The sequence below is a fragment of the Myxocyprinus asiaticus genome, chromosome 6, assembly GCF_019703515.2.
Source record: "Myxocyprinus asiaticus isolate MX2 ecotype Aquarium Trade chromosome 6, UBuf_Myxa_2, whole genome shotgun sequence".
In the NCBI taxonomy this organism is placed as follows: Eukaryota; Metazoa; Chordata; class Actinopteri; order Cypriniformes; family Catostomidae; genus Myxocyprinus; species Myxocyprinus asiaticus.
The window spans coordinates 23803507-23915848 of NC_059349.1; the positions used below are offsets into that span (position 1 = coordinate 23803507).

The 112342-nt window shown below is 38.8% G+C and overlaps 2 protein-coding genes and 1 long non-coding RNA gene across 8 annotated transcripts; all 3 read right to left on the bottom strand.

Moving 5' to 3' along the window:
- Nucleotides 1-7038: 7038 nt before the first annotated feature.
- On the bottom strand, nt 7039-21198 carry LOC127442643 (uncharacterized). Its single transcript, XR_007897506.1, has 3 exons — nt 21060-21198; nt 7349-7435; nt 7039-7239 (listed from the first exon to the last, which is right to left on the bottom strand). It is a non-coding gene; the product is annotated as an uncharacterized LOC127442643 (long non-coding RNA).
- Nucleotides 21199-28713: 7515 nt separating this feature from the next.
- LOC127443205 (major facilitator superfamily domain-containing protein 12-like) lies at nt 28714-50815 on the bottom strand. 2 transcript variants are annotated; one of them, XM_051701803.1, is made up of 11 exons: nt 50161-50815; nt 49864-50074; nt 49617-49740; nt 36410-36616; nt 36097-36189; nt 35600-35692; nt 33731-33901; nt 33402-33496; nt 33156-33286; nt 32958-32999; nt 28714-31836 (listed from the first exon to the last, which is right to left on the bottom strand). In XM_051701803.1, the coding sequence occupies exons 1-11, from the start codon at nt 50429-50431 to the stop codon at nt 31760-31762; spliced, it is 1515 nt and encodes a 504-aa protein (XP_051557763.1). In that variant the 5' UTR covers nt 50432-50815; the 3' UTR covers nt 28714-31759. The 2 variants fall into 2 exon arrangements, with proteins under 2 accessions (XP_051557763.1, XP_051557762.1); XM_051701802.1 differs by having other exon boundaries at nt 28715-31836; nt 32901-32999; nt 50161-50814.
- Nucleotides 50816-53666: 2851 nt separating this feature from the next.
- Nucleotides 53667-80270, bottom strand: LOC127443207 (casein kinase I-like). 5 transcript variants are annotated; one of them, XM_051701806.1, is made up of 12 exons: nt 80131-80270; nt 75903-76670; nt 71837-71906; nt 69508-69656; nt 69117-69351; nt 68756-68841; nt 58903-58987; nt 58668-58816; nt 58500-58583; nt 57454-57555; nt 55515-55621; nt 53667-54978 (listed from the first exon to the last, which is right to left on the bottom strand). In XM_051701806.1, the coding sequence occupies exons 2-12, from the start codon at nt 76140-76142 to the stop codon at nt 54924-54926; spliced, it is 1362 nt and encodes a 453-aa protein (XP_051557766.1). In that variant the 5' UTR covers nt 76143-76670; nt 80131-80270; the 3' UTR covers nt 53667-54923. The 5 variants fall into 5 exon arrangements, with proteins under 5 accessions (XP_051557766.1, XP_051557765.1, XP_051557767.1 ...); XM_051701805.1 differs by having other exon boundaries at nt 80071-80233; XM_051701807.1 differs by having other exon boundaries at nt 58668-58813; nt 80071-80232.
- Nucleotides 80271-112342: the final 32072 nt, after the last annotated feature.

Here is a 112342-nt window from a genome sequence, read left to right on the forward strand (position 1 = left end):
CATTTTGTCAGTTACACTTTTTAGTATCAAAATCAACAGCATCACAAAAGCCATCGGGTCGGATAGCCATTGCAATCTTTATGTGGATGACATTGGCATTTGCTACAGAGGCAAATCCATGAATAACATTGAACAGAAAATCCAGCTGACAATTAACCAAATGCAGTCCTGGTCAGTTTCAAATGGTTTTACAATTTCAAAGACCAAAACTGTTTGTATGCATTTATGCCAGCTACGCTCTCTCCAGCTTGATCCAGAGATATTCATGGATGGTGAACACATCAGAGTGGTTAAGGAAACCAAATTCCTTGGAATAACTCTTGACAGTAAACTGAGTTTTATTCTGCACATAAAGGTTTTAAAAGATAAATGTCTTAAAGCCATGAACACTTTAAAGGTTTTCGCTAAAACAAAGTGGGGTGCAGAAAGTTCAGTTCTTTTAAATCTCTACAGAACACTAATTCGATCATGCCTGGATTATGGATGTATAGTGTATGGATCAGCCAGGAAATCGTATATACGACTCTTGGACACAGTACATCATCAAGGCATATGTCTGGTATTAGGGGCCTTTAGAACGTCACCAACTCAAAGTTTGTATGTAGAAGCAAATTAACTTTCTCTGGAGAACAGACGCCTCAAACTAGCCCTACAATATACAACAAAGGTGAAGACCAACAAAGAAAACCCATCTTACCATCCTGTTTTCTTAACCCCTTCTTCAAGCCTATACGAACAAAAACCAAGACATATCTGACCTTTTGGACTACGGATCAAACCACATTTACAAAATCTCAAAGTAGAGCATACTGGAACAGATACACTTCTGTATAATCCCCCCCTGGAACTTTAAAAAATCAAAAATAATTTTAGATCTAACAAGAAACAAAAAAATCTGAAACCCACCCAAATGACTTTCAACAACAACTCCTCTACATTAGAGAAATATATCCATCACATACCCCTATATATACAGATGTATCAAAATCTGAAGACCATGTATCATCTGCATTCATGATCAACCACCAAAAAAAAAAGGAATATACATTCCCAACCACAGCTCAATTTTTACAGCAGAGGCAAATCATTTTAGCACTGGAATTCATAAAGACTATGCAACAGAAAGACTTTCTGATAATTACAAATTCAAAATCATGTCTTTAAGCAATGTCATCCCTTAAAAATTATCACCCAACCCTTGTAAAGATTCTTTGCAAATTGCTGGATCTGGAGGCCCAAAATTGTAATATCTACTTCTGCTGGGTATCTGGACACTGTGGAATCCCAGGAAATGAAGAAGCAGACACTGCTGCAAAAGAGGCACTATCAGCGAATTTAAAAAAGTGTCCAATACCTCTCACTGACCTAAAACCCATAATAAACTTGTATATTAACAACAAATGGCAAACTGAGTGGGACCAATGTACCATGAACAAACTACATGAAATCAGCCCTATTGCTGGCAAAAGAAATGTTTCTCTGTTTTCAAATCGTTGGGACCAGATCTGTCAAATTGGTCACTCCAGGATGACACACAAGTTTTTAATATTTGGAGAAGACTCACCAACATGTACCTTCTGCCAGAATCCATTATCCTTTAAACATGTTTTATTAGACTGAATTGGTCTTAACCCCATGAGAAACCTCAACACTCTGGAAGAAATTTTTAACAAAGTCAAACCTAATGCAATTTTAGAGTTTTTAGGAAAAATAGATTTTAAAAACCTTATATAGAGTTCCTTACACATTTCTCGCCATGAAAATAGCCATAGAAGCTGGCATGGCATTAAAAAATGAACATTGTGGCATTCAACTGATCACAATGTATAGTCAGGACATAATATTGTGAAAAATGACAATTACAATTTAAAAAAAAAAAAAAATATTTAAAAGGTTTCTCATCAAAAAATCCTCCACATGCAGCAATGACAGCTTTGCAGATACTCGGCATTCTAGCTGTTAGTTTGTCCAGATACTCAGGTGACATTTCACCCCACACTTCCTGTAGCACTTGCCATAGATGTGGCTGTCTTGTCGGGCACTTCTCATGCACCTTACAGTCTAGCTGATCCCACAAAAGCTCAATGGGGTTAAGATCCATAACACTCTCTTCCAATTATCTGTTGTGCAATGTCTGTGTTTCTTTGCCCACTCTAACCTTTTCTTTTTGTTTTTCTGTTTCAAAAGTGGCTTTCTCTATGCAATTTTTCCCATAAGGTCTGCACCCCTGAGTCTTCTCTTTACTGTTGTACATGAAACTGGTGTTGAGCGGGTAGAATTCAATGAAGCTGTCAGCTGAGGACATGTGAGGCATCTATTTCTCAAACTAGAGACTCTGATGTACTTATCCTCTTGTTTAGTCGTACATCTGGGTCTTCCACATCTCTTTCTGTCCTTTGAAGACTGTAGTGTACACCTTTGTATAGAATCTTCAGTTGTTTTGTTTTTTTGGCAATTTCAAGCATTGTACAGCCTTCATTCCTCAAAACAATGATTGACTGACGAATGTCTAGAGAAAGCTGTTTCTTTTTTGCCATTTTTGACCTAATATTGACCATAAGACATGCCAGTCTATTGCATGCTGAGTTAACTCTGAAACAAACACAAAGACAATGTTAAGCTTCATTTAACGAACCAAATAGCTTTCAGCTGTGTTTGATATAATGGTATAAAGTGATTTTCTAGTACCAAATTAGCAATTTAGCATGATTACTCAAGGATAAGGTGCCAAAGGTATCAAAAACTACTTTTTTCAGATAGTGATGGTGTTGTTTTTTAAATCAGTAATGTCCTGACTATATTTTGTGATCAGTTGAATGCCACTTTGGTGAATTAAAGTACCAATTTCTTTCCGAAACAGCAAAACCTGTACATTATTCCAAACTTTTGGCCACCAGTACACACAATACACAATATACAATTGCTTTATAAGGATACACAACACCTGCCGAAGCGCTGTGGGGAATCAGGATGCTGAAGCGGCCCGTTCACCAGCGAAGCGTCAAGACAGAGTGATGTTCGCCGGAACACTGCAGGGGAGTGTAGAGTCTTCTAGATGCCATGAAGATTCCGCCCACTGACTCGTGTAGTCGACGGCGAAGCAGTAGAGGACTTCTAGATGAGAGATGAATTGCTGTTTTGAAGGAAGAAAATTCTGAGGAATTGTGTTTGTGCACCTGCTTTTATAGCAGACCGCTTCGTGCCTAAAAGGGCGGGGCTCAAACACCATAGCCAATATTAGAATATTGGCGTTATTTTAGAGAAGTTTCAACTATGTCGCGTTAGCACGCAATGTCAAGTGTACTGAGTCATAAGGGAATTTCAACATATGCAATAAGCAGTGGACTGAGTGAGCTATATAGAAGTGAAAATTAAACTATGATTTTATAATTCCATTGATTTTCCACTCATGCTTGACAAGCAATTTTGGGGGTGAAAATATGTCACTTGGGAAGGCACTGCCCACTAATGGTCATCCCTGGTGACGGCCCTGAATTTTGAAACTATCCTGATTCGAAGAGTCGAAGAGTCGACTCCAACGGCTGGAGTCGGGAATCGGAGTCAACTCCAAAACACTTGAAATCAAACACCCCTACAGATTTCTCAAAGCACCGAGGCTATAACGGCAACTCCGCAGCCAATAGGAAACAAGAAACCCATTAATGCGGGATTTAACCATATAAAAAAACATAAACTCAATGTTTATCCCGTTACACTTGCCGTTCAGAATGAATGGATCAGAGTGACACTGGGGACACGTTTTGAATATAATTTTCAAAATTCACTTTACATTACATTACATGATACACAATACCCAGATAGCATAAATTTCATGGCCCAGATCTGGCTGCATTCCACCTGCGAGTTTGGCTCACATACCGTGTGGAATTAAGGTCCAAAATTGGCCCAAAAGCCACTTACCGAATGTAAGCCGTATCCTCCCCAGAAAGAGGCCAAAACTCAACCACACTTGTACTGTCCCCCCAGCATGCAGCTGTAATTGAACCATAGTTATTCCAAAATACTCAGATGTCAGCCAGATAACAGCCTTAACATTACCAAGCCCCATATGTAATGTAATACTTTCATATTTTGTCAAATAAGTGGCAAAAAAGCAATGTAGAATTTTTACTTTTTTTTATTCAGGTTTAATTCAGGATTAAAACACTCTGATGTCATACATTTGCCAACATAATTTCAACCCTCATGGAAAAAAATACACATACTCAAATCTTTACATAAATAAGAAAATATGTTAAGGATAAAAAAAAAAAAAAAAGCTGCAGAAAGACAATTTAACAAAAACAAACAATAAATGTAATAAATGTTCAACATCAAAAAATAAAACAGTAGCTAAAGAAAATAGTAAAATATACAAATGTAAACTATGTAATGGATACATTAATAATACAAAAGCAAGCAATAAACATACAAATGATGAAAAATCAAATAGGCTGCAAAAGACAATAGAACTGAAATAAGCAATAAATGTAAAAATTATAAATAAAGAAATGTTAAACTGAACTGTTAAAAATAAAAGAAACAAGTTTATAAGCTATCATTTAAAATGACTGTTTTGATATTAGAGTTTCCCCATATATGCTACATGCTGTTTATTGTAGAGTGCTTGTCTTCGGTCTCCTTGTTTACATTTACATTTACATTTCATTTAGCAGACTAGCCGTCCAGCATAACAAAAGACTAGAAGTCAAGAAGGTTCTTGATTTAAGGTTAATTCCAGAAATATTTACAACAAATGCATTTACCAATCACACCCCTCTTAAGATTCAGGCGTCTTCCTATTCACACCTCTTTTTGCAAAATCTTTTTTTATGGTCTGCTTCATTATTCTCCAGACTGTGTCCTTTATGTCAAGGCCACTCAACGACCCTACGCCAAGTACCTGAAATTTAAAAAAAAACATGTAGTCAGTATTAAGCCAACAATACTAGCACATGCCTACTTGCCAGATTTGATAGTCAATCAAAAATTCAAAAGGAAATCACCCACCACCATTCTTGTTTCTGGACTGGATCAAAGCGAAATCCTCAATGGGAAGACACTTTGCTCCAAATGATCAACAGCTGTGATACTGTATTGTTATTTGTATGCTGATCTTCCACTACTCATTTGGTTCCTCCTTTGCTCCATCATTATTTCCTGTTTTGCTATCTCATGTAGCAGTGCTGAAACATTTAACACAGTAATAAGGTTAATTTATCACCGATTCTGGTATATGAGTAATTCTGAACATACAGTATGATGGCAATTGAATGCTATGAAACTAGCAAAAACAATCTTACACCTTGAGAATGGATCACAGCATCAGGTCTTAGTAGGAATTCAGTAGGAATTTAGTAGGAACTTAAGATACAAAAGAAACATTTTGTTCATGTAAACATTAACTGTGAATATTTTAGTTCTAATCTATAGGCAATAAACATATCTTATGTTGTTATGCCTCATCAAAAATCTATTGAAACATTTACTTTACAAATCGCTGAGAAATGTGTATGTGTCATGAATCCCACCTTTGTTGTTCCTCCCGCTCACCACCAGAGGGCTTCATCACCTGGGGATTGACTTTAACTCTCTGGACTCCACTTCCCATAATCCCTGTACCTGTCAATGATTACCTGTTCACCTGTTCACATGTTTCCAATTCATGCAGCTATTTAAGTCTCACTCTCACTCGCTGTCATTGTGAAGTCTTGTTTTGCCCAGGCTGACATTTCTGAGCGTTTTCTGAGATTGTTGCATTTCCTGTGTATTATCCTGGACTGTTTACCCTGTTTTTGATCCGTTGCTGCCTGCCTACTATTACTGCCTTGTTTATCTGGATTTAACCTGTGATTGTCTGCTGCCTGCCCCGACCTCTTGCCTGGTTATTGAATATCCCTCTGGACTGCCTTTGATATTACTGCTGCTGGTGATTTACCTCTGCCTGTCTCTATTACTACGTTTATTGTTATTAAAAGCTGCACATGGATCTCAACTCTGACTCATTACAGTATGCCCTTAATTTTTAATGTGTCTAATTAACTCATACACAATCTTGGTTTTCCTTTTTAGTGGCATTAACGAATCCATCTCTGCCCCAGACTGAATATCAGTCTGCAGCTCTGTCAGAGGCAGCTTCTATCGTAATTCGCTATAACAGTCTGTGAATGACAGAATTGACAAATCAAATACATGCTTTGATTTGTATAATTTTTTTTATTAATGTTTATTGTTACTATTAACATTGGTTTAATAAGTCACTTGATTATGAAAAGTATATGTGACTTGAGGTCGCTCAAATTTTTGTTGCCCTCTGAATTGCTTCACTTTTTTTATAGAAGCCAGAGGCACACACACCATCCTTCACCCAAACACCAGGTACTTTCTGTTAACAACATGCAAATACTTTTCAATATTTCAAATGGAGAAGAGTGAACACCACAAATGTGTCCTTCACACTGACTCTGCCCATGAGCCCCAGTCTAAGTACTTAAAACATGGTCAATCAACATAAATAAAATAATAAAAACTACTAACAGTAACATGCAGCCTTATCTGAAAAATATCAGAAAAAAACTTATTTTGAGTAAAGAGACCAGACATGTGCTTTACTTGAACTCAAAGAAATGCAAGCAAGCACACACACACACACACACACACACACACACACACACACACACACACACACACCCACCAGATAAACAACTGTGCCTATGACTGCACAAGTAGTTAATAAAACAATGGGTAAAAAAAGAGAAAGCAATATGAAATATGTACCCAAAATAGACCTACAAAAAATAAGCTGAATGTATCTGTAAATGTTAGCCAGCTACAGGCCTGGTTCCAGATCAAAATCACTGAGGGTCTTCTGAAAATAGTGGGGTGCTCTGTATAAAGTGGAGATGTATCATAATTACAATTTATTTTTAATAGATTAATCATGTTTAAATGCTAATAAAACAACGTAAAGGACAGTTTTTCATTTACAAAACATTTATTTATTTTTATTTTTTTATTTTTTTTACACGATCTGTCGCTGAAAATGAGAGCAAAATGCTGCGCCTGCAGATTAGGACATCCATTGATGCAGCATTTTTTGTGTTCACAAAATACAGGGATTTTTGTGTTTGCTGGGATTCAAGAAAATCTGCTTGCCAATTTACAGTATTTGTCATATTCAAATGAGCAGAGGTGTGCAATTGTTTTGGTACAGGGGCCACATCAGCCGTTAAGTAGATCCTGGAAGAGAGAACATAGTTGTATCTTTTAAGCCCAGAAGTGGTAGTGCACTCAATGAATGATGTACAATTTTCTGAAGTGTATACAAACATGTATAGCACAATCTTACCTAGTGCTGGGAAAGCCCTTTTGTTGTAGATGGTTGGTTTTTAGTGTTTCAGTGTTCTGTTCATCTTCAAGCAGAGATCAGTTTCGTCTTTAAAGAAAAAAAACGTGATGGTCATTCTGGTCTGTCACCTGATATGTAGGCATTCAAAACAGTCAGTGTGAAAGAGTGTACTGAACAGAGCACATTTGCTCTTAACAATTTCAGTTACTTTTACTAAGGAAATAATTACACGTATACCAAAATACATAGCGACCCAAAATTTATGTCAATGCGACCCAATTTGTGTCGCGACCCATAGTTTAAGAAATGCTGATCTAAAGAAATGTACTTCAGGCTTCAATGAGAAATCTGCAACTTTCATTTTGTAAACCATCTAACAGCACTATGATAAAGGGCATCAGGCCATCCTATCAAAATTAATTACCGTGTTTGTAAATTTGTACTTAAAAGAATGGATGAACACCATATGTAGATTTTTTTAGGCCATTTGTTTGTAGGACATGATGGTAAACATTATACAGTACTGTGAAAAAGTTATAGGCACTTGTGAAAAATGTTGCATAGTGAGGATTTCATCAAAAATAATGCCATAAGTAGTTTTCGTTTATCAATGAACATCATACAAATTCCAATAAACATAAAAAAGCTAAATCAATATTTGGTGTGACCACCTTTGCCTTCAAAACAGCACCGATTCTCCTAGGTACACCTGGACACAGTTTTTCTTGGTTGTTGGCAGAAAGGATGTTCCAAGCTTCTTGGAGAATTCACCACAGCTCTTCTATCTATTTAGGCTGTCCCAATTACTTCTGTCTCTTTATGTAAACTCAGACTGACATGATGTTCAGTGGGGGCTCTGTGGGAGCCATGCCATATGTTGCAGGGCTCCCTGTTCTTCTATTCTATTCTTTTTGCAAAAGGAATGTTTGGAAGTCTACAGTTTATATTTCCTATTGACACACTAAAGCTGAAGATATAAATAATCATCTTAAGACAAAGGTTTTTGTGAAACATTTTATGTACCTAAAACTTTTGCACAATACTGTATATCACAACTGTTGATTCCACTGTTTGTCCACAAGATAGTCTGTGCAAAGTCCATTGATATGTATCCGTGAAGTTTAGGCATCGTAAAATCTTCAGATTTTGATTTCTACCGGCCGCCATTTCTCAGTTTTATATTTACCTACATCATGTGAAAAGTTTAACACAATCTTCTTCTTGCGTTTTTTTTTTTTGGCAAACCAACTTAAAAGGTTAATTTTACTACCTACTGGATCAGAGTGAAAGGGCAAAAAGAGAGAACAAAATTATTAAAAAATATACAGTATATGTCCTAAATCCAGTCCGATCTCTTTCTAATAATTGAACAATTCATTAAATATTCTTGATTGCTTTGGACCATTACTTAACAGGACCTGGAGTGAAGTATTGTTGATTCACATTGATCTTAGTGCCTGAACTTTTAAATGCAACACAGTTTAGAAGTACATGCTCTACTGTCTCTGGTCGACCACAGTTTCCACAGTCACTAGACTTTATGTACAATTATGTACAAATTATGATTTATGCCAGAATTTTTCAATACACAGCCAAGGTATAATAATGTTCTTTTGACTGTTGCCATATTTAACCCTCTCAGCATCAACATGTTTTTGAATAAACAGATTCTCTATCCCAGAGCTGGTGAAAAATACAAAAGAGTTTCGTATTCATAATTTATGAAATATGATTATTTAATCCACCATACTGTCAAACATACGGTCAAAACATCATACAGATTGGAAAGTTCTCAAGTGGAATACAAGAAGTATTGTTTTACTCACATACCAGATATATAGTGTAAAAGACCCGAGAAAATAAGCACAGAGTTTATAAGTTGTAAACAGATGTGTCTTTTGTTGAGTTTTTGCTTGTTCATGAAATAAACAGAATATAAAAACAGCAGATGCTCAAAAAAAAAAACAAAAAAAACAGACGATTCCAAATACAATGTGACACAATCACTGATCAGTGGATACATACAATGCATAGATTAAATAATCTTGGAGAAAATGCGCTGCTACCTAGATAATTTCTTGTCATGCTGGGGGCGGACTCTGGTAACAAAGTGGACCAATCACAGCTGTTGTGGTCTGCATCGACGCAACACGCAGTTACATTTTTGATAAGGTTCACTGCACGTAGCTACTTGTAACCTATGGCGTAGGACTGACGCAGAAATATAAATCGGCCTTAAATGCCATAATCTTAACAGACTCTGAAGGACTTCATAACTGTCTTGTCTTGATGTTGACTGGCATGCTTGTTAGTGCTGATAATGAGCCTGTACATACTGTATTGCTGTTCTCATTGTTGTATTTCTACACATTCAAGAGCTAGAAGAATGAAAATTCTGTAGTGAATACTAATATATGATCAGCTGCCCATTTTGCAATTTTAACTTTAAACTGTGGGATAAAAACAGCGGCAACTGTACATCCAGAATCTGGGTCTTTTGAACCGTCTGTATATATCTACATATATTGTTGAACCAATATTTCTCGAAAGGCATCTTTGTTATAAATGTCATCATGTAGCTGGATATCAATTGAGGCCATTGAAAGGTTGTAGATGATCAGCTGATTCTCGTCTCTTGTAAACAGAGATTCAAGCCAGCCAGAAATAAGCCAAAAGCGTGTCTTCTTGTGTTTATCCACACTCATGCCACAATTCAGACAACGGCATGTCTTTTTCTTAATTTGGCAAACCAGACTCAGCCCAGAGCTCATTCAATTTTGGTTGAACAGACTCAAGCCAATGTTCAGCCAAATGAATGTCTATCTTTGTTTCTTTTGGTTGACCGGACTCACGCCAGACTTCAGCCAAATGCTATTTCACACAACGGTGTTAAAATTTCACTGCCAGAACCAAAGCAAAAGTGACCAAAATAAGACAGATTTGGCCCAAATCTTATTGCTATCTGGGTAGTCTAATCTCGATAAAATGTCAGTTAACACACTTCTGCACCCCACCCCTCCCTAATGCACACACCTTAAACCCAATTTAACTCACAGAACTTTCCCCTAAGGTCTCGACCATGTCCTCTGGATGACAAACAAACCTGGGGAAGCCTATGCTTAATATAGCCAAAAGACGTTCCAACACAAATTCCTAGCTTTATGATGTCACAAAGGGCCAGCTCCAAATTCCATGGGCACTTGGTTCCTCTTTAAAAGAACCAAACTCAGACCACTTTAAGAAGTGAACCGAGTGAAAATGGACCCAGTTCTCTTCGCATTCACACTATTTGTGACCTTGAAAGTGGGCTCAGATCTTGGTCCACTTGACCCGTTATGGGGTCTCAGTCCATTTTGCCTTCACACTTTTTAAAAGACAAAAATTATTATAATAATAATTATTATTATGGCTATATTAAATGTAAGAGTTCAGTCATCTCTACATATTAGCTGATGAGATTATTAAACATGTTTTATATCCTTACAATGAATAATTAGCAATAGTACAGGTGTCTTTGTTCAATAAAACATATTTTATTTATCTTCTGCATCAAAAAATAACTGTATTACATAGTGTAAATATATAACATCTTGTTTTTTTTTTTATAAATTAAGAGGAAAAAGCAGTGCATTAAACTGAATTCATTGTATTTTTACAATAATAAAACCTACTGTATTTAGGGGCAAAATTCAAGAAATTATAAGATTAGTCGTATTGCCAACAAAAAAAATGCGATTGATCACTGTTTTATCTGTTGACAGCCTCGGGCAAAATCAGTTCATTGAAAACAATAGTAAAATATTCGTCTTCGCCATTCCAATGCGGTCCGGTTAAACCCTAGAGTCTAAATTTGCACAGAACACTGAAGAAATATTTTTTAGTTTGTTTTATGAGTTTAAATAGTTTTCATCAGCAACTTACTCCGTCATCTCCATAGAAACAGAATAAGCAGCTCGTTGTGTCTCTTCTCTGCGCATCATCATTACTGGTGTACGATAACCTATCAGAGTCAAACATATTTGGAATTACGCGAAAGGGAAAATCAAGTGAGCCGGGCGCATGGTATATGGCAAGCCGTTTTGACATTTATTCCTTAAATCTTTCTTGTATCTATTTTTATGTTACTAGAACTTATTTTTTAGTTACTAGCAACTATTCCATTAGATACTAGTACTTATTAATTAGGTAATAGTACCTATTCTAATAGTGACTAGTATCTATTTAAATGTTACTATCCTAGAAAATATAAGTACTAGTACTACATTTTTTAATGACTAGTAACTATTTAGCCCACAGATATCCCGAACTTAATAGGTACTAGCATTATTTCCAGAGCATATTTGTATACTATGCAAATAGTATGTTGAATATAAATGCAATGTCACTCTCTTTCTTAAAAGGGACACCAGTGACACCTAGTGGTAGAAAACTGAAACACCAGTGCTGCTGAATGAACAATTCATGGTATAGACATTACAGAACTGCTGAGCAGCATGATTAAATAAATAAATTAATTGAAAAAGGGTGTCATGTTTTTCTCTATATAACCCACACATACTTCAGTAATTCAGTACTTGGCTAATTAAATTATAGTCAGTTACTTTATACAGGGTTCATACAAGGTGCTTGAAGTGCTTGAAGTACTTGAATTTGGCTTTTTCAAATTTAATCCCTGGAAAACCCTTGAAAATAGCAATTTTTACCAAGAGGTGCTTAAAAAGTTCTTGAATTATAGGAAATCTTAAAATACGTTGCTTAAATCATTTAATAAATTAAATGTATTTATTTATTTTCGGAAAAACACGACAACAGACTACTAGAACACTGCTGAAGCAGGCAGCGCATAGACAGCGCTGTCACGTGGCACCTGTTACTTTTGGCAGTGCTGTTCAGAATGGGCCAATCACAGTCAAGTGTTACTGGAGGATTTAAAAATATATATATTTTATAGATACTGCTGTTGCGGATTTAACAAGTATGAATCCTTGCAACTATCAGTTTTAATTACAATTTACTCTCCAGAATGAAAAAATTATATGAGATGTAAATGATGAATGTTTTGAATAATATGAATACAGATCAATGGAGGATTCAGTTTTGTGAGCCATCTAGTGCCCCCTTCTGTAAAGCAAGCTTTGTGTCTCATAAAATAGGTTATTTCTGACAACATTTGGGTCAATATCAAAATATGTTGACAAACATGTCCCTTGACTTTTTTAGTCATGAAAAAGCTTTCAAATACCGATTTCTTTTTTAAATTTTTTTTTTTTTTTTTTTTTTTTTTTATAATTTTATAAACTAACCTTGACTCTGTTTTGAAATTTTTTAGAAAATATATTAGAAATTGTTAATTGCCTGAAAAAACTCCTTGTTCTCTTCATCTGGTACACCGCTTCTATGACATGTAAAGTTATTTGTGTATTTATTTTTTACTTATTTTTAATATAAGCATTAGTGCAAGGCTGAACAAGTGTGCAAAAAAGCAAAATAAAATTATTAATAATAATTTTAATAATTTAAAAAGAATGTTTGTCCCTTGATTTCATGTTATTGGTTATTGGTTTTATCAATGTTAAAACCTTTTATTTTTTATGTTTAAAAAAAAATGTAATAAAAAAAACAACTTTTTAAGGTTTCAGTTCAGAAGCTGCTTAAATATGCATGTAGTGATTTTTCCCAGCATGTTAAAAAGTTATTCACATTTTAACTAATATTTTCACACAAAAATATTTGGTGTTGTACCCCACTGAACCCTCAAAATGTGGTGCTGTAACCCATTTAACCCTCATTAGTGTTAACTTAGTGTTAACTTGCTTCGTTCGTGAAACAAAATTAAATAATAAAAGAAAGAACAACAGCCAAGTTGTCCTTTATGAATAAAAATTAATGTCAACATGTTACAAAAGGTTTACCCTCAGAGTTTATAGGCAAAAACAGAACTAAATGGAAAATTTCAATATTTTATAAGTTGGAAAGTCAAAAATTTTGAGAATGACCCATTTGCAATTTCGGTCAGTTACCACATAAATCTGTTGTGTAACTTTAGAAAACATGGAACACAGCACATGAGTCATATGGACTACTGTTTACAGACCCAGTTATTCACATTTGTTGGAAAGCGAAGTGCATTTTAAGGGAGCACACTACAATTGCACATCAGTTTCATCATGAATGAACCAAGAATTGTTGCTGTGAGAATATGTAGTTAAAGATGCTTTTTGTTGTACTTGTAATAAGTGGTGTTTTATAAAAATAAATTAACTGAATGTTTAAAATATTTTTATTTAAAATTAACAAAAATAATTTGTTTGAATGACATCTCGAGCATAGTCCTTGAAAACAAATAAAAATGTGCTCGAAAAGTCCTTGAATTTAACTTTGAAGCATCTTTACGAACCTGTTTATATTTCTATTGTAGATTGCCTAATTTTTTAATCCATGGTGACACTTCCTTAAAGATTATGTGCAATGAATTACAATAAATTAGACTTTATCTGATGATTACAGCAACAAACTAATTACAGCAAACTACCATGACTGTGGAGAATGCTTCTTTCTGTGTTCATAATCTTTTTTTATTATTATTCATAAATCGATAATTATTTGCACTCTGTCTGACCTCGGATCATTCCTAGGAGAAAAAAAAATCTGCCTATATGTGTCAGTGCCTCTTTGACTTATATGCAGTCAGTCAGTGCTTGTTGTTTCACTCAGTCCATAATGAAGTATGCCTATACAACGGTAAATAAGTAAAAAAAAAATGTTTGAACATTCTAAATTCAGTTTGTATTGGCAGATAAACTGTATACTTAATGTAAATGAACAGTAATCTTGTCTCTCTCTCTCTCTCTCTCTCTCTCTCTCTCTCTCCCTCTCTCTCTCTCTCTCTCTCTCTCTCTCTGCTCCCTCCACCCCCAGCAGGGGAGACAAATTTACCTTAGAATCAGGTACAAGCTGACACAGGTGCACAAATGCAGATTATGTCAAAATAGTTATGTACAACGGGTGCACTGTTGCATACTGAAAAACCTGTTGCTCTGTCACCTGGTCCTTAAACATCACACAGAACAGAATTAATCTGTTATGATGTTAACCATGGTAAAATGTTTTAAAAAAATTAAACATGCATTAGAACTTCAGTTTTATAATGAATGAAAGTGAACAATGGCTGTCAAAGTTAATAAGCATTGTGTGAACAGCCACACAGTTAAAGCAGATTTTGTGAATTATTGGGTGTGAAGATTTCAGTTCTTTCAGCTTGTAGTTAGACCAGTAGTGTCCATTAAGTAATATTAACATTAATTAAATATTTCTCTTTAAGTGTTTACTTGATCCTGGCCCTGCACTGAATAATGCACTACTCCTTCTGTCTGTCAGTTTTTATCCTTGTTACCTTTTAATTTGCTGTATATGTATCTTTTACTTCAATGTTTTACTATATTTAATTGTCATGTGATGCTCTAATTTCCCTATTCTTGCCATGCTCCAATAAAAAATTAAAGACTAAAGTAATGTGTTTTCTTTATAAAGTAAAAATAATAATACAAAGGCAGCTAAGTGCATATAGAGATAGGCAAAATGCTATTTACATTAAATAGCAACAAAAATAATATTTTTTGCACTAAGTGTGAATAGTGTTAGCTATTTTTTACACTCTTAATTAAATACTAACATGCAGTATAGGGGCATCACTGCAGCGTGTTTATTGTATTTATTTACCGTCCCCTACCCCTAAACCTATCCTTAACCTTACAAAAATGAATCATGGTTTTACTGCAGTAACCATATATTACCATGGTATTTTATAGCAAAGTGCCCACAAAATTAAACATGGTTACTATAATATTACTGTAGTAACACCATGGTTAATTGCATGAAAACTACAACTTCCACCAAAAAACATGGTTACTACCATATTATTAGAAAACCATGGTTCATTTTACCCAGATAATCCCTTCCTCACAACTCTCAGACCTTCACACTGACCAAACCACTGCCAGGCAATCAACCTTTATATTCATTTTTATTTATTATTATAGTTGTATTAAAGGAAATATAAAGAGTAGAGACAGGAAACAGGATGGGGAAAAGTGGGGAATCCAACGCGGTACTTCTGCTTCATAAAACATTGATTTGAAACTTTTATAATTCTTTGATTTCTCTAAAGAATAGTTGTAAAGCTGAAAAGACATCTCTTCTTTTGTAAAAAAAAAAAAAAATTGTATTGAAGATTTAAGATGTACATCTGTCTGGATTTGATGGATAAGTGATGCAGACATATAACATTTGTGGTATAAGGCTGTTAGTGCATTATGATAATGTATTCCCTTGTACTTTTTTATATTTTTTTATCCCCTTTTCTCCCAGTTTGGAATGCCCAATTCCCACTACCTAGTAGGTCCTCGTTGTGGCTCAGTTACTCACCTCAGTCCGGGTGGCGGAGGACAAGTCTCAGTTGCCTCCTCTTCTGAGACCGTCAATCCGCGCATCTTATCACATGGCTCATTGTGCATGACACCGCGGAGACTCCGCATGTGGAGGCTCATGCTACTCTCTGCGATCCATGCACAATTTCCACACACCTCATTGAGAGCGAGAACCACTAATCGTGACCACGAGGAAGTTACCCCATCATTTTCCCCCTTCCTAGCAACCGGGCCAATTTGGTTGCTTAGGAGACCTGGGTGGAGTCACTCAGCACACCCTGGATTTGAACTTGCGACTCCAGGGGTGGTAGTCAGCCTCAATACTCGCTGAGCTACCCAGGCCCCCCTTGTAGTTTTTTATAGGTTTACATGGCAAAAAATAAAATTACAAAAATAAATCTGCTTCATAAAAATTAATCTTCACCGTCTTTACACACACTTAGCCATTAAGAAGACACTTGGGGGTGCAGTTTGTCTTTAATTTCTGTTTCTACCAGACTATTTGAGTGTAAATAGCGCCACTGTGTGGCAGATGCTATTTACACCTAGTGCAAATAGTTACTCTGTAATAGAAATTACTATAATAATAATGAATATTATTATAATCACACTAACAGTGGTTAGTGTACAATTTGGTATGTACCCACACTGTTACATTATGGTCTGGTATTTTATGTTGATTCATTCAATACTTTGAACCCAAATTTTGTTTTTACTTTTACAAATGTGATTTCAAATGCAGGGAGAGCACGATTTTATTTTGTTTTGGGAATTCTATTCAGTTCATAATCAGAAATCCTACAATATCACTTGACAATTAATGCAACCATAATCATGAAAATATGTAATGTAATGTTTTTTATTATTATTATATAGTACATTTTATGTAAAATACCCATTGGGAAAGATTAGTTTTAGACCTTAAATTGTTGTCTTTTATATGCCACGTTGTGTTTATATATTTTTATTTGAATGCACCCCTTTATCCCTGCACAAATATAGGGAGTCTTATTTTGAAGTGTCTCCTCGTTCTACGTTCAGGGGTAAAATTTAATATGATGATTAATTTAATGATATAACATCCATATTTTCAAAATCAAACATCAGTCGAGTCTTGCCCTTCATTCCAACGATATATATGATATAACTGATGCAACAAACAGCCAAATTCAACTAATTTCTCTTTCTTTGTGTTTTCATTGATGCTACGCTAGCATTCCTAGAGCAGGTAAGCTATAGCCTATAATCATATCAAAACGATCCATTTCGATCTATATGGTAATAAAGATGTGGTAAAGCCACCGGATTGAGGCGAGTCACTACTAGAACTAGTATCTAATGGATAAGTATTAGAATCTCTTGAATAAGTACTAGTACCTAATGAATAAGTACTAGTATCTATTGAGTAAGTACTAGGGATGCACCAATCCAATACCTTTGTTTTGGATCGGTGCATTTTTTAAAAATGGATCGGGTATCGGTCCGACAAGCCCGATCCAAATCCGATGCTGTGTGTTAGTCATGTTCGTTACTGTCAAGCTAAAAAAATTACATAAAAGAACCATTAATACACAATTAAAGTAGTTCATATGACTCGTGCATTTTATTCAAAGCCACCTGAAGACATGCAATAGCTCTGTGATCACAAAAGGCTGTGTTTAATAAGTAAATATATGAAATGCAAGCGCAGCTCCAGTGCGTTATTGAATGGCGCTGCTCTGTTTGCACACACACACGCGCGGCTATTTTTAGCCTTCACGCAGTGGGCAATATTTAAGTGCTACTCACATACAACATCTCAGATGTAGATGCTCAATAGTTCGGTTCACTTATAATATGCATTTAGAATGGCACTGGAGGTGCTTTTTTTTAAACCAGAATTTGAATAAGAAGCGAATTAAACTACTGTGAACTTGCCTACAAACAGACACATACAGGATTTCCTGGAGAGTTCAGAATGTCAAAATAAAAGCGTGAGGGTTTAAAAGTTAAAGGTGTCACGGAGAGACTCACGGAGGCAGAGATATGAACTCAGTAGCAGGGTTTATTGAACAGATGATTGAAACAGTGATGTAAACATTGGGAGTAAATCCAGAGTGGCAAACAGCAGGTGAGTAATATCCAGACTGGATATAGACACGATGAACAGATTACTCAAAACAGTCTTATGATACTTGCAGGCAATAATGAAGACACAGGTATGTTTGACTTAGTAGAAAGGTCTGGAGTCTCAGAGATTCTATCGATGAGAACAGACAAAGAGTGTGTGTGAAAGCGGGGTATATATGCAGTCCTTGATTAGCTACTAATGATATGCAGGTGCGTGTAATCAGAACTCAGGGGAGAGTGAGGGCTGTGAGGAAGAAAGAGAGAGAGAGACCGGTGGATCCGTGACAAAAGGTGCACGATTGAGATATATTACTATATATTACTATTTTAATATATTATTATTATTATTATTATCATTTGTTCACAAATTATAATAATATTTAAGTTGAATGGGTTCCAAAAATTAACTGTGTGAAAAGTGATCTGATTTCTTACAACTAAATTGAACAAAAAAAAAGATCTGAATCCTTTAAAATCCAGATACAAGTTGAAAAACAAATGCAAAAAAAAAGAAAAAAAAACTGCTTCTTTTCTACTGATGACTTATACTGGAATTACTGTTAATTTTGCTGCTACATTATCCAGTACACTAGTTAACAATAAAGTTTTTCTTAATAAGCTATACATTTATATTGGAATAATGTGAAGTTAGAGGTTTGTGTTTCTTTACATATTAAAGAGTACACCCAATTAGTTCCACACAATAATGTAAAGATATTCTAAACTGATTATGCAAAAAAACAACACTGGTATCGGATCGGGATCGGTATCGGCCGATACTGAGATTTCCAATATCGGAATCGGATCGGAAGAGAAGAAGTGGTATCGGTGCATCCCTAGTAAGTACTAGTATCAAATGAATAACTTCTAGTATCTAATGGAATAGTTACTAGTATCTAATGAATAAGTACTAGTATCTGTTGAATAAGTTCTAATATCTAATAAATAAGTACTAGTATCTATTGAATAAGTTCTAGTACCTAATGAATAATTACTAGTATCTATTAAATAAGTACTAGTGCCTAATGAATAAGTACTAGTACTTATTGAATAAGTACTATTACCTAATGAATAAGTACTAGTATCTAATGGAATAGTTACTAGTCACTAAAATAGCATAATGATGGTGCCGCGGATGGCCGCCTCGGTGTGGAGCGCTCCTATTGTTTTGTTGTTTTTCATTGTCCTGTGTTTAGAAATATTTTTCCAGTCAGTTTTACCAGAGATGAACTGCTGAACATTCAACAGCATATACCAGACAATCTTTTCCTGGCTTTTGAATATTCAGACGTTTTGCTGGACATTTTAGTTGGAGGCGCGGCTGTGTTGTTCAAGAGATGCAGGCGAGGGAGACGAGCAGGCGCGCTGGTCAAGCTCCGTCGACGCTGTTTTCAGACAGCGCTGCCAAGTATTCATCTTGCGAATCTCCGCTCTCTTCCTAACAAAACAGATGAACTACATCTCCTCACCCGCACAAACAAGGACTTTTCAACCTCTGCTGCCTTGTGCTTCACAGAAACCTGGCTGAGTGAAGCCATTCCGGACAGCACATTACATCTGCTGGGCTTTCAGCTGTTCAGAGCGGGTCGCTTTGCGGAGTTAACGGGGAAAACGAGAGGCGGTGGAACATGCTTTTACATCAATGAAAGTTGGTGTACAGATGTAACAACGTTCAAGAAGATGTGCTATCCTAATTTGGAAGCGCTCTTTATTAACTGCAAGCCTTTCTACTCGCCGCGGGAGTTTTCCTCTTTTATTTTGGTGAGTGTTTACATCAGATCACAGACACAGAACAACAATACCCAGACTCAGTTATTATTATTCTTGGGGATTTTAACAAAGCAAACCTCACACGTGAACTGCCCAAATACAGACAAAACATTACATGCCCAACCAGAGACAGAAATATATTGGATCACTGCTACACAACAATAAAGGATGCATATCACTCTGTCCCTAGAGCAGCTTTGGGACTCTCTGATCACTGTCTGGTTTATCTTCTTCCAAACTACAGACAGAAACTGTCTACAGACAGAAAATCTGCTAAGCCTGTAGTAAGGTCTGTAAAGAGATGGACCAATGAAGCAGAGCTGGAACTACAAGCCTGCTTTGACTGCACTGATTGGAGAGTTTTGAGGCTGCAGACACCAATCTGGATGAGCTCACAGATACTGTTACATCATATAACAGTTTCTGTGAGGATATGTGTGGAATAATAGGGTTCAAAACAGTGTTACTATGAATGCAAACTTTAATACAGTGAAAAAGACACTCTAATAGCATAACATAAATATATATAAATAAATAAAAATTTCCAACATTCTTTTGAATGTCCATGTACTAAAATAAAATATTTGATGCCATGAGTGTACCTTCATTTACTATTAGTATTATTTTGAATGGCCATGGAAAATGAAGCAATGTGATAATTTTACCTGGTAGCAAAAATTAGTCCATTAATTTACCTGATGAACTTTCCCCTTTTGCTGACCATTTATGCTTCGCAGAGCTAATGTGTGCTTCTAAATCACTTGCACCTTTATTAGCAACTGACACAGAAGTGCCAGCTTTACATGTCATACATTCTGCTTCCCACGGATCTCGACCTGGACGAAAGCATGGGAATTTTTTGTGCAAATCTTCTTTAAATTTGCACTTTCGTTTGGGCATTGTTTCCACTCAGCTGTCATTTGCTGCTACTGTCAAACTGTTTGATGCCGAACACAACAGCGCTTTGCGCGTTCGCGGAGAGATTGACAGGCAGGAATTTGGCCAATAGTTGCTGCAGTCCTCTTATAAAAGACCAATTGGTGTGCGAGAAGGCGGGACTTACAAAGAGGGGTTAAAGCAATGCAAATATGCATGCACACACAATGAAGTATTAGACCAGATGCACATCATAATGCAACTAAAGCCGAATCCCGGACATTTTTGCAAATTTACAAATCCTGGCCGGACTTTTTTTAAGGTCCGAAAAAGAGGACATATGGTCACCCTAGGGTATGCATACTTGGCAATAAAGCTCATTCTGATTCTGATTCTGAAAAAAATAAGTACTAGTAACAACAAGTTTTAAGGAATAAATGTCAAAGCAGCTTGCCATACAAGTGTTAACAATGCACGTTATTATCGAACCAAGCAGCAGAATGCAAGTTAACCATACTCAGACCACCTACCGAGATTGTCTCGTTTCGGTTCGCCTTGAAAATGTGCGATCGTTTGGATTGTTGACATATGGGCCAAAAATCCCGCGAACGGACCGAGTGTGAAAACACCCATGACTCCATAATAGTGGATGCCACAGAAGAGTGTGCGTGCGCATGAGCAGGGTATAATCAAATTAAGCAAACTAGAACTTTTGACTCGAAAACGCATATCTCAAATGGCGTGACGAGGCATAACTTATCTACTTCACAAATAAATCCGGATTAATTTTGATATATGTGAAGGCAGTCTTTTGAGTTGTAATGAATTAAAATTTTATTCGTTTTACAGTCTCCAATATGGCCTCAACATTTCAAATTGTTTTAGCATTTAAATGTGTTTTTTTATCAAGTTCCAAAACATCATGTATATTATCCTATCAATAAAGTTCTTAAATTATCTCATCATTTACTCACCCTCATGCCATTTAAGATGTGTATGATTTTTTCTTCTGCAGAACACAAACGAAGGTTTTTAAGAAGAATATCTCAGCTCTGTAGGTCCATACAGTGCAAGTGAATGATGATCAGGCTTTTGAAGCTCCAAAAATAGATATAATCAGCATAAACATAATCCACAAGACACCAGTGGTTAAATCAATGTCTTCTGAGGCGATCTTGTTTGTTTTGGGTGAGAACAGACCAAAATGTAACTCCTTGGGAATCTACAAAGTGCCCTGTGAAAAAGTCTAGCTGAGGTTGAAGGCCTGTTCCCACCAAGAGACTGAGATCTTATTACCATGCTATACAGATTTCAGTATGTCAGAAAATTAAAAGTGAACTGTGGGGGCTGCATATTTCCTTTGTTTACATGCAATATTGGACTTCTTGTTTTATTATTATTTTATAATTTTTATCATTTAATTGGGTTATTGTTATTACATAACTCTATTTTACTCGTAATCTCTCTCTCTCTTTCTCTCACAACTAATCCATAACATACCTGAAAAAGTCCTTTGAGCAGAGCGAACCAATGAACATAACCATCTACTGGTTATTCACTCATCATGTACACTGGCGGCCAAAACATTGGAAGGAAATTGGTACTTTAATTCACCAAAGTGGCATTCAACTGATCACAAAGTTTAGTCAGGACATTACTGATGTAAAAAACAGCACTATCACTATTTGAAAAAAGTAATTTTTGATCAAATCTAGACAGGCCTTATTTCCAGCAGCCATCACTCCAACACCTTATCCTTGAGTAATCATGCTAAATTGCTAATTTGGTACTAGAAAATCACTTGCCATTATATCAAACACTGCTGAAAGATATTTGGGTTGTTAAATGAAGCTTAACATTGTCTCTTTGTTTGTTTTTGAGTTGCCACAGTATGCAGTAGACTGGCATGTCTTAAGGTCAATATTAGGTCAAAAATGGCAAAAAAGAAACAGCTTTATCAAGAAACTCGTCAGTCAATCATTGTTTTGAGGAATGAAGGCCATACAATGCTTGAAATTGCCAAAAAACAAACAAACAAAAAAAAAAAAAACCAGAAGATTTCATACAAAGGTGTACACTACAGTCTTCAAAGACAAAGGACAACTGGCTCTAACAAGGACAGAAAGAGATGTGGAATGCCAGATGTACAACTAAACAAGAGGATAAGTACATCAGAGTGTCTAGTTTGAGAAATAGATGCCTCACATGTACTGAGCTGATAGCTTCATTGAATTCTACCCGCTCAACACCAGTTTCATGTACAACAGTAAAGAGAAGACTCAGGGGTGCAGGCCTTATGGGAAGAAGTGCAAAGAAAAAGCCACTTTTGATACAGAAAATCAAAAAGAAAATGTTAGAGTGGGCAAAGAAACACAGACATTGGACAACAGATAATTGGAAAAGAGTGTTATGGATCTTAAACCCATTGAGCTTTTGTGGGATCAGCTGGACTGTTAGGTGCGTGAGAAGTGCCCGACAAGACAGCCACATCTATGGCAAGTGCTGCAGGAAGCGTGGGGTGAAATATCACCTGAGTATCTGGACAAATTGACAGCTAGAATACCAAGGATCTGCAAAGCTGTCATTGCTGCACGTGGAGGAGTTTTTGAGAACTCTTTGAAGTACTTTAAGAAGTTCTGAAATTTTTTTTTTTAATTGTAATAGTAATTTTTCATGTTATTAATGTCCTGACTATATATTGTGATCAGCTGAATGCACATTGGTGAATAAAAGTACCAATTTCTTTCATTAAGAGCAAAATCTGTAAGTTATTTCAAACTTTTGGCCACCAGTGTAATCAGCATCATCTATTTCTAATAGCATTAGAGATATGACTCAACACTGGATTTGACTTCATCACATGCATTAAAGAAAACCCAGCTAGCACAGAAGCATCAATGACTGTTGAACTAAACCAAAGTGTAAAGTAGGTTTGTGTGTCAGATCATAATATGATGTATTTTGAGGAGAAGATTATTATTCTCTGCAGAGATCTCTGTAAGCTTTACCAACTCCATAATAGAGATGATTTACAGCTATGAGAAGTGCATGTTTCTTGCCCACAGGCAGGTCATTTGAACAGCAGCTGTCTAAACACAACACACGTGGTGGGTGTGACGGATCCAGTGGCAGCATGCTTTCTCTTCCTCTCTCTCTCTCTCTCTCTCTCTCCCTCTCTCTCTCTCTCTCTCTTCCTTTCTCTATCCCTCTATCTCTCTCTGTCTCTCACTCTTGTTTTTACTCACTGCTGCAGCAACATTGAATAAAACACTTCAGTTCCAGCCAGGCCTGAGAGTAAATCATATCAACAGAGACAGTTAATTTCCAGCCAGCAAATATGATGGCATGACCAACTCTAAAGTTCTCTGGATGAATATGCAAAGATTAAAAAAAATATTTAGTGTCTAGTAATATATTTGTCTAGTTATTGATGGACAAAGTCCAGTTAATTTCCCCATGTTTTTGTTTGCAGCATATTTAAGCAATGAATTAAGAATTCTGGCTTCAGTTTGTAACATATGGCACCAACATGGTCCAAAGAGATTCTCTACAATCAACCACTGGAAATATGACCATGTTAGTAATTGATAATAAGGCCTCAGGTGCTGAATTCTATTAAAGCGAAAAGGATGAATACATGTCATTCTTGGAAAAGCACCCCCAGGTTCATGTTTTTCCCAGACCCTGGTGGTTAGAGGTCTAGTGTGCTGAGATATCTGGAAGAGAGAGCTACCTCTCTCCATAACATCTGATGTGGCATTGACAGCCTGTTGGCCATGGGATCTGTCACTGCCACTCTCACATGATGTTTTTGTTCTGTAAAAGAGAAAAACAAATAATGGTATGATGTAACATTCATATCTTTGACCTAAGCATTCAGTGGGAATTCCCTATAAATGTGAGACATGGAAATTGATCTTTGATGAGACATGGAAATTGATCTTTGAGTTGTATACGGTAATTGCAGGTCCATGACCTTTTCCCAACTAACCCAATTAACTTTAAATGTAACATCTTAATTTTTTTTTTAATCCACCCAAATAATGCTCTTCTTATTGTTTGAGGAAGACTTTGTACAGTAATAGCCTAGAGTTTGTTGCTTGGAGAATGGTGACCATCAATTAGGTTGCTTAACATTATACACTGCCTGGCCCAATTTGTTTTGCATACTCTAATATTTAGTTGGACCACCTTTAGCTTTGATTACGGCATGCATTCATCGTGGCATTGTTTCGACAACCTTATGCAATGTCACAACATTTATTTCCATCCAGAATTGCATTAATTTTTGGCCGAGATCTTGTATTAATGACAGGAGAGTTGAACCACTCCATAAAGTCTTCTCCAGCACATCTCAAAGACTTTCAATGGGGTTAAGGTCAGGACTCTGTGGTGGCCAATTCATGTGTGAAAATGATTCCTCATGCTCCCTGAACCACTCTTTCACAATTTGTGCCCGATGAATCTTGGCATTGTCATCCTGGAATATGCCCGTGCCATCAGGGAAGAAAAAATCCATTGATGGGATAACCTGACATTTCAGAACATTCAGGTAGTCAGCTGACTTCATTTTATTGCTGCATAATGTTGTTAAGCTTAGACCTGACCAACTGAAGCAACCCCAGATCATAACACTGCCTCCAGAGGCTTGTACAGTGGGCACTATGCATGATGGGTACATCGCTTCATGCACTTCCCTTCTTACCCTGACGCATCCATAGCTTTGGTATAGAGTAAATCTGGACTCATCAGACCACATGTCCCTTTTCCATTGCTCCACAGTCCAATCTTTATGCTCGCTAGCAATCTGAAGTCGTTTTTTCCAATTAGCCTCACTAAAGATTGACTTTCCTGTGGTCACACAGCTGTGTAGTCCCAATCCAGTAAGTTCTCGTCACATTGTGCGTGTGGAAATGCTCTTACTTTCACTATTAAACATAGCCGTGAGTCCTACTGTCGATTTTTTACAATGTGACTTTGCCAAGCCTTTTAGTGATCTCCGATCATAATCATTCAAGATTTTTTTCTGACCACATTTTTTCCGCAAAGCTGACGGTTCACCACTATCCTTCCAGTTTTTAATAATGCAATGGACAGTTCTTAACCCAATTACAGTGATGTCAGTAATCTTCTTAGTTGTTTTCTTTGCTTGATGCAGGCCAATAATTTGCCCCTTCTGAAACACAATAACATCTTTTCCACGACCACGGGATATGTTTTTTGACATGGTTGTTTAAGAAATGAGAAGCTACACAACTGCATCAGTTAGGGTTAAAAGAATTGTTGCCAGCTGAAACATATTAATCACTACAATAATGATCCAATCATAGGCTCTTAAGTATCTGCTTATTTAAATCCAAATGGCGACTCTTTTTTTTTGGCCAGGCAGTATATAAAGAGGTGCATTTGCCTTGAAACCAAACAAGTGCTGTTTTACTCTTTGAAATGCATACGTGCAAAGTGACTTTTGGAACTGACCCTGAAAGTGTCTGTGCTGTTCCTCTTGGATAAGTACTTCATCCACACTGATTTCCTTTGGAAGAAAAAAATGTCAAGCCCTGGACAAACTTCAGTAGCTTGATGGATAATGTTATAGTTCTGTAGTGCCAGAAGATGATGTAATTTGGATGAATAATCATTTGTTTAACCTATATGGTGAAATGAATATGACCATTTTTTGTTTTCAAATACAAAACTGAAAGCCCTACAAAGTGTAAAACAGATCAAGTCTTAATGTTAAAAAGTGAAATCCTTCTATATTTGCATGGCTGAAGCAGTTCTAAATTACTTCCATGCTGGAACCTGTAAAAACAGTTCATTTCAGAGCAGGGCCGGCGCTATAGCTATAGGCAGAATGGTCAGGTCGGGACATGGTCGGATGGTTATGGGGCCACGGAAATCATAGCACCGGCTCTGTTTCTTAGAACAGGACACATGTCTCTCATTTTGATGTACTGTACTACTGACCTGCCTCTTTTGATTGGTTGTGGTACTCCTGTATAAATCTTCATAGCTTCAAAAGTTCAGCACCTTTATGTCTGATTTTCTATTGAAGACGTTCATGACAATCTAGTGACTAGTAAATTACTCATTTGCTTTGATTTTAAACTGATAAATGTATGAAGTTATAAAAGTAATTTTTTACTGTAATTTTTTTAGTCAAAAGTAGTTTAAAACATTACATTTTAAATTCTTATCAGATTAAATTACTGATTTTCAATAAATGTATTTACTCTAAAGTACATTAACGGGCAGGGATATTTCTAAGCATATGGGGGCCCTAAGCGAAAAATTTGAAAAACGACTTTGCTTTGCGGGGGACCTTGCCCTAAGTGGCCAGTTTACACATATTTCAAAAATATATAATACATTTTAAACATGAACTATATAACAAATAAATAATCTGTAAATGAGAAACATGTGGTGCTGAGAAAATCTAGATATTATTTTTAATTTGATGAGCGGAAAGTGTTTTAGAAAGTAACTTAAAAGTAAAGTTATCAGTACTGCGATTACTTTCCAATGAAGTAATTAGTAATCTGATTACAGTTTTCAGAGAAGTAATCAGTAATTTGTAGTGGGCTACTTTTTGAGTAATTTACCCAACACTGGTTATGAAGCAACTCTTTTTTTCCCCACCAATTCAGAAATATAATCCTTGAAATATCAACTATAGATTACTTTATCAGAGGAAATCTATTCATCAATGTTATTAAAAAAAAATTTGGAAAAAAAAAATCTAATCTATTAATTAAACTTATAATAAATATAATAATAAAAAATATGGTTTAGTCTGTTTATTTTCATTAATTTAGCCTTAGTGTTGTACATTTTTATTGATGTATGTTTGTTTGTTGCACCTTATTCATTTCAATTTCATTCTTGATCATGTTTTGTTATTTTGCTAAACTTTCAACAGCTGCACTTTACAGCACCAACTGTTCCTATTTTCTGTTGTTGTTTTCAATTAGGCTGCATAGTCTTTAAAAATGTCCCATTTAAACCTGTCTGATCCTCTCTCCGTGATGTTTTAAATCATCTTTAATGAGTGTGTGCAGTAAATGTTAAAGACCTGCTAGATGTTTGATTGCTGCCAATATGGATGTGATTGTGGCTGCTGGGATTCCCCCAAATAAAATCCACACCATAGTTATTATCTCTCTGAGGTTTCACCCCCTGAATTTTCTCTTCCAGTAACCAACAGGGCATTGCTTGCCATCTAACTACAAGAAGCTTCAAAGTGTCATGTTTTAACAGGAGTGGGAAAACAGGCAGTTTTTTGTTAGCCATGAGAATTTGCCCAGGGTAAAACTTAAAATTCTAAGAATACATTTTTAAATTGTAATAAACAAATACATAATCAAGGAAACATTATTGTACAGGGGGTGTGAGACAAAATAAAGACTATGCCTCTAATAATCAAGCTAACTCACTATTAAGACAGATTTGCAGATTTTTTTATCTGTGTAAACCTGTGAAATGTGAATGTTAAAATTGGTACTGTAAATTTACAGGTGCGTGTAATACACCAATCTCAGACAATGCAGTGACTGGCCGAATTATCTTCATCACGTTCTAGGACCTTAACCATCTCACGAAATCATACATCAGTAAAATGTGAAGATGCTGGCTCCACCCAATGGCCATTAAGAGAAAGTTCAAAAAGCAAGAGAAAGAGAGAGAACCTATTTGAATTCATATTACACACAATTGTCTCTTAATCTTCTGAGTGAAGAATAGACCTTTTTTTTTTTTTTTTTAAATAAATAAATAATTAAATAGTCAGTTTGCTTTTGACATATTTAATGCTGTAATTTTGCTAATCTAAACAGGCAGAAAACTTGTTTAAACTCAAATCATGTTGCACCAATTTCCAACATAATAATAATAAATGTTCAGGAAACTCTATACAAAAAAAATACAAAATCAGCTGAATCAGGGAAACATAGAGGCTCCCTCTGTACATTAAATATAATTACCATTCAATGCCAGAATATCTTGAAAATTAGGGTGAAATTCTTAAAGAAATGTTATGATAGGGAAGAAAACATTGACTAATGGCTTCATTAGTGATACACACATTTTAATTCAGCAAGCATTCCAGATCTTCAGGGTGCAGTCCATTGTTATTTCACAAATCATATCAGAAATACATTGACTGACCTGTGGTTCAATATGCAAATAAAGCAAGTGAACAGAAGGGGTTGCCCTTAGATTTTGTCTTCATTGCAAACAGATCTGTCCCTAATGAGGAGCAGATTATAGCATGATTCTGGTCTGAATTACACAGCAGGCTTTAAGAGCTGAGAGAGGCAGAAACTAATAAATGATGTATGTCTTGCTGTTTTACTAAAAGGTTTTTAATGTGTATCAGCAATAATTCATTTCTAAACCAATGGGAAAAACCAAGATTCATATTTTCACATATATCTACACACATATCAGAATTTGTCCCCAAAAAAATATGCAATAAAGTTATTGCTGAAAGTACTTAAACTCTTTGAAAAGGTGGCAATAATTGATTTATTTTTATTGATACTAAGGGTGCTATCACATAGCATCTATATGCAACACCTTTATTGTTAAAAACTCAAAGAGAAGACACATTTTCATCGCTTTCACAGTGGTTTCTATAAATGCTGTTCCAATTAGTGATAATTGCTCCTTAATAGAATACAGTTGAACATGTGTTTTAGATTTATTTTCTAAGCTTTACAACAAAGATGTTATTAATAAATATTTATTTGTTCTACATGACAAGAGAGAGGTAATTATGGAGTGGTGGTGGTGTAGTGGGTTAAAGCACAGAACTGATAAGCAGAAGGTTGCTGGTTCAATCCCCACAGTCACCACCTTTGTGTGCTTGAGCAAGGCACTTAACTCCAGGCTGCTCTGTGGGGATTGTCCCTGTAATAATTGCACTGTAATTTGGATAAAAGCATCTGGAAAATCATAAACGTAGAATGTTATTTCTGAAATGTGTTTCACATAAATGAATTAATTGCAGCTTTAGATAAATTAGTATTCAAGTATTCATGCCCATTAGCCCTCATTTGGCAAGCATACACTACCTAAATTATTTTACCAGTGAAAAGAATGACATCATCAGCAAATATCAAAGCATTTGGAACAATTGCATTGTTTTCTTGGGCATTACAATTAACCTGTGGTCAATAACCAAGTAATTTAACAAGTAGAACTCCACAAGGTTTTAAAATAGATGTAATTGTTTGCATCCCCACAAAATAAAAATAAAAAAAACAGTTCACCAAATTCTGTCATAATCTACTCACCCTCATGTCAACCTCCGTGACATTATTTTCAAAATAAATGAGATATTTTGTCACTGGATGGAAAAGACCTGCATGAGGATTCTAATAAATATGTCATTTATTTTTTCCACAATAAATCAGTCATACAGGTTTAGAATGACATAAGGGTGTGTAAATAATGTCACAAATGTCATTTTTTTGTTAACTATTTATTCTACCTCACATAGCCAACACATAAGCATTATAAGACATTCCAAAGCTGAGGGTTTTGCAAACCACCCCTTTGACTCGGGTGCCCCCTTGGGGAGAGAAATTATACATAGCAGGCAAGCCTGAATATATGAGCATAACATATAGGTGCATAGGCCTAGTTTTAGTTTTGCATAACAGGATAATTGTTATTGCACCACATCTCCCAAGAATCCCCCATGTGTTGCCCCATTATGGTCTCTGAACACTTGCTCACTCTTATCAAGGACACTATGACATCATTTACCTGACCAGAGCAGATTAGTCTATACGTGATTAGTCTATCACACTTCTTCCATAGGAAATAAGATCATCACAAAACAATGACCCATGTCATGGGATTTTGGATAATCATTTTTTAAAATGTGACAGATTTTTCACTTGGGAATATAAATTCTGACATGCAAGGGTTTATGAGTGCAATTTACTTTTTAAAAATATGAAGAAAGACATTTATTGGGACATATGGCAGGCCCCATTTGTAAGACTGTTTATAATGATCCTTCAGTCGTGTGTGGATTTATACTGAATACATGTATATTTTCATGGGTCAATTTCTGTATAATAGGAGTCCCAATTTTGCAGAACCCATTAATGCTTCAAGACAGACACTGTCTACTTTAAAAAACAGTTTTATTTAAAAGCTATAACAAACAAGTAGCCTACTTCGAAAGTAATGTACACAATAACGGTCTTTTAAAAACATTCTAATTTTGTTGATTGTTTCAAATTTAACAGACTACACTTAAATAATTTCAGTTTGACAACTTGTTTTTAAGCATTTAAAGTCACAGGCATCACACAAGATCAGGTGACCAGATGTACACTTAACTCGCACTGACACTGCAAAATTGGTAATGAGTAACAAGTTGTAAATGACAGGTTACAACGTATCAACTCGAGATACAGAAATGTCTGTTCACAAAGAACACTGTACGAACAGAAAACATGTCAGACATAATGGTCTCACATAGGAGAAACATAATAATGCATTAAACATAGCTTCTTGATGCAAACCAGTCTCTTGTCCCTTTTAAAGCAAGTATCTCACAGCAGAGGTGGCAACACATGGCTCTAAATCCATAATTAAAATGTCAGCTCATCCCTTTTTCTAAATTCCCTTATAGGTTAATTAGTTGGATTCCTTTTGATTATGAAGTGAAATGATGCATCCTTCATAACTTGTGCATTTTACTGCATTATAAATTGTGATAACGTTAATAGTTTTGCAGACCTTTTTTTGGCAGGTACATACATCATTTCCCTTATTTTCAAGGTTTGATTTAAATAATTATTATTATATAATTAATTAACTAAATGTGCATATTTGATATTTATAAACATTAAAAAAAAAAATACAGTGCATAACAAAGTTAGTCCCTTTATAAATTGTCTGTTTTGTGCAGACTGCTGGGTTAAGTGATAACTAAGGAATGAGAAGCAATAATTGAAATGATGAGAGTTATTAACTAATTACCACACCTTTGGCTTTGAGTGTGCACAAGACATCAGCATCTCTTCAACCACATTCACCAGACAAAATTCTCCCACATATCAAGTTTTGACAGCTCTGTAGACTTCATGAGGAAATACTGGCCTGCGTGAAAGATCATTCTAAACCAAAACCTAATCTGAATTCACACTGTGACACGAGTGTCAGCCAGTTGAACTGAAGATCTGTGGCTGCTGGCTGTTTCTCTCTCATGTGTTCAGATGACTGAAGGCTGCTCAGAGCTCTCCGAGTCTTCTCCATCACACCCCATAAGACCAGTCACCTTAGGCAGATCTACAAAAACAGAGAGCAGTCAAAAGCAGTGAATGAAATTATAAGTGATTCAAACTCGAAATGTTACATTTACAACAAGATTTACATTTCCTGGAGGAAATACTGTACCAGTGCTTGCAAGGCAGCAAAAGAGTAGTGATAAAGTTTTAGGTAAGTTTAAGTTTTCTATGCGATTAAACATCAAACATCTGATGGACCCTTTTCACACGTCCGCGTTTCGAAGTGGAAGTTGTCATAGTTGGCTAAACTTGAATGGCGGTGAATGGGGGACCACAGCAAATGTAATTGTACAGCCTTTCTGTCAGCTCGAACCAGTCTGGCCATTCTCCGTTGATCTCTCTCATCAACAAGGCATTTCCGTCCGCAGAACTGATGCTTACTCAGTGTTTTTGGTTTTTGGCACCATTCTGAGTAAAATCTAGAGACTGCATGAAAATCCCAGGAGATCAGCAGTTACAGAAATACTCAAACCACCCTATCTGGCACCAACAATCATACCACGGTCCAAATCACTGAGATCACATTTTTCCCCATTCTGATGGTTGAACATTAACTGAAGCTCCTGACTCGTATCTGCATGATTTAACGCATTGCACTACTGTCACACGATCTGCTGATTAGATAATCGTATAAAAATGTAGGTGTACAGGCCTTCCTAATAAAGTGCTCAGTGAGTGTATGCAAGAAAGAAGACCAATTACAATTCAAAATGCAAAAAGGATGACATCACAGTGGATTACATTTGAAATGCTAAACATTCTATCAATGTAAGTCAATGGGAGATAAAGATAGCACACATAATACTGAAATTATCAACAAAACAATGTTTGAATGGACTGTATGGACTGGTTAAGCTGTTGTGGTAGAATTAATTACGAAAATTAGTTAGGGTTAGGAGTTTTGAACGAATCCCTAACCTGCATGTTTGAGGAATATCAATACATTGCTGCCTTGCAAGCAATCAATCTTTTATAATTTGCAAAACAATCACTTTAAAGTTCATCTTTAATCTTTTATTAAAAAGCGTAAGCAGCAGCTGGTTGACTATACTAATCATTAATTACTCATTTGTTGATCCAAGTCGTTTACTTCTGATTCCTGATTGTTTGTGAGACCCTCACCCTTCAAGTCTCTGCTGTTTACTGAATGACCTCGCTCAGATACTGAAATACAAAATAGCAAGTCATGCATAAGGTAAGGAAGTGAGAGAGTTACACTATTAAACAGATTTCTAGACATATAAAAGTGAGAGAATAGGTCACTGGGGAAGTGCATGTGTGAAAAGTGATAAAGATATATTGATGTGTTGCGTTCCTTACAGTGAACAATCTTTATGGGCCAGATAAGGATCGTGCAGAGGCCGAGAGCTGCTAAAATGGCCACTCCACCAGTGACAATGACCATGGCATAGTGGTAATACCATACGCAGGCTGGACAGCATACTATCGTGCTGAATAAAAGAGAAATCACACACACACACACACACACACACCATTAAAAACATTAAACAGCCTTTTATCTTCACTTTTTAATATCCATACAAGTAGGCAAGTATACACACTTACCGGCAGGGGTGCAAAGCTTGGATGATCATAACTCCCAGACCATTAGCAACCTTGTCTGTGAAGCTCATAGCACCATACACAAATGCCCCACTTTGCTGTCAGAGAAAAAATTATTAGATCAGAATCATGCACACGTTTAAACATCCTGAGACATAATTTTTACACATTTGAAACTGGCCTCTCTGAAGCATATGCCCATTTTCACTTCTGCAAACACCTGCTTTTCTTAGTTTCAACCCCGCTCTTTCAGTCATGCGTTACTGTTAAAGTTGTTCTTACTGTGTTTTGCAGCCCTGATATATGAAGGGCTAAATATACAAAACACTCACTGTTTGATCTCCTATGAGTTCAGCTGTCATGGCAAGTGACATCACTAGGATGGTGGCTGACCCCACCCCTAATAATACAGCTGCCCCATACACCTTGTCTCCCATGTGTATGTCCAGCAGCACCCAATAGGAGAATGCAAGAATCAGCAGCAGTCCCAAAAAATAGGTCATCTATTAATAAGGAACAAGGAAACATTAGTGTAAATAAAGTACAAAAACACTTCCATTCTATTAAACTGGCCTCCAATACTTAGAATTGTCTAATGTTTTGTTTAAAATTTCATTTATTTTAATGTCTTCTGAAAACTGAAAGGATGAGAACAATCTAGACAATTTTTTTTTTTATTATTATTATCAAGATCAGGGCTATAGGAGGTCCTTGGGAGGTGCCTTTTATCCAAGTGGTAATTAGCAAAGCAATTAAAGGAATAGTTCACCAAAAAATGAAAATGTTGTGCTTTTGGAGCTTGACAGACCCCGTCTCCATTCACAAAAAAAAAAAAAAGTAAATAAATAAATAATAGGCTTGAGATTACGCATCAATAATCAGAAAGTTTTTCCGATGATTATCGGCATATCTGCATTTTTTCAGATATAAATAGGGCTGCTCGTTACACAATAGTCTTTGTCTCTTCAAACATATTTCTCAACACAACTTCAGTCAAGTGTGAGCTGCAGGGTAAATTTAAGGGGGTCGCACACCGGACGTGTCTGGCAAACAACATGGCACATTCTAAAATTCAAAAACAGTTATTTTCTCCAAAGGTACACACACACACACACACACCGCCACTCGCCAATTCTAGAGGCTGCTTAAAATTCTGCATTCAATTCTACACTGAGCTTAACCAAAGGCTTTTTAACAATCTGGCGGCCATCTTTGGAATGCTCTCAGGAAGCAATTTCCAGTCATGAAAGTGCAGCTCCTATCAGCTTGAATGAGGGAACACCAAAATCCATGACCGTTGGGCATTCCAATTTCTCCCATTAATTTTAATAGAAGTGGCCCATCTCTAGCTCAACTCAACTTGCATGGTTTTGCATTAAATTCAACCCAAATCATAATCTAAGGACAAATATTATTTACTCTGGCCATTACAGGATTATATATTGTTTATATGTACCTTTCATATAGCCTACAATTTTTTTTTTTTAGTAACAAGTGTCTTTTTGTGGTTTGACAGATTGAATGAAACGTATTTAATGCTGAATACTGAGAAATTGTATCATAATTTCAGTTTGCACAGTTACACCAGTTTCATACACTAACCTACAAACTCATCAACGTCAAGGTTCATTCTTGAAGAAGTACAAAAACCTTCAAAACTTGTGTGTATGGTGACTAGATCCACATTTTGGACTTGTTTGCCTTGTCCTGACCGCAACCGACTTCAGTTAAATTTTATATATATAAATATTTATATATGTGGTCTCCCAATGCTATTACGCCAGACTACATTAAACAGAAGGTCACATGACAGTGAATTGGAAATCACGCAAATTGGGCTTCTAAATGAAATATCAGCTGATGTTAATATACCGATGCCTCAAAAACGTATCGATAAAATAACACCGATCAACAATGATATTTTATGACATGCCAAAATAATAATTATAATCACCTTTTGTGTCCCACAATGGAAATAAAGGCATATATATGGATTTGGTACAACGTGAGGGTGAGTTAATGATGTCAATATTTAGTTTTGGGTGAAGTATACCTTAAAGAAGGTAAGTCGAGTAGTCAACACCAGGGTGCTCCATTTGTATATAAATGATTGCATCTCTGAATACATTATTAGGCTCCTCAAGCAATGTAAGAGTTGAGGGAAAGCTAAATGAGTGAGACAAATGCAAAGTCATACTTACGCATTTCCCTATCAGTTTGCTAAGAGGCTTCATGATAAATGAGGAAGCAAAGCCACTCACATACATGACCAAGGGAATAGTGGCTATGTACTTCTGCAAGACAGAAGAGGAAATAGAGATCACTGTGAAGAACAATAATTTTTATAAATTTTTATCTGTTGTTGAACTGTATATACAGTGGAGTATCTCTATGGACATTATTAAGAGTAGCACCTTATTTAATTTTTGATGGGTGTAAAAGGGAGACTGTGAGGAGTAGAAATACAGTCTCTTCAATGGGTTTGTACTGTTGTTTAAATTGGTGTTGATCATTCAACTGACAAAACATGGAAAAAAAATACCATTCAGTTCACACAAAAAGTTGTAGATAGAAAGTTTGTTGGACATTTATACAGCTTCATGCAGTGCTTGCCATCTATACCTCGCAGCCTCGTTTTTTATTCACTTCAAAAATTAAAAATGACGCTACTCTGAATAAAGGTCTGTAGCTGTCTTACCTTTGGCAGCAGTAGTGTATAAGTGAGGTACATGGAAATGTATGTTTGTGACAGGTTCACTATCAGTCTGGTAGACATGTAAAGCACAGCCACCTAATAACGGTACAGGGTGTAAAAAAATACATGAGATATATTAACTTCAAAAGTGGGTTCTGACAGCCAGTTACAATAGACATTTTATTACTTTGTTAACATTAGCTCTGGCAAACCACAGTGATTTAGTGATAGCTTCAATACACTATGCAGATAAGCTTAGACAAGCAGAACATTAAATGACATGCTACTGAAAAGTAACAGTTAAATGTATGCTAACCTGGTAGAATGATGGCTGTCTTAGCCAATGCTGCCACTGCAGCAGATTGGTGGGAGGGGCCACAGTGGAGCTGTTGAGAAGAGGTTGGCGTTCCCCAGGACTGGACCCATCCTCCTCCTGACTGGGACATGCTCCCTTTTCCTGTGTGCCCAGGTGAAACAGCAGCGAGAACAGTGCTCCAATGCCCACCACTATGAGACTTAAATTCTGTGTGAAGAGATAACATATTACCATCTACAGCAATCAGAACTGTCCCATTAGGTTTCACAAGACCTAGATGCTACAGCCTGCTAGGTAAACCTCAATAGGAGAAGGATGGAAACAGTTGCCAACCATAAGCTCTTGATTACATGCAGCAAAAAGTGAGTACAAAGGCATTGATCGAGACAGAAGCAAACCCCACCCTCTTCGAAACCACCAAAATTCCTGAAAAATGGCTTCCCCACTTTTTTAAAGGACTAGCAGGTGGACATTTTTTGACAATGGTTAAAAAAATTCTCCCAATCTTTTCTCACCCTTATGCAGTCTCAAACATACATATCAAACAAAATATTTATTAAATGTATAATGTGTTTATATTAGGGCTGTTGATTTAACGTGTTAAGTGCGATTAATTATTTGCATAAAACAATAAAAATAACGCAATTAATCGTGCCCCCGCACCGCAATAATGAATATTATATAAAACTAAATAAATAAACTCAGCAAAAAAAGAAATGTCCCTTTTTCAGGACACTGTATATTAAAGATAATTTTGTAAAAATCCAAATAACTTTACAGATCTTTATTGTGAAGGGTTTAAACAATGTTTTCCATGCTTGTTCAATGAACCATAATTAATGAACATGCACTTGTGGAACGGTCGTTAGGACACTAACAGCTTACAGAGGGTAGGCAATTAAGGTCACAGTTATAAAAACTTAGGACACTGAAGAGACCTTTCTACTGACTCTGAAAAACACCAAAAGAAAGATGTCCAGGGTCCCTGCTCATCTGCGTGAACGTGCCTTAGGCATGCTGCATGGAGGCATGAGGATTGCAGTTGAAGCCAGGGCAATAAATTGCAATGTCCGTACTATGAGATGTCTAAGACAGTGCTACAGGGAGACAGGAAGGACAGCTGATCGTCCTCGCAGTGGTAGACCATGTGTAACAACACCTGCACAGGATTGGTACATCTGAAAATCACACCTGCGGGACAGGTACAGGATGGCAACAACAACTGCCCGAGTTACACCAGGAATGCACAATCCCTCCATCAGTGATCAGACTGTCCGCAAGAGGCTGAGAGAGGCTGGACTGAGGGCTTCTAGGCCTGTTGTAAGGCAGGTCCTTACCAGACATCACCAGCAACAACGTCACCTATGGGCAAAAACCCACCTTCGCTGGACCAGACAGGACTGGCAAAAAGTGCTCTTCACTGACGAGTCGTGGTTTTGTCTCACCAGGGGTGATGGTCAGACTCACGTTTATCGTCAAAGGAATGAGCCTTACACCAAGGCCTGTACTCTGGAGCGGGATTGATTTGGAGGTGGAGGGTCCGTCATTGTCTGGGGCACTGTGTCACAGCATCATCGGACTGAGCTTGTTGTCATTGCAGGCAATCTCAACGCTGTGCGTTACAGGGAACACATCCTCCTCCCTCTTGTGGTACCCTTCCTGCAGGCTCATCCTGACATGACCCTCCAGCATGACAATGCCACCAGCCATACTGCTCGTTCTGTGTGTGATTTCCTGCAAGACAGGAATGTCAGTGTTCTGCCATGGCCAGCGAAGAGCCCGGATCTCAATTCCATTGAGCACGTCTGGGACCTGTTGTATTGGAGGGTGAGGCTAGGGCCATTCCCCCCAGAAATGTCCGGGAACTTGCAAGTGCCTTGGTGAAAGAGAGGGGTAAATCTGGTGCAGTCCATGAGGAGGAGATGCACTGCAGTACTTAATGCAGCTGGTGGCCACACCAGATACTGACTGTTACTTTTGACTGTGTTCAGGGACACATTATTCCATTTCTGTTAGTCACATGTCTGTGAAACTTGTTCAGTTTATGTCTTAGTTGTTGAAACTTTTTCTGTTCATACAAATATTTACACATGTTAAGTTTGCTGAAAATAAAAGCAGTTGAATGTGAGAGGACGTTTCTTTTTTTTATATAAATATTATATTTAGAATTATTTAAATATGATTATTTACATTTATTTATTGAATTATTTTAATTTGGGTGGCCTTTCCTGGCAAATATTGATACATGCAATTAATTATATTAATTAATCGGCATATCGTAGTTAATTTGATACAAATTTTTAGAACTTCCAAGTGTACAATGCTCTGTGCACGCATCAAGTGCAAGGAAGTGTAATCAAGCTTCTGTCATGACAATTTAAAGACAATGCTGATGTCAACATTAATAGTAAAAAAAAAGGAGTTACATTTTGGTCTGTTTCTCACCCCAAAACCAATCGTATCATTTGAAAAGACATTGAATAAACCACTCAAGTCATGTGAAATACCTTTATGCTGCCTTTATGTCCTTTTTGGAGCTTGGAAGTGTTGAACCCCATTGACTTGCATTGTATGGATATAACACATAATAGATCTATGAAAATATCTTTGTGTTCCGCAGAAGACAGACAAACTAGTTTGAAAAGTCATAAGGGTGAAAAAATTATAACAGAATTATAATTTTTGGGTGGACTATTCCTTTAAAGCTGGAGTATGTAATTTCTGCGACACTAGCGCCACCGAACGGAATTGCAAAAATAAACGTTGTTTTTAAATCAGCTTTCTGAATACACCCCTTGCCTGCAGCTGTTCAAACAGTCAGATAGTCCCGCCCCCAACTTACGCCATTGAGTACATGGGCAGAGTGCGCAGAGGTAGGCAGGTACGTAGTTAGACAGGTAGGCCATCCAATCATTGCATTTGGGCCAAATTAAATGATTGGATGGGCCTTTTACCGGCCTGTAACTGCCACAGATAATGGATTTTTTTTTTTTTTTTTTTTTTTTTGGTATCAGGGCACTTAATTTATTGATTGCTGTCAGGATGCAAAGAGACTTTCAACCAGTATAACAAAAAATGCTTCTGGTATAAATTGCATACTCTAGCTTTAAATGTATATACACTTGTTTTTGTCAACTTTAAGAAGTATACAGTGCATCTGGAAAGTATTCACAGCGCTTCACTTTTTCCACATTTTGTTATGTTATGGCCTTATTCCAAAATGGATTAAATTCATTATTTTCCTCAAAATTCTACAAACAATACCCCATAATAACAACGTGAAAGAAGTTTGTTTGAAATCTTTGCAAATTTGTTAAAAAAAAAAAAATAAAAAAAAAATCACATGTACATAAGTATTTACAGCCTTTGCCATGGCACTCAAAATTGAGCTCAGGTGCATCCTGTTTCCACTGATCATCCTTGAGATGTTTCTACAACTTGATTGGAGTCCACCTGTGGTAAATTCAGTTGATTGGACATGATTTGGAAAGGCACACACCTGTCTATATAAGGTCCCACAGTTAACAGTGCATGTCAGAGCACAAACCAAGCCATGAAGTCCAAGGAATTGTCTGTAGACCTCTGAGACAGGATTGTATCGAGGCACAGATCTGGGGAAGGGTACAGAAAAATGTCTGTAGCATTGAAGCTCCCAATGAGCACAATGGCCTCCATCATCTGTAAATGGAAGAAGTTTGGAACCACCAGGACTCTTCCTAGAGCTGGCCGCCCGGCCAAACTGAGCGATCGGGGGAGAAGGGCCTTAGTCAGGGAGGTGACCAAGAACCCGATGGTCACTCTGACAGAGCTCCAGCATTTCTCTGTGGAGAGAGGAGAACCTTCCAGAAGAACAACCATCTCCGCAGCACTCCACCAATCAGGCCTGTATGGTAGAGTGGCCAGACGGAAGCCACTCCTCAGTAAAAGGCACATGACAGCCTGCCTGGAGTTTGCCAAAAGGCACCTGAAGGACTCTCAGACCATGAGAAACAAAGATTGAACTCTTTGGCCTTAATGGCAAGCATCATGTCTGGAGGAAACCAGGCACCGCTCATCATCTGTCCAATACCATCCCTACAGTGAAGCATGGTGGTGGCAGCATCGTGCTGTGGGGATGTTTTTCAGCGGCAGGAACTGGGAGACTAGTCAGGATCGAGGGAAAGATGAATGCAGCAATGTACAGAGACATCCTTGATGAAAAACTGCTCCAGAGCGCTCTGGACCTCAGACTGGGGCGAAGGGTCATCTTCCAACAGGACAACGACCCTAAGCATACAGCCAAGATAACAAAGGAGTGGCTACGGGACTACTCTGTGAATGTCCTTGAGTGGCCCAGCCAGAGCCCAGACTGGAACCCGATTGAACATCTCTGGAGAGATCTGAAAATGGCTGTGCACCGATGCTCCCCATCCAACCTGATGGAGCTTGAGAGGTCCTGCAAAGAAGAATGAGAGAAACTGCCCAAAAATAGGTGTGCCAAGCTTGTAGCATAATTATAATAATATAATAATAATAATTTTCTTTATTTATCACACATTATACATTTGCACATATATGGTGAAATTCTTCTTTTTCACATATCCCAGCTAGGCTGGGGTCAGAGTGCAGGGTCAGCCATGATACGGCGCCCCTGGAGCAGATAGGGTTAAGGGCCTTGCTCAAGGGCCCAACAGTGGCATCTTGGTGGTGCTGGGGCTTGAACCCCCGACCTTCTGATCAGTAACCTTCATACTCAAAAAGACTTGAGTATTTGTAATTGGTGCCAAAGGTGCTTCAACAAAGTATTGAGCAAAGGCTGTGAATACTTATGTACATGTGATTTTTTTTTTCAGTTTTTTATTTTTAATAAATTTGCAAAGATTTCAAACAAACTTCTTTCACGTTGTCATTATGGGGTATTGTTTGTAGAATTTTGAGGAAAATAATGAATTTAATCCATTTTGAAATAAGGCTGTAACATAACAAAATGTGGAAAAAGTGAAGCGCTGTGAATACTTTCCGGATGCACTGTATTAAGACGTAGATGGCCTCAAAGCTAAAAGACATTAATGAAACAAATCTATTTAAACCTATTTTTATTTCATTGGGTCACAAGTGAAGTATTGTTTAAAATGAATGATGAAATGATCAGAGGTTCAATTCAGCACAATAAAAGCAAAACAAATGGCACTTTTACCAAATTAAAGGTGAAGCAATTGAAAAACATATATATATATATATATATATATACACACCGATCAGCCACAACATTAAAACCACCTGCCTAATATCGTGTAGGTCCCCCTCGTGCCGCCAAAACAGCTCTGACCATTCGAGGCATGGACTCCACAAGACCTCTGAAGTTGTCCTGTGGTATCTGGCACCAAGACGTTAGCAGCAGATCCTTTAAGTCCTGTGAGGTGGGGTCTCCATGGATCGGACTTGTTGGTCCAGCACATCCCATAGATGCTCAATTGGATTGAGATCTGGGGAATTTGGAGGCCAAGTCAACACCTTGAACTCTTTGTCATGTTCCCCAAACCATTCCTGAACAATTTTGCAGTGTGGCAGGGTGCATTAATCTGCTGAAAGAGGCCACTACCATCAGGGAATACCGTTGCCATTAAGGGGTGCACATGGTCTGCAACAATTTTAGGTAGGTTGTATGTGTCAAAGTAACATCCACATGAATTCCAGGACCCAAGGTTTCCCAGCAGAACATTACATTACAGAGCATCACACTGCCTCCACTGGGCTGCCTTCTTCCCATAGTGCATCCTGCTGCCATCTCTTCCCCAGGTAAACGACGCACACGTACCCAGCCATCCACATGACCTAAAAGAAAATGTGATTCATCAGACCAGGCCACCTTCTTCCATTGCTCCATGGTCCAGTTCTGATGCTCACGTGCCCATTGTAGGCACTTTCGGTGGTGGACAGGGGTCAGCATGGGCACTCTGACCGGTCTGCGGCTACGCAGCCCCATACGCAGCAAGCTGCGATGCACTGTGTTCTGACACCTTTCTATTATGGCCAGCATTACATTTTTCAGCAATTTGTGCTACAGTAGCTCTTCTGTGGGATCAGACCAGACAGGCTAGCCTTCGCTCCCCACGTGCATCAATGAGCCTTGGGCGCCCGTGACCCTGTCGCCGGTTCACCGGTTGTCCTTCCTTGGACCACTTTTGGTAGGTACTAACCACTGCATACCAAGAACACCCCACAAGACATGCCATTTTGGGGATGCTCTGACCCAGTCATCTAGCCATCACAATTTGGCCCTTGTCAAAGTTGCTCAGATCCTTACGCTTGCCCATTTTTCCTGCTTCCAACACATGAAATTCAAGAACTAACTGTTCACTTGCTGCCTAATATATTCCACCCCTTGACAGGTGCCATTGTAACGATATAATCAATGTTATTCACCTGTCAGTGGTTTTAATGTTGTGGCTGATCAGTGTGTGTGTGTCATATATATATATATATATATATATATATATATATATATAATAGTTTCTCTGGATTTACTATTAATAGGTACACTAGCGGCCAAAAGTTTGGAATAATGTACAGATTTTGCTCTTATAGAAAGAAATTGGTACTTTTATTCACCAAAGTGGCATTCAACTGATCACAATGTATAGTCAGGACATTAATAACATGAAAAATTACTATTACAATTTGAAAAACTTGAACTACTTCAAAGAGTTCTCTTTAAAAAAATCCTCCACATGCAGTAATGACAGCTTTGCAGATCCTTGGCATTCTAGCTGTCAGTTTGTCCAGATACTCAGGTGTCATTTCACCCCACACTTCCTGTAGCACTTGCCATACATGTGGCTGTCTTGTCGGGCACTTCTCACAGACCTTACAGTCTAGCTGATCCCACAAAAGCTCAATGGGGTTAAGATTCATAACACTCTTTTCCAATTATCTGTTGTCCAATGTCTGTGTTTCTTTGCCCACTCTAACCTTTTCTTTTTGTTTTCCTGTTTCAAAAGTGGCTTTTTCTTTGCAATTCTTCCCATAAGGTCTGCACCCCTGAGACTTCTCTTTACTGTTGTACATGAAACTGGTGTTGAGCGGGTAGAATTCAATGAAGCTGTCAGCTGAGGACATGTGAGACGTCTATTTCTCAAACTAGAGACTCTGATGTACTTATCCTCTCGTTTAGTTGTACATCTGGGCCTTCCACATCTCTTTCGGTCCCTGTTAGAGCCAGTTGTCCTTTGTCTTAGAAGACTGTAGTGTACATCTTTGTATGAAATCTTCTGTTTTTTTTTTTTGGCAATTTCAAGAATTGTATAGCCTTCATTCTTCAAAACAATGATTGACTGATGAGTTTCTAAAGAAAGCTGTTTCTTTTTTGCCATTTTTGACCTAATATTGACCTTAAGACATGCCAGTCTACTGCATACTGTGGCAACTCAAAAAAACAAAGACAATGGCTGCGTCTCGTCTGAAGGCTGCGCACTAGGTAGGATGCGTCCTTTGAAGGCTGCAGTATACCGAGTGTCCTCCTTTAAACAAGCCTTGTTTAAACGAGATGGCCTTCATAGGACAAACAGAAACGTAAAGTAACATGGTTGCGATGACAGTAAGCCACTCTTTAACAAGCACAAGCGCTTTCAGTGAGAAGGGAACAAAGTCCCTTTGGAAGGGAATGTATGAGGAGAGTTATAATGATGTAGAGAGAAAAGAAAATAGATTTTACAGGTGTACTTTTAGTCTATAATACTTTATTTTATTAATATTTTACTATAATTATACATAGTATATACTCTACACCCATCTACTGAGGTACTTCAACTTGGGAATGAACATTACTTACATTTGAACATCATATTGAGCACATTGGCGTCATTTTATTTAGACAAATTATGTTAATTTCCATTGAAGCAAAGAATTGTGGGTTGTGAGTGCCCACGAAGGATACACCTCTTGCATCCTCCAAATTCCCATGAAAGAAGGTTGCATTCAGTGTCCTACTCACTTTTCTGAAACAAGACAGCCTCAATGACGTATGCGGCCGACAAATGCGACCTCCGGAGGACGCAGCCTTCGAAACGAGACAACGAGAAAGTAAAGCTTCATTTAATGAACCAAATAGCTTTCAGCAGTGATTGATATAATGGCAAGTGATTTTCTAGTACCAATTTAGCATGATTACTCAAGGATAAGGTGCTGGAGTGATGGCTGCTGGAAATGGGGCCTGTCTAGATTTGATCAAAAATGACTTTTTTTCAAATAGTGATGGTGCTGTTTTTTACATCAGTAATGTCCTGACTATATTTTGTGATCAGCTGAATGCCACTTTGGTGAATTAAATTATCAATTTCCTTTCGAAACAGCAAAATCTGTTCATTATTCCAAACTTTTGGCCGCCAGTGTATGTGCTTGTGTAAAATTTTTGTTTTATTATATAAAGTACTGACAACATTTCTCCCAAATTCCAAATAAAAATATTGTCATTTAGAGCATTTATTTGCAGAAAATGTCAACTTGTTAAAATAAAAAAGATGCAGTATTTTCAGACCTCGAATAAAGCAAAGAAAACAAGTTCATATTCATTTTTAAACAACACAATACTAATGTTTTAACTTGGGAAGAGTTCAGAAATCAGTATTTGGTAGAATAACCCTGATTTTCAATCACAGCTTTCTTGCGTCTTGGCATGCTCTCTACCAGTTTTTCACATTGCTGTTGGGTAACTTTATGCCACTCCTGGTGCAAAAATTCAAGCAGCTTGGCTTTTTTTGATGGCTTGTGGTCATCCATCTTCCTCTTGATCACATTCCAGAGGTTTTCAATGGGGTTCAGGTCTGGAGATTGGGCTGGCCATGACAGGGTCTTTATCCGGTGGTCCTCCATCCACACCTTCATTGACCTGGCTGTGTGGCATGGAGCATTGTCCTGTTGGAAAAACCAATCCTCAGGAACATTGTCATAGCAGAAGGAAACAAGTTTTCTTCCAGGATAACCTTGTACATCGCTTGATCCATGCATCCTTCTCAAAGACGAATCTGCCCGATTCCAGCCTTGCTGAAGCACACCCAAATCATCACCGATCCAGCAAATTTCACAGTGGGTGCGAGACACTGTGGCTTGAAGGCCTCTCCAGGTCTCCGTCTAACCATTAGATGACCAGATGGAGGATTGGTAAAGATCTGGGGGTGCTTCAGCAAGGCTGGAATCGGGCAGATCGGGTCAGAGCTGTTTTCGCGGCACGAGGGGGACCTACACGATATTAGGCAGCTGGTTTTAATGTTGTGGCTGATCAGTGTATATACACATCGGTTTCTCACACCACATCATTGAGGACTTTTTTGCAGCTTACTTAACCATAAAGTTAACCGAAAATGACTTTAGACGAATATTGCACGAGTTGCAGGGACCCATTTTATGATACTTTATGGTGATTTTTTGTTTTATTTTGGTGCTTGACATCCCCAGTCCTCATTCACTCACATTAGCATAAATGAGTGGCCAAAATATTCTTCAAAAATTCACCCACTGTGTTCTAAAGAGTCTCGATATCCATTCTTAGAATCCCAAGATCGATTCTTTAATATGCAAAGTTTAGCACCAAGATCTTTTCACTGCATGTTGAGAGTAAAATCCACATCATTGATAATGACTCTTTTAATGCCCTCTCTGTTCTTTACAGTCAGTTGTTGATCAAAAACAACAAAAACTAAACATTTAATAATAATAATGAAGCCATGCCACTCCACTCTGTTAAGGCCCAGGTATACTTTGCTTTTCTGCTTTCCGGATCGGATTGCGTCCGGTTGACCACGTTGCGTTTCAAAGTATACTCTTTTGACAGCGTGCGAATATGAACGCTTTCAATGTATCACACTATGACTGCTTTGTGATACTCTTTTAGCACAGATGTGCACAGACGAGGACTGTGCGCGTGTCAAGAAAATCTAGGCCGCATGCGGACAACCGGAGTATACTTTGGGCTTTAAAATTATTTCAACCAAACCAAAATGTGGAACTGCTGGATTTCTTAAAGAGACAGTACCGTTTTAGCATTTGTTCTACATATCAAAGTAAATACTAGGGATGTGCACAAGTAACAGATTAATCGAGTACTCGTTCAGCTTTAAATATTTGACTTTTAAAAATACTACTTGCATAATGCAATTAGATTTTCCTTTGTGCCTTTGAAACTGCTTCTCTCACCTAAATCTTGCTGTCCGTGAAAAATCCCCGAATTGTGAACATAGTGAATGTAATCACCTAATAAGCAATAAAAAAAAACTATTCAATATATAGCTAGTATAAAAATACGACACATTTTTTATTTTATTTTTACCTTTATTTTACCAGGAAGTCCCATAATAGAAGTTTTGAACAATATATTCAAACAGCCTATATACAGTATATAAAAAATTGTAGATTCTGGACCGCAAATTTAAGCGTGGGAAAAAAAAAACAGCTAATTTCCCTGGAAACCGCGACTTCTCTGATTGGTGAATGAATCTGGCTTCAAGATGACTGGGGGAAATTACTTTTCACACGCCTTATTTACAGGAGTTTCTGCAGATGACATTGGGCAATATCCATCACACACTGAGACACGGAGCTGTTGCTTTATCCAGTAAAAAGGAGAAAAGATTAAACAATGTGTATTTTAAGTAATATCGACCACAATCAGGGTGAATATTCACAAGAAATAGCTGACCAGCACTGGCTTATCAAGGTCCCCATTTCCGACTGTACAGTATATAAATGTACTTATTTTAATTCATCTTGCTAGATAAAGTATGCCACTGTGATATAAGTTAGTAGCTATAATATGACAACTGACGCAATCCAGCTTCACGTCAAATGCGATAATGTATTTCCTGACACATTGACCCTTACTTTAACCATACCATCTGTCTAAGAGTGGCCAATGTTTGGTCATTTCATTGTACTTATGTAGTATATATAATTTTCATTTCAGTAAGTGTCATTCAAGTAAACATAAATTGTGTCACACTTGCTGCTGAATGGAAGAGAGAGCCCTTATGAGGGTTTTTATTTTCCCTTTCCTTTTATTTGCAGAAAGGTAAAAAGTTACTGTTAACAATGACAATAATTTGACGCCATAAATAATGATTAAACAGTGTTATTTGTATCATTACTGTTGTTTAATTATTATAAATATTTAGGTGTGGTATTAATGTTTATGAAAAACGCTAATTAATCAATCCACAACTCTTTATTTTCTTCAGAAGAATATGGTGCTTTACTCATGTATAAACTCATGCTTTGACTAGGAGGAAATTATAATAATTTACGAAAAAACTGAGCAACTAACTGTCTCCCTAACTTCATTTTATGGTGTTTATGTGCTCTTTAATATGAACCGCTTGTGCTGTATTCCTCACTTGTAAATTGCTGTACAATCACAGTAAATGTAATTGAAACAATTTGCACACAGAAGCCTCACATAACAGGACAGCAGTGCTTGGCTCTTCTGCAAGCACTAAGATCATTTTTATACTTTTAGTAAATAATATAATATTTGTTGTGATGGTGGTGGTGGGACGGGGGTCCGCAAACAATTTGGGTTATGAAAGAAGTCCTTGGTTAAAAAAAGTCTGAGAAACCCTTATTTAAAGTGATTATATAGCATCAGAAGACTTGTTCAGAAGAATGTATGCTTCTATCTGTGTGAGTGACAATGTTTTTTGTTTTGTTTTTTCATTTTTGAATCTATATCTTGTTGTTTATGCATAGTGCTCATTTTTTCATAAGAAAAGCATGTTCAAAGGTTGAAGGTTGAACTTAAATTCTAAATTTCAAGTAATCGATTACTTGTTTTTTATGTGTGACTACAAAAATACTCAAAATGCCCATTCCTAGAAAAGACTTGTAAATAGTACAAATTGTACATGTAAACAATAAACATGCAGGCCTAAAAATATGTGTAGTATATAGCATGGCCTACATGCATTTCACGGCTCATTTAGCCTGGTTTTGTTTTTGTTGATTATTAAAAACTCATACATGACTTATACAGTATATACGTATATAGTATATACACAGATGAGCCAAAACATTATGACCTAATATGCTGTTGGTCCTCTGATGCTGCCAATACAGCATGCATATCGGATTGAGATCTGGGGAATTTGGAGGCCAGGACAACACCTTGAACTATTCATCATGTTCCTCAAACCATTCCTGACCAATGTATGCAGTGTGGCCGGCCGGTTTATCCTGCTGAAAGAGGCAAATGCCATCAGGGAATACCACTGCCATGAAGGCGTGTACCTGGTCTGCAACAATGTTTAGGTAGGTGGCACGTGTCAAACTGATGTCCACATGAATGGCCGGACCCAGGGTTTCCCAACAGAACATTACCCAGAGCATCACACTCCCTCCACTGGCTTGTCATCTTCCCATAGTGCATCTTGGGGCCATCACTTCCCCCGGTAATTGGTGCACATGTACACGGCCGTCCACGTGATGTAAAGAAAACAGGACTCATCGGACCAGGCGACCTTCTTCCACTGCTCCAAGGTCCAGTTCCGATGCTCGCGTGCACATTGTAGGCATTTTTGACAGTGGACAGGGGTTATCATGAGCACTCTGACCGGTTTGAGGCTACGTAGCCCCATACACAGCAGGGTGCGATGCACTGTGTGTTGTGACACATTCCTCCCTTAACCATCATTAACATTTTCTGTGACTTGTGACACAGTAGACTTTCTGTCGGTTCGGACCAGATGGGATAGTCTTGGGCGCCCAACACCCTGTCGCCGGTTTGTGGTTTGTCCCTCTTCGGACCACTGTCAGTAAGTACTCACCACTGCTGTCCGGGAGCACTCCACAAGCCTTGCCGTTTCAGAGATGCTCTGACCCAGAACAATTTGGCCCTTGTCAACGTCATTCAGGTCTTTACTCCTGCATTCAACACGCTGACTACGAGAACTGATTGTTCACTTACCATCTAATCTACCCAGACCTTGACATGTGGTCTTGTTAGGAGAAATGTTAATCGCTCCACCTGTGAGTGGTCATTATGTTTTGGCTCATCAGTATATATATATATATATATATATATATATATATATAAATATAAATGCTATTTAGCTTTTGAAGGGGTACTTGAGCCTTACTGATGGAGCTGTAGGGGTACTAACAGCAAAAAAAGGTTGGCAAGACTGCTTTAAATTACTAAACCTTCAGTTTGTTAAAAAAAAAAAAATTATTTAGCAGCACTCACTCTGAAAACAGCTATGTCAGCAGGGCCGAGGTTGTCTGTAATGGTGGGGTCATCCCCTTGAAAATGAAACATCAGCCAGGCCACTGCATACACTGTGATGTTGGCTATAACTGTGAAGGCATACCTGAAGGATACAATCCCAAATACATTTAAAAGCCAAGATATAGCGGTCTAAGCCCAGGCAAAGTCCTCCATGCACATCCATCATGAGACTGGTTGATCATTACATGATGCTGCATGAGTTTACCTGTATGCAGTGAGCTCCACTTTTTCATGCTCACAGGACACCAGCTCTGGAATGAGGGACAGATGGGAAATCTGGGTGGCTGCCCATCCAAACTGGAAGATCACAATGAAGGGGGTGAAGTAGGTGAGACTGACCCACTGTGGAGTGTTCAGATCACAGCCCAGGCACTGGTTAAATACAAATGGGAAGGACAGCAAAACGCTAAAGGTTCCTATGTGGGGGAAGACATATAGAACAGGTGAAAATGCATTGACATTTAATATGCATTAGATACATCTTAAGTTCTAGGTGACTCACCGACTAAATGCCACGTCTTTCTCTTTCCATAAGAGCCACAGCCGGGTGTCCTGTCAGACTCGTAGCCGATAAGCGGTGTACACACTCCATCTGCTATCTGCCCCACCAGCAACAACACACCGGCATTCGCGTTCTGAAAGCCCAACACTGAGTGATAAAACACCAGCAGGTATGTAAACCACATAGAGGCACACAGGTCGTTGAGAAAGTGGCCCACCGCATAACTCAACCGTTTCAAAGCGGGTAACGAGTTTTCGGAAGCGTCCGACATGATACAACAATACAATCAATTGCCAGTCGTTAAAATGTGCATATCTTTGTGTATCCGCTTCAGCATCTCGTCCTTTCCAGCACCGGCTTCCTCATGACAAGAAGAAAAAGTCTTGTGTGAAGTTCAAGGCTCGGTCCATCATTTTCGCTTGAGTCAGTTCCTCAGGGTTTGACCCAAAGTCAGCTGACTTGGTAAATGAGTCACGACGGAGGAGGCGCGAAATGAAAATCTATCTTACCTTTCACTTCCATAGATCCAGCCTTACACCGGTAAGGTGATATTTACCTTACAATTGTAAATATCATGCACCGCGCGGTCTATGTTGGAGATTTGTAGTGTAAATAAATCTGGTGTGGTCAAGCGTCTTGTTATTGTGTTGTGATGACGTGCTTAAGCCCCGCCCTCATCCAAGCAGATTCTACGCTGATTCGTTGTCACTTGATCAGTTTGAGAATGGCATTGTTCTTTCAGATACTCTGAATGAGTAACTTGTTAGTTTGTGTTCTCGCTGTTTTAGAGACTTTGCGTTGTAAAGGTCATGTACAGAAAGACAGGTGATATCTGAGCTACAATACTGGCAAGTAGGCTACCTTTATTTGTCATGCAATGTGCCCCTCACATACAGTAAACAGACTGTATGTGAGGTCCAAAAGTCACAGGCAACAAGTGAAAATGCTTCTGATTTGCATTCTTTTCTAATTCATCATACAATTTTAGAATATAATTCGATATAATATAACAATATAGTGCTGGCCGCTGCTACAGATTTCCTGATTTGATTCCGATTCATAAGCTCTCAATTGAATTTGATTCAGATTCTGATTCGATATCGATTCATATGGGTATATATATAAGTTATAATGTCCATTTTGCTTACAAATGAAAGAAATTCTCTCCCAGCTGACGCTGTTCAGGCCTTCTAAGTACATTACGAAAATATGAATTTTACAAATTATATTTTATATGTTTTTCATCATTTTGGTCACATTTTAGCTTTTCATAAAAACTAGATTCTATCAAAAAATATGATATATTGCTAAATTGTTACATGTTTATTGCATCATGATTATACAGATTAAAAAGTATTTACATTGATTTGTAGAACACGTGCTAAAAATCGGTACTGTCACTTTAAGAAAACCAGCAGTTCTGTAAAGAGCCTCAGTAAATGAGTGCATATTAACGAAAGAGGACTCGAATGGCTACTTAACCTTGCCCGTGCTATTCTTGATAAGAAATAAATGTTCATGTTTTGCTGTTGTTGATCAACAATTGAATATAAAGAACAGAATGTGTATTAAAAGAGACATTATTCAATGACAAATGGATTGTGTGGATCTCGTCTTTGGACACAAAACATGAGTCAAATCAAACTTATACTCCCAACACGCAGTGAAAGGATGCTGAACTTTGCAGATTTACTACTCAAACACTGGTGAGTGAAATCTGAACGTTTACCAGCCAGTGGCTAATCACTGTCATTTTTAGTCAAATAGCGTGAAATTTGGTCTCATATGCGAGTGATTTACTTGCATTGTAGAGTGTTGTGCAGCATTTAGTAAAAGATTGATCTTGGGATTTTAGAATTGATAGAGTTCGTTCAAATGAAGAGCGCAGTGCCTCGAAATGTTTTTATTTTTACCCAGTCATAATATAATGTAATGTGTATCAGGTAGAGTAAAACTTCTAATGATAGAACGACAAGGACGGACGCATGGGGAAAATGTGTGGCAATATGCAGAAGCATGGGGACTTAAAGGAAATTATTTTCTAACGTGACTCTAATATGCCAATCAGTGGAATGACTTCATTTCACATCCAACTTGGAACCATTACACTTAATATTTAATTTGAATTAATAGCGCAATATTGTCTTTTCACATGGACACTTTGGTGGATATAAGGCAGTGATTCTCTTGCATCATGGTTCTGTTCTATAAGCAGCATAAAAAGAAAAATGTGAAAGTCAAATGCACAGTGTGTGATTTGTCTGTTTATCTAATAAAAAAGCTGATATTTGCCTGATCATCCAGATTTTAACATCTCTTAAGTAGAATGGTTAACTTAGATTACGTACAGCTAATAGTCACCACTACACAACATTAAAGGAATATTCCAGGTTCAATACAATTTAAGCTCAGTCAACAGCATTTGTGTCATAATGTTTATTACCACCACCACCACCACCACCAAAAAAAAAAAAAAAAAAAAACAATTTACTCTCCCCTCCTTTTCTGTAAAAAAGCAAAAATCGAGGTTACAGTTAGGTGGACAATTTTTGGAGGGTTTAAAGGCAGAAATGTGAAGTTTATCATTTTATAAAATCATTTACATTAATCCTTCTGTTAAAACTCATGTCTAATTTAAATTGTTTAAATCGTCATTTTTAGTCATTTTAGGGTTTGTTGACATTACATCTTAATGGCAATGAAGTTGTAAAATTGGCAATAACGTTATACAAAGGTTAGTAAGCAATTTTATTACAGTAAAATCATGTTTACACGCATATTGTTTACGTCTTGCCTCTATCAAAACGGTGAGTATTTTGACTTTTACGGATTGGCACCATTCACTTCCATTATAAATACCTCACTGTAAGCCCAGATTTTTGCTTATTTTAAAGATAAGGTGGTTCAAGTTAAACTTTTTTTTTTTTTTTTTTTTTGCAGTAATCAACATTATGCCACAAATGCTGTCGACTGAGCTTAACTTGTATTGAACCCAGAGCTTTCCTTTAATACCACTGTACAACCTTCTCTCTAAAAACAGCCCATTCATGTTTCTTGACAGTCTGTTTTGAAGATGTTAATAATTGAATAATCTCAATGACTTGCTGGCTCTTCAGAACTGTTATGTACGAGATGTAAAATTGTCAATTGGATAAAAATATTCAGTTTGTTCTCACACTATACAATAAAACATAGTTTAATAAAAAGCCAGCGTGCAACAAGGGTGTGCCTCCTGCTTTTATGCCTTTTGGGGAATGTATTATACAGTCTTTCTAGTGAAATAAAAGGGGAGTTTAAGGCACCTGCCCTGCAGCTTTGCAGATCTGTTCTATAGCACCACATCCTGGTGATTGATTGTAACTGACACTGTTTTGTAGTTAATGTCAAGTGATGTTGACTGTACTGTTGAAATAACCACAATGGCTGATAGGTGAGAATAATCGCACCACAAACAAACGCAATACAGTGATTGTGCGCACATACAAAATGTAACATCTTATGAGGCATAGAAGAAAAGCAACATTTAATAGGTATGTAAATCAATACACATCCTCACTCTGATAGGCAGGCAACCTTTGTTACTGCGTATAAACCCATAGACTCACATCTTGTGGAGGTTTGCTATGATACACTTTACAACAGTAAAAAGAAATCTGAGAAATGCCAACAAACTTCATTTGACTGGCATGAAGCACACAGTAGAGAATAAGCAATCTGAGAGGGTCATGGACACCTCAACCTGGATAGGAATTTAAGAGTGGGACACATTAGTGTTAAATGTTTTACTTGGAAAGGCACAAACTATGTTTCCCAGGTAACTTAATCTAATGCAAAAAATAAAAAGCACAAGACATTATCCCCCACCCCACCCCCCTTATCACTGAGAGCATCACATTGTGTTTCTTTGAAAGAGACCAGCCTGCTGTTTTAATGATCTCATATCTGCCTTTAATTAGGTTGATTTCTGTTCATTTCAATGCCTGACGGTTTTCTTTTTGCCCCCCAAAAGTGCAATTCAGAGAGGAGAGATCCCATATAATTCTCTCCATCTCTCACAGTACCTGAGACCAGCCACTGTGCTACAATATCATCCACATTGACAGGAACATAATAAAAAAACAAAAAAAACACTACGAGCGGTTAAAAAATAATCACACATTCTACAACATGAGTAAAACTGTTCAACTCAGGGAGAGCACATTTTGAAAACAACTTAAATTAAAAAAAAAATTAAAAAATAAAAGGGAAAGACAATTTACATCGGTTGTTAGATTATGGTGCACATTTCTCGATACTTGGTCCCATAAAACAAAACACCATGGAGTACACCACTCACTCATTCAGCCAGTTTGTCATTGTAAACAGATGTTTGTGTGAATGTGAGCTTGTGGTTGCCTTTTAGTTCTCAAATAATGGTTTTGGATGTCATCTAAAATACAAGTTCCAACAGTCCATCTGGGTTTAAGTCACATACATAAATCATCTTATTTATGACCATTTAAGTCTCTTCTGATGTCCCACATTGTACAAATATATTTACCTGTTCCACTGAATTGTCTCCTTGCAAAAAGTGTCAGAGCCCAGAGTACTGATGTGTGTTTTCTCCGAAGGGATGCCACAAGTAAGGCAGTGAGTTTGTGTTCTGAGGTGGAGCACAACACTCAGAGCACAGATAGAAAGGGAAGGTGTTCCACATTTCAGATCAAGTCCTTTATTTTTGTTTTCTTTACACACGCCAGTGAATGTTTCAAACATGCTCCTTCTCACTTGTGCCGCTGAAGTGCTTTCCTCTTCCTCCTCTTGAAAAAACAACAGCACCTGAAACAAGCAAAGGAGTTAAAGATGACCTTGCAATCTCCTTCCTTCAGTCTCAAACCAGACATGCACAGTCTAGTTTAGATAGAAATTAAACAAAATGAAGCAATAAGCCAAGAGAGGTTGTGCGTTACATTGATTGTACCATGGGTAAGGTGTGTTATTAGACACGATGCAAAGTGGAGTGCTTAAAACCCCCTTACCCATGGTAAAATCACTGTAATGCATGGACTTGAGACACCAATGTTCAATGTAAATGTATTAATAATTATAGAAATAAACACCAAGCAAAGTAGTTCATTATCCTTATCGATTTTAAATGTGCAGTCACAGGTGTGAGTTTGCAAAATTTAAGAGTTGGAACTATACTTTTTATAAGCAAATTTAAACAATTAAACTTCGACAATAAAAGACAAAGTCCTACAATGTTAGCATGAGATCATACTGCAGAATTGTGCACAACCATCTGTAACTGGTGCAACAAATACATAGACATACATGCTATAAAAGTGCTTTTACAGTTCATAAAAGTTCCTTACTTTGTATCATCGGCCACCTCCACCTCAGCAGGGGCTGTAATGGGAGCGTTGGAGTGTCCCGCCGTGGGATCATCGGTATTCACTTCTCCATTCGTCGAGCTCATAACCTGAATATTAATTGAAGGCAATGTGCTTTGGATATGGACTGGCTAAGATGAGCTATAATATCAAAACCACAGTATACAGTGCCAGATTTTTCCCCCTGTTTGTTTGTTATTTCACATTCAACATTGTTCCTGCAACTCTATCACAAATGTTTGTGGCTTACTAACCCATTAAAGGAACAGTTTTACCCAAAAAAGAAAATTCTCTTGTCATTTACTCACCCTCATGCCATCCTAGATGTGTATGACTTTCTTTCTTCTGCTGAACACAAATATTTAGAAGAATATTTCAACTCTGTTGGTCCAAGTGAACTGGGTCTAAAACTTTGAAGGTCCCAAAGCATATAAAGGCAGCATAAAAGTAATCCATATGACTGAAGTGGTTAAATCCATGTCTTCAGAAGCCATATATTATATGTGTGCGAGAAACAGATTAATATTTAAGTCCTTTTTTACTATAAATTTCCACTTTCACTGTTCCTTCCACATTCTTCTTGAGTTTTTGGCAATTCGCATTCTTGGTGCTTTTTTTAATAGTAAAAAAAAGAATTAAATATTGATTTGTTTCTCACCCACACTTACCATATCACTTCTGAAGATATGGATTTAACCACATGGATTGCTTTTATGCTGCGTTTATGTGCTTTTTGGACCTTCAAATTTCTGGTCACCATTTACTTGCATTGTGAGGATCAAGAGAGCTGAAATATTCTTCAAAAAAATCTTTGTTTGTGTTCAGCAGAAGAAGGAAAGTTATACACATCTGGGATGGCATGAGGGTGAGTAAATGATGAGATCATTTTTATTTTTGGGTGAACTATCCCTTAAAGGACACTTATTTGTCTTAAATTGTTCATAATCAAGTTGTTTAGCACCAACCAGGTCAAGTTAAGAAAGAAAGGGGGGAAAAAAGTAAAATGAAGGAACGGTTTGGAAGGGCTTGGTTAGCTAATGACACAAGCTAACACACAAAATGACCTAATAGAGAGCAACAGTGTCTGTCCACTTTTTCAACCGTCCTGTTTTGTTCCCATTAATTTTTTTTCAATAGGGATTTCATAAACTCTTCATAAAAGTGTTCCAAGCCATGAACCAAACCAACAAGCTTCAAGTTGTATCATTTCATTACAAAATTTCATTTGAAGCAAAAAAATATTTGAAAATCAGACAAAAACACGACAGTATCATTCACAGTGTCACTACTGGGCTTGTTTGTCATGGCTCTGATTGGTGAATATTTCTCTTCTGGATTCACGGGTAATGTAGTTATTTACAAAACATTCCACTATTGAGCATTTAAAAGTCAAGTTGAAATAATGCAGAATAATGGTTTCAACAGAAACATACACCATCTATTAACATCCTCTGACTTCACAGCAGGTCTCTGTTTAAAGGTGTACAAGTTACTGTTAAAAATGAATTTCACTATGGAAAAAAATGAATGGGACTTTTATTTCCAGAAACAGACTGTTGCACTCTATTTTAGATGGAATACTTGGGAATAACACCATGATTTTGAAATTGTAACATGGTGTAAATCACATAGTTACTTCGTGGATAAATAAAAACCCTAAGAACCCGAAGTATGTACATAAGCAAATATCCATTTTGTCTTGCTTACAACACATTTAAAAGCAGTATTTTCACACTGAAGTCACCAGATCCCGACCCAAACTATCAGGGGCGTGCAAGTGCCATGTGTGTAAGACAAGGGCGAAGAAAGGAACAGACCATTTAATTGTTCACAGCTGAAAAATGAACAGGAGTGTCTCAATTGACAGGATGAGAAACAGAAAGACACTAAAACCATGCAGTACTGCGCAAACACCCAGTACCTGGACAGAGCCCCCCAACCTATCGGCTGTGAGGTGCGACCCCAGGAGCTCCCTGTTGGTCACGGGAGTGGGCTGAGACTCACTTCCTTTGGGTTCTGGCGACTGGCATGACAGCAGTGGGGAAGGGGGAGGATGGCAGAGGGCATAAGAGATTTATTTGAAAGGAGGTGAGGATGTAAAGGAAAAAAAAAAAGAACAGAACGAGTTTAAAGAGGAACGCCTTCCATGCACAAGCAGACTGCTCTAGCTAACAGGATAGAGGTGGAAAAACAAGTGCGAGTGAAAATAGAGAGCACGTGACATGCAGAGATGGACAGAGAGAAGCTAAGCTCTTATCTTTCAGAAACAACTTTAGCAGATCTTTTCTAGTCCTATAAATGTAATAAATTCTTAATTTACTTCTGTAGAAATACTCTGTTTTAAGAGACTGTGACCAAGACATGGAATTATCAGTCTAAAATAATTAAATTCAGCCTTTAGTGAATGACAGGTTTCAGACTACCAAAACTATTTTGGCCTCAGGATAGCAAGTTGCTTTGACTTTGTTGATTAATGAGACAAAAAAAAAAAGAAAAAATGTAGACTCATACTGCTTCTATGGGTTAAAAGAGAATCATGAGATTCTGAAGTAACATCAAAAATTACAATGCATAAAGCAGTTAGGGTTCCACAAATAACCAAGGCAAGGAAAACAAACAAGGGAAGCTGGTACTTCAATGTAATAACTGTGAGTGGCTCATTCTTCCTCTTTTACATCAACAAGGACATAACTGTAAAACTGAAAGTAAAATATTTGTCAAATAATTCAATAGTTTACCGCTTGATACTGGTATCCATACAATGACAACAAAACCTATATTTTTCATTGACTGTACACTAAATAATTAGCATAACAAATACAGGATGTGCATTACAAAAACATCTAGTTTACATTTGTATGAACAGTATAAGTGTGCCTTTTTCCTTATATATATATATATATATATATATATATATATATATATATATATATATATGTGTGTGTGTGTGTGTGTGTGTTTTCTCACCTGGTTTTTGGTCTGTGGTTGTGCTTTGTCTCTGCTGCTGGGCTGCAGAGGTGTGTCACTAGGCATAGGTCCTATTGGAGTCGGCTGTACAGACAGAAAAAAAAAACCTCAACATTTATGTATTTTGGTACTAGAAGGTTTATGGTACTACAACCAACTAAAACTTACCAGTGGCTTGCCGACCCAGTCATATTCATAGTCAAAGACATAGCCATTTCTGTCAAAGAGGTCTGTAAAGAGTTTCCTCAAGTAGTCATAATCCGGTTTTTCAAAGAAATCCAGTCTCCGCACATAGCGCAGATAGGTGGCCATCTCTTCTGTCAGATGAGGTCAAAGTTAATGGTATGCACATGAGGTGAGGGAGAAATGTATCTGACCTTCTGAAAACAAATGGTACGTTTACCGGGAAAACTCTCACAAAGTACTTCTATAGGGGTTGCCCTTTTGGTATCTCCAATTTTCTGGTAGCGCTCCTTAAGTGTGTCCGCCTTAACGAATAAAACAGAAAACAATTAAGTAAAGAAAAAAAGAGCATTTAATGGATTCTATGAAGAAATTTGTAACACTTTAAAATAAGGTTCCATTGTTTAACATTAGTTTACAACATTAGTTAACATGAACTAACAATGAACAATACTTTTAAAGCATTTAGTAATCTTGGTTAATGTTAATTTCAACATATAGGAATAATAAAAAAAAATTGATCAAAAGTTGTATACGATAACATTAGTTAATGCACTATAAATTAATAACTGTATTTTTTTTCTTTTCTTTATTGACAAAGATTAATAAATGCTGTAAAAATATACTGTTCATTGTTAATGTTAGTTCATAGTGCATTAACTAATGTTAACGAATGGAACCTTATTGTAAAGTGTTACTATGAAATGTGTATAATAAATGGCTTATGTAATTTCTTCTTCCTTTCAAGCTAATAGGACAAATTATGATTAGCAAATGGATTGTTGACGCTTAGGGCCCTATTTTAAGAGTGCTAGCGTTAAGCACAGCGCAGTGCTTTTCCTGCAAGTTTGCTCTTAATTCTAGGCACAAGTGGGTTTGGCAAAATTGCGTGTGCACGGCGCTAATGGGCTGGGTCAAGTGCAATTTAATCTGGAGGTTCTTCTTCGTTATAACAGCATCTGCGTCCTATTATATAGTAAATTTTTTGTCAAGCACCAGCGATATAAACAAAGACAAAACATTCATAAGAAGTTAGTAGTGTAAATGGACAGTATGCAATGATTTAGAAGAATAGCAATATGGACACGCTCCGTTAAATTATAAAGAATCTAAGAATTATTAACAATTTTCCTCTACTGACACAAATCATGGCTAATATTAACAGTGATTATATCGGAACGCACTTCACTTCTACCGTCAATTTAGAAAAATTCAATTCATTTATTTAAAATGAAATAAACCAAAAATATTTCTAAATTCGAATTACACATCAAACAAAACTAAAATATCATTAAAATGACGGTGTTCAAAACAATCATATCAAATCCAAACGTTTTATTCTCTCCAACTTTTGCAGTGACTTAAAAATCACACTACTACAACGGGTGGAAATATACCATTACAAATGATATCATAAATACAATTGTAAATATAAACATAAAAATAATAGAAAATAAACCATGACCTATAGACAGTTCAACACAAATCTCATAAATGTTTGTTTCATTAAACAGCTACAACAGTGATCGTCATGGATATAATTTGATGTTCCCACCTCCCTATATAAACCACAGTCATAGGTGCCTACCTGATTCTCCGCGCAACTGCAAGGAGGGAAATGTGGTGAGATACCTCACTCCTGTTATCAGAGAACCGGGGTTATGTAAATAACCTTAAGTTCTTTTTCTAACATTCGTTCGGTATCTCACTATGGTATACAGCCAACTCCCGTATTGCAGATATGCTGTCTGGAGCAGACAGTAAACCGACTTGTAGTGTCCAATGTACATCCACCCAATCAATTTGCAAAGAATGGATGGGGGGGGGTACAAATAACACACTTGTGCTTCACTGTGTTACTGTTGATGTTTGTGTGTGTTTTTATTTTTTACACATCAGCAGACTGACTACCCACACCAATGACTGCATGAGCCAATGACAGCTCTGTAACATCCAGTCTATAAAATCAGACAAAAGTGAGATGATGCCCAACTCGCAGCTGCACAAATGTCCTGGATTGAATTGCCTTTAAACAGCCCCCACGAGGAAGCCATGCTGGTAGAATGAGCTCTCAAGCCCTCCGGAGGTCGCAACCCCAAACTATTACAACTTAATATAGTAGCCCCTATTACCCAGTAAGACAGGCACTGTCGTGATATTGGTCTGCCCTTACAAGAATCAGCCCAAGAAACAAAAAGCTGTTTACTCTTTGTAACAGGGTTCGTTGTGGGGGAATGGAGGAAAACGGGAAACGTGAGGCTTCAACTCAAAAGGTTGGTTTTTAATAATGTATCACTCCAAAAATAGCTTTTCAGCTTCAAAATAGAGAACTTTGGTGCTTGAAGCGTGTCTCTCTCTCTCCTCGCCTCTGGTGTGGTTCCTCCTTATATTGCTCTCCCCAGTGCTTACTGCAATCAGAAACAGGTGTTAGACATTATAGCGCTCAGGTGTGTGCACCCTTACCACTTTCTCTCTCCAGATGAACGCTCCACCACGCCCCCGCCGCCACATTTAACTGTTACACTTGTGTAAAATCACCATGCAACAACTGCTTTCTGCAGCACAATGAGCTAGTAGCTAACAGCTAGCGGTCGTGTTATTGTTTATGGTCAGTAATGTTTGTGTCGCGTTTAAGATGCTGTCATGGCAGTAGAGGCGGCGCAACTATGACGATCAGCCTATAATCCCACCCACGTTAAGGTGGCACTAAACTGCAGTGGAAAAGCAAGCTCAGAAAAGTGAGCAGAGTCGAGGAGAACCGTAACGTGCAGTGGAAAAGTGCCATTTCATGCAGTGGAGCCACTGGAGTGGGGCGTGATCTGAATAGAGGGTGAAAGCACACCCCAACAGGTAGTACTGGAGAGTGAGGATGGCCCACTTGATGGAAAGACACTCTTTTTCAATGGTGCTGTACTTATCTCCCTCAGTGAGAGCTTGCGACTAATGTACAGCACCGGCCATTCCTCCCCCTCCGCCACCTGCGAGAGCACCACCCCCAGCCCCCTGTCTGAAGCGTCCATCTGTAAAATGAAAGGGGGAGAGAGAGTAATCGGGTGAATGTAAAAGAGGTCTGCCACAAAGTGCAGCTTTCTCCTGCGTAAACGCTTGTTGACACTGTCCACTGGACTGGGTCTGGAGCTCCCTTTCCAGTGAGATCAGTCAGCAGGCTGGTGACGTCCGAATAATTAGGCACAAACCTTCTATAATAGCCAGCCAGCCCCAGGAACTGTCTCACCTCCTTTTTGGACTTGGGCAGGTTGCAATCACTGCAGTCTTATCAATTTGGGGATGCACCTGCCCATGACCCAAGTGGAACCCTAGATACCGTACCTCTGCCCATCCAACTGCTCACTTCTTGGCGTTTGCCGTGAGTCCTGCATGTAGCTGCCAATCATTACTGTATATAATATTGTCATTCAGATAGGCAGCGGCGTAAGCAGAATGTGGTCTGAGGACTTGGTCCATAAGGTGATGAAACGTAGCCAGGGCCCTGAACAAAAAACGGAAGTGTCATTACACTACATTTCCCCATGCTCACACCTCACACTTTTACCTGTGCCCAAAGCCTCATCTTGAAACCAAACCACATACATTGGTGTGTAGTGGTCTGATTGCGGCCAGTATCCACCAAGGCTTGATGTGTACTCCCCTTGGCACTCACCGGTATTCTGTACGCTCCGGCTTGATCGGAGCAGCCCGTGGAGTGTTGGGGACCCAGACCAATGTTTCCAGCTCCATCACTGGGCATTGGTCCCGGAAATGCCTGGGTTCCCCACAATTCCAGCAGGCCGGCCCAGGTGTTACGCCCGCACCCGTGTCAGCGGGTTCAACCACCTGAGGGGGAGAGCGAGGGGGAGAGCGAAGAAACATCGGGGCCACTGGCGGCAGGGAAAACCCACCGGACAGGGAGCCGGCTTCAGCGGTCTGGGATTGGCTGTAAAAAAGGGACAGAGTGAGAGGAGAGAGAAGGGGGACAGAATGAGAGGAGAGAGAAGGGGGAAACAGAGAGTGGGAGGGCTCTTCCGCCCTCTGATACACTGACATACGGTCCTCAGCCAGCATATGGACGGCCTCCTCCAGCGACGCCGGGCAGTGGCACTGGATCCACTCCACCGTTCCTTTCAGCAGACGATGGATAAGCTGTTCCAGCACCACGAGAATGATGACTCCCTTTGCGTCGCGGTCCTCAGCCAGCAGCCACTTCCGGCAGGCGTCCCGGAACTGTTGAGTGAAGGCAAATGAGCGGCCGCGCACGTCCATCTTCATCGAACGGAAGTGTTGATGGTGCCGTTCATGGCTGCAACTGACCTGCTGCAGGATGGATTTCCTAAGATCGTCATACACCAGGATACTCGCAGCTGGTAGTTGTTGCACAGCGAGCTGGGCTTCCCCTGACAACAGTGGGATGAGTCCAGCCGCCCATTAGGCACGTGGCCAGCTCCAGATCTCGGCTGTCCTTTCAAATAGATCCAAGAATGCCTCCGGATCATCTTCTGTCCCCATTTTCATGAGGGCGACCGGGGCTGCTGTGTCCGGGGTCGCGGCCTGGGCTTTCTCAAGGTGCAGTAAGCTCCGGACCAAATGCCGGTCCTCTGCTTGAGCCTGGACCACAGAGCAGGGCCTGATATTGAGTGTGATGCATACTGGGAAGGGACTTGATGACTTCCGCCAAAGGTGATGACTCAATGTCAGCATATATTTCCTCCAAGATACTGGGTTTCAGCACCAGTGTAACAGGGTTCGTTGTGGGGGAAAGGAGGAAGTGGGAGCCGGATCCACATTCAAGGAACTTTAATCAGACAGAACATCAAACTGAAAACACAGCAACATAAACACACACAGAGCGGCCGTGTGTCTGTCTCTCTCTCTCTCTCCCTGGCATCCCGGCCCTTCCTTTATCTCTCTCCCACTGATTAGGCAACTCAGCACCGGGCGTGCATCCTTATGGCCCAGCCACGCCCTCCTCCCCGTCACACTCATCCACCGCCCGATTCAGGCCAGGGCGCCATCTGGACTAGCTTACTCCTCTTCCCCCAAATTCTCTGGAGGGGAGACACTGCCCTTCCGGCTGTTCCGCCACCCAATGGTCCTCCCCGCCTCCTGAGAATCTGAGAGAGATGAGGGGAGGGAGGGGGAGAGAGAAAGAGCAAACGGGAGAGACAGAGAGAGAGGAGAGAGAAAATGCTCTTCTTCGGCTCCCGCAGGCACGCCACCCACCTGGTCCTCAGATGCTGCTCTGCCACTGAGAAAGTTCATTCAGGACCACGGACAGATCCCATGATGGAAGCAGTGGTGTTGACACTCTGTTAAAATGTCTTGCACCCCTCATAAAACCTGCAAACAAGCGGGTGTTGACCCACTGTATTCGAGTCGATCCCCACACGACAAGCCGATATGGCAGCGAGATAATCCTTGATGGTAGAAAAGGCCCTGCCTTTATCTAAAAGTTCCTGCAGAAAACACAAAACATCTGCCACTGAACATAAAAATGGAACAATGTGTCTCTGTGCACACCACTGCTCAAACACAGCCCATTTCTGATCATACATGGAGCGCGTTGAAGCAGCTCTCGCTCTCTGAATCATTTCAGTCACCCTGGGGGGTAAACCCGTGACACTCAAATTTAGCCTCTCATGGGCCAGACCCAAAGAGCTACTCAGTCCGGGGTGAAATATTTCCACCCGCGCTTGTGACAGGCGATCCCTGCGCAGCGGGAGCTGCCAAGGCTGAGCACACAAAAGTTGAATTACTTCCGCCAGTCACAGTTTCCCCAGCCAGTTCAGGGCAATCAGTATGATTGAGTGACCATATTATCTTACTCTTTTTAGAGCTGGACTCAGGGGAAGAAACGAGTAAAGTAGCACATTTGGCCAGGGATGCGCTAGAGCATCTACACATAGGAGCACAGTCTCTCGCCAGAGTGTAGAACAGAGGGCAATAAGCGTTTTTGTGCGATGCAAAGAGATCTACAGCAGCTCGACCCTCTCTCTCCTACAACTGACTCACCACCTGAGGGTGAAGTCTCCATTCTCTGTAATAAGGATTCCCCATGTAGCCGCTCTGAACGTGTGCCCCCCTGTCTATGTATGCCACTGTTGTCCAATCTGACTAGGACCCAGTGGCCTTGAAGGAACTGTACAAATTTCTTTAATATTAGAAACACTGTCAGTAACTCCAGAAAATGTATGTGCGCATTCTGTAGTGACGCGGGCCAAACCCCATTCACTATTCTGCTTTTGCACACCGTGCCCCAACCTGTGAGTGACGTATCTGTCGTCACCACTTTCCTCAGAGAGACCGTCCAAAAAGGGGTTCCCTCGTGAAGGAAAGAGGAGATTCTCCAGTGATGGAGAGCAAGCAACCCCTCTGACATCACTCTTACTCTACGATTTAAGACGGCGAGGACACAAGTGCTGCACTGCAAACCAATGCTGAAACTCTCATTTGCAGTAGTCCCTAAGGAATGGCTGACACCGTCGAGTCCATCAGACCCAAATAGGTTAGGCACAAACTGAATGAGACTTTTTTCCCTTTCTGAAAAACAGAGAGTGGCCCGCTGAATCTCTCGCTCACTAATGGTGCTGCGGCACCATCTGGTGGCGGAGCTGGGGATTGTAGCGCCGAGTTCGTTATAATTTTGTGATTTTTTTGTGTTTATATTCACACACTGCTGTGCTCTTGGCCCACTGCACAGAGATTTTTATTTTGTCACACATGTTATTGTGCAAACTTTCCTCCTCTTTTCCTACCCCGTGGGTGGAGAGAGGAGATGCAAACTGAGAGGCATTGGGGAACTGGTGCCAACACTCATTAAATCGTTTGTGCATGAACCGTGTAATACAAAACGTATGGTTTGATTCCCCTTCAGAGTCCTCTTGGCTGGGGGGCAGAAAACACACACACTTTTTGAGGGAGGAGTGGAACAGAGATTCCACGGGTGCTGTTCACCCACTCCATGTCCCGAATCAAAACACTGGTTAGGTCACCCGTCTCTTCTTGTTCCACTGAGGGTTGGATGGATGATGTTTGGCTGCCACGAAATAAGCCTTGCTTCTCGGCTGGGGCTGTTTCGGATGTGCTCCTCCCAGTCCTGACTACTGGGGCAGTGAGGGAGGCCTGGTCTGGGTTCTAAAACCAGATTGTCCACCTATAAAAAGGGTTGTGAACCCGGAACATGATGGCTTTTTCCTTACATCACACTGCTGTCACATTGTGGACACCGCAGCCCCCAGATTCATGGGGGTTTGAGGAAATCTGTTTTCTTCCTCTCAGACAGGCCAGACAGACCAAGCCAAATAGCCCGTTCGCCCACAATGGCGAGTCCCATGCTGCGGCCGCAGTTCTGGATGGCTCCTCTAACGCAGATCTCTTCCCATAACGCCACACCCATTTGTCTGCCCATCTACTTTATCAACTCGGTCTGATATACTGTGAGGAGTGAGGTGGCGTTAAGAGCCCTTACAGCTAAGGCTGAAGGCTGTCCCAAAACTGATGCATCTCCACGATGCACGCTGGGAAAACACTGTTTGACCAGGGCAGCACGAGACGGCAGCCTTTTGCCATCATACAGATCCCTCTCTGTATCCTGGCCAATCTGTTGTGACGGCCAGTTGATGGAGAGCTTGGCTGCCGCTTTCCTACACATTTCAGTAAGGTCTAGTTCTCGGGGGCCTGGGTAGCTCAGCAAGTAAAGATGCTGACTACCACACCTGGAGTCACAACTTCGAATCCAGGGCGTGCTGAGTGACTCCAGTCAGGATTCCTAAGCAACCAATTGGCCCAGTTGCTAGGGTGGGTATAGTCACGTTGGGTTAACCTCCTCGTGGTCGCTATAATGTGCTTCTCGCTCTCAGTGATGCACGTGGTAAGTTGTGCGGGGATGGCGTGGAGGATAGCGTGAAGCCTCCACACGCGCTAGGTCTCCGCGGTGACGCGCTCAACAAGCCACGTGATAAGATGCGCGGATTGACATCTCAGACGTGGAGGCATCTGAGATTCGTCCTCCGCCACCCGGATTGAGGCGAGTCACTACGCCACCACGAGGACTTAATAGCGCATTGGGAATTGGGCATTCCAAATTGGGGAGAAAAGGGACAGAGTGAGAGGAGAGAGAAGGGGGACAGAGAGAGAGGAGAGAGAAGGGGGACAGAGAGAGGGAGGGGAGAGAGAGTTAAAAAAATAATTTAAGGTCCAGCTCTCCTTGGACAGTAGAGGGGGACTATCCATTGCACTACCCATCTGGGAAGGAGGAAGAACAGGGAGAATGGCATCATCTTCATCCTCCTCGCCATGCCATCATCCTCCAAAAGACAATCATCAGCATCATCCTCCTCCTCCTCCTCTTCCCTATCCACTGCCAAAGGGGCTGATTCAAAGAGGGGAGGAAGATCGGGGGAGACTTCGTTCATGAGATCACCCCAGCTGCGCTGTCCTTGCAGCTGGGGGGGTGGGGGGTGGGGTCTTTCTCTGCTAGCGGTGGAGAAAAATAGGAATCCTCATTATTCGATGCCACAACCTACACACTCCTTTCCAAAACTCTGTATGAAACGGGAACAATGCAGGCAACACTTGGGATTTGCGAGTGCAGCTTGTGCGTGTCTGACCCCCAGACAGGCGATACATAGCGGGCGGGAATCCTTCAGCAAGATCATAGATCCACAAGCGCACGGACGGTAGGGATACTTCCCCTTTGCTCCACCGCTCGGTGAGCTCGCACTTGCCATGACAGAACCAAACTCAAAAAAACAGAAGCAGTTCACCACAATGTACCACTTGATTCTGTGTTAATCCTCTTAATGTCACAAGACCAGCCGATCTGCCACACCACCTCAATGTGCCGTAGAGGTAGAAGCTATAACAGCTCAAACCTCCGCAGAAAAAGTGCAAACCTGCCTCAACGCACTGGTTCACGCCACCCAGAGAAAACAATATAAATACAGCAGAAAATATATTCACTTTGACAGTAAATATACTGGCAAAAAAAACAGCCGTGTTCTGCGACGTACCTGAAAGGCTCACCTGATGAACTGTTAAGCGACCACTTCTTACGAGTCCTGCCGAGGATAGCTTCCAATGATCTTCACGGGGAAGAGAACGACAATGAAGTAGGCACCTATAACAGTGGCTTATATAGGCAGGTGGGACTCCCTCATCACTGCTGTGATTGGTCTGTCAACTGACAGACGGGTTGTTATTGGTTCTTCCAGGATCGGCCACACCCGAGGCATTACCCATAGTAAGATACCGAACGAATGTTAGAAAGACAACTCTATTACCACCTGCTGGTGGAATCTCCAAACTGCAAATGTAGGAACTGACTTTAGACTTGAAGACTGAAGATGTGGTACTGAAACATCTTAGCGCAATGAGCTATTTCTCAGCAAAATAGGAAATTGCGCTTTGCGCCACTTCATTACTATACAATACACCCACAGTTAGCGCAAACACTCCCACCCACACCCACAAAATTTACGTTTAGAATTAGCGCTCACAAAAATTGGATAAGATGTAGCACACGGTCTCTGCATGCTTACAGCCCATAAAGTCTACAAGTTACTTTTTTTTTTTTTTAAATCAACTTCAAGATTTTAGGTTAAAATATATATTAATGTATAAGGGAAAGTGTATTTCTTTAGGTCCTGAAACTGGTCACTAGTTTAAGTCCTCTAAATAGGTCAGCTTATCTAGGCTGTATAGCAATAGGTTATTCTGATGACTTCCATGATAGTGACATGATATTAGGGCACGTCACTGTTTCAGACATTAGCTAAATGATATAAAACTCTCAGAGCAGAAGGATAATATCAAAACAGAGTGTGAACTGAATGGACCAGAAACGAATACAATAAATGTGTACTTCACCTTATTTGCGCTCTCTAGGTACAAGAACAGCCTAGAGCTGATAAACTAAGCTAGAGTTCCACGTAATAACCTCTAATAAATACCCTTTCATTAAGTCTTGTTTTTCTATAATGATATCCTTGGCACAGAACAGTTAATATTCTTAGTTTTCAAAATAAACCCTTAAATTAAAATGCATGAAAACATTTATTTTATTCCAATCATTGCATTACCTTCAGGCCTTGCCAGGGTAGACTGCCTCGTAGGAAGTACATAAACATATGACCAAGCGCCTCCAAATCGTCCCGTCTGCTTTGCTCTGTAAAAGACGTGAAAAAAACGTATGAAACTTCCGCTACACTGAGAACTGTTTTTGGTCATACAAGTGTTATTTCACTGTGTAAAATGATCCCCTGCATTTTCTACATGTAGCAGTTGGCATACAAATGCTTAACAAAAGAGCTATTCTACCGGTGCACTGTGATTCTTTATACTATGTCTTTCTCCTTCAATAAAATTGTAATTAATTTGTCCTTCATATGATAAATCTTTTCAGTGTCTCAGGAAAAATGTTATCCAGGAGCGGAGTCTTACCCTTGCCCAGGTGTGTGTTGATGCTCATGTATCGAGCTGTGCCTGTTAAGCTCTTGTGCTCCCTGTAAGGGATGTGTTTTTTGGTCTCAGGGTCAATATATTCTTTGGCCAGCCCAAAGTCAATGATGTGGATCGTATGTTGCCTCTTGGTCCCCGGCCGGCCCACCAAGAAGTTTTCAGGCTTAACATCCCTGTAGATAAGACTTCTTGTGTGCACAAACTCCATCCGTGTGATCTATAACAGAAGGATGAGATAATTTAAAGAACTACCTACCATTATTTAAAAAAAACAGGGTCACTGTTCCATAAAATTTTGCCGATACATTACACAAACTTATAATCCTTTATTAACCAATTTTGTTCTCTCTCATGTGTAAGTGATTAAACTGACCAGCTGAATTGCAATCATGAGGACGGTCTTGAGGGAAAAGGTTCGATCACAGAGGTCAAACAGGTCCTCTAGACTAGGCCCCAACAGCTCCAGCACCATGGCATTGTATTTCCCACAAGGACCAAAGTAGTACACCTGAGGAACGCCCTCTGCCAACACACATATAAATGCAGTTAGAAGACAAATCCACAGTTCTGTAATGCAAATAAAACTGGCTATTCAGTACAGCACTTGCTAAGTAATTATTTTGTCAGAATTAAGATTACTTGAGAAGGAACGCAAACAATTAATCTTCTATTATCTGGTGTTGGGCACTCTTGTTTTGGAAAAGATTATAATACAAACATAGGTAAAGGTTAGGGGTGTAACGATATATTGTGCCAAGATATATCGCAATACAAAAATGTAATGATTCATTTTGTGGGTAAAAAAAAAGGAAACCGCAATCGAACATTTAGCTTTATCTATTTCTCTAATTTTGACCAACAAAAAGTTTGAACAACTGAGGGTGTAGTCAGCGTAGGCCTATGCATCATGTGTTGGTATGATATATGATGCATCATTTCTACAAACAACTGTAATGTATTAAAGACACAGCATATAAAACCATATAGATTTGAATTACAGCACAAAGCTCCACTGCTTGTTTACCATGAGGATTCAGATAGATCGCTGACTGTTTATTTTTCTCTGTAACGTGATTCGAGTTTACTGCATTTATAGCCAACACAAGGTGCGCTTCACTCAGACCGAAGCACTGAAAGAAAATATCAGCACAGCCTTTTGAGGTTAAGTAAACCCGCAACACCACAGATTTCTCGTAAAAGAGTAGGGGTGTAACCTGTGTTAAAGGTGTGTCCTGGCCAAATCTGTCCATTGGCCTCAATCCAGCATGGCTTCCTAATAACACACTCACTCACTGTATAATATATATATATATATATATATATACACACACACACACACACACTGTATATGAACTGGCTACATCACTGTACTCTCCCCTCCACCAACAGCTGGTTTGTGGTGGGCGCTCTGGCGCACTATGGCTGCTGTCACATCATCCAGGTGGATGTTGCACACTGGTGTTGGCTGAGTAGATTCCCAGTATAATATATAAATGTAACAAATTACTATTATTATTTATTTGAGTGTTAATGTTAATTGAGTAGCCTTCATGGATATCATACCAATTTCTCAGGAGTCAAAGTATGCAGGTTTTAAAGTGTTTTATATGGTTTCCCGTGGTGCAGCACCTTTCCTCTGCTGATAAATGCTTTCAAGATGACTCGGGGGAAATTTATTTTTACACGAGTTATTTACTGGAGTTTCTGAGGATAACATGGAACAATATCCATCACAAATTGAGACACAGAGCTGTTGCTTCATCCGGTAAAAAGGAGAAGGGGTTTAACAGCATGTATTTCAAGTTATGTCAATTATTATGAAAGAGCTGACCTGCACTTTCATAGCAAGGTCCTTATTTCTTACTGTTTATACTTATCCACCTTTTTCCTGAACGTGGGAGTGTTCCACGATTCGCCTGTGTTCAATTTCCATCTCCAGTGTTTTCACCCGCATCGGCATATATTCTTAGCGGGTTAAGTATTACATTTGTAGAAATAGTGTAAAAAAAATAAATAAAAAAAAGTGGTTCTATAGTGCCAATACTTCAGAGTCGCGATGAGAGTTTGTTTTTTTACAGTGCCTCACCTGAGTATGTAGATGACATGAAGCGATGATCCGAGGTTGGTTACGTTGATATCATTAACTACTTTGATTTGCTAAATCAAAATCTGCACAAGTTGAGCATAAAATACATTTTTACTCCAAATAAAACGAAATGGTTGTTCTCAATCTGGATAGCTCGTTTTGGTTAGTTTTGCATTTCTCTCGAGACCAGAAACAGAAAACAGAAAACAAATACGATGCTTCAGCCAGCAACCATAAACTTTATGATATCTGAGCCAAATTCAATGAACAGATTATATCACATCCTCAATATCAGCTAGGCCTTTATGTTGACCTGTCACATCCTTGAATATCATCTATACGTCTTTCTGTCCAACAGGTCGTATAAAAAGTTGTGTGGGAAGGGCAAAGTAGAGCAATCGATGCAAAAGAACCACAGCCTGTGCTGATTAAATGCATCCTCCGTAATGAAGAGGATGTGGGCACGACGGACTAATGCATAAACTCTAAAAGAAACTCGTACACCAAACATATAGCTAACTATGTGTGCTAAATTATAAATTTGAAGTATTTATGGCTTGAGTATTGTGTGGAAGACCATAAAAGAAAATGGACAGAAGTATAGACAATTGCTTACCTGAGTTCCCCAACTGTTTATAAAACCTGTACTCAAGGTGGAGCTGGGGTGCTCTGGATTTGATTGGCTCCTATAAATGAGTAAAAATGAAAGGACATATGAGAATGACAATGAGAATATAAAACATACTTGGATAACCCTCTTAACAATAAAAAGCCAGTTAATTTACATTATTTTAAGTAACAAACCACAGTCAGATAAATGATGTGGTATGTACTTGTGTTCTGTGGTACATATATTGCAGAGAATCCTCATTTTTAAGAGAATGCATTTCAAGGACGCTGGACGTCTAAGACTTTTATAATCAGCATATAGTAGATTCAGGTTATGCCATCCCAAAAGGATCAAAACAGGGTAGTCCATTTAGCTTATTGTTGGTATTTACATAAATAATGTGAGTTAAAGTGTATGTGTGTACATTAAAGTGCAAGATCAGCCAGGGTTAAATCTGTGGCACCAGCAGCTCTGACCATACAGAGGAAGAGTTGCCAAGTGGGTGGCTGAATAGCAAAGCCAAATAATTAAATAAAAAAACCAAGCAGATTGCATAAAGGCCACATGATGCATTAAATAACTAGCAGGAGAGAGTGACATGTTTAGGTTTGCTCTCTTAAAAACAAGTCTATTTCCAACATGACAACCATGGTAAATAGTGTTTCTCAGTCAGAAAGTTCAGCTACATTAAGGAACCCTCTATTTAGTATTAATATTAGTAGTAATTGTGTAATATAGCCTTTATGGTGCTTCAGAAAGAATATGTGCCCTGTGTGTTCCTCAAAAGACCTACTGTCAATTTATTTCTGTAATTCTTTATTCTAACTCTTATCATCAAATATATGACTACATCACGTTAAAGTGTGATAAAGGATCTCATTACAGTATGTGAAGGTGAGACCAAGGTGCTAAATTAAGTAAAAGTGGCAAGTCTCACTTTACACTATCACACATTTCTTTCAAATGGAGACATAGAAATGTAATAATGAGAACAATGCATTAGAGACTTCTGCAATATATTGACATTCAACATAAACTGACGTGTACTGTACATTTCACAAAATTGGACATTTGAGTATTCACAGAAAAATGATACATTTCAAAACTGAGACAAGTGCTGCAAATTAACGATTTATGCAGCTACTAAAATGTCCCTAGTTATCATCCTAATTAGGAACTAATTTTTTCCCCATGTATTTGGATATACTCAGGACAAATCTGCCTGTTGTGAAAAACTGCCTTCAAACCAAATCTATTCAAGATGTTGATATGGAAGAACAGTTTTTAAATTGTATTCGCATGGCTTGCTCAGTAGCACACATCAAGAAGTGGACATTCTCCAACTAGTTACCATTTCCAAACTATGATACTGACCACTGGCTGACCAGGCATTTAAAAGACATGGAGAAACATACCATGTAGCATAAAAGTAAAGTTTACTGAACTGAATACGTCTCAAAGGGTTCATGTTCAGAACTACTTGTTTTTACATGCATGGTGCATATATCTGCATTAATTGTTTATTAATAGAGACAGAATATTCCTCTTAAAACAGCAGTTCATGTTTAAATGTTTTGCAAGAACCACATCAAACTGTCACAGGCTACAAACTGTACAGAAATAACTGTACATATTTTTTTGGCATAAGCTACAGCTGTTGGTGATTTCAACTACAATAAAGATATACTTGAAACAAAGTATGTTCTTTTCAGATCACAACCTGCAGTACACTAAAACAACTTTTATCATACAATGATCCTTAAGGCAATTATTCAATTATTCATGTACTTCAAAGGAACATGTAGAAAATAGTATACTGCAGACACCACAGTATTGTACCTTGAAACTTGTCTCTGGCACAAGTAATGACATTACAATAAATCAATGTGCCATGGTTTTCTCCTTTCAGATGGAACTGGGTGAAGAAGGAAGAATGCAAGCACTGTGTATTAACTGAACGTGGTTTAAATGTTACGATCCTCTAGGTGTTCATTTCCTCCTGCGAGTGTTTAACCGCACAGACACTTCAGGTAGCAGCGGAAGTTAGTGTGTTTACCATGTAAAAGCCTTTGCACAGCTGAGGCGAAGCTATAATACAAAACGAATCGCTGTCAAATGCGCCTTTCACGTTAAAAGCAAGGTGAATTACCAACCATGGAATCACAATACAAAAGACAAGCAAGAGAGTTCTCTAGTGAGCCAATAAAAAAAAACAAAAAACAGAACGCATCTCTCTACAAACTGCAGCAGCGATGATATAAGTGTATTGTTGATTTGCTCAACGAGAAAGAAAACATCTGAGACACTCTTACAAACTATTTCAATTCACCTGCTGGATAAGTTCACTGACAGTTTTATCATGTATACACAGTCTGAGGGGTGATTAGAAAAAATAAAATGTAAAAAATGATATTAACAGTTAAAACATGTGGAGGAAATCACTCGCATTTGCAACAAAATGTTGCGCTACGCGACTAAACATTTATATATTTGGCATCTGGCTGGTAAACGTTTAGATTTCACTCACCAGTGAATGAATTGTGTAGTATAGTGGTGGAGTATTCAGCAGCGAGATCCTTTCACTGCGTGTTAAGAGTAAAAGTTGTTCTGTCTGTAATGTGTGTCCAAAGACAAGATCCACACAACTGACTTTTCAATGAATAATGTCTCTTTTAATTCCCCTTTCTGTTCACTACAGTCAGTTGTTGATCAAAAACAACAACAAATAAACATTTAATTCTAATCAGGCATAGCACAGATGAGATAAAGCAATTTGAGTCTCTCATTAACATGCGCTAATTTAAAGTTGATGAATGCCGGGTTTCCTTAAAGAGACAGCACGTGTTCAACAAATCAATGTACACAGTAAATAGTATAAATTGCCAAAATAAACAATAAACATGTAGCAAAATATAATATGCAATATCATATTTATTGACTAAATTCATTGATTTGTTTTTTAAAAAAGCTAAAATGTGACAAATGAAAAACTGATCAAATATAATTAGTAAAATTAATATTTTCAAATTGTACCTAGTAAGAATGCCCTCTGTATAATCAACAGCATTAGCTAAGAGAGAATTTCTTTCATATGTACGCAAAAGGGACATTATAATTAGAAAATACCTATATGAATCGATATCAAATCGGATTGAAATCGAAATGAAAGCTTGTGAATCGGAATCAAATTGTGAAATCTGCATCAATACTCAGTCCTATACATTTGCCAAGATCCCTGCATGTTACGAATTAAACATGACATCTAAACTCTCCAAGAGTCAATCCACACATTAAAACACAAATCCCAAAAATGTATATTATTAATATTTGGCGAAGAAAAACACTTAAAATCTGTAAAGTTGTTTATTAAAAAATTGTGCCCCAAAGGCAAAGATGCCGCAATACATATGAGAACTTGCGTAAGATAAAATATAAATGCAAAAAATACAGCAATATGGAATATTATAAAGACAATCCACGTAAGATCAGATAAAGGGGATGCAAGGCAGTGATGCAGCATTATAAATTAAATGTTAAGAAACTGCATCATTTGATCCAAATGAAATACGCATCTTCACTGCTGCTTCAGGATATCTTCCCTGAGTTCCTTCAGCATTTAATGTTAGTGGTCAAAACAGCTTTCTGTGCTTTAGCACCACCAGTTTTACAGGATTTGGTAACTGAGGCAGCTCCTGACATGATCTAAACTCATATTTTAGTGGTCAGGACATTTCATGACCAGGCAAAGAAAAAAAATATCGACAGTAAAGGAAAAAAACCTTGCTTTGTCGGCACGCAAATGTTCACTACAGGTGTGAATAGCTTCATAGGAATCCATTATTTTATATTTAAAATGTTAACCACGGCGAGAATTCACAGCAAAATTTCACGTTTGGTGTGCAAAGGCCTTTAACGGAATAATTTCCAATATGTCCTAATATCAACACACACCACCCAGCATCGATAAGTTTTCGACAATGAATTCTATTTGAAATAAACAAAACACATTTGAGAATTGAGGGTTACCAAGGTTATAAAATAACATATAAACTGGCTTTCTTGAAGCACTTACCAGTTTAATGGCCACATATTCATTAGTGTAAAGATTCTTCCCGAGTCGAAGCTCGCCGAAGTTTCCGCAGCCGATCTTCTTTCCCACTCGGAAGTTAGGGCCAACCATAAGTACCCCAGAGTTGGTCCCAGAGCCTCGGCCCCCTCCATGCCCTGTCCTGCTCCCAGTCTTAGACATTCTCTTTCCCTCCTCAACCTCTCCTTTTCCTCCGCCACCTCCTCCTCTCTTATCAAAATCCATAAGCTTGTGATACCCCGGCCTCTCCACGATTACACCGCTGCCATAAAATCACAGAGCCACCAAAACAACTCGCAAAAGGTGTATGGGGAATGGGATGGAGGAGAGGAATTTAGAGAGAGAGTGGAGGAAATGACTGATTCACAATACAGTTCTATGTACGTAAATTAAACTAGACATTAAACGTTTTTATAGATGGAGAACCACTAGCAATAGCAGACAATCCAAGAAGGTGACATCTGATTCAAGAAGACATCATATGGCAATTTTCCTTAAATCCAACATCAGAAGAGCACGTCATCAGTAGATGGTCACAATAACATGTGTTTGCACAAACACATGCACACACCTTTGCTTCCACACGGCCCTAGCTACTGAAAGTGAAGAGCTGTCTGGCATCATTTTGCAGCCTTAGCACCCCCTCCAGGTGGTTTTGCAGCGATGTGTCAGGCATTTCTTGTGTCCAAATACGAACGCAGAGCATGTCAAAGTTTGCGTTGGGAGGAAACCGGCAGCACATCAGCAGCACACCTTATATTTAGGGCAGAGAAAGGCACAATTAGTGCTAAAATGTCTATTTAAAAAGTACACATGGACAACTGCTTTCTCCTTGCTCCTGTTTTTCTAGATGGTGGAAAGTGCTTATGAGGAGAAGCTGCATCGCTCATTTTGAGGAATATTTCACGATCAGTTCTCTCGATTGTGAGTTTATCAGACAAAGTATTCTAGACATAAAGAAACCCCCCAATATTAATAACAACTTAAAATTGTATTAGGCCTAATTCAAATTTGGATTGGATGTATTAGTCTGGCTTGAGTTATATAAAACGTTTTGCATATTTCAACTTTACAACACTGTTACAGTGAAAATTAAAGCACTTAGTGGTAAAAATGTCTTCGTAACAATTATTACGTATACACACAATCCTTAAAAAACAATTTTAAGTAATAAAAATTAATTTTAAATATAATTGACCTCAAATAAAGCAGAACATATGCAATGAAAAGTGTAGAGAGAAAAATCAATCAAAAATGGGGGAAAAATTAGCATTGCACATTCATTGTCTCTATAAAAGACAAAATTTTCTAGAGTTCAAAGGTTTAAGGGATGCGAAACCAGAGGCCATCTCCCAACAGGAAATGTTATCTAGCATTTCTGACTTCCAGTTCTAAAAATACATCCCGCAGGAGCTTGAGATGTGGCCTGATCTCGGACTGAGTGCCTCTGTTTTGTTGTGAGTGAAGGGAGGCACCACCCCAGATGTTACGGATGATGCTGACCACATGCAGGTTTATTTAACAATAGATGGTTTCCCTGAAAAACTATGATGCAAGAATTCATACCCAGGAAACTTGTGCTTAATTAGCCACTGTCCTTCTCATGATATCAATAAATATTTTGCTAATTGCATAAGATAATAATATTAAGTACTAATATAAGTAACACTATTAGTACTTCAGGAGAAATTGTGAGTAGATTCAAGCCAATATGAAGACTAACACAATCTTTCAAATTTAAACTATAAAGACAGGAGACATATCTCAAAAATGATTTTTTAAAGTCCAATTGGTTATTAAAAGGATATTCCGGTTTCAATACAAGTTAAGATCAGTTGACAGCATTTGTGGCATAATATTGATTACCACAATAAACTATTTTGACTTGCCCCTCCTTTTCTTTAAAAAAGCAAAAATCAAATTTACAATGAGGAAGTGAATGGGGCCAAACCGTAAACATTAAAATACTCACTGTTGCACAAGTATAGCCACATGACATAAACAATATGCGTGTTAACATGATTTTAGTGTGATAAAATCACTTACTAACCTTTTCTGGTAAAGTTATAGCCAATTTTACAACTTGATGACGATGCAATGTCAACAAACCCTAAAATGACTGTAAAAATGACAATTTAAACAACCTTACAGCTCAAATTATACATGAGTTTTAACAGAAGAATTAATGCAAGTGCGTTTATAAAATTATCAGCTTCACATTTCAGCCTTTAAACCCCCCAAAAATTGGCCCCATTCACTTCCATTGTAAGTGCCACAGTGACTACGTTAACATGGACTCCAGAAAGCAGTTGTGAGTTATTGTGAGAAAGCAGTGTATTGTGAGAAAGCAGTGTTGCAGTTTACATGCACATTATAAGCGGCATTCTCTTTACTCCCGTATACATGCGGCTCGGTCAGTAAGCAGCTTTCTCCACAGAACATAATTTCCTCGCGATGCTTGTGTAAATAACAAACATGGTATCCGAGGAAGACTTCACTATTTTATTCTCTGTTGCTTCACTTTATTTCCAGATAATCCAGAGTTATTGCGGTGTTTGTTCCCTTATCTTTCTGTCGTGATCTGCAGCGGAGTTAAACGTAAAACTCTTGGATTCCCACAATGAATGAGTGCATATTTTACAGTGGTGTTCATAAATGGGTATAGTTTAAAGTGTGCTTTACCCACTGTACTCCAAGAAATGTTTTGTTTACTTGTTGTTGGGTTCCATCCTATGACGTTTGTTCTCCGGTGTGTTTCATGCACATGCGCACTCCTCAAAACCCTGTAAGAATGCCGCTTATGTGCACATAAGCAGCTTTCTCTGGGAGAAACCTAGGTGTGTTAACCCACTTTCTCTTAATCCCTTAAATGCCGTTCTCGTTTACATGACGTTTCAGAATGCCACTTTCTGCAAAAACCCTGGAATAAACCGCTTTCTTAAGTGCATGTAAACGTGGTCACTGTAACCTAAGGGCATAGATTTGGCTTGAACATTGGGTCTTTTTTAAAGAATGGACAAATCTAAATTATTTTTGTGGTTACGCCACAAATGCTGTGGATTGATCTTAACTTGTATTGAATTCGAGAAATTCCTTTAATTATACTGTGTATTTGCGTACAAACCTAAACATAATGTAAACTTTAGAGCAACTCCAGTGCAAAATGTTTGACACAATGATAGAAACAAAGTTCAGACCTCAACAAAAATTATCAAGTGACATGTTACATTCTATGCCATTTTGGTATAGTGCACAAATTAAAGACGGGTTATCAATAAAATATGAATACCGTTTAGCTTCACTTTCTGCCTGTAGATCTATAGTATCTATCCCACTTCAAAGACATCAGTATTATAGATGATGGTTAAATAAAATCTACTAAACAATTAACCGTACAGCTAAGACCATAATCCATCGTCTCATGCTGGATCAGGCCTGGTTTACATGTATCGACAACGAAATTGTTTTACAACGCCAACAAATGTGATATTACAGGCCTATTTTTCATTGGCCTACCATCTGGGTTTAGCAGCTTGTCTTATGTACGACTGAGTCTTCGGACACATGAGTAATGAAAACACGCTTACATATCCAATATTTAGATGTCGAAAAGTTATCTACAGGGCCAACATGAAAATAAACTGGTTAAATGGGCATCAATTAGGTCGCCACCAAAGTATTAGAAACTTGAGCTCTCGTGATAAACTCCAAAACATCTTAGGTACATTTTGTGCCTGTTGCAGGAGTACATTATATAAAAGTATAAATATCAACGAAGTGACATTAATGTGAGTCATCGGATGTTGACTGGCTAATGTTGTCAAAAGGGAATTTCAAATAGCCACCGAGTTTCCAACTAAGCAGCAGAAATGAGTAAACACACGGTTAGCGCGCTAACTAGTCCAAACAAGCTAACGATCTGCGGCCTGTGCTTCAGCGAGATAACGAGTTAGAAGAACCACATAACAACACAAACGGGGTTTGGGAAAAGAATAGACAACGTGCTATTGCCTACATAAACACAACGCATACGTCAACTCAACATTTGTTTACAAGCACATGGATAGATTTGTTTGCTAGCCATTCAGCTAGCCAGCCATTACCCGGGCAACTCCTTAATCCCGCACACTCGAAATCAGTCTCAATTACTTACACGGAATATTCATCAAATCGTTCCGGGAGGGCGACTAACTAAAAGATTAGACACTTTTACCTAAATATGTGTATCATCAAACGTCGACAGTTCCCATTTTGTTGGTTTTATTGCACATTCCTTGAAGCCATTATAATTTTTTCTCCCTCCTTATTGATGTCTCTTTAAGCCTCTCCGTACAGCTGTTGCGTATCCTCCGCTGCCGCTCGATCATCTCAGAGGGGTTAAGTGGCAAAGCTTGCGCAGTTCCGTTTGGAGAATAGCGAATCATAAAATTCTGCGCTCTTTGGAAAAAAATAATAATGCGCAGTTTCATTCAACGTAAAACTACGTGAGAAACTGATACTTGATTACGTACAAAGTGGTGTCAACCACTTTAACGATACTGGATGGCTTGTACTGTACGTGCTATCTGAATTAAAGTTTGAACAATGATCACAATAAGTGAATCATTGTGGTGATCAACGCTGGAATCCTATAAGCATGTGGCTGTATAAATACCATACACTGTACATATGAATAGTAATCTCAAATTAAAAAAAAAATAGTTGACTCAACTTAAGCTTATATATATATATATATATTCTTTTTTTTTTTCTTACAAGTTTTAATTATAGGTGCACTCAGTAATATTTTCGTCATTAAAAAATTTTTAACTCTAAAGACATGAATTGTAATTTTGCAATATATGTGAGAAATCATTACCACTCATATTAAAATGAAGACTCCAGTCATGTCAGTAACCTTATAAAAGCTGTTTTATTCTACATGGAGAGGGTCCGCACATGGGGGCTGCCATGTTAGAATCACTTGACCAGCCGAATACTACTCGCTAAATCTCAGTAAACTTCCTGTTATTTGACACTTTGACTCCCTGACTAAAGTAATCATAGCTGACTGTGAATACTACATTTCTACAATGGCATCTGAAACTGAAAACTAAATTATGCTACATACAAGCCGCTAGGTGTCAGTGTAAGTTCAAGATCGCTCGCTCTCTCGCTCTCGCTCTCTCTCTCTCTCTCTCTCTCACACACACACACACACACACACACACACACACACACACACACACACCTTTAAGTTACCATTACATTCTAACCTGTGAAGTTGTCGTTAATAAAAACAAGCATGTGGTCCTAATTAAACAGTACTTGAAATGTCACATTTTAGAATCATAACTAAAAAATTTTTTAACTTTGGCTTCAACTACTACAAACTTGCAGCTGTGTGGAATATACCATAACATAAGCCCTTGTGCTTGAATAAATTCTGTATGTTTGGTCAAATATAATATTTGTACTTATATATATATATATATATATATACACACAATATACAAATACAAATCTGTCATATACAGAAGCAAGGGAATGTAATGGCAGACGTTTTAATCCTTATGATTGAAGTTGTTGTTTTGTAGCTGGTTGATAGTTGTGATTTTTGTGAAGTCACCATTAGGATAATTAGTGATACCTCTGGTTAACTGGTTGACTATGCACTACCGCAATTCACAGATCGGGCAACCAGCTGGACCTAATTTTTACACATAACTGTACCACCAATAATGTTCTTGTTACTCCTTTATGTGTTTCTGATTACTACTTTACCCACTTCAATGTGACACTCCTATCTGTAATAGCACATACTCCCCCATGGTTTCTTTTCGCCCTATCCTCCGTTCTCTCTCACCCACCCACCTTTCCATTGTTGTCTCTACCTCTCTTCCCTCGCATAATTTATTCTACACCCTGGAAGTAAACTCTGCTACAAACACTCTATGCTCTACTTTAACAACCTGTCTAGACAGCATCTGTCTTCTCTCCTCTATGCCAGTGTAATGGGAGCGAGTTGGTAGGTAGCTGTGCAGTATGTAAACCTCACTCCCCTGGCCTCAAGAGGCGCACTAATGACTGATGCTAGGGGCTGTAGCCTTTAGTTTTCTTGTTAGTGCGCCTGCCTCCCACGCCATAGACTCCGGTTCAAATCCCGCTCGGAATGGGTCAAGCAGGACTGGTTTCACCAGCATATATGACACCACCCAACCCCTGGCTCTCTGAGGTTTTTTTACAAAAATCGGACTGACCTCAGGGTGGCTGAGAGGAGATGGTGGAAATCCAAAGATCCAGCAGATCTGAATAAATATCAGTCTCTGCTTGCTTCCTTTTTGATAATGTTACTTCTGCAAAAACTTCCAATTATCAGGACAAGATCAACAACACCACAGACACTCACAGATTATTTAGGACATTTAACATACTCCTCTGTCCTCCCACTCCACCACCTTACACCTCGCTGACAGCAGATGTCTTCGCCACTTTTTTACTGATAAGTTTACAGCTATCAGCAATACATTCTCAGAACCACACCCTCTCAAACACCCATCTCCTGTATCCATTTCTTCTATCTCTATGCTCTCTCCACCAACACTGAGGTCTCTAAACTCCTCCACTCCAACCACCCCACCACTTGCCCCCTTGACCCTATTCCTTCCCACATTCTCCAAGCCATCTCTCCGTCTATCCTTCCTGCACTCAAACACATAATTAACAGATCTCTACTTACTGGAACTTTTCCCACCACATTTAAGCAGGCTCGAGTAACTCCACTGCTTAAAAAACCTGCACTTAACCCCACACAAGTAGAAAATTACAGACCAGTCTCTCTCTTCTCATTCATGGCGAAAACACTTGAAATTGTAGTTTTCAATCAGATTTCTGCCTATCTCTCACAGAACAAGCTGCTGGATGACAATCAGTCAGGCTTCAAAACCGGACATTCCACCGAGACTGCCATGCTGTCTGTCATCGAGTTGCTGAGACAGGCAAGAGCTGGATCCAGATCATCCGTCCTTATTCTACCGGACCTGTCTGCAGCCTTTGACACAGTCAACCTTCAGATCCTCCTGTCCACACTTTCTACTCTGGGCATTGCAGGAACTGTGCTTGGCTGGTTCAATTCCTATCTCTCAAGTAGGTTTTTCAAGGTAGCCTGGAGAGGTGAGGTGTCTAAGTCACATCAGCTACTTACTGGGGTACCTCAGGCCTCAGTGCTTGGATCACTTCTTCTCTATATACACAACATCACTGGGACCCATCATTCAAGCACATGGGTTCTCTTACCACTGCTACGCAGACGACACACAGCTCTACTTGTCTTTCAGGTCCAATGACCCCACTATGATGGCTCGAATCTCTGGATGAAGGATCACCACCTGCAACTCAACCTAGCAAAAACTGAGCTTCTCGTCTTTTTCAGACTGATTTTAAATCTCCCATTTATGTCGAAAATACTAGAAAGGGTAGTATCCTCCCAACTGTTTATTTCTACAGAGAAATAGCATATACTGTATGAACAATTTCAGTCAGGATTTAGGTCCCATCACAGTACAGAGACTGCACTTATCAGAGTTACAAATGACTTGCTCTTATAATCTGATCGCGGCTGCATTTCACTTTTAGTGCTTTTAGATCTTAGTGCTGCCTTCGACACGACAGATCACGACATACTCTTGAATTGGATAGAGAATTATGTTGACTTGCATTATCATGGTTTAGGTCCTATTTAGAAGACCGCTACCACTTTGTCTATGTAAATGAGGAATTGTCAAACCAAAAAAAAAAGTAAAGTATGGAGTGCCACAGGGATCAGTTTTAGGGCCTCTGCTTTTCTCCTTGTATATGCTTCCCCTGGGAGATATTATCAGGAATCATGGAATAAGTTTCCACTGTTATGCTGACGATACCCAACTTTAGATTTCTTCAAAACCTGTCGAAATTGAGTGTATCAATGAAATAAATGATTGGATGGCCAGAAATTTCCTTCTACTCAATTCCGACAAAACAGAGGTACTAATTATTGGACCAAAAACCTCTAAAAAACAAGCCGCTAAAATATAATTTGACTCTCGATGAATGTACTGTTACATCGTCTTCAACAGCGAAGAACTTAGGTGTTATATTTGATACCAATCTGTCCTTTGAAAATCAAATTACCAATGTTTGTAGAACAACATTCTTCCACCTAAGAAATATTGCTAAATTATGACACATGCTCTCTGTTGCTGATGCCAAAAAACTAATTAATGCGTTCATGACCTGAAGACTAGTTTATTGTAATGCGTTACTGGGAGGATTCATCAGCCAGAGTGCTGACTAGAACCAAGAAATATGATCATATTAGCTCCATTTTATTGTCGTTACATTGGCTACCTGTTAAATTATGTATTAATTTTAAAATTCTGTTAACTACGTACAAAGCTTTGAATTGTCTAGCTCCTCAGTTCTTAAGTGACCTTCTACCATGCTATATTCCATCACATTCATTACAATCTTCTGGCCTGTTAATAGTTCCTAGAATATCAAAATCCACAAAAGGATTTTTTTTTAGTCTCCCTAACACTGTTCGAGATGCAGACACACTCAGTCACTCAGTTTAAATATAGACTAAAGACTCATCTATTTAGCTAGGCATACACCTAATTTAACCTTCTACTCACAATTAGGCTGCTTTAGTTAGGTCTGCCAGAACCTGAAACCAGAACATTGATCATGATCTTTAAATCTGCAATAAATTGAATGGCATCTATGCTAATATTATTCTATTTGTTTCCCTGTCTCAACCTTGGGACTCCTATCCTGATGTCACCAGAACCAGCTGGATCCAGCTCCATTCCTACTTCGTGTTGGACTCCACTGCTACATGTCTCAGAGTGATGATGACTAATAGCAGCTGGTGCCAGCCAAACATCACATCAGTCTATTACAATGGACTTCAGAGGATGAACTGATGCCAACTCCAACCATAAGACATGGGATACATCATATGCCATTGCCTGAACCTTGGATTTAGGATAGACCTCACCGAAATTTCCGGCCGGTTGAACTGCGACGCACCTCACTGATCTCTGCCTGCATCATCTCGGTCTAATGATGGACTACACTCTTATAATGGAATACATAGACTATCAATTAATTGCCAACAAAACCCTTCATCGGCCAACTAACAAGGACAATGCATCTATGTGAACTTCTGCAGTTAATCCAGGATGGACTTCAAAGACATTAGTCATTAATCTTACAGTTCATACAAAATGTTTGTTTAAACACTGACCCTTAACACTTACTTAGTTTAATAAGTAAAAAAAAAAGTAAAGCCAAAGAGAAATTGGCCCCCACAGTGAGCCTGGTTTCTCCCAAGGTTATTTTTCTCCATTAACCAAGATCTTATGGAGTTTTGTATTCCTCGCCACAGTCACCTTCGGCTTGCTCACTGGGTTTCTAAATACAATTATTATTTAATTACTTATTTTTTAAACACATTTCACTATCATATTTATCAAACTATACAATGATGACTCCAAGACATTATAGATATTACAGTTTCATTTTCTGTTAATGCATGATTTTCTGTAAAGCTGCTTTGAAACGATGTGTGTTGTGAAAGGTGCTATACAAATAAAAATGACCTGACTTGACTTGAAGCAGACTTGAAATCCACCAAAGTGACATTCAACTGATCATAAAGTATAGTCAGGACATTACTGATGTAAAAAACAGCACCATCACTATTTGAAAAAAGTCATATTTGGGGGAGCCACGTGATGCCATGCGAAGGGCAGATGTGTGAGAGACAGCTCTGCGCACTTTACTGTTTTTTAAATTATTTTCATGATATAATCTGGTGAAATTCGATACACTCATTTACACATTTACTGTTTGAGGTAAACATGGCAAAGAAGTCAAAACCCTCAGGCTCTGGAGACATTAAAATACACTTACGGGTTCAAGATGAAAGCCCAGACAGGCCTGTAGACCGGGGACTCGATTTGGATTGCGCGGCAGGAGAAGGAATCCAGTGTCAACTGTCCAACATGTCGGTGATGTTGACGAAGGTACTTGCGGACTTGGAGGATCTCGCTGTAATACATCTATCGATTACGGCGATGGAAAAAAAATTCTCTGAGCTAGTCACAAGAGTGACAGATGTTGAAAAAGGAATCGATTATTTGGAGGCATCAGAGAGGGAATTAACCGCTAATCCACCCGTGACCAAAGTTGATTTGGAACATGTTCTTGAAAAGCTTGAAGATCTTGAGAATAGAAGCCGCAGGAATAACGTTCGAATTGTTGGAATTCCTGAGCATGAGTAGGGCAGAGATATGGTGAAATTCCTAGACGAGCTTTTCCCGAGTCTGCTCGACATAACAGGCCCCAAGCTGGAAATCGAGCAAGCTCACAGAGTCCCAGCTCGCAGATCTGCTGTGGGAGACAGGCCCCGATCGATTCTGGCCAAATTTTTTAAATCATGGGAGGTGCAAAGGAAAGATTTCTTGGAAGAATTACAATATTTTCTTGTTCCCGGTCTTTGCGAACTCGATAAGAGAGAAACACTATCGGTTTAAGGAATGCAAGAAACTCTTACATCAGTGAAAGATCACTTTTGCTCTAATGTTTCCGGCCAGACTGAGAATAAACACCAAGGACGGCAGCAAAGTATTTACATGTCCCAATCAGGCAATGTCTTTTATTGAAACAATGGGTGAGTAACCATTGGGTGTTTCTCTTGTGAGTGGATTGGCTCACTGTACATACTCTGGCTTTCGGAGGAAGCTGGGCGCCATTTTTGTTTCTTTTTGCGTTGGCTCCGCCGAGTGGTTGGAGTTTGTTTTGTTTTGTGGATTAACACTTTTCCTTAAAGAAACTTTTGCATTGATGGAAGATCACTTTTACAATGAAGTTTCCGGGCAGCTTGAGAATAGACACTACGGATGACTGCAGAATATCTACATGCCCACACAAAGGATGTCTTTTATAAAGTTGGCGGACTGTGTAAATCATGGGATATACTTTTATGCGGCCTCCAAGTGAATTGACTCTTGACCATCTGAGGAACCGGGATGCCTGTTTCGTTTCCTTTTGTGCTGGTCCCGCCTAGCGGTTGGAGCTTGTTTTGTTAAATAACACTACTTCGGGACAGTTATGGATGAATCTGTCAGTTCCTTGTGCTTATGCCTCCTGTTGGCTGGAGTATGATTTGTGGAGGAATTTCGTGGGACATTGGAATGATTATGTCATCTGCTGCACTCATCAGCTAGCTCACTGAAGATTCGTTTGTCTGACCGAGGAAACTGAACGGCTTTACTGTATATCGGCTGGAATTTGTTTTGTGAAGGAACACACCTTCGAGACAGTTCTGTGAATGAGTCTACACATTCTTTGTGTTTATTCTGCCTATTGGCTGGGGTTTGTTTTACAAAATATTTGATGTTATGTAATTTTGCCTTTGCCTAAATTTGTGAGGCAAAGTTGAGCAATCCGATGGCAAAGTTGTCACGGGGGCTCTCGTAGGCGTACATGGACTCTTTGAGTTTAGAGGGATGGACGCCGGTTGGCGCTGTTGTGCATGGGGTTAATGCGCAAGTTTTTCTTTTTTCTGTTTGTTTTGTTCAGGGGGAAGTTCAGGGTTTTATTGTTGCATTAATGTTGAAATGTGGTCTTCATAATTTTGTCTTTGGCACACAATTTTATTTTCTATTATATCAAAAAGTCAATTGTTAATATGAGTGTACTATCTCTCTCTCCACATGGAATGTGAATGGGTTGGGGCACCCCATAAAAAGAAGAAAGGTTATTTATTTTCTTAAACGTAAGAAATATGATATAGTGTTTCTTCAAGAAACGCATCTTTCCCCGCAGGAAGCTGAAAAATTTGGGAAGATATGGGGTGGACATGTTTTCTTTAGTGTTGGCTCAAGTAAGAGCAAGGGAGTCATTATATTGGTAAATAAACATTTACAATTCAAATGTCTCAAACAGTTTAATGATAAATTAGGAAGAGTCATTATTGTTTTAGCAGAAATTCAGGGGCAAAGTCTGATTTTGGCTAATATTTACGCACCTAACGCTGATGATCAGGGCTTTTTTGTAGATCTTGAAGGGATGTTGCAAGCCGCTGGCACCCCTCATGATATAATATTGGGAGGAGACTTTAATCTTTTGATGGACTCAGTCCTTGATCATAGTGAAGCAAAAGTGTGTAAGCCCCCTAGAGCAACATTGACGCTTCACAGTATGTGTAAAAATCTTGGTCTTACAGATATTTGGAGACTTTTGAACCCATCTGGTAGAGACTATATATTTTTTATATCCAAATCCCTCATTTCATCTGTTGTTTATTGCTCAATTGGAAACATTTTAGTCTCGGATCATGCCCTGGTGAGTTTAGAGGTGTTGCCACATATAGAGAAAACGAAATCATATAGTTGTCGCCTTAATGTATCCCTTTTGCAAAATCCTGATTTCCAACAAATGTTAAAGGCTGAAATCAATATTTATATGGAGACCAACTGGTCCTCGGTATCCTCTGTGGGCGTGGTTTGGGAGGCTACAGAACTGGCTCCACTTTTGTTAGAAGTTTATACTGAATCATTAAAAAATGGAATGCTTCCTCCAACCATGACACAAGCCCGGATCAGTCTGATTCTTAAAAAGGACAAAGATCCAAGCGAGTGTAAAAGTTCAATCTCCCTGATCCAACTAGATGTAAATATTTTGTCAAAACTTTTGGCTAACCGATTAAGTAAGGTTATGACATCTTTTATACATATAGATCAGGTGGGGTTTATTCGGGGCCACAGCTCTTCTGATAACATCAGGTGTCTCATCAATATCATGTGGTCAGTGGCGAATGATCAGACTCCGGTCGCTGCCATCTCACTTGAAGCCGAAAAGGCGTTTGATATGGTAGAATGGGATTATCTTTTTAAGATTTTGGAAATGTATGGGTTCGGGAGTACACTTATTGGTTGGATTAAGTTACTTTATTGACACCCTATAGCAGCAGTACAAACAAATGGGTTAATTTCAGATTATTTTACTCTGGATAGGGGAACTCGGTAGGGTTGCCCTCTTTCCCCATTATTGTTCTGTCTTGCCCTGGAACCATTAGCAGCCGCGATAAGAAAGGAGGATGACTTTCCAGGGGTGGTGGCAGGAGGTGTGGCGCATAAGCTTCTGCTTTACGCAGATGATATTTTATTATTTGTCTCTGAACCAACTAGATCTGCCTTACCTCCACAGAATTATTAATTCCTTTTCCAAGTTCTCAGGATACAAAGTCAATTGTTCTAAATCCGAAGCTTTGGCACTGACATCATGCTGTCCAGTAACAGCTTTCCAGCCGGGCGCCTTCCAGTGGCCCAAACAGGGCATTAAGTATTTGGGGATTTTATTCCCAGCAAATTTGTCTGATTAGTTAGTGTTCATTTTGACCCTTTAATAAAAAGGTTTTCGAGCGATGTGGGCAGCTGGGCTTCATTACATTTATCGATGATTGGGAAGGTTAATGTTATTAAAATGAATTGTATTCCAAAATTTAACTACCTGCTACAATCTCTCCCTGTAGATATCCCCCTCTTTTATTTCAAGCAATTTGATAGCATAGCGAAGTCCTTCATTTGGAATGGTAAACATCCCAGATTGCATTTTAATAAGTTACATAGGCTGATAGACAAAGATGGGCTAGTCCTACCCAAGATTTTGTTTTATTACTATGCGTTCAGTCTCAGACATTTGGCTGATTGGCCACTTCCACCTGAGAGAGCCCCTCCCTGGTTTGTTATTGAACAGGCAGATCTTGCCCCTATTTCGCCATTACAAAGCATCACTATCAAACTAATCGGAAAAGTTAAGTTACACCCCATTATTTCGCATTTACACTCAGTATGGACTAAAGTGTCCAGATTGTTTAAATTGGACACTTATTTAAATGTTGCCTCAAGCATATGGCAGAACCCAAGACTGTGTATTGGCAATTCCCCTTTCTGCTGGCCAGAGTGGATTGTGAGGGGGGTTGCTACATTCGGTGATCTATATGAAAGTGGAGTGTTGAGATCGTTTGAAAACTTGGTCCAACATTTTAGGATCCACAGGCCTTTTATAGGTATTTACAACTGCGCCACCTGCTTTGTACTATTTTTGGGAGTAGCACACACCCCCCTAAGCAGGCAGATGCTTTGGGAGAAGTGATTGCAGCTTTTGGAAAAGGTCATGAGGCATCAGTGTACTACTCCCTGTTAATTCAGAGTCTGGGGGATGGAGCAACTTGGCATTAGAGGAAGGAGTGTGGGATAAGATTCTTAAAAACATTAAGTCTGCATCTACAATTCAAAATTTTGCATAGATTTTATTGGACCCCCTCTAGACTGTATAGGCTTGGTCTTAAAGACACTGCTGGAGATGCCAGTCGGAGGATGGAGACATGGTCCATGTATTTTGGTGGTGTGTTGAGATCCAGAAAGTGGGGTTTAAATGCTGTGTATATATACATATATATATATATATATATGTGTGTGTGTGTGTGTGTGTGTGTGTGTGTGTGTGTGTGTTTCTTGTTATTATAAGATTTATTAAAAAATGTTAATTACAACAAAAAAAAAAAAGTCATTTTTGATAAATCTAGACAAGCCCCATTTCCTGCAGCCATCACTCCAACACCTTATCCTTGAGTAATCATGCTAAATTGCTAATTTGATACTAAAAAATCACTTGTTATATCAAACACAACTGAAAGCTATTTGGTTTGTTTTTCTTATTATTAATCATTTTTATTGATTCCATTCACAAATTAAATAAACATAACAGAACACATGGAATCAAATTATATAAATTAAATGAAACCCCTACCCTCCTTAGGGGGGTGTATGCTACTCCCAAAAAATAGTACAGAGCAGGTGGCGCAGCTGTAAATACCTAAAGAACTGAGATCTGGGAAATGTTAAATCGTATTTTCAGAGGATCTCAACACTCCACTCTCATATAGGTCACAGAGCATATTAACCTCCCTCACAATCCACTCTGACCAGCAGAAAGGGGATTTATTAATACATAATTTTGGGTTCAGCCATATGCTCGAGGCACATTTAAATAAATGTCTGAATTAAATACTCTGAACACTTTTGTCCATACCCTGGGCAAATGCAAGATAACGGGGTGTAACTTAACTTCTCTGGTTAGTTTAATAGAAAGACTTTGCAATGGCAAAATAGGGGCAACAACTTCCTGTTCAATACAAAACCAGGGAGGGTTCTCTCAGGTGGAAGTGACCAATGAGCCAAATGTCTGAGACCAAATGCATAATAATAAAACAAAATCTTGGATAGGCCTAGCCCACATTTGTCAATCAGCCTATATAACTTATAGAAATGTAATCTTGGACGTTTACCATTCCACATGAAGGACTTCGCTATGCTAACAAATTGCTTGAAATAAGAGAGGGGGACATTTATAGGAGAGATTGTAGCAGGTAATTGAATTTTGGAATACAATTCATTTTAATAACATTAACCTTCCCAATCAAAGATAAATGTAATGAAGCCCACCTGCCCACATCACTCGAAAACCTTTTTATTAAAGGGTCAAAATTAACTCTAACTAAATCACACAAATTTGCTGGGAATAAAATACCCAAATACTTAATGCCCTGTTTGGGCCACTGGAAGGCGCCTGGCTGAAAAGCCGTTACCGGGCAGTATGCTGTCAGAGCCAAAGCTTCAGATTTAGACCAATTCACTCTGTATCTTGACAACTTAGAAAAGGAATGAATAATTCTGTTGAGGCAAGGCAGATCTAGTATTGTCGGAGACGAATAATATTATTATCTGCGTAAAGCAAAAGCTTATGCGACACGCCACCCGCCACCACCCTCCTTTCTTATTGCGGCTGCTAATGGTTCCAGGGCAAGAGAGAAAAAAAATGGGGAAAGAGGGCAACCCTGCTGGGTGCCCCTATCCAGAGTAAAATAATCTGAAAATAATCCATTAGTTTGAACCGCCACTACCGAATGTCTATAAAGTAACTTAATCCACCCAGTAAAAGTATTCCTGAACCCATACATTTTTAAAATCTTAAAAAGATAATCCCATTCTACCATATCAAACGCCTTTTCAGCATCAAGTGAGATGGCAGCGACCGGAGTATGATCATTCGCCACTGACCACATGATAATGATGAAACGCCTAATGTTATTAGAAGAGTTATGGCCCCTAATAAACCCCACCTGATCTATATGTATAAGAGATGTCATAACTTTAATTAATTGGTTAGCCAAAAGTTTTGACAATATTTTAACATCTAGCTGGATCAGAGAAATTGGATGGTAACTCTTACACTCGCTTGGATCTTTGTCCTTTTTAAGAATCAGACTGATCCGGGCTTGTGTCATGGTTGGTGGAAGCTTTTCAGTCTTTAATGATTCCGTATAAACTTCTAGCAAAAGTGGAGCCAGTTCTGTAGTATAAGATCTAAAAAACTCAGCGGGAAAGCTATCTGGCCACGGAGCCTTGCCTGTAGACAAGGCCTTAATTACCTCGCCAAGCTCCTCCAAGGTTATCTCAGAATCAAGAGAATTTTTTTGCTCAGTCGTCAATTTAGGAAGTTCTAATGGTTCCACAAAGTTTCTAATATCTTATTCAGTAGACGAAGACGTGGAACTATAGAGATCCAGATAGAATTCTTTAAAAGCATTATTAATATCAATGGCTGAGGTAAATATGGTAGAAAAAGACTCTCTCTGTTTTATATATCTAGCCAGAAGCTTCCCTGCTTTGTCCCCCAACTTAAAGTATGACTGTCTTGCCCTGAATAGCCAAAACTCCATCTTCTGTGACAAAATAGAACTATATCTGTATTTCAATCGGGTCAGTTCCCTGAGGCCATTAGACAACATTCGGAGCTTCAGCTCTGCCTCGACACTTTTAATATTCCCTTCCAAATTCACGAGTTCTTGTGCTTTGGATTTTTTGGTGAATGAGGCATACTGTATGATCCGACCCCTAAGAACTGCCTTACGTCTCTCCCAAGCCACTCCCACAGAGGATACTGAGGAACAGTTGGTCTCCATATAAACATTGATTTCAGCCTTTATCATTTGTTGGAATTCAGGATTTTGCAAAAGGTATACATTAAAATGCCATTAATATGATTTCCTTTTCTTCATATGTGGCAACACCTCTAAACACACCAGGGCATGATCTGAGACTAAAATGTTTCCAATTGAGCAATCAACAACAGATGAAATGAGGGACTTAATATTAAAAAAAAAAAAAAAAAATCTATTCTAGAGCAATCTTACGGACTGATGATGGGTTCAAAATGTGTAAAATTTTACACATCCTGTGAAGCATCAGTGTTGCTCTAGGGGGCTTGCACACTTTTGCTTCTCTATGATCAAGGACTGAGTCCATCAAAAGATTAAAGTCTCCTCCCAATATTATGTCATGAGGGGTGCCAGCGGCTTGCAACTTCCCCTCAAGATCTATAAATGCTCACCCCATATCTTTCAAAATTTTTCCGCTTCCTGCGGAGAAAGATGCGTTTCTTGAAGAAACACTATATCGTATTTCTTATGCTTAAGAAGAGAAATAACCTTCCTTCTTTTTATGGGGTGCCCCAACCCATTCACATTCCATGTAGTGAGAGACAATCCACTCATATTAACATTTGACATTCTGATATATAAGAAAAAATATATTTTGTGTCAAAAACAAGTTTATAAAGACCAGATTCCAACATTGATGCCACAATTTAAAACCCGAACATCCTCCAGAACAAAACAAACAGAAAAAAGAAAAACGTGTGCATTACCGGTCCATCCCTCCAAACTCAAACAGTCCATGTACGAGATCCCCTGCATCAATTATTTTATTTTTATTGATTGCTCAAGTCCGGTGTTTCAATAATTACACAGCAAAAGATCATCTATAAAACAAACTCCAGCCAACAGGTGGAACAAACTCAAAGAGCATTTAGATTCATCCACACAACTGTCCCGAAGGTGTGCCACTCTGCAAAATACCACAAAATGACTTACTCACTACATCGACTTTATGAAGGACATCACTTGCTGTGGGCATGTGAATGTTTTACAGCCCTCCTTAGCATCTATTCTCAATTTGGCCGGGAATATCAGTGCAAAAGCGATCTTCCATTGATGTAAGTGTTTCTTGCATTCCTTGAATCGATCACGTATCTCTCTTGTTGAATTCACAAAGTCTGGGAACAAGAAAATGCTGTGGTTTTTCCAAGAAAGCCTTCCTTTATTCCTTGCCTCGTGTAACACAAGATCTTTATCGGATGATCTCAGAAATTTTGCCAGAACTGATCGGGGCCTGTCTCCCTCCTCAGATCTCCACTCCGCAATCCTGTGAACTCGCTCGATTTCCAGCTTATGGTCTGTTATGTTGAGCAGATTCAGGAGGAGCCCATCCAGGAATTTCACCATATCCCGACTCTCTTCGGCCTCCGACAGTATGGACATTATTCCTCCGGCTACGGTTCTCCATGTCCTCCAACTTCTCCCAGACACGCTCCAAATCCACCTTGGTTGCTAGCGGATTAGCAGATAATTCCCTCTCCGAAGACGCCAGATAATCTGTTTCTCGACATCCCCCACTCTTGTAACCATCTCAGAGAAGATCCTCCAAGTCAGCAAAGACCTACGTCAGCATTGCCGACATGTTCAACATCTCTTGCCGCATTTCCCGCAACTCTCCGATCAAATCGACTCCCTGGCTCGCGGCCCTCTCAGGGGCTTCATCTTGAGCACGTAAGTGTCTTTTAATGTCTCCAGAGCCCGAGGATTTTGAATTCTTTGACATATTGTCCTCCTCGAACAGTTATGGAACAGAGTGTATCGAATCTCACCGGTTTCTATCATTAAAAGTGTTAAGACTAGCAAAATGCGCAGAGCTCACCGTTCACACGTCCGATCCTCACATGGCGTCACGTGACTCCTCAGCTATTTGGTTCATAAAATGAAGCTTAATATTGTCTTTGTGTTTGTTTTTGAGCTGCCACAGTATGCAATAGGCTTAAGGTCAATATTAGGTCACAAATGGCAAAAAAGAAACAGCTTTCTCTAGAAACTCATCAGTCAATCATTGTTTTGAAGAATGAAGGCTATACAATGCTTCAAACTGCCAAAACCTGAAGATTTCATACAAAGGTGTACACTACAGTCTTCAAAGACAAAGGACAACTGTCTCTAACAAGGACAGAAAGAGATGTGGAAGGCCAGATGTACAACTAAACAAGAGGACAAATACATCAGAGTCTCTAGTTTGGGAAATAAACGCCTCACATGTCCTCAGCTGACAGCTTCATTGAATTCTACCCGCTCAACACCAGTTTCATGTACAACAGTAAAGCAAAGACTCAGGGGTGCAGGGTTTATGGGAAGAATTGCAAATATTTCCATAAGAGCACAATCTGTACATTATTCCAAACTTTTGGCCGCCAGTGTGTGTGTGTGTGTGTGTGTGTGTGTGTGTGTGTGTGTATATATATATATATATATATATATATATATATATATATATATATATATATATATATATATATATAATTATTATTCTTGTTGTACTCTTAGTTTTGGAATGTTTTGGATAGTATTTTTCTGATGCAACTGAAACATTGTAATGCAGCACTTTTCGTACTACTGTCTCCTTAAGATGAATCGCTTATATCGTATAATTCCTCTTTGTATGTCACTTTGAATAAAAGTGTCTGCCAAATGAATAAATGTAATGTAAAATTTAACTTGGAGCCTGTTAAATTTAAGTCATTCTTTTCTATTCAAATATACTTTACAAAAGTGCAGATTTATGTGCACTAAGAAGTATGAAGGGGAATCCAATGTACATAAATTAGTCATAATTTCTCTTATACTGTATTTGTTCAATTTAAATAATCAAATAAAAACATTGTTACCTTAATCACAGATAAGTTTACTTGTAACTAGTTATTTTTACTTAAATAATTAAAGGGTTAGTTCTCCCAAAAATGAAAATGCTCTCATCATTTACTCGCCCTCAGATGTGTATGACTTTCTTTATTCTGCTGAACACAAAGATTTTTAGAAGAATATTTCAGCTTTGTGTGTCAATACAATGCAAATGAATGGTGACCAGAACTCCAAAAAGGATGGCGCTACCGTGAATAAGGTCTATAGCTCCATCTAGCGCTCTGTGCGTGCATCAAGCACTAGGAAGTATAATGAGCTTGAAATCATGAACATGCCTAGATACTGCAATGACAAGATGTACAGTGAAAAAGGAGTTACATTTTGGTCTGTTCTCACCAAAAACCAACTGGATCACTTCAGAAGGCATTGATTAAACTAATGGAGTTTTATGGATTAATTTTATCCCGACTTTATCTCCTTTTTTGAGCTTTTGGAGATCTGGTCACCATTCACTTGCATTGTATGGACCTATAGAGCTGAAATATTCTTCTAAAAATCTTCGTTTGTGTTTAGCAGAAGAAAGTCAGTCATAAACATCTGGGATGGTATGAAGATGAGTAAATGATGAGAGAAATTTAATTTCTGGGTTTTGGGAATACCTTTAAATTCACTTAACTTGAGCCACATACAGGTGCATCTCAATAAATTAGAATGTTGTGGAAAAGTTCATTTATTTCAGTAATTCAACTCAAATTGTGAAACTCGTGTATTAAATAAATTCAGTGCACACAGACTGAAGTAGTTTAAGTCTTTGGTTCTTTTAATTGTGATGATTTTGGCTCACATTTAACAAAAACCCACCAATTCACTATCTCAAAAAATTAGAATATGGTGACATGCCAATCAGCTAATCAACTCAAAACACCTGCAAAGGTTTCCTGAGCCTTCAAAATGGTCTCTCAGTTTGGTTCACTAGGCTACACAATCATGGGGAAGACTGCTGATCTGACAGTTGTCCAGAAGACAATCATTGACACCCTTCACAAGGAGGGTAAGCCACAAACATTCATTGCCAAAGAAGCTGGCTGTTCACAGAGTGCTGTATCCAAGCATGTTAACAGAAAGTTGAGTGGAAGGAAAAGGTGTAGAAGAAAAAGATGCACAACCAACCAAGAGAACCGCAGCCTTATGATTGTCAAGCAAAATCGATTCAAGAATTTGGGTGAACTTCACAAGGAATGGACTGAGGCTGGGGTCAAGGCATCAAGAGCCACCACACACAGACGTGTCAAGGAATTTGGCTACAGTTGTCATATTCCTCTTGTTAAGGCACTCCTGAACCACAGACAACGTCAGAGGCGTCTTTCCTGGGCTAAGGAGAAGAAGAACTGGACTGTTGCCCAGTGGTCCAAAGTCCTCTTTTCAGATGAGAGCAAGTTTTGCATTTCATTTGGAAACCAAGGTCCTAGAGTCTGGAGGAAGGGTGGAGAAGCTCATAGCCCAAGTTGCTTGAAGTCCAGTGTTAAGTTTCCACAGTCTGTGATGATTTGAGGTGCAATGTCATCTGCTGGTGTTGGTCCATTGTGTTTTTTGAAAACCAAAGTCACTGCACCCGTTTACCAAGAAATTTTGGAGCACTTCAGGCTTCCTTCTGCTGACCAGCTTTTTAAAGATGCTGATTTCATTTTCCAGCAGGATTTGGCACCTGCCCACACTGCCAAAAGCACCAAAAGTTGGTTAAATGACCATGGTGTTGGTGTGCTTGACTGGCCAGCAAACTCACCAGACCTGAACCCCATAGAGAATCTATGGGGTATTGTCAAGAGGAAAATGAGAAACAAGAGACCAAAAAATGCAGATGAGCTGAAGGCCACTGTCAAAGAAACCTGGGCTTCCATACCACCTCAGCAGTGCCACAAACTGATCACCTCCATGCCATGCCGAATTGAGGCAGTAATTAAAGCAAAAGGAGCCCCTACCAAATACTGAGTACATATACAGTAAATGAACATACTTTCCAGAAGGCCAACAATTCACTAAAAATGTTTTTTTTATTGGTCTTATGATGTATTCTAATTTTTTGAGATAGTGAATTGGTGGGTTTTTGTTAAATGTGAGCCAAAATCATCACAATTAAAAGAACCAAAGACTTAAACTACTTCAGTCTGTGTGCATTGAATTTATTTAATACACGAGTTTCACAATTTGAGTTGAATTACTGAAATAAATGAACTTTTCCACGACATTCTAATTTGAGATGCACCTGTAAGTGTTTACTTAGATTTAAGGTAATATTTGCATGCCTTTTCTAAGTAAGGCCATTTAATTTGATTTTACAGTGTATGTGTGTGTCAGAATAAAAATAACTGACATGTGTAAAAGAAACAATTTTGGCATGGAAATTGGCAGATGAAAATGTCTGTTGGAATTCTTAAATCTGTTGCATTTGGATAGTTGGCATGAACTTTTAAAATCAATAAAGACTTTATCAAGGAAAGTGTATTTTCTAGGTGCTCATTTTCACTACCTTAAATCAAATATTTTATTTCTTAATAGAATGGATATTCTACGTAGTCTCTCTATTATGGTTATAAAAACTGCAGGCATAATAAGAGAACTGGCAAAATGCTGTTTAAAATAGTTGTACAGTGCATCTGGAAAGTATTCACAGCGCTTCACTTTTCCACTTTGTTATACTACAGCCTTATGTTTCTCAAAATTCTACAAACAATACTGCATAATGACAACGTGAAAGTTTTGAAATCTTTGCAAATTTTAAAAAAAAAACCCACACACCCCACACATGTACATAAGTGTTCACAGCACTTGCTCAATAATTTGTTGAAGCACCTTTGGCACTAATTACAGCCTCAAGTCTTTGAGTATGATGCTACAAGCTTGGCACACCTATTTTTGGGCAGTTTCTCCCATTCTTCCTTGCAGGACCTCAGTGCCTGGTTTCCTCCAGACATGACGCTTGCCATTCAGGCCAAAGAGTTCAATCTTTGTTTCTCATGGTCTGAGAGTCCTTCAGGTGCCTTTTGGCAAACTCCAGGTGGGCTGTCATGTGTCTTCCGTCTGGCCACTCTACCATACAGGCCTGATTGGTGGAGTGCTGCAGAGATGGTTGTTCTTCTGGAAGGTTCTCCTCTCTCCACAGAGAAATGCTGGAGCTCTGTCTGAGAGACCATCGGTTCTTGGTCACCTCCCTGACTAAGGCCCTTCTCCCCTGATCGCTTAGTTTGGCCAGGCGGCAAGCTCTAGGAAGAGTCCTGGTAGTTCCAAACTTCTTCCATTTAGAGATGATGGTGGCCACTGTGCTTATTGGGACCTTCAATGCTGCAGAAATTTTTCTGTACCCTTCCCCAGATCTGTGCCTCGATACAATCCGGTCTCAGAGGTCTACAGACAATTCCTTGGACTTCATGGCTTAGTTTGTGCTCTGACATGCACTGTTAACTGTGGGACCTTATATAGACAGGTGTGTGCCTTTCCAAATCATGTCCAATCAACTGAATTTACCACAGGTGGACTCCAATCAAGTTGTAGAAACATCTCAAGGATGATCAGTGGAAACAGGATGCACCTGAGCTCAATTTTGAGTGTCATGCCAAAGGCTGTATGAATGCTTATGTACATGTGATTTTTTTTTGTTTTTTTTTTTTTAGTTTTAATACATTTGCAAAGATTTCAAACAAAATTCTTTCACGTTGTCATTATGGGGTATTGTTTGTAGAATTTTGAGGAAAATAATGAATTTAATCCATTTTGGAATAAGGCTGTAACATAACAAAATGTGGAAAAAGTGAAGCGCTGTGAATACTTTCTGGATGGACTACAGCATATCACACTACAGGACATGTCAGCTCAACAAATGTGGGCTATTTTATATCAATTACTGGGTTTCAGTAAATTAAAAATTGCCCACTATCTAAAATTAATTGAGCAGCATGTTTTCATACATGATGTTTCAACAGCCTGAGGATCTTTTTATCTAACACTGCAAAATGCCTTTGATGTGTGGGATTTTATGTCAACTTATCTCATTGCTCATCAACTGATCTAATAAAAAGCCTCAGTGTGGGTAATTTCCGTTCATTATATGCAAGTTTCTGTTTCTCTGCAAACTCTATTTCTGCTTGTATCTCGGTGGTTAGGGACAGATAAGTTCAATGTCCTGTTACATTTTCATTTTGCTGGTGTTGATTCCATTATATACAATGGGTACATTTGAAAATAAAGAAAAAAGAAAATACTATGTATCCTTTTCCACCCAGATGTTTTCGGAGAACTGCATGTCTGTTGTTATTTCTTTTAAGTGTCTGTGAGTCCAACATAATTGTGATTAAGGAGCTGGATGTGTGCTCTGGTCAAAACGTTAACCCCTTCATGTCAGTTTAATTGCAGTGGACCCTCAAACCATGTACAGCTGTTGAAAGATGGACATTGTGAAAACAGTCTACAGTCTTCAAAGCATATAATTACATTCTCTTTGCATGTTCACAGTGCAAATGAGAGTCATTCAGGAAGGTATACATGCCAAACTGATTCCTTTAGGGATATTAGCTTTACTCATGTAATGGTAAGTTTTGAATCCTCTCAGCTTTTTAAAATGTTCTATATAGTCCTGCAGATTTGTTAAAAAATAATGTTGAAATTTTAATTCTTGCAATTTCTTCTTTTCAATGTGATTCAGACTGTGGAGTTTTTCTGGAATACATTTCCACTGTAAATGCAATCTACTCTCAGATTATTTCCACATACCAAACCCCCAAACAATCAAGTGAGTTTCTCCAGTTCACATTAGATTGTGTTTAATAAATTGGTATTTAGTTTATAATATTGCTTTTTAAAATAAATAAATCGTAAAATATAGCCTTAATATTAATGCTACTTTTTCTGCATTTTCAGGAATGTGATGGTAAAGACCAATATGCAGGCTAACCCAAACCTAACTTAGTACTGCATGACATATATCTGTTGATAATTGTAATACATTCTGTTGCAAATTATAATACAATGTTGGTGTGTTTTAACATGTCTTAAAAGTAGATTTTCCAGTGTACTTGTTACTAAGTATATGTATGTGCTTTTTTCTTATTAAGGGATCTTGGAGCCAGTACTGATGTGGTACATATTGTTCAAGACAATCATGCCTTTCTTGACTCTGGGCCAGTTCTTGCTTTCTGCATGCTACATAATGTTTGCTTCATGTAATTTAGCTAATGGATCTTCAGAGAAATTGAATGCTTATACCTGTTGATGTAAATTAACAATACATTTAATGATAATAAAATTTCTGATCTGAAGTCATAAGAGCTTGTATTCATGGTCTGTTTCAGAATGACTAGAACATTCCCATTCGAGGAACATTAGGTTGTAACTAAGTGTCCTACATTATTAAGCCCCACACATCAAATTAATCAGCTTTTTGTTTTTGGAGATGACCTCGGAGCATTTTTTTAATAAATACTTTTTCTAAAAACAATACAGCCATGCTTACTAATGTAACTGAACATGAGGGTTTAATTAGAATTGGTTGAAATTCTCACAAATATGATCTCATAACATCATTATCTCATCTCACATTTTCAGGACAACAGTTAACTCCATAAGATGTTGCCATGTACTGTTGTTTGCCTCGCTTTAAATGATGAAGCGCAGCTGTAAAGACATTGTAATGACAGGTTTTCAACACGTGGGGGAGCCCGTGTTTCCTTTAAAGGAATATTCTGTGTTCAATACAACCATAAATTAAACTCATTTGACAGCATTAGGCATAATATTGACTTCCCCTCCTTTTCCTTAAAAAAGCAAAAATCGAAGTAACAGTGTGGCACTTACAATGGAATTGAAAAAGGGGCCAATCCGTAAACGTTTAAATACTCACTGTTTCACAAATATAGCCACAATACCTAAACAATATGCCAGTTAACATGATTTTAGTGTGATAAAATCGCTTACTAACCCTTTCTGTGTACAGTTATAGCCAATTTTACAACTTCATTGCATGACAATATGATGTCAACAAACCCTAAAACCTTACAATGACTATAAAAATGAAGATTTAAACAACTTTACAACTCTAATAATATTAGAGTTTTAACAGAAGAATTAATATGTGCTTTTATAAAATTATAAGCTTCACATTTCTGCCTATAAATTAAGCCCTACAAAAATTGGCGCCATTTACTTCCATTGTAATTGTCTCACTGTATTTTTATTTTATTTCATTTTAATTTTTAAAGAAAAGGAGGGACAAGTCGATATTATTTTTTGTGCTAATCAATATTATGCTGTCGATTGTGCTTAACTTGTATTGAACCTGGAATATTCCTTTAAGTCCTGACGCTTCCATACCTGCCACATTAAACTGTTCGTTCATATTTAGAAATGCTTTGTTTTTACTGAAATCATGATAATGTCATTTATCAGATTATAACTTTTTATCTTATAAACATGAGGACATACAGTAGCTATTCCAACACACAGTCACTTATCTTCCTATTTCTTCCAGTAAAACGATTTAATTAAGTTAAACATTTGTGGTTTCACCATGTTGCTTTGACAGTCTTCAGGGTGGCTTGGCGGTATCAGAGACTGTAGCGGACTTTGCTGCACACACAACATTCTACTGCTGTCTGCTTTGGATAAGAGCTGTGTATTTTTCTTGGCATACATTCAAAACAAATCAAATGTGCTTTTTGTGCATTGTATCATACCAGCTATTTCACTAGCATGAGGATGGGAACACTAAGCCTGTGTTTGCTACTAATGTGAACATTTCTAATGGGGAATCTCATGAAACCTGACAGCATGTCTGGGCCATATTTCACCCCCAAATCAAGAAAAAACAAGAAATTATAATAAGCTTCAAGGTGCACTCAATAGGGGAGTCACGTGACGCCATGCGAGGAGCGGATGTGTAAATGGCGAGCTCTGCGTACTTTTTTTAATTATAGTTTTTAATTATTTTATGTCATAAACCGGTGTGATTCGATACACCCTGCTACATAACTATTCTTTGAAGTCAACATGTCAGAGAATTCAAAATCCTCAGGCTCTGGAGATATTAAAAGACACTTACGTGCTCAAGCTGATACCTCTGACAGGGCCGCAGATCAGGTACTCGGTTTGGACGGTGCGGCAGGAGAAATTCAATGCCAACTCGATCGATCACTGCGATGGAAATGAAATTCTTTTATCATGAGTCATCTGAGAGGGAATTAGCTGTTAATTTGCTAACGACCAAGGTGGATTTGCAACGTGTTTGGGAAAAACTGGAGGATTTGGAGAATCGTAATCGGTGAAACAATGTCAGAATTTTTGGAATTCCTGAGCATGAGCAGGGCCGAGATGTGGTAAAATTCCTAGACGAGCTCTTCCCGAGTCTGCTCGACATAACAGGCCATAAGCTAGAAATCGAGTGAGCTCACAGAGTCCCGGCTCTGGAAAAAGGCCCCGATCAGTTCTGGCCAAATTTCTGGGATCATCCAATAAAGATCTCGTTATGCGAGGCGAGGAGCAAAGGAAAGCTTTCTTGGAAGAATCACAGCATTTTCATGTTCCCAGACTTTGCGAATTCGACGAGAGAAACGTGATCAATTCAAGGAATGCAAGAAACTCTTACATCAACGGAAGATCACTTTTGCACTGATGTTCCTGGCCAAACTGAGAACAGATACTAAGGATGGCCGCAAAATATTTACATGCCCACAGCAAGCATTGTCTTTCATAGAGACAATGGGGTGGGTAAACCATCTGGTGAATTTCATATGACCCCCGAGTGAGCTCGTCTCACTGTACATACACTTGACTGTCTGAGGAAGCTGGGCGCCATTTTTGTTTCTTTTTGTGTTGGTTCCGCCAAGCGGCTGGAGTTTTGTGGAATAACACTACTTCAAGAAACTTTTGCATCGGCGAAGGGTCACTTTTACAATGAAGTTCCTGGCCAAATTGAGAATAGATGATAAGGATGGCCGCAAAATATCTACATGCCCACAACAAGCGACATCTTTTATAAAATCAATGGACTGAGGAAGTCATGGTGTGTTTCTCACGTGCCTCCAAGTAAGCTTGTCTCGCTGATCATACACTTTATCGTCCGAGGAAACTGGGTGCCTGTTTTGTTTCTTTTTGTGCTGGTATCGCCTGGCGGCTGGAGTTTGTTTTGTGGAGTAACACTCCTTCAGGACAGTTGTGGATGAGTCTGCCCATTCTTTGTGCTTGTGCCTCCTGTTGGCTGGAGTTTGTTTTGTGGAGTATTTTTTGTAGGACATTGAAAGAATTAGGTCATCTGCTGCACTCATGAACAGCCGAACATTCGTTTGACTGTCCGAGGGAACTGAGTGGATTTTTTTTTGTTTTTGTTTTTTTGTGCTGGTTCCGCTAGCGACTGGAGTTTGTTTTGTGGAAGAACAAACCTTCGATACAGTTTTGTGAATTAATCTTCACGTGCTTTGTGTTTATTCTGCTTATTGGCTGGAGTTTGTTTTATAGATTATTTTCTGTTATGTAATTCTGTCTCAAAGAATTTGTATAGAAGCACCGGACTTGAGCAATCCGACGGGAAATTTGTCGTGGGGACTTTCGTAGGCGTACATGGACTTTTTGAGTTTAGAGGCATGGACGCCAGTTGGCGCTGTCGTGCATGGGGTTAATGCACACGTTTTTCTTTTTTCTATTTGTTTGGTTTGGGGGGGAAGTTTGGGGTTTGACTCTTGCACTAATGTTGGAATGTGGTCTTTATAATTTTATGTTTTACACACAATCTATTTTTTCTGATATGTCAAAATGTCAAATGTTAATATGAGTGGATTATCTCTCTAAATGTGGAATGTGAATGGGTTGGGGCACCCCATAAAAAGAAGGAAGGTTATTTATTTTCTTAAACGTAAGAAATTGTATATAGTGTTTCTTCAAGAAACGCATCTCTCCCTGCAGGAAGCTGAAAAATTTGGGAAGATATGGGGTGGATATGTTTTCTTTAGTGCTGGCTCAAGTAAGAGCAGGGGAGTCATTACACTGATAAGTAAGCATCTACAATTCAAATGTCTCAAACAGATTAAAGATAAAATAGGAAGAGTCATTATTGTTTTAGCAGAAATTCAGGGGCAAAGGTTGATTTTGGCTAATATTTACGCACCTAACACTGATGATCAGGGCTTTTTTATAGATCTTGAAGGGATGTTGCAAGCCGCTGGCACCCCTCATGATATAATATTGGGAGGAGACTTTAATCTTTTGATGGACTCAGTCCTTGATCATAGTGAAGCAAATGTGTGCAAGCCCCCTAGAGCAACAGTGATGCTTCAGAGGATGTGTAAAAATCTTGGTCTGGGAGGGACTATACATTTTTTTATCAGTCCATAAGATTTATTCTACAATCGATTTTTTTCTTGATATGTAAGCCCCTCATTTCATCTGTTGTTGATTGCTCAATTGGAAACATCTTAGTCTCGGATCACACTCTGGTGAGTTAAGAGGTGTTGCCACATACGGAGAAAAAGAAATCATATAGTTGGTGCTTTAATGTATCCCTTTTGCAAAATCCTGATTTCCAACAAATGTTAAAGGCTGAAATCAATGTTTATATGGAGACCAACTGGTCCTCAGTATCCTCTGTGGGCATGGCTTGGGAGGCACTTAAGGCGGTTCTTAGGGGCCGGATCATACAGTATGCCTCATTCATCACGAGAACTCGTGGAGTTGGAAGGGAATATTAAAAATGCAGAGGCAGGGCTGAAGCGCCGAATGTCGTCTGATGGCCCCAGAGAATTGACCTGACTGAAATACAGATATAATACTATTTTGTTGCGGAAGGTGGAGTTTTGGCTATTCAGGGCAAGACAGTCATACTTTGAGTCGGGGGACAAAGCAGGGAAAATTTTGGCTAGATATATAAAGCAGAGAGAGTTTTTTTTCTACCATTTCCTCAGTGAAATCTGCTGGTGGTGAAATATTTATCTCAGCCATTGATATTATTAATGCTTTTAAAGAATTCTATCTTGATCTTTATAGTTCCACATCTTCATCCACCGATGAAGATATTAGAAACTTTGTGGAACCATTAGACCTCCATAAACTGACGAATGAGCAAAAATATTCTCTTGATTCTGAGATAAGGAGGAGCTTGGCGAGGTAATCAAGGCCTTGCATACAGACAAGGCTCCGAGGCCAGATGGCTTTGCCGCTGAGTTTTTTTGATCTTATGCTACAGAACTGGCTTCACTTTTGTTAGAAGTTTATACGGAATCATTAAAGAATGGAAAGCTTCCACCAACAATGACACAATCCCGGATCAGTCTGATTCTTAAAAAGGACAAAGATCCAAGTGAGTGTAAGAGTTACCATCCAATTTTCCTGATCCAGCTAGATGTTAAAAGTTTGTCAAAAATTTGGCTAACCGATTAAGTTATGACATCAGTCATATATACAGATCAGTTGGGGTTTATTCTGGGCCACAGCTCTTCTGATAACATCAGGCATCTAATTAATATCATGTGGTCAGTGGAAAATGAGCAGACTCTGGTCGCTGCCATCTCACTTGACGCTGAAAAGGCGTTTGATATGGTAGAATGGGATTATCTTTTTAAGATTTTGGAAATATAAGGGTTCAGGAAGACTTTTATTGGATGTATTAAGTTACTTTATAGACACCCGGTAGCGGCAGTACAAACAAATGGATTAATTTCAGATGATTTTACTCTGGAGAGGGGCACCCGGCAAGGTTGCCCTCTTTTCCCATTATTGTTCTGTCTTGCCCTGGAAACATTATCAGCCGCGATAAGAAGGGAAGATGATTTTCCAGGGATGATGGTGGGAGTTATTGTACATAAGCTTTTGCTTTACGCAGATGATGTTTTATTGTTGGTCTCTGACCCCACTAGATCTATGTCTTGCCTCCACAGAATTATTCATTCCTCTCAGGATACAGAGTCAATTGGTCTAAATCCGAAGCTTTGTCTCTGACAGCATACTGCCCAGTAATGGCTTTTCAGCCAGGCGTTTTCCAGTGGCCCAAACAGGGCATTAAATATTTGGGCATTTTATTCCCATAAAATCTGTGTGATTTAGTTTTGACCCTTTAATAAAAAGGTTTTCGAGCGATGTGGGCAGGTGGGCTTCATTACATTTATGAATAATCGGGAAGGTTAATGTTATTAAAATGAATTGTATTCCTGCTACAATCTCTCCCTGTAGATGTCCCCCTCTCTTATTTCAAGCAATTTGATAGCATAGCAAAGTCCTTCATTTGGAATGGTAAGCATCCCAGATTACATTTCAATAAGTTACATAGGCCAGTTGTCAAAGGTGGGCTAGGCCTACCCAACATTTTGTTTTATTATTATGCATTGGGTCTCAGAAATTTGGCTCATTGGTCGCTTCCACCTGAGAGAGCCCCTCCCTGGTTTGGTACTGAACAGGAAGTTCTTGCCCCTATTTTTCCATTGCAAAGCCTTTCTATTAAACTAACCGTAGAAGCTAAGTCACACCCCGTTATCTTGCATTTGCACGCGGTATGGACAAAAGTGTCCAGAGTAGTTAATTCGGACATTTATTTAAATGTTGCCTTGAGCATATGGCTAAACCCAAAATTATGTATTAGTAAGTCCCCTTTCTGCTGGTCAGAGTGGATTGAGAGGGAGGTTAATACACTCGGTGACCTATATGAGAGTGGAGTGTTGAAATCGTTTGAAAATGTGGTTCAACATTTCAGGATTCCCAGATCTCAGTTCTTTAGGTATTTACAGCTGCACCACCTGCTCTGTACTATTTTTGGGAGTAGTATACACCCCTCTAAAGGGGCAGATACTCTAGAAGTGGTGATTACTGCTTTTGGGAAAGGTCATGAGGCATCAGTGTATTACTCCCTGTTAATGCAGAGTCTGGGGGACGGAGCTTCAACTTCTCTCAAGAGATTATGGGAGAGAGATTTAAACTTGGTGTTGGAGGAGGGAGTGTGGGCTAGGATTCTGAAAAACATCAAGTCTACATCTAGAGATTCAAGGGTGCGTCTGATGCAATTTAAGATTTTGCATCAATTATATTGGACACCCTCTAGATTGTATAGACTTGGTCTTAAAGACTCTCCCACCTGCTGGCGATGCCAATCAGAAGACGGGGACATAACCCATGTTTTTTGGGGATGTGTTAAGATACAAGAATTTTGGTTGAGGGTTCAGAGATTTATGTGTGACGTATTGGACACACAATTTTCATTTAGCCTTAGACTCTGCATCTTAGGTGATGGGGCGGTCATTAATTTTGGTGATAGCCACTTAAAAAGTTGGGTCCTAGCTGGAGTTATGGTTACATTTACATTTATTCATTTGGTAGACGCTTTTATCCAAAGCGACTTAAAAAAGAGGAAAACATAAGCGAATCACCTTAGGAGACAGTGGTATGAAAAGTGTTGTATTACAAAGTATCACTAGCATCATAATAGTATGCAAAACAGAATAAAGTGCAACAGGATTATTATTTTTTTTATTATTTTTTTTTTAATGACTGGTTAAGTGCTCATGGAACAGATGTGTTTTTAGTAATTTTTTGAAGACAGAGAGTGAGTCAGCTTCAAGGATGGAGTTGGGAAGGTTGTTCCACCAACGTGGTATGATGAAGCTGAAAGTCCAGGAAAGTGTTTTGGTGCCTCTTTGTGTTGGTACAACAAGGCGACATTCCTTAGCCAACCGCAGGTTTCTAGTGGGCGTGTAGCTCTGCAGAAATGATTTTAGGTATGCTGGAGCAGACCCAATGACTGTTCTGTATGCCAGCATCAGAGCCTTGAATTTGATACGTGCATCAACCGGCAGCCAGTGGAGAGAGACAAGGAGTGGTGTAACATGTGCTCACTTTGGTTCATTAAAGACCAGACGTGTTGCTGCATTCTTGATCATTTGCAGGGGTCTAATTGCACATGCCGGGAGGCCTGCAATGAGAGCGTTACAGTAGTCCAGTCTAGTTATGACAAGTGACTGGACAAGCAGTTGTGTGGCATGTTCAGAGAGGAAGGGTCTTATCTTCCTGATACTGTAGAGTGTAAATCTACATGATCTTGCGGTCTTTGAGATGTGGTCTGTGAAATTTAGTCTGTTGTCGATGGTTACCCCTAGATTTCTGACCGATTTGGAAGGCGTTACTGTAGTTGCACCCAGCTGCATGGTGATGTTGTGTTCAACAGCAGGGTTGGCTGGAAAGACAAGGAGTTCAGTCTTGGCTGGGTTGAGTTGCAGGTGGTGTTCCTTCATCCAGACCGAGATGTCTGCCAGGCAGGCAGAAATTCGAGCAGTCACTGTGGTGTCACTGGGCTGGAAAGACAAGTAGAGATGCGTGTCATCAGCGTAGCAGTGGTAAGAGAAACCATGTGCCTGAATGATGGGTCCCAGTGATGTTGTGTATATAGAGAAGGAAAGTGGCCCAAGCACTGATTCCTGAGGTACCCCAGTAAGTAGCTGATGTGGCTTGGATACCTCACCTCTCCAGGCTACCTTGAAGGACCTACCTGAGAGATAGGAATTAAACCAGTCAAGCACAGTTCCTGTGATGCCCAGCGAGGAGAGGGTAGAGAGTAAGATCTGATGGTTGACTGTGTCAAAGGCTGCAGAAAGGTCCAGCAGAATCAGGACTGATGATCTGGATTCAGCTTTCGCCCGTCTCAGCGACTCAGTGACAGACAGCAGGGCAGTCTCGGTGGAGTGTCCACTTTTGAAGCCTGACTGATTGTCATCCAGCAGCTTGTTCTGTGAGAGATAGGCAGAGATTTGATTGAAAACTGCCCTTTCAAGTGTTTTTGCCATGAATGGGATGAGAGAGACTGGTCTGTAGTGTTCTATTTGTGTGGGGTTAAGTGCGGGTTTCATCAGCAGCAGTGTTACTCGAGCCTGCTTAAATGTAGTGGGAAAAGTGCCTGTAAGTAGAGATGTGTTAATTATGTGTGTGAGTGCAGGTAGGAGAGAGAAATGGCCTGGAGAAGGTGAGAAGGAATGGGATCAAGGGAACAGGTGGTGGGGTGGTTGGAGAGGAGGAGTTTAGAGACCTCAGTGTCAGTCAGAGGAGAGAACATAAAGACAGAAGTGTAGCATACAGGAGACAGGTGTTTGACAGGTTATGGTGCTGAGAATGTATTGCTGATGGTTGTAACCTTATTAGTAAAAAATGTGGTGAAGACATCTGCTGTCAGTGACGTGTCAGGCGGTGGAGGGGGAGGGCAGAGAAGTGTGTTGAATGTTCTAAACAAGCTGTGAGTGTCTGTGGTGCTGTTGATCTTGTTCTGGTAATAGGAGGTTTTTGCAGATTTAGCGTTATCTGAAAAAGTTGCAAGCAGGGACTGATATTTACCTAGATCTGCTGGATCTTTAGATTTCCTGGTTGGCAGGCAAATTATTCTTAGGGGGCACCTTCATTTCTGGAGAGGGTGGCAGCACTTGAGGGGGTGATTTTTAGAAGGTTGGGAAAATGGGATTTGTTTAATAGGAAGTGGGGTGGATATTTGGCTTTTTTGGAGGATTCTCGGGGAGGGGCAGTGGAGAGGGATTTTTAATTTTTAGTTTGATGTGTATGTGCATTCTTGTTTTTTGAAAGTATGTATTTTTTAGGTTTTTATCAAATATATATTTTTATGTTATAATTGTAAGTGACCACTGTAGTGCGTGTTTGTGTCGGGTGGAATGTTTGGGGGGAGGGGTTTCATTTATATAACTGATTTTATGTTGTGTTTATCTGTCTTGTGGATGGAATCAATAAAATTTTTTTTATAAAAAAATACATTAAAAGTGCACTCAATAACGTTTGTAGAAATGTAGGATTCACAGTCAGCCATGATTACTTTAATCAATGAGTGAAAGTGTCATATAACAGGACGGTTCCTGTGAGTAGTATTCGGCTGGTCATGTGATTCTAACATGGCAGCCCCCATGTGCTGACCCTCTCCATGTAGAATAAAACAGCTTTTATAATGTTACTGATATGACTGGAGTCATAATTTCCTACATACAGTATATTGCAAAATAACAATGCATGTCTTTAGGAGTTAAACTTTTTAAATGAGGAATTTAATTTGACATGATTGCATCTTTAAAGACAACAGCCTATTTTTTATTTTATTTATTTATCCCCTTTTCTCCCCAATTTGGCATGCCCAGTTCCCACTGCTTACTAGGTCCTTGTGGTGGCGCGGTTACTCACATCAATCTGGGTGAAGGAGGACAAGTCTCAGTTGCCTCTGCTTCTGAGACAGTCAATCCGCACATCTTATCCCGTGGCTCGCTGTGCATGACACCGCGGAGACACACAGCATGTGGAGGCTCATGCTATTCTCCACGATCCACGCACAACTTACCATGCGCCCCATTGAGAGCGAGAACCAATAATCGCGACCACGAGGAGGTTACCCCATGTGACTCTACCCTCCCTAGCAACCGGGCCAATTTGGTTGCTTAGGAGACCTGGCTGGAGTCACTCAGCACACCCTGGATTCGAACTCGCGACTCCAAGGGTGGAAGTCAGCATCAATACTCGCTAAGCTACCCAGGCTACCGCAACTAAGCCTATTTTTAATAATTTCTTGCATTGCGACATTATAAGCCTATTCGTGACAGTTAAGCACCCCTGAGTCTCATTACTGTAATGTGACTAAAACAATGTTCATTAAATGTATGCTGATTTAAATAAAATAATTGCATTACAGTTAGATTGTTACTCACTGTATTACAGGATCAAACATTCCTCAATCGCAATGAGAATTATGGGGGAAATGTGAATATTTTACTCCCCATAAATATGGATAGATTCCTCCCTTAACTGCCCAAGTAAATAATACACCTGTTATACAGAAATGCATGTTAGCTTGGCTCTACTAAATGCATGTTTCTCATCTCTCACTGATAGGTTCAAAGTATTTACATGTGTAAGCTGTGGATATGTAGTTCAACAGGGAAACACCTGTGAACATGCAGGAGGCTTGCAACAACCACTTGGATGAGGTCATAGAACTGGCATGTGGACTACATGTTATATGGGATGCCGAACTTTTTACCAAAGCTGTAACATGGGTAGCTTATCCATAGGCACGTAAAAAAAAATTACGTCTGTGTGCGTTTCTATGAAGGACGATTGGAATCATTACGTGAGAGTGACAAACTTACTATTAGCACAAGTAATTTGAGAAAATGATACAAGTTTTATTCTAGTTTTTTTTCTGAGAAAACTTAGTTGCCATTTGAAATGTTTCAGGAACATACACTTTAGGTTGTTTTTGGACAAACAATACTTGGGTATTGCAGTTGACAAAAAAAAAAATAAATAAATAAAATCCACTTTCATTTTGCTTGAAATTTGAATCCGTGATTAAAGCATCTGTACAGACAGAGGCAGATTTTCCCCCACTAGTACACAAATTAAACAACTTGAGGCAATTTTTTCTCATTTCAAAAATATAAATTTGGCCCTGTGCTAGTTAATTATGAATTAAGAAAATGTAACACTTTAGTAGAACAAGTTTCAAATGTTCTTTATTTTGGCCCCCCTGGGT

What these genes read in the sequence shown, in the direction of transcription:
- LOC127443207 (XM_051701806.1), bottom strand. Translation starts at nt 76,142, where the DNA reads ATGGATTTTGATAAGAGAGGAGGAGGTGGCGGAGGAAAAGGAGAGGTT. An exon ending in TCATGATTGCAATTCAGCTG is followed by an intron (nt 69,352 to 69,507) that starts GTCAGTTTAATC and finishes CTTCTGTTATAG; the next exon opens with ATCACACGGATGGAGTTTGT. An exon ending in TACCCTGGCAAGGCCTGAAG is followed by an intron (nt 58,988 to 68,755) that starts GTAATGCAATGA and finishes TTATTCGTTAAG; the next exon opens with GCGGACACACTTAAGGAGCG.
- LOC127443205 (XM_051701802.1), bottom strand. Translation starts at nt 50,431, where the DNA reads ATGTCGGACGCTTCCGAAAACTCGTTACCCGCTTTGAAACGGTTGAGT. An exon ending in AACTCATAGGAGATCAAACA is followed by an intron (nt 33,497 to 33,730) that starts GTGAGTGTTTTG and finishes TTTCTCTGACAG; the next exon opens with CAAAGTGGGGCATTTGTGTA. An exon ending in GCCCATAAAGATTGTTCACT is followed by an intron (nt 33,000 to 33,155) that starts GTAAGGAACGCA and finishes TTTGTATTTCAG; the next exon opens with TATCTGAGCGAGGTCATTCA.